Source organism: Vanessa cardui, chromosome 6 (assembly GCF_905220365.1).
Source record: "Vanessa cardui chromosome 6, ilVanCard2.1, whole genome shotgun sequence".
NCBI lineage: Eukaryota > Metazoa > Arthropoda > Insecta > Lepidoptera > Nymphalidae > Vanessa > Vanessa cardui.
Genome location: NC_061128.1, coordinates 6307661 through 6451839, shown reverse-complemented (window position 1 = coordinate 6451839; position 144179 = coordinate 6307661). Strand labels below are relative to the sequence as shown.

The window sequence follows — 144179 nt, the reverse complement described above, 5'->3', positions numbered from 1 at the left end:
CTTTAATATTTGAACTTAATTAATCAATATATTGTTTTATTTAATTATGGGTTGCTTATATAATATTATGTATATCCTGTATTTATTTTAGGAGCTTAATGAGCACGCCACATAGCTGCATGTTGCGTGCTTAGACTGAAATTAGTATAAATTTGCGCAATTGGGGCAGATATGCAAATTATTCTGTCAGAAAAGGACATAAATTAGCAAAGTGTGATTTGAAATCCTTTTATATTGTTAAAATAAATTTGTATAATAAGCAGACGTTTGTAGACGTAATTTTTTTTCACATTATTCAAAATACTTTTTTTGGTAGTTAATTATTTCTGTCTAAGTAAACTATATCGAAAAAAGGAAGTAACAAATGAACCTAAAATGAACTTGCAAACCAATTCGATATCTATTTTGATCGACAGCAATCAGCTTAGATCTGTATGAATATTCAAATAAATAGCGGTTAAAATGCACAGATGGCCGCGCTGTGCATCAGCTATAAATTAATACGTATGAACGATTACTATGACGACTCTAACTTCATCTACTGTTAGGCAGATATTTATTTGACTAAGGTCTGAAATTTTTGGATATAACTGACACCATGTTCATAAACCTTTTTATTTATAAAAAAAAAACCTAAATTTGTCTAAAGAAGGTTTTTAATAATACTATGAGGATAATTTAATGAAAGTTGTTGAAGATATCTCGTTAATTTAATTGATATAAAACTTCTTCCAGTGCGAGTCCATTACTGAACGTTGGCTGTTAGCAACGAGAATTCGTCTCTGGCTAGAGCTAGATGAAAAAGGTTTTCGACGTTAGAAATGCCGATTTATTCATTCCCTTATGTTCCGCAGCCACGACTTCCTTCTCCTTCCAACACATCTGTTTCCTTATATCTTCCTCATCATTATAAATTGAAAGAGTTGGCATCTTTATTTCTGAGAATATGTCCTGAGTAAAAAGGTTGCAGGAACGTTTCAAGTTATTCAATTTCATTTTATACGCTCTTAATAAAAATGTTCCGCGCCTGTTTTTATAGTAAATACTATATATTATTTTCCAAGATGTGCTGCTTATATTGAGATCAGAACACACTCACATTTTTGAAAAGATAATGGTGTTCTTGATAAATTTTCAATATTTGTGAGCCATTTCTATCATATTAAAATAATGTTAATTGATGAAACATAGTAATTATTGCTAGTAAATATTTTTTTCTTAAAGCTTATGTTTTTAAAAGTAAAAAGTAGAAAGAAGAGTAACACAATGTATGTCGTCTTCTAAATGTTTTACACATCCTTTCTTCTTGAATTTGCGTGTTGGTGGATACACGTGTGGCTGAATTCCATCCTGAATAATTATACGAGTTTCTACGCAATGTTTTTCTTTACAGTCGAGGACAAGATGAATTATAAACACAAATTAACACTTTGAGGGACAACAGTCTACAGTTAATTTACACTATATGGTTACGTAATTGTTATGACGTATTTAGGAGTATCCTGTCCCAGAAAGTGAAACAGTATTACCCGAGTTCCATCCTGAAATCGTCGGTTAAAATTTAATTCGGGTATTCAAGATGACCTAGAAAGTCTTTCAATCTTTTCTAATACCTTTGTCGGTCCACGGTTATAGGTAATTCTATTATAGAAAATTCTTCCATTCCAAGAATTGGCCATTAGTGTAATAATGTTAGCAGTGTGAGTGGGTTAGTTTTTTGACCACATAATCGTAGAAATACTTATTTATATCATAATTCATATTTAATTAGCATAAAAATTATGCCTCCTTATCATGTGTAAAAGCTGTTTTGGATTTGTATTACTTTTAATGTAGCTTCTTAGTAGTAACCTTATTTATTAATCGTATAAAGAGGAAAAATATAACACGTGATGGACCACGTACTAAGTGTGAATAAAGACAGCGTCATATAACATCTTCATTTACGCTCCAATAATTTTTAAGCAGCAATCAAATAAAATTACTTTCTTGTAAGAGTAAACGTATTAAAAAGTATTTAATTAAAAAATGAAGCACATTCTCCTGCATTCCTTATATAAAGTTGGTTAAAGTGATCTTTTCAACCTTTATTGAATATTTTTTACATTTAACGATAGGTCAAGGGCTTTTGTCGAGTCTTACTATAAAAGAGGCGAATACAAAACATTCTTTTCGTGAGACCATAACGACTGTACCTTATCCCAGTGCAACGGAAGTTAGTTAAACTTTAGTTCGTCAGCTAATTTCGATGGCAATTCAGCTGACCGTAATCCCCACGAAACTGAATGAGAGAAGTAAAACCACAAATTAAGGTCGACCAAATTTCCCTTTAAAACACCTATTACAAATTGCTCGAGGAAATATTTTGGGAATAAAATTTTGAGGGATTGTTGAAACGGTGTTCTGTGTTTTTAGTACGGTCTTTTTTGGTTTTACGCAGATGGTTTTAGAGCTTTTTATACTTGGAACCTGATAATAGGTAATTTTTTACTATATGAAAGTAACTTTAATTACACTTTTAATTTTTGGCGTCACTAATTGGGATGGTGGCGAAATGACAGAAAAATTTATATAAAAAGTCATTTTTCGTATTATTATTTGCATGTTCAGGCAAATTTTAAGCGTTATTTATTAAAACTCAAAAGTTTCATATAATATGATTTCATTGATATGTCTATAGGAACGAGTGTTTCTGATCTTTTAAATTTCAGGACGAAATAAGCAATTTAAAATTGTTTTCTGTGTAAAAAATAATTATTTTTTCGTATAAATCATAAAAATTGATTTTAAATATTTTTTGTCACGTTTTTACCTTTACGTAAAAATTACAATCGTTTGATAAAATAATTTCAAATTATTTCTATTTCGGTTTCACTATAAAACTTTGCTCCTTCAAATAGACACTCGCAGTATCTTATTTAAATTAAAAGAGCTAGAAAATTTTATCATTTTCAAGTATTTTATTTGCATAAAACCGAAGCGAGCTTAACTTCAAGAAAATAAGTGGCGTATCATATTACCGTATTATGGCTGTTCATTAAGTATTAATTAATGATTTCATAAATTAAGATATTTAGTCCTAATTACTTATTGAATACTCAAAGTTAAACGAACATTCGATTTGTTTGTTTCGCATGTAGCAGGGTGTTGAAATTAGCTATAAACTTCGCAAAGGGTGAGGGGGCTTGGCCCAACTGTTGGGCATTTATGGAGTTCTATTTATTTATTGTTTGTTGGTATTATAAATCTATTTGGACATTTTAAATAAACTTATAATTACAAGCTTCATTAAGTTTGCCCGTCAGTGCGTGTTAGCTTAATCATGAAACCGAATTTGAAACCGGTACCAAATTGCACATTAGTTTGGTTCTAATTGTAACAAACAAACTAGCTGATGTTCTATATTTAACGATGTTAAATAGCTTTTTAATTCCAACTTTTCGACGATTACTAATAACAAATCGACCGAAAAAAACTTGATTTTTATCGGCCTGACATGCCATCTAGACACCAAAACTAACGTTATAGCCATCTTATGTATCGTGGTATAAAAAAATACAGTCGAATTAAGAACCTCCTCCTTTTTTGAAGTCGGTTAACAAAGCTAACGCGATCAAGACTCAATTATTAAACTTATAAATCTTACCGTTTACGGTTATTTACCATATTTTTTTTTAAAACCAAAATTACAATAGGAAATTGAAAATTAAAAAATAAATCTGTTATTTATTCCTCAAAATCTTTACTGAAATATGAGCTTACAGAACAATTTCAATTTATTTTAATAAAAAAAGGTTCAACGTAATAGCGATAGAAATAAAAGACGATGAGCGAGAAACAGCCATTAAATAAAAATAGCAAGTTATATCGGGGTCAAGTAGAGGTTTGGGCGGCTCCGGTTACAAAGATAAGTAGAAGCAAACCCTAAATGTAATTCCCCGATTCGATACCCATCTTGGGACTACATTGGACCCTCTTTTTTGTTCTACACAAAATTTAAATTATTTTTTAACGTAACGTTTGTCTTTTCAAAAACAATGTTGAGAAGCTCTATTGTAAGTGGCCAAACAAATAAGCCACCCAATTGTTTGTGGTCACCACTAACCATAGACATTGACGCCACAAGAACTAAGATGTTACTGAACCTTTACAAACACAACTGTACATATTATGTTGTTATGTTTATGTGTGTGGTATTGCCAACCATCAAGTATCAACAAATCATTCAACATAGTAAAACCTCTTTATGTTGTAAGCTATTAGCTTACAACATAAATAAGATTTTCGTCAATTAGTCTAAAAAATTGAAATTAAGTATTGAAAAATGCTATCAAGACCTCGAACATCATGCGGGTTAAACAAATATTTATAAATAGTATGGATTAAATTCGTAACCGCTTGTAGCGCCCAGTTTCACTCATCATTGAGCTGACTGGGCGTTGAATGATATTGAATTTGTCATACAGTTCTGATACTGACTATCGTGATGTGTATTTGAAATTTACTTATGGTCTAGTGTTTATTACTATTTTTATATAGTAGAGCTTGTATGAAAATAATATATATATAATATACATTCATTTTTAATTATAAGTTTTGCTGAAGTCAATGTTAGATAAATCAGTAGAGTATTATTTTTAAAATTGGCTATTTTTTTAAAAGTAATGAAAACAAAACATTTAGTTAAAAAATCTCAAAATACTATTCATTCGCCTTTAGATTAGTGATATTAGACATTTGAATGAAATATTACCGAAAAGTTAGTGTCAATTTTGCTGTTAAATTCGGCGTAATCGTCTGCGGCGGCTCACTTTTAAGTCTTATTTGATTGGTGGATTACAGGTGCACTCAAGTATTATACTCCGTCGCCGATAAAATGTAATATGCGGAATTACGAATAATGATTGCGTTCCATAACTTTTTATTTACTTAATAAAAAATCTAACTTGAATTACTCATTCGTGGTAAATTTCTATTTATTACAAGCCGCTCCGTGTGGTTTCTGCGTTAAACGTTACTGCTTCACCGCCGTGGGTCGTAGCGTGACGTAATGTAGTCTATAACTCTTCTCAATAAATAGCCTATCCGATGCAAACACATTTTTTTCTTTAAATTCGACTTGAAGATCCCGAACGATATGACTACAATATTTCTTTTTAAATAACTCTTTTAGATTAAACTTTTTGCGATTTCACACACATAATATTTAAATATTTATAACAACTAAAAACAAAAAAATTCTACTCAGGAATGATAATTCATGGCTTTAATGCATTCAACTATAAAAGTTTTCCGTTATTTTACGGATTTATAGGTGAACAATATTTTTATAATATGTCAAGTTATATAACGTGAATGGGTTTTAATGTTAATCGGTAAATAAAGATGTTTAACAGCTGATTGTATCAACACATTTGTACGAATGAAATAATATGGGATTATCGTGTCGCGTCATATAAGGTTGTATTGAAAGCTTCCAGCGCACACACTTTGATGATCGATAATTCATCTCGATTGTTTAACTACGAATTCTTAATTAAAATATTAATCATATTCATAATTTTTATTTTATTCTATTTTATTATTCGGGACTTATACGTCGATTACAACGTTCATTTGTTTTAGAAATTAGAAAATACGGAAAAGTATTGCTTACTTACATAATCAAAGTAGGCAATACTTTTCCACATTAATACTTAATTTTCGTGATAGACACAGCAAAACCTTGTAGTCAAAACTTGTTGATTTAAACGCTAAGTAAACATGCGTATCAGTATATATTTTAATAGTAGTGATAAATTATTAGAATGTTTTTGAAAATAAATATTTGAGACCTATTATAAAATATTTTTTTAACAAATTGCATAACATATATCTCAATTTAGAGGATTAATTAAAATACTCAGAAACCATAAGATAAAGGGCAAAAATATTAGTAGCTAACTCATAAATTAAATACTAAACTTTAATTTTGTATAATAGTTGAAATGTAAATACAGAATATAATAACTGTGTCGGTTTCTAACCACAGTTGTTTAAACAAAGCGAACGGATAAATGTAATATAGAATTCTCGTCGTTAGTAAAGTCTCCACTAAAGAGAAACACTTAAAAATTAATAACAGTATATTTATAAATGTAATTTGATTACTTTTGACATATATAGTAAAAACTGTAATAAAAAAAAGTAAAGTTGAAGCCTTTGAATGTCACATTTTTAGGCTACGGTCTCTTTACTTTTGAAGAAGGTTTTAAGCCACGCTGTTCCAATGACAGTTGACGATCCTAAATGTGGCCGATTTTCATTTGACAAATGAACGATTCTTCACCAACCTTTCCTTTATCACTGACCACGGAATGAATTATAGACACAATTTCATCAAATAAAAATTCAGTGATACCTGCCTAGTTTTGAAGCTGCAATCATGACTTAAGTGTAAGACGTTATAACCTCTGAGACATTTCTATCTTCAATCATAAGTAGTGTTAATTGAGTTGTCAATTTTGTTTGTCATAAATATATAAATGAAACAAACTTCATAGCGCTTGTATGTTGTATAGCTATATCTCATTGAAGCTGTTTAATGCGGTAAGCCTTGTTACCAGTTCAATCTATAGCGGTTTGAACATTATTTTGAATTGAACATGCGGTAATGGTGATGTGAAGTTTGATGTGCAAATTTTACTTAATTACAAGTCGTTTGCTTGACAAATCGTAATTATTTTTACACACCTATATACGTTCTCTTACACTGGCTCAACTAACTGCTGTTAATTATAAATACTTATGTTAATTGGTTTTAAAACTGATAATCAGGTCTGATTAGGCTTTTGATACAATTATATTTCAAAAAACACAAAAAAATTAAAGATATATATATCAAATAATAAAACTTGTCAAAAATTCCCTTCTCTAAACGAGTTAAATTAAAATGTAGCATTTACGTATGCTATACAAATAATATTAGATACTATTTATCTTGCTAGCTAGGAGTAGTCTGAATCGAACTTGCGACTTTTACGATCAGCGACGAGCTATCAGGACTATAATTGTATTATTAAAATATGAAGACGAAATTTTCACTTCAATTTGCACTTACTTGTACGAAGCATTTCTGGAGAAACCACAAATTTCTCACCGGGCTCAAGTGCTCTCTACTCTATTACGTCGGACCCATGTAAGATTTTTCCAAGGGTCTTATAAAAGCGGCACGAAATACAAATAAAGATATACTAGCTATCATAACTTAACAAACATACTGTATCATAACCTAACAACTTGGATCCCATGGGAATGTGAGTAATGGATTCAATTTACAATGAATTTTGGCAAAAGTGACCATAACTATTTCTGTTTCAAATAATTACATTATATAGACACTACTAATCAAAAAACAACATTTATTAAGTAAATTAAGAAATAAAATAGAGGTAGCTTAGCTTACCTGAATCTTAAACATATATTGAAGATTCAAAGCCTGGTAAGCGCCACTGAGTTTTCATGGGCTTAATTTATGTATATTTTATCTCATATTCTGTGGAAAAAGCAAATATCTTGAGGATGAAATTCTGCCACATAGAACTCTACCGATCTGAATTGGAGCAAGATGGAACAAGCTGCAAGCCCCTTCCTCAAGTAGAGGCCTTAGCTCAGCAGTGGATCATTTCCTTCAATCATTACACTGTAAGAAATTTTATTTCCACCGTGTCTGTAGTAACACATACTCATCTGGCTTACTCACACTACAAAACTGCATTCAAAAATAAGTAGTATTGAAGTTTCAGTCTCAAAATAAAATATATAATATGTATTTACTATTGAGATTTCTTTATTAACAATCTTATAAAATCTTGGTTCATGTAATTCGTCTTGCAAAATGTTACTGTAAATCCGAATGCCTCGTCTGAATTATTTAAATAGCTCACAAAAACTAGGTATAACAATTTAAGCCTTCACTCGAATTTGCCATCGTCTCGACGTCTCGTTTGTGGAGAATAAAAATGTAAAAATTTGCTGTATGATATTGAGATGAGGTCGCAATAAATTAATGAGATGCAAACGAGGAATAGCATTATAAAATGGCTCGTTTGAATTGAAATAAGCAACAATGATTTGTATGGATTGTAAATTCTATATTTAATCCATAGGTTTGAGAAAAATATTATGTAGGAAATAGTTTCTAACCAAATAGATTATCTACAGTATTAGAAACGAAAATAGGGTTTTACTAAAAATAAATAGCACTTAATTACTCTATTTCTTCTACTTGAAAATAATGAAATCGCTTTTATTTAATCATTAACAATTTAATAATTAATCAGTGAATAAAAAAATCAAATCCAAATCAATTATTAACTAACGGGTTTTAATCATACACTTAGAAAAACTAACATGCACACATGTAAGCAAAACAATTTTATTAAATTTATTAAAACTAGGCAATTTGAAATTATAAAATACCGCCCGTACAAAAGTGTGGCTGAGTATGCCTTGATCTCCCAGACGTCGCTTTATTCTACTACCGACACTTGTCAATCCTTGACAAATAATTGGAGGGTAGGAAACGCTGAATAAGTCTCCTTTCCTTGCAAATTCTCTAAGAATATAGGTACTAACAACAAGATATTTCTGAAACATGCATATTTGAAATATGTGTTACTAAAATAGTAATGTGTGGCTGTGGATTCAGAAATTTTCAATGCACAAATTCAGTTAGAAAAAATGGTATTTAAATTAATATTTAAAATTGAAACATTTTTTTTAATTTCCAGTCGGTATTAGCCACTCGAATTTATTATTTATTCAATTAACATAAGAATTAACAAAATTAAATGCTTAAATATATATATATATAAATATGAACTAAAACTAGTTACTGTATAAATCTTGACCGCGTGGAATGGTGGCAAGAATGCTAGCAGTATTTCCCCGTTGAATCGCAATTCCGATCCTCTGGGCAAAAAACGAACCAGCCCTCTTGTCACCAGTGGAGGCAATGAGGCGAGGTGTTATACTTTTGATGAAGCTTTTTGCACCACTACTCCAAGGGCTTTTTTTTTATTCAATTTTATTTTTTTATTCAATAATAATAATTAATTAGTAACAATACACATCTAATCAAATCGGCATTCTTTTTAATGAAAATCAAATCGACAGAATGGCAGAATTAGCAAAGCTATCTATATAATACACGGCTTATCCTTAATTTTAAGAATATGTTTCTTTTTAATTTTCATCATATGAATTCCAAAATATTAAAATATAATACATAGCAATAAGTTTTAAAGTGGTAATGTACTTAAAAATTCTCCATAGCATTAAAGGAGAATCTCCTAAGAGCTGTTTCGCGTTTCTTTATATTTTATCTCAAGCGCCGGTTACGTGCAGACACATGAGCACATACGAAAGTGCTATGACAGCTCAGACCCTGCTCAAAGGCAGCCGATAATGGACGATACTTGATATCACGAAGGATATATTTATGCTCAGATTTCTATGATTTGATTTATAATTTTTTTGCATACATTTACTTGAATCTTGTCGATGTATATTATGTTACTCGTAATTGTGAATATTTTTTTTAGCTCTACGATCAAACGTAAGTAAGTTTACCATAACGTAGTCAATTGCATCGGCTATCTTACTAAAATAAATACATAATATATATAGGTTTATATCCATTCAATTCAATTCCAAATAGTAACACTTTATTGGGTATGAATTTGAACATAGGACACCAATTCACCGCTCGATTCAACGCAAGACAATGACAAATCTTAACGTCAGCTAGTAGTCTCAACAAATGTGGTGGCAAGAGAGAGAGATTTATCTATATATTTTTTATTCTTTTCTTTTGTAAGGAAACACAAAATAAATTGCAATTGCTAGTTTATTACTAGGTGCGGTATTCAAAATAAATTGGATGTAAATTCCACTTTTCATTATTAGCCGACTGCTTTATGGCCCGAGGGAAAATAAACGGAGCGAAACTGGTCGCTTGGTTATGTTTTTTTAGCCCATTTAAGAAAAAGAAAAAAATAAGTGTTCGGTTTTCCGTTGTTGCTGCTGAAGGTGCTATAGATTCGTTGACCGATATAGAAAAAATAGTTGTTAGGTATAGTTTTGAAGTCAATTATAAGAAAAGAAACTTGATATTTAAAAATATTAATTCCGTAACAGTAAAAGGTTTTAAAAATATATGTAGAGTATTAAATCGATTTGTAGGTTCAAGTAATATTAGTTAATCAATGTAAATAGACACTCAAGCTATAACACCAGTGTGTTGTTGTGTCACTAACCAGACACAAAAATAATATCTAAATATTTTTCATTTACCCTTGTTAATATTAGCTAATATTATATAATAGGTTATGTACTATTAAGAAACGAAAAAAAAATTAAATACTTCAATTGAATACTAAAATAAATAAATAATAACGTAAAACTTCATGTTTAGATATTTTAGGGCGAGTTGTGTAAGAAATGAGGTGAATTTTCTTTAAATTTTTTAATAAAATTTTTCGTGTTCATTTACCCAACAGTATTATATTTAAAAATACGACTTCTTTGAACAAACTCTTAAAATATTGTTTTTATTTCTTCCCAAACCACATATTACGATATCTATCCAAGTTCAAATCAAAATTCGTTTTTTACGCTATATGTATATTCGTTATCGATTCCGTGAAGTTCCGTGAATAAAATAAGCTTTGATAGACCGAAGGCCAAACATTTGACTATTGTATAAATTTGTATTTGGTATGTACCAAATATTTGAATATTTAGCAGCCTATGAATGATAAATAAATTATTCAACTATATTTTTTCCTGATAGTCAAATAAAAATCTCGACCGAAACCAAGAAATAGGTCGCTATGAGTGGGTAGCAACCAAAAATTGATTTTATTAGTCCGAACCGGCGGTGGAAGAGAAGTTTGTCCATTAATCAAATCCACCGAATTACTTATTAGTTATGGTGTTTGCGTTACGGCTGTTGTATTAAGCCGAAGTCGGTAACCAATAGTAAATTTACGCTGAAGCTCGAATTATTTGCCTAGCCAATACCGTAACAGGCGTAACATTTTCAGTGAGAAACATGTGACATCATCTAGTGGAACATTGGAATCAATAAAACAAAGATTACCGCGGGACATCGAAGTAATCTTAAACGGAATAGTCTGTTATTACAGCACGCTCAAATGATAATACCACTTGAAATGCAATATGTATTCCATTCAAGTACATTATGCTAGAGACTAGGTAATCTTTAATCTTTTTTTTATTAATATATAAGAATAATTAATATTTTATTTACACCTGTAATACTTGTATTATTGCAAGTAGAAAAACACAGGATGCAAAGACATTATGAGTCGAATTTCTTTCATGATCATGATCATAATAATTAAAATGTTATCATTATAGTTTAATTTGTCACGTCTTCTTTTAATTGTGTAACTTACTTCAAGTTCGAGTTAGAGTGTATTTTTCTTGTAATTTAATGATTAATTATCTTCTACTTAAAAAATCTTGCATAAAATAAAGATTAATCACAATGTTTGGTTCGCATTTACCCAAGTCACGATTCGAGTAAGCTCTTCAACGAGTTATCATAAGCTTAGAAATTCACGATATCTCGGAGAGTTATCGCTGAATTCTGATTGCAGATCGGATGTCTGACATTTTGTGGGGAAATAAATAGGAAATCGTTCAAGACGTTGGGTTTATATCAACTTGAGTTATTTACTATGAAAAAATAAATTAGAAAGATTAAGGTTTAGGATTGAGGATTCGGTTTAATATAAATAATTATGTTGTGTGTAAAATCTAAAATAGTGATATGTGCCGCTATTACACCTTGTAATATATATTGTTTGTTGTTTGGAAAATAAAAAAAAAACCGGTTTTAATCAAAGACAATTATCGTCAAAAATAAAACTGCATTCAATTTGAGAAAATATGAAATAAAATCAATATAATAATCATTAGAATCACACTCTACTTTGATAGTCCATAAAATCTATCCATCACTTGTTAAAATTCTTAACATATTTTTTTTACACATACCATCAAAACTAAATATAAACTACTACTTTTTGTGGATGATACCTAACGATATCGACTTAATGAACAATAAATATACACAAATAAAATTTTACCTGACCCCATAAATATACGATATTTACCTTAAATGGCTTCAATACAAACTCATTAATTCTAGAGCCACGACAAAAAAGATTTTCAAACAATCGCAGCGTTCACAGTTGACGTAGAGAGTGTAATCGTTATGCCTCGTCGAAGAATAAAGTGACTGTTATTCAGCGGACTGCTACAAGAAATTTTTAAATGAAATTTTCAAGTGTTTTTTTGTAAAGGTCATTTCTATTTAATTAACACCGCCAGAAACGTAACTGCAACTTGATACGATCTGTCGCTTCAGACATTACTTATATATAGAAGTTTCGTAAACCGTATTGTACGAGCGATATCGAATACGCTTTTTGCAGTACTGATGTTGAAAGCATCAGATGATGCCTCGTTAGCTGGCTATGACAGGTTTCTTATTAAGTATTTATTCGTATTAGATCACTTTGTAAAATCGTATTACACCACATAATATCAACCATGACTTTACTAAACGGGCCCGTCATATTTTATGAAAAATTATAATTAGTCATGTAATTGATTGACCGATATAATTGCTACTTGAAATCATGTATAAACAATATTCAGATATCTCTTAATTAGTTCAACGATGTCGAGTAGTAGTATGTGTAGGAGGACGGCTACATTTTCCCAATGAGAGTGCGTGACAGCTTTCTTTCACAGATGCCAGAAAACTAAAGCTATACACAGCGGTCGCATAAAAGCTGTGATCTTTTGTTTATTTCATATCGTACGTCAAATGGAGATTCGATTTTCAATTTAGCTATGTTTTTTTTTATGTCACTCTCAGAAGGCAGTTAAGTAAACGACTATCTAATGGTTAGTATCGACTTAATGTCAGTGTAAAATAATTTGATACTGAAATTACGCTGTCAACCTTTAAGATTTAAGATTTTATGCCCCTGTGCCTATTACACTGTTTCACCAATTCAAAACGGGAATACAGAAATAGAGTGTTTTACTATTAACTGGTTAATAAATTAATAAAATTAGTGTATTGGTAATGTTCACCTATAAAAATAGATAAACTGATATACAAAATACATGTCGGTATTTTTATACATATGGCTCGATAATTAATTACTGAAAAAATAGTTCGATGAAACGATAATATGCAGTTCTTTCTATTGATATTATGCGATATTTTATAACTTTAGTCAACTATAAATATTTACATTGTACTTCAAAACAAAACAACTTTTTACACAATACTAACCAGTCTTAAGTATTAAAAAAAACATACATATTCTCGTGTATTAGTATTGTTTGTAACATTAAATCGATCTTCAGAAATAATCTGTATATTTACGATGTTTTAATTTTCAAACTTTTGTTAAAATGCTTGCAGCGATTTAGGAATTGGATGTTGGAAAATCCATTATCCACACGGCTGCACAAGTCCGCCCTTAGCACATCACCTTGTTCGGGATAGAATACTAATTCATTTTACCTGACAAATCGGTTGTCATTTAAGAATAATATGGTTTCTATCTCTATTTTCATGCATACAATTTGCTTATCTAACGATTGTAGTGATTAAGATCAAAATCTGGATTTAAAACATTCTCTTGAATGATAACCTTTTAAAATTGAATCAGTTCGCAATTCAATGCATACCTGTCTTCATCTTTTAAGATTTATTAGTTCATATTTTTAAATAAATATGTTTGGAGTACGTAAGCTAAGATTGGCATAGGTATATAAATAATTGTTATATAAACCTCAATGTATAAATTAATTGCAAAAAGGCGCACTTATACTAATGCTATAAGTTATTTAGCTTAAATTATATAATTATGGAACGATGTCGTTCTACTTCCAAATAACAAGCCTCTCGTGATTAAGCTGGCGCGTTAAATATAATATTTTGCGCCGTGCTAGGCGCCACACTTGACATCAATCACGTTTCGATGAGACGCGAACAGCTTGCTGATTTCATGTGACACTAAATTATTTTACTATTATCATTTTAACGTACGAATAGATTAATTAGTAAAATTTATTGATAAAATATTCCTTCACTTGTTTCAATACGTAAGCGTTTTTTAATTAAGTATAATATGGGTATAGTTAGGGTTATATGTAGGTGGCGTATATACATATATATATATTATACAAATATATATATATATATATATATTATTATACATACACATACATTATATATATATATATATTATACAAATATATATATATATTATAAAAAACAACATCACATACATTACTCTGATCCCAATGTGAGTAGCTAAAGCACTTGTGTTATAAAAAATTAGAAGTAACGACGGTACAACAAACACCCAGACCCAAGACAACATAGAACATAGTTTTCTATGCAATAAATTTTCTACATCGACTCGCCCGGAATTGAACCCTGGACCCCGTAGTGGCATACCCATGAAAACCAGTGTACACAACTCGACCACGGAGGTCGTCAACTTACCTAATGTATAATAATAAAGCTCCAACTCTATCCTCAAATTGTACATTTAAGCTGAATGCCTAAAAAGTTTCTTTGCTTGAAACTTTTTAGGTATTAAATCATTGACCGTAAATCGTTACGAAAGTAAATAACCCCATTGAATACAAACTACTAATACAGCATGCCTTACAACCAATTTAACACTTGTCCCGTCTCTGAAAGTTTTTCAATGGTTCGCGGAAAGGAAAAATTGTAAGATATAGACTTGTTATTTCACAGAAGTATGTCGACTCGTTTGAAAGGGGATGGATAAACTTAGAAGATAGCCCCGCGAGGATATTCTTATTCGTCAAAATATTTACAGTGCCATGCGAGAAGGACGTTCGAGTTTATTTTGTCGCTAACATCTTCCTTTTTGTTAAACTATGTTTTACTTTTGGGATGTAAAACGAAAAGTAAAACTAATAAAAGTATAAAATTTTACATTTGATTTCTTCAGTGAACGGTTGATGGAAAATCGAGAAATCAATATTGGTTAGACACCACGGATCTAAAAGCATTACGCTTTTATTTAAAAAGTTTCTCGTCTCTCGATATTCAATGCAAATATCGCGATGAAACTTGCATGCGTTGGAAGCAATTTTAAGACGTGTAATCAACACTCGAGCGGCGCAAGGTAGATTCAGCTCCGTTTAAATATCTTAACTTTTAAAAGAGATCTTTGTACAGGATTAATGTACGTACTTACGTCGTTATATTATAAAGCTTTAACATTTTTTTATATTAATCTTTGACGATATTATTACACGCATATAGCCTGAATATGAATTCGTGATACATCAACTTGATGCTTTTCAAGAGCACCTAGTATGTGTTCAAACTCTCTCGTACGTATAAGGTTTAAATTATAGAGATAACCTTATCACAGGACTTTGGGTCGTGGAGCTTGGAATCGAAACTCTAAGCTGAAGTTATTTATAGTTCATAGTTTCTAGAAGTAACGTTTCGGTTGATTTCGTTATCGATTCATATATTATAGTCAGCTTGTGTAAAATATATATCGTAAAAGACGTTTTCTATTTAATACCAAAAAAGGATTAAATATATTATAATATATTCTTATCTTGGTGATGGGGTCTGGTTGGTACCGACCACAAAACATACATTTTACCGTTAAGCTACGATATGTAGTATATATAGTGACAGCATTTTAATTCTCCACTGCTAAGTTAAGGCCTTGTCTCCCTTTGAGGAGAAGGTTATTTTACCATGCTGTTCCAATGCAGGTTAGTTGATTCACATGTGGCAGAATTTCGTTGAAATTAGACACATGCAGGTTTTCCTCGTGATAACTCGAGATGAATTATAAAAGCAAATAACGCACATGAAAATTAAGTGGTGCTGGCTTAGGTTTGAACTCGCATTTATCAATTCAGTTGTACGCGTTCTAACCACTGGGCCATCGCGGCTCATTAAAAATGTGTTCAGATTTGAAGGTTAAGTGAAACTTAATTCTACAGGTTTAAGGGATATAAAAATGTTAGCTCCTACGGTACCCATTGGCGATGTAAGTAACGATTAATATTGATTAAAGCTGCAATGTCTATGGGCGCTGGTGAATGCTTATCATGGGCCATTTACATGTGTACCGATATTAACAAAAGGACCTACGTCGGTCTTCAGTTAGGAGGGCCGATAACCTGAAGAATAAAGGCAAGACGTGACAGAGGTAAAGGCCTATTTGCTTTTGTCATCACCATCCGCCATTCGTTAATCGATAATGTCTTAATAAAATAATTGTATTAAGTAACATGACTTTGTATTTTTTAAATGTTGAAAAAGAGTACCTACTGAGTTTCTTGCCGGTTCATCTCGGTAGAAACTTCTTTCCGAACCGGTGGTAGCTTCACTTAATTGTTAATTGACGATTCAAAAGTGCTTGTGAAAGCCTACTTGAATAAAAATTAATTTGACTTTGATTTTGTATGTGACTTAAGTATAAATTGACTGTAATAGATAGTACAGGAGTACACATTAGGTAAATAATATATGTACAACATAAAATAGTATAATTATGTCAATTCGTTTACATTAAAATATTGTTTCAGGTTAAAATAGACATTTCGAAAATGCATTTTTACAAATAATAGTTTTTTAGTCGCGCCGTGCTATTTCGTCCACACATTTCAATTTTCGGCACTGTTGAAAATTGGTAAAATATCAAGTACATTTGGAAAATGCTAATTGGTGTCGAGTTTTATTTTAACGGATGTTTTTTTGTTAAAAATAATCGAATATTAACGATATATTGTGAGCTTGTTTGCGGCTATTTATTAATAGCTCGTAGATCAATTTTAAAATATTATCAAGCTTTAGGCGAAATATATAAATAGCTTCTATTAATATATTTATTTGACTTAAATCTTCCTTACTTTGATAATAATTTAAACGTGAATGTGAATCACTTTGGGTCTAGACGGTATGAGATATATGCAACAGCAATTAAACAAACAAGCTGGGACTGAGTTAGGTTCGGTACAATCTCTTCTATTTTGGTATCCCAAGGGTTGACCCGCGGAATTGGACGTACGGAGAAACGAAGATACGACTCGACCGTAGTGATTTATTTTGATGGATGCCCCATTTGAATCAAATATATTATTCAAGCACCAGATCCGTTATACGGGTGATGCCGTTTTAATTTGAATTATAAAGTAGACGACTTTATTTTACGAAAAAAATATAAGATTGCGTGCTTCAGATGCACGACTGAATATCATCCCTCTTTTTTTCCTTTAATATAGATGTAGACGGGTAACAAAGATGTAGAGAGACACGCGAAAATTAATTCCTATTTGCGACGGCGTGACTATGGTACGCAATAAGATATATTGATATGTATTACTTGAATCTTAATGTTGTTGATGTAACGAAAAATCTGAAATTTATATTACATATCAACGAGTCATATTAATGAACTGAATTTAAATCGACTTTTACAATAATAGTAACTATTTTATTAAAAGATTTATTTCCATTCGTCGTGTATACAAAATCTCAAATAAAGTGTCAAAAGCCACTTTTTTTTTAAATGGACTATTGGCCAATAACAACTGTTTGTAATGTAAAAAGTATTAAGCGATATTTAAAATGCGTCAATGCGCCCTCAACAGTAAGAACTAAAATACTTATCGTACCTATATGTATTATAATGAAATAAATGATTATGTTATGCGTACTTGGTTTTTATAAGAGAGAGAGAGTTTTATGAGATAAGGCCTCCTCATCCATTAAGGAGAGAGTTTGGAATATATTCCACCACGCTGTTCCAATGCGGGTTGGTGGAATGCGCATGTGGCAGAATTTCGATGAAATTAGACACATGCAGGTTTCCTCACGATGTTTTCCTTGTATAGATGAATTATAAACACAAATTAAGCACATATATATCACTATATACGCGTTCAAACCCAGGCAAGCACCACTGTGCTTGCCTGGGTTTGAACGCGCAATCATCGTATAAGATGCACGCGTTCTAACCACTGGGCCATCTCTGGTTTTTATAAAAGAGCTAATTTTTAAAATCTTGGGAAATTAACAGGATTTTTTTTTAATTTAAAAAATGCAATATTTTTATTAATTGCTTGACGGGAGCCTTTGGTATGCTTTATATTTAATTCGAAAAGCGACCGTGTCATGACTTCAGCAGTTTTGATCCGTGTTCAGAACTCTTCTCTTGTTGTATAAAAAATTGTATTTATATTTTCATAATCGTATGTAATGTCGAACGTTTAACGTCCTGGGACGTGAATACAAAGTATAAATGGACAGCCGACAAGGGTTTGCTGTTATTCACTGTGATAAAAAACTGCCAGATTCCTTTATGAAAGCGGCATCTTGCAAAATTGCTTGAACACTTTCCCTCCGTTTACTGGGAGATTTAGTTTTTGTATCCGCTCTTTTCTGAGGATCACCGGAAGCCCCTCGTACGTGCTAAAATATTGTCTGTGAATTGATGAAATGTGAATTTTCACAATTTCTCTTTGTTATAAATAGTAACGCCATATCCTTTGTACATTCGTGATATATTATTTTTTTCATTAAAATTTAGTAGCCATAATGTTTTATAACCTTTTATATGTATTTATATGAGTATCAAATTTATTGAATAAGCTGTATAAATAGCCCATAATAATAAATATAAGAATATTTATTATATGAGTATCTCTTGAACATAAATATTTATTACGTATTTTAATAATATTTAAACATATTTTGCTAGTAAATATAATATATTCATGCCATAAATATAACTGAGGCTTTTTTTTGACAAAATTGAATCCTATTTTGATACTGTTATGATTCTAAATAGCTTAAAAACATTTGTACCGAATCATATACACAAGAATAAATCTTTAGTGAGATGATTTGATGTGAATTATTAAAGTACTTAAATGTTAGAATGCTATATTATTATTATTTTCGTTATGAAAGACAAAATGTTCTGTAGACTATTCTGCAAAAAGAGAAGGAAATATTTTTGATTACATTATCACTGTGAGCACACTCGTGTATCGACGAGCACTCAGTTTTCATTATAACGTGATTCGTCGCTGAGCTCATAAGAGGCTTTCAAGATTGGATATACCTACAGCAAACTTGTATACAACATGAAGGAATCGTACACTATTCTCAATTCAGGATATTCTTATATCTATTATATAAAAATGGATATTGGTACCCATATCTATGAACAGTACAGTCAGTATAATTGTGTTACGGTTTGAAGGGGAAAGCGTGCAAGTGTGCTGGCACTAGTAACATAACATCTGAGCCCTCTAGGTTGGCGGAGTATTACGATTTTTTTTATACACAAATGTATGCAAGTGTCACCTAGTAGTAAGTGGTCACCATCACAATACGTCTCAGAAATCCATTTAGTTAGCAGTGGAGTTTTATATGTATATTCTTAAAGCAATGAACTGTTTGTAACTGTAATTATATATTTTTATTATGGAGGTTTTTAAACAAATTCAATTACAATCGATTCAACCAAAGTTCAACCGGTCGCCATTGTTTTACATACACAGACAGGAAAACGAGCGCCGGGTTTTGCTAGTTTACTATATTTTCAAAACTATTTTTCGCTGTTGCGTATTGTTATGTGAAATTTATAACTCACGCGTTACTTAAATAATTATTTTTCAATGCTGTATGCTTGAGAGTATTATATATATGTTCGAACGTAAATACTGTGCTCTTTTGCAATATTCACGTTTCTTCTTCATGTACGTTCGCATGTACAAAAGTTATTAGAGTTCTTCAGTCGATTGTTTTTCGATGGTTGTCGGGATGAATACGGATATATGGTCTCGGCTGGCTCGAGCTATTATTATTCCGTAAACAAAGGCATAGCAAGAAGTACCTACTGTCATACACGCAGCTCGTGGGTCTTTTGTGTTATATTCCTGTAACATTACCATATTCATTTTACGTCGTATTGTTAGAATAATAAACACTTTTGACCTCGTAATATCATATGTGAAGCACAAGATGTGTCTTTATTGTTGTTAAATGATAAACAAATAGGTATTTACTTTTTTTGTATTTTAAGGTAAAGATTATTGTATGTATAAAAGAAAGAACGGTACAATATTTAATGTTGATAATAAACTATTTTACTTTATCGGATCATGTCGGTTGTAACTAAAGAAAACAGGATAAGCCTTCCAAAGCTTTCTCGTTATTGTAGCCTTTTCCTTTTATACGCAGTTTAAAGATTGAAATAAACCAAGTAAATAAGTAAACGTTTATTATTTTTTATGTATAATATTAATGGGATAGCTTATTTAAAATTATATTAAATACAGTAATTTTATGATCAATAAATTTTCAATATTATCAATTTATTTGTCATAAAGTATTTTAATAAAAATATTAATCATATGATTTAAAAAGTCATACACTGCCTTTAATAATGCATATCAACAACAGTACTACGAAAAGTCAATTGTCGTTTGGTCTTTGCTCGGTTTTGATCCAACAATATTAGAATAAAAAACACGTGTTCTTTGAGTCATCGTGACAGAATTAATTGAAAATGTTTTATCAATAAGCAACTTTCGCAATATAGTCTTTAAGAGAGGGCGTTCGCCAAGGGTCTTAATATTTAATAACATAAACTTGTAACCTCTGGTACACGATTACACAGGGTTAGTAACTCTTTTGTAGTACAAAATAAACGCTTTTGCAAAAGAGCACTGTTATAATTTTTCTATCCTTATTAAATTAAAAAAGGAATGTTGTGTGTTGAATTTTTAACATTTTAATTTAATTTTAAATCAGGGTACGATGAGATAAAAAATCAATTACCCATATTAGAACTTTTCGAGTCTAAAATATTCACTGTACGCAAAGTGAATACTAAAATATATTTTCAATAAAGAATTACTCTTGTTCATTAATTGTCTTAAATTCTACCGTTCCGGAAACGAATACTTGGCACTAACTAATATGAAATACAACAATAACAGTTATTATAAATATAACTTAATTATAGTGGATAGGGGGTGATCGTTTAATTTCCAAATTATGGAAAACTACAGAAGAAGAACAAATAACAGCAAATAACAACTGTACAAAGTTTTAACTCAATTAGGTGAATGATGGCTGAAAGATACGAACGTCACTTTTAAATTAGAAAGTTACACGAACCAATACGTTAACACTATCATTTCATTTTAAACGTTTAGGTATTTTTATGTACATAGCTAAAGTTTGATTGATATTTATATATACAGGTAGAACATGTCTTGATGTTTACGGTACCTGAATTAATTTTATGGAGCTTTCTGGGTTTTTCATGGCGTCCCTGGAGCGCCATTTGTTTTACGTCGTTCTTAAATAGCATTAATGTAGCACTGGGCGATCATCTTACTGAAGTTTTATTTGGAGCTAAAGGTACATAAATTATGTTATTAAAATAAGACAAACCTTGAACCAAGACATTGCTTACTTTTACCTATTACAATACCACTAGTATGTTCTCGTTTGAATAGATATTCGCTTGTTTTCTTTATTAACTTGTCCGTTTTATTTTCAGTCTCATAGGGAAAATTTAAAGTGTACCTAAAACGTTGGATCACATTATGACGACCTCCATGGTCGAGTGGTGTGTACACCGGCTTTCATAGGTACGCCACTCTGAGGTCCCGGGTTCGATTCCCGGCCGAGTCGATATAAATTACCATTAGTTTTCTATGTTGTCTTGGGTCTGGGTGTTTGTGGTACCGTCGTTACTTCTGATTTCCATAACACAAGTGCTTCAGCTACTTACATTGAGATCAGAGTAATGTATGTGATGTTGTCTCATATTTATATTTACATTAAAATTGTATATCATAAATAAAACATTTAAGTTTGGGATCATTAGACTTATTTAAAGATTACTTGTTACATTTTATTCGATAGTCTCAAGTGGTATAATAAATATTATTATTATTATTATATTGAATTGAATATCATTAACTTAATAAAGAATCGTAGGGGTCAGGATGCAATCAATTACGCTTCAAAATTGCCTAATTCATCACTTTCATTCAGAACAGTTGAAGGTTGGCAAGGATTGATTGACATCACGACAACTCCTGATGAGTGAGCGTCAATCTGTTCAATCGATGTGATAAGGGTTTGAATTACGTCAACAAGTTAAATTTTCATCTGCGACTATTACGAACGTGAGTTTTAGCTTTGACATTTATAGTGATATTGTTAACTATGATATGATATTACTATTTTTAATTGACGTTTAATATGTACTATACATAAACATACAATTTATATGTATTTGTAAATGGAATAACCCTTAGACCTTATTATTTTATATTACTCTTGTTTATTAGATTTTCCTTATAATGGGTTTCATTTTTACTATATAGGAGTACCAATGTCACGTGACGTGACTGAAAATATGAAGCAAATATGTGTGATAATATTATAGTCGTTGGCATCGTAAAAGTCAGCCTTGACATGTGAATATTTTGCCTCCAGTGAGTTTCCCGGTTATCGGTTTATTTCAGGATATACTTCGTACAGATACTCAGGAACTTCTCAATCGTGTGCTGAGTGGCAAGACGCCGTCAGAAATTGCTAGCTATTATCTGCTAGACATCCAATCAACTCGAAATCTAATGTTTCTTTTTCAAGCTTTTGCCTTACACGTTTTACGATTACTGCTCCTCCAGCATCTTTTTGGCGTGTTAAATTTGAGTACCTCAAATGAAAAGCGAATTGTCATTTTCTGGGGAAGCGTAAACAGCAAGCTGCATCGGAACAGCAATAAGGAATACGCTATGAAGCTTTAAAATTTTGAATTTGCTCAAATAACCTAGACCACATCATTGATTTTCGTCAGGTATAGCTCTCTTTAAAGAAACGGAATAATTTATTTAAATAGATATATATTATTAAATACATATGTTTTTAAAATTAACTTACATTAGTTCTTATGTAGTGAAGGTTCTATTTATAATAATTATATGCTTACTAGTGGAATTGCTTCTAACAACGATAATGACAGCTATGAACATTGGATTGCCTGTCGATGAAATTAAAAATCTTACATACCTAAAAAAGTAAAAGTAAAATAATAGCCTGTAAATTTCCCATTGCTGGGCTAAGGCCTCCTCTACCATTAAGGAGAGGGTTTGTAATATATTCCACCACGCTTTTCCAATGCGGGTTGGTGGAATGCATATGCGGCAGAATTTCAATGAAATTAGACACATGCAGGTTTCCTCACGATGTTTTCCTTCACCGCCGAGCACGAGATGTATATAAACACAAATTAAGGACATGAATATTCAGTGCCTGAGTTTGAACCTGCAATCATCGGTTAAGCGTTCTAACCACTGGGCCATCTCAGCTCGCTTACCTATGTCACACTTTAAAAAAATAAGTAATCCTTGAACTTTTGTAAGGTCTTTTGATTTGTGTATTTACATATTTTATGTAACTTTACCTTAACAAGCACACATACTGAAGTATGTGTAGATCAAATCTTCCAACTGAATTTTAAACTAGTTCCACCCAAGATCTTGAGCTGAAAATTTGAACACATTTTTGATGAAATTGACGATACAATCTTGTTCAAATTTTTTGTACAAATTTATAACATATTTTCTGTTTTATTCATTTCTCTATGATTGATATATATTTTTACTTTGGTATCTATTCATTACGTTTCTACATGATATGATAGAAAAGTTTAATAAAATTGCTGATTTAAGACTATATTTTTTTCTCCTTTTTGATCGCGATAGAACGCAACCCTCTTCACTCGAGTCGTACTTGACCGTTTTTTTATAGTCTAGCCATATTTTATCTATATTAAATGAAAAATATTTAGATGCCATTTTATGTATACTTATATTGCATTGCTGGCTTTATGAGAGTGTCTGGTTTCATAGCCGAGTGTGTACGAGTTGGAGTGTGTCTCTGAGGACTACAATAATAATTTTTCTTTTCTGATATGTACACGAGAATCCAACTTGCACATGACTGATATTGGTAATAAAAACTTCTTCTCTACCTCTAACGTAAAAATTATTGATTTTTTTTGGAAATAAATTTGGATTTAGATTTTTTAAGGTATTACCTTGTCAAATATATGAAGATTTTTATGAGGAAAATATAGAGTAGTCAACATGAGTAATCATCTATTTATGTTGCATTCGCTTAAAAAAAAGATATAAAAATCTCTTACGAGTCAAATAAATGAAGTTTGTCTATACGCATTTTACTTGGTGGTAGGGCTTTGTGCTATCCCGTTTGGGTAGGTACCACCCACTCATCAGATATTCTTTCGCCCAATAACAGTACTCAGTATTGTTGTGTTCCGGTTTGAAGGGTGAGTGAGCCCGTATAACTACAGGAACAAGGGACATAACATCTTAGTTCCCATGGTTGGTGGTACATTGACGATGTAAGGAATAGTTTCAGGTGGCCCATATGCTCGTCCGCCAACCTATACCATAAAAAAAAAAAACGAAAATGTAAATAATTAAAGCCGATTATTTGCTACAATCGTAACAACTTCCATTTAAGTCGAATAATACACAATGCATCCATTACGTGTCCTATAATCCCTTTTAAAACATTTACCATTAAACGAGGAGAAACGGCCGTGAAGATAAGCGAGCTAGTTATCTCTAAAGCCCGTATATTCTTGTAAGTATGTCCCATTTCGTGCCACTTCAGGCGTTTATGTAGTAAATTGAGCGACAGAGATGTAATTAAGGTGCAAATTTCCTTTGATAAATGACATAAAACATTGAAATGAAGATCAAAGAACTCACAAGTTTAAAAAAAGAAAAACCTTATTACATTTTTTTTTGTAAAACGAAATATACACAAATGGATAATCTCAGATAACATTACATTAAATATACTCAATCATTGCGGATTTAGCCCTTGACATTTTTCGTCTACAATCCTTAGGTATATCTGATTTGAGTAAACAGATGCGTCGAGAAGTATATTCTATGTAGGTTTAGATATCTATCTGGCAGGCGCCGCCTAGTCAAGGTCGTGAGTTTAGTCCCCTCCCTACGCATCGGACGAAAAAGGACGTGCCGTTGTGACGCCATAAATCCTTCTCTACCAAGCGCTGGCGCGAAAATCGAGTGTATAATATTGTATGAATTATTCTTATTTATTGCTTTAAAAATACGCTATTTAAACTAAAGATGATGGTATTAAAAATATCATAATATTTTCACCAGGAACACCTTAAAATAAAATAAAATATAAATCTAACGAAAATTAGCTACAACACGCAAAATAAATAATGAAACTGAAAAATGATCACAGTATAAATAAAAATGGAGAAAATACGCGTTTATTGTATATAATAAAATTATTTTGTTACAATTTCATTTTTAATCAGACATTGTTTTATATAAAAAAATCTTATTCAGAAAATGGTTGAGCCTTTGAGTAAGTCACTTAAGATGGTTATATAATTTGTATGCAATAACAAAAACAAAATATGTATTAAAACATGATAAATTTCAATCAGACAATGTCAATTACATTGTTAAAAATTAATTTACGTGAATAAAAGATGTATAAAATCTTAAGCTGATTTAATACAGAACACATTATACATACTATTATTTTCCAATATAAAACCATATGGAAATACAATCTCCAAGTATTTCGCAAGTCAACGTCGGAGTCGATAAATCTGAGTGACCTTATTTGTGGCATTGGTATCTGGATCTTCTTAAACTTCTTTGGCCTAATTGTACTAACTTTTAGTTATATCTCGATATAATCTCCTTTGAATAGAATATTTATCGTTCTTTTTAACAATTGTTGGAAGAAATTAGAAGTTCAATGTTATATAAAAATAATGTAATATATCATGTTGATAAATATTTTATTTCATAATAATTTAAGTAGTAGGAAATTATAATTTAATTTATTGTAGTATTGTAATGAAATGAAATTTATGTGGTGGTAGGACTTTGTGCAAGCCCGTCTGGGTAGGTACCACCCACTCATCAGTTATTCTATCGCCAACAACAATACTCAGTATTGTTGTGTTCCGGTCTTCATAATATCTTAGTTTAGTGGTTAGTGGCGCATTGGCGATTTAAGCAATAATTTCTTACACCGTCATTGTCTATGGGTAATGGTGACCACTTACCATTAGGTACCCCATATGCTCGTCCGCCAACCCACACCATAAAAAAAGAAATGAACGTAGTGTAGTTAATTTTTTTGCGTTTGAACAACCATTGTAGGAATTATAATAAAATACGATTAATTTAAATTTAAGATGTATTCATCGTACAGTCGAAAAGAACCAGAAGAATAATATTACTTTTCCAAAAATTAAATTAAAAAAGAAAGACGTTTCCATGCTTTATTGTCATCTACTTTAGATTTTACGAATTATTCAATATGTTTAAGATGAAATTTGATTGTATTATTTGGCAAAACTGAGTTATAATCAAACGAATATGATATTATAAAGTTTATAGCTTGCAAATTGTTACGACTTCGTGAAGATGCAAACAGCAGTATTTAGGGAGAAATGTTAAACTTAATTTGGATTCTGGGATTTCATGAGAAAATGTTTGTTTTTATTTTTATTTTATTTTTTGATAATATTCCTCTTTTATATATTACTTGAATAAAAAATATATATGCTTCCAGTGTTTTTTGGTAGATACTTTATAATAATGATGAATATAAAAATACTATGTTTACTGCGTATTCTAACCGTAAATTCATTAATTAAATTATATTTTAGCTGTCCAAAATCTAAAACTTATTTAAATAAATTTATGAAAATACATAAATCAATTAATACTTAAACATAAAGTCTTGTGTATTTGTATAATTGTTTACGGTAACATAAAAAATTTTGGTGTAGCAACACTTTCAATTTCCCATTTGACGCCATTAATAACGAAATTGATATAATTTTATTGCGCAAATTTAATGAAACCTAATAAGGTGCTCATTATATTATCTCGCGTCGGATGAAATCTTCGTATATTGTCGTTAGTTCTCGAGATATGCGAGATGATGAAAATGTTCTCGAACATAATATGTAGAGTCATAAATTAATACACCAGAGGAGGTATATTACTGCTGCAGAACCCACATCAGACTTTAGGCGCCACAATATATAGTTGTTAAAACATGTACTTGCTAAAATTTTGATATTAGGATCGTTGCTTTCCTATAAATTCACAAATAGAACGGTACAACAATAACAATAGCCTGTAAACAATGCGGGTTTGTGGCAGAAATTCTATGAAATTAGGCAGAATTTCTGCCATGACATGCACATGTTTCCTCACGATGTTTGCCTTCACCGCCAAGCACAAGAAGATTATGAAAACAAATTAAGCATATGAATATTGAGTGGTGCCTGTGTTTGAACCCATAATCATCGGTTAAGATGCACGCGTTCTAACCACTGAGCCATTTCGAGTCAATAGAACAGTAACAAAATCAAAAATCAAATACATTATAATTATATACCGTTAGAGTTATAATGAAACAGTTGAATATTTTTACATTTATTAATTTGACATTGTAATAATCCGTCTAACGGTCTAACTTTAGAACAATACCATTTATTTTATTTACTTAATGTAAATACGTTTTTAATATCATCAATTTTATTGCCAGTATTAAGTTTGTTATAGAACTAATAGCTACGAGGATAAAATATTTATGATTGTTTTTTGTAGCGTAAGTTTAAGGTCCTTTTCTATTATCAACTTTATCGTCACTTTGTGACTTTCGACAAGAAGAGTAAGGGCACATAAATTTCAACGGGTTTCTTTAAGGACGAGGAAGGAAGAAAGAAGATCAATACCCAACCGATGTTAATGTGACAAAGGTGTATAATACAAAAAAAAAGAACTATTTAGGAAGCTAGTCATGTTTTTCCTTCCTGCGTTCTTCCATTTGTTTTCATTAGTTTTTCATAGTTAAAAAAAAACAATAATGTATTCTAATAAGAAACTTAATTTAAATGTTATATTTATTATAGAAGTAACTAGTAAATAAATTTGTTTTCTTTTTCGTTTCATTAAAAAAAATTTGAATATAAGCGAATCTTTTTCTACCCAATTTTAAACTGAATATATCCAAAAATAAAAATTTGCCATCTACTACAGTTATGTATAACAAGGACACAGATGAGTGGGGCTAGTTCTATAGCTGTCAGCTTTTAATAATTAAAAAGTTTTTTGCAGTCGCGAACCAGCATTTCTTAAAACTAAGGCCATGAAAGCCTGGCTCTCATTAACATCTCTACGTCACGTCTCCATTTGAGTACACTACAAAACATCAACGGAATGCTAATAGGCTCATTATGACGACTAGCTTCGTCTTAATTCCGTTTCAGCGTAGGTTTTGATTGAAGAACTTTATCGAATTAAACATTCGTGAATACACGAGTCAATCGAAGCGATTGCCATATAATCGCCGTAAATTTTTTACCGACCAAATCAAAACGATTCGCGCAATGTAATTTTATAGCGTTGTAAATGCCCATCGTTTCATGCGATTGAAAGTCTTCATTCATATAAACCTTATTTTTGCATCCTTAGCTCTATTTAAGCAGTTTAAGCTGATTTTCGTAAAGGACGATTTTGCACTTATTTTATTCTCATTTCGAATGAAATAATGTCTTTTGTTTTTATTGCTTAAATTCTTAATTTCAAGTAAATGACCATGTTAACTTTTTTGCTTAATATGGAGGCGAGCTTTCAAATTGACCACCTGATGCATAATGGCAACTATCGCCCATATAAATTGGCGCTGTATGAAATATTAGCAAATAATTACTACGCCAATACGCTACCTTGGGAACTATGTCGATCCTTTTGTGCCTGCAGTTACAATGCCTCATTCAGCCCTTAACCCGGACAACAATAATACTAAGTACAACTCTACAAAACATTATTTAAATTAATTACTGTAATTTTGTTATTACATTAATTAATGTATTTTGTTATCCATTCTTGTTTATATTAAGTATTGATTTTTGTTTAATAAATAATATGGTCTAATTTCCTCTTTAAGATATACTAGTAGTCGGCCACGGTTTAATTTGCGTTTTATGGTTTTGGACGTCATATGTCAGGCAAAAAAGTAGCCTATGCCTTTCTTGGGGTTCAAGCTTGCTTCATACCCAATTTCATCAAATTCGGTTCAGTGGTTTTATCGGACAAATATTTTTCACATTTTAGATTAGAACCTTTTTAAAATAGGCTTCTATATTCAATTATGATACAAGAGGTAACAAAGTAAAAACCAAAATTTGAATATTACCTGTTACCAAATTCTCTCTCAACACTTCAGACGAAAAATGATCTTCTTTTTATATTGACAGTGAAGGCAATACGACAGACGTTGAAGCTCTTATAAATTTGTTTCACTTGAATTGATTCAGTTGTCTGAATAGGACGCTTTGACAGCACAAGATGTTATTTGGAATTGAAAGTCAAAAAGATTTATTTTGTTGGCTAAATTCAGTATCGTATACGTAGGTAGGTAACTTACCAAATGGGCTGGCAAAGGAAAGTTATCATCACTGTCAATAAACACTGGAAATGAAGGAAACTTGAATCATCATTTTTAATCGCCAATACATCACCAATCAGTTGAAGTGGTTCACTTACACTTTAAACCGGAAAACAATAATATCACTGCTTCGATAAGAAATACGTTTATTTATGTTGTTATTATGAAGTGTCATTGCCTCCTCCACCCTGACCAGGCACGAGGCACAGGAGGATAGAGCGGGTTAGCGATAATTATGCATGCAGCGACAACAAAACTACAGCTTTACAAAAGTGCACCCCACACAACCATTTCAAAAATGCATTTATTATCTGTAGCTACGTAAGTTTCTTTATTTAGAAAACCGAGACTGCTTTAAACAGTGCGATAACAGCTAAAAAAATAAAGCGACTTCAAATAAATAGTCTCTAAAATTGATCCGACAAATAGTATATACTTATTAGCGTAATAATATCTGGACTTCTATCTTTCTGTCGTTATTCTTTATTTTTTCATCTTTATAAGTTTTTATTTTTCTATAATGGAATAAAAAAAAAAGATGTACAAATGAGTTGTCGTTCGCAGCATTACTCGTTATTTAGATTTCGGTAGTCAGGTGTTACACATAAAAAGTTTGGACATGGAGTTTGCCTGGGAAAGAGTAACAGACGTATAGACAGATTTACTTTAGTATTTATAATATTACTCTAATTAAGTAAGTAGATAAATTTTATTTTCGATAAAAAGTTTCAAATTAATAATACGGTTTGTTTTAGCGTTAAAATTCGAACTTGAGTTATGGGGAAGCGGACGAACGTCCCTTAATTAGTGAGCGTTTAATTTAACCCTTAATTAATATACACGTAAATAAATAACGAACGATTTCGATAAAAAAGGTGTTTTTACCGAAATTCCTATTTATTACATTAATTTTAAATAATGTTAATAAATCGCCATTAAGAACTCCAACTAAATAGATCAAAGCCTAAAGTGATTATTAATATATAGTTAATAATTATGATTCTAAAAGATTTCCTAAAACAAGGTTTACTATACGTCAAAGATTTATAAGATTTATAAGATTTATAAAATTATAAAGATATTATTATTTATAAAGATTTATAAGATTATTTGTAAGTAGTATATACGGAACAATTTTTGCAATTAGTTCAATTATTTAAATGATCTAAATTCAAAACATAACTACGGTAAATAATATCAATATTAAACATAATATCACCTCCGATTTTCTTTCAAATGCATTGAAAACAATACTTGCTTGCTTGCAAACTTGCTTTGTACATTATTTATTAATTTAATTATTATATTGTTCTTGATATCCACTGTCGTATCACTTAGATTCAACATACCATCATCATAATAATTGAATAACTTGGTGAGAAATATATAAAATATAAGGTTTTCTTATCATAATTGTAAATATTTTTTTTCTCGATGCGCAATGAAAAATATATCTTTAATATATAAAAAAAAAAAAAAATTATAGGATAGATAGGGTACAGATTATTTCGTCAATATCATGTGCGAATGAAAAATATAGAATCAATATTCCCGCCATGAGTATCAATAATGAGTGTCAATGTCCATGTTGCCAGATTAAAAAGATAACATTATAATGATTAACACAAAGTGACAGATACACGACTGTAATATACAGATATTAATTATTATAATAACATGAAATATCAAACACTATATATGCTAAAAGAGTCTAACAATAATCTCTTGACAATTTTAAGCTATGTATGTATCTCTTGTTGTGTGTACCTCTTTTAAAAGCGACATTGGCAGAAAGACTTGCCCTCAATAGCGTAGATAAGCGAAGCGAAGAAAAGAAAAAGTTATAATTGTTATATTGAAAGTGATTTGTTATACAATGCAATTGTATCTTTTGTTGGCAGAAATTAGTGTTTTCTTGTAAATTGGAGACAAGAACATGACTAAATCGGTACGTAGCGATTCTTAATTCAGTCTTACTAGTATAGATTTAATTAAATGAAATATCACAACGATACATATATATGACGCAGAATAATATTGGTTATGTAGGTTATTAATGTAACGGAAATACGAAAAGAAATAGCGTAGAAAAATTATTATATAAAATTGGTACAGAATTCCACCACAAAACTTGGAACAGAATAAATTGAATAAAATCTTTAGATGTGCTAATTTCCTTTTATAATTGATTATTAAAGTAACTTTAAACAAATACACTTAAGAGAACAACAAAATAGTTTTATAATTATTTTACCATGCTGCTGTTTTTCATCATAGCATCCCTTAGTTAATAAAGTTTTACTAGAATTCTATGGAAAATATTATGCTCTAAAAACTACAAACTAAAGATTTTATTTTGTGGTATCTTGATTGCGACGGAATTGCGAAAGGAAATTGTTGTGTGTAGCTGGATCGATTTTGCGGTTCATCGACTATGCTGATATATAAATTAAATGTTTCGCGAGATATAAAAATAATAAAATGAGAATCTTCTCTATACCTACAATCATTTTTACTTTTTTTTTCTAGGTTTTTTCTAGATTTTATATTAAAGGGCATATATTAAGGGCAACCTTGAATATAAAATCTGCCTCTACTTCAATTATCATTTCCGTGCTCAGCTAACCAAAGTACGATATATCAAGGAAAAAAGTAGGAGTTTTCTAAACTACCCACAAAACAACTGATATATTCAATTATTTATTTTAAGAACTCCCAACGGCTATACATAAATTACACACACACATTTATTAATCCGTATTATCACTTAAAGGAGAACACAACATGCGCAACTAAGAGGCCATGAAATATTAGAATTAAATTCAATTACTTAGTTGTTCACGTTAAAATATTATTTACGGACGTACAAAAATATAATAATTTCTACAAATTATACATTAAAAAGGGTCAAATACAATACCAAGCGTAAATATAGAAGTTCAAATATTAATACCCCAATTTAACTAAGGTTCATAATCAGATATTCGAAATTAATTTTTATTGTACAGAAAGGTATTTAAATAATTTAAGCATTTTTCTCTTTATTTCAATGACTAAACGAGAATTATGCGGGTAGTTATGGCACAATACCATCCAATTTAGGTGGATAAATTAATTTACTGCATGTAGTAAATTATTTCAATGACTTATTTGCTCGTATAGTGAGTTATTTTCATTTAATATTAACGTACAATAGTGGTGACGTGGATAATGTGTGATAGACACATCTGTATAATGGACGCTATTGTTTATTAAATTCGTTATCATTGACCTATTGTTGCCTATTTTGTGAGAACATTTTTATATAATAAATAAATATGAGACAACATCACATACATTACTCTGATCCCAATTTAAGTAGCTAAAGCACTTGTGTTATGGAACATAGTAGGTAACGACGGTACCACAAACACCCAGACCCAAGACAACATAGAAAACTAATGATATACATTGACTCGACCGGGAATCGAACCCTGGACCTCGGAGTGGCGTACCCATTAAAAATCGGTGTACACACCACTCGACCACGGAGGTCGTCGAACGTCGTATGTTTTTATAAAGTACGTCTGACTATCCGTATCACTCATAAGCTTTAATTATCCACATGTAGCCCGTTAATGTCTCTGCCAGGGAAAGACCCTCTTCTTCCGTAAGGGAGAAGGATTCAGAGCTTATTCCACATCGCTGCTCGACTTTGAGTTGGATATATGTCCACGCTTGAAATGTTTTCGTAACATGTAACCTGCATGTTGTTTTCTACACGATATTTATCTTCTCTAAGCACAAGACGATTTATAAAAACATATTGTTTTGCGCATGAAAACTCAACAGCGGGTTTTGAATCCAAGAGTGTTGGTTAAAAATAGCATTCTATCCTCTGTCTAAATATAATTATGAAATGTTATGAAGGCTTAGATTTATTATTGTTTGTTTCGTTTGAAGGTAATATGTCCTAATATTATTTATTTGTTTTTACAATACATATTTATAAATAAGATTGAATAATGAGTATTTTTCTAAGCACCGTTGCTACTAATTATCACTAAACTTAAAAGGAAGTATTCAAATAATTTAAGTAAATTATATTTATAATGTATATTGATTTTAGTATACAATAATAGGTATAGTATGATTTACTTGAAAATAACCTATAACGAAAAATACAATTGCTTTACGACTGGCAACAAAAACAGAACTTAAAAAATAACGGCTACATTCCTCATATAAGAAACAAATAGAATAATACACTGAGGTACTTATTACGTTGAAACAAAATGGCTTCGTGTAACCAATAACCGTAGAACGACTTGTTTTTACTTTTTTGAATCATGACACTCCTTATTATGAATAGTAAGATTTCTTTAGTGTGTTTTTATTGGCAATATGAAAGTCGTAAACAGTAAAGTTTGTTTTTACTGATTTCTGTACAGTATTATATACTAAAGTTATATTTAGCGTTTGTTATTCATACGTCATTTTGTATTTAGTCGAAAAACATTTTGATAATAATTGGATATACTACTAATGAAAAATGATGTAGGAGTTTCATTTATAATATTTACAACACTTTACATTCAATATATAGATTGTCTTTTTCTTACTTACAGAATAATGTATATATTTGTCTCTTTCCGTTTTTTTTATTGGTATGTCGCTTGACCAATTACCGACGGTAATTTCTAGCGCCATTTTGAAGAACTTTCTTGAACATGCTTGAGTGTAGGTACCACTGTTACATTTTAAATACGGTAATTAGAAAAAAAAAATACACAATAAAACTATTTCGAATTTAAAATTAATAGCTGTGTGATGTGGACTATAAAGTTATCCACGGATCTGGGGTAAGCGTGGCATATAATTCACATATTAAATTGCATAGAAACACAACTCGTACACACGACCGGCGTTTGCAAAACTACATTTTATTATTCAGGGGTCGTTCGAATCTCATCCAAGATTATACCAAGGGAGATTTCCCGATCAAAGGATAATAACCCCTTTCTGTTCATTTAATGTTTTAAATCGAATCAATGAACCTGAAACTGGCGCATATTACTTTTACGCATACTTAATTGCTCAATCTGTAAAGAACTGATGGCCTATAAATCAGGAAAGAAGTAGTAAGAGTTATTGAAATAAAACTAGTTATAACGGATTTGAATCGCTTAATTAATTATTTTTGACATCCCGACGTTTCGAGTACTTTACAGTGTTCGTGGTCACGGGTAGACTGACTGTCTAATAATTATTAGATAATATACGCTATTCAAATCCGTTATAACTAGTTTTATTTCAATGTGTAATAATCGCGAAAATTTAAGACAGTAAGAGTTATGGTTTTTGTATATTCTTAAAAAAAATATTGAGATAAGGAAATGAGGTCTGTTTATATTAAGCTATACTAGTATACTAAGACATATGTCAATACCAATTACTCTCGAATAGTGTTCTAGATTACTTCGATATACACCAATATAAATTTGTCACTGAGGTTAATCAATCAGTATCTAATTGTTTGCAGTTAAATAATAAATAAGCTACTAGCAAAGGGACAATATATGTATGTGAATGTAAGAATTAGTTTGATGGTGATTATGTAGTTAGAAAACGTCTTTTTTCTTATCATCGTCATTTGTTTTTGTATTGATTACTAAACTAGGTAATTAGTATTTTGGAAAACATACACGAATGAATATAATATTCGGTTACAATTGTATTTCTGCTGGCACAATGTTTCCTTTCCTTGTTTGTAAAAAATGGTACAAGGTTTGGAAAAAATGTTACCACTTCACTCCAATATTGCTTGACGGATACAAATGTGGCAAATATGAAAATTTGCACATTCGTATCCGTCACATGCAGGTTGCCTTACTATGTTTTTTCTAAGCTGAAGACGATGTACAACTATATACTGCTTGTATTGGAATTCGCGAGTTACGATTGAGATGTATTCAATCAGTTAATAGTTTATAGATCTATACCCGTAATGTATGCAAAAAAAATAATAATTTAAGACTGTCCGATTTATGAAATATACATATAAATTGTGTTTTAACATGGAAACATGCTTGACCCACGCTGAGAGCGCCTCGAGGTCTAATAAACTGACTTTGTCGTTTGAGGTTACGGAATTGATACCGGAGATAATACAGCCCGTGTAAAGGCATCCGATAGAAACACGAACATACCGCATCCCTACAGAACTACTTTTGTACATATATTCATGAATGTCGCCTCTGAATTGTTTCGATTATTAACTTAAAGTTTATATATGTAGGTATCTTTTAATTAAAAAAAATCGTATTTTTATAACATATATAAATACATTAGCACCGTATGAAATTTAAACAATTTTAAAGAAAATAATGCTAAACTTGGAGACTAAGATTTTATGACCCTGTAGTTAGACTGGCTCACTCACCTTTCAAACCGAAACAAAACAATACAGAGAATTGCGACTTATTCAGGTTTACGTATTGAATTGTGTTTCATTATATTTTTTAAAGTGTTATTTTTCTATCCATATTTATACAATGTGTTACTATTGCGTAGTACTTAACTTACGTACCGGATTACGGTTCTTTATATATAGTTAGTAGTAGCTACCCGTACCTCGGTCGAGTAAAATGAACAGCTACGTCGTCCAACTACATCGTTTATATAATTCACATAACTCTATTGGCTTACGTGGCGCACACTCCGAGCTTCCAATCGGTATGTTTGGTCCGACATGTTCAACAGTCATTCTTATTTCAGTTATGTTATACATCATTTTACTGAATTATACATATAATTGTTGAATCATTCCGACTAACGGTGAAAACCATATGAACTTCTGCTTAGAAGCTTTTGGGATTGTTTTGTTCAATTAGACAGACTGACGCGGAATTTAAGTCATAAAGTACTTTTACTATGTAGTGATTAAAAATACATAATTTCGAAATCGCCCACTAAACTTTTACTTGGTGGTAGGGCTTTGTGCAAGCCCGTCTGGGTAGGGTACCACCCACTCCTCAGTTATTCTACCGCCAAATAACAGTACTCATTATTGTTGTGTTCCGGTTTGAAGGGTGAGTGAGCCAGTGTAACTACAGGCACAAGGGACGTAACATCTTAGTTCCCAAGGTTGGTGGCACATTGACGACGTAAGGAATAGTTCTAATATTTCTTACAGCGTCATTGTCTATGGGTGATGGTGACCACTTACCATCAGGTGGCCCATATGCTCGTCCGCCAATCTATACCATAAAGACAAAAAAAACTTTTACCTCCACCAGTATCCTCAGTTGTTACACTGTTGAATTAAATGAGAATCTCATTTAAGTATTATAGAGATAAACAAGAGTTAAGTCAGAATACACATAAACTACGTCTAGATCGCCTGAAGGCCTAACATACTAGTTTCGTTGACGCTTACGGAATTGTGTTACCCAAGATACTTGCAGCGTCAGCGTTAAAACTAACTTTCATATTATTCAAACTAATTTGTATCCTTGACTTTGTTACTGTGACGTCACAGAATCCGTTGTGTTATTTTGCCTTGAAAATTTTTTATATTTAAAATATACAATCAATTGTAAAAAAAATTATAAAATCAAACTAACGTATACTGAAAGTATAGCAAATGCAGACCTTATATCCTGTTATATGTGTATCCTTTTTAATGAACAGTTTTTAGTACTATTAGTGAATTAACAAATGAAAAACATTTCAAAATATTGAATCTGTACTGTGAAACATCAATGGATAATCAATTACTCCGTAGGCATAATATTTTATATGAATGTACTAAAAAGATCAAAAGGTATACGTTGATTAATCACAGTAACAGTCAGAGTTATCGTTGGGCTATCAATAAATTTATTTTGATATTGGCTCTTTATCTGCACGGCACGTAGTGCAAAAATTTCTTTTATTACGTGGGGAGTGAGTTATAGCCTCATCTGTACATTCAGTTGTGGATATTTGCACCTATCCCAGTCTTTGTGCTCACAAATCGCCGACACTAGGAAAATAATGGTTTCAGAATGCTTGAGATGAGGTTTCAAATGTGGAAATAATATTTTGTTAAATGGGATTAAAGATTATTTTACTTATCTGTCTCATTTTGTTTTTTTTTTTCTAGAAATTCTATAATAATATGTAAAGAAACAAAAATAAAGATATTGCTAACTTATATGTTAATGTGTTTAACTCTGTAATATGTTGTATAATTTAATTATTAAATATGCAAAAATGCAATACTTTTATTAAATCGATTAATAAGCAATAAAATCACCTTAGCTAAGCTTCTGTTAGTACTGAAGTTAATGAAACTTTAAAAATGAAATAAATATAATTTTTATCTTTTTTGAGATCTATCCATTTTGCAAGGCGTCATTGACATTAGTAAGATGTTGACTAGTGGATAGGAAGATTTTAATTTGTAAATCTAATTCTGTATAAATCCGTTAATATTTTTTTAAATATACATAGATTTAGCAAATTTTGTTATTAAAATACATTTTTCTAAATGCGCTTTGTGCCGTGTTAAACATTAGCTGCGGAAATTAAAGAAAAATTACAGCACTAACGAGAGAATTTTCTTCTAGTAAATGAAGTAAAGATTTAGTCCAATTTACCCATGCCAGGTAACAGTCGCCACTTTGCTCAGCCTTTGAATATGCATGTCGAGTCGTGAACAGAGCTTTACGGCGTACGTTAGTTGCTTTGCGAAACTTACTGGAAAAAGTTCCGATTCACGTTTATTGTGGTGTTCTTAGCATGTTTATTTGTTAACAAGAAAACACTTATTTATATTTGATTATAAGACAAGATAATTGAAGTGTTTAGTCATTTTAAAATGTAAAAAGTAAATAACGGTATTTTGGTAAATTATTACTACTGCTCGTGATCAAATCAAAAATCGAAATCAAATCAAAATAAAATTTAATTAAGTAGGCTTTTACAAGCACCTTTGAATCGTCATTTTACAATTAAGTGAAGCTACCACCGATTCGGAAAGTAGATTCTACCGAGAAGAACCGGCAAGAAACTCAGTAGTTACTATTTTTTAACATTTAAAAAATACAAAGTCATGTTAGTTAAATACAATTATTTAAATTATCCTGCGTGGAAGTCAACAGGTATTAGCTCCACGCTTTTTTATCATCTATAAAATCTTGTATTGAATAATATGCTTTTTCAACCAATGTATTTTTTACAAACGATTTGAATTTACTAAACGGCAACGTTAAAAATGTCTGCGGAATTTTATTATATAAGCGGATACCCTGCCCCAAGAAGGACTTATCGACTTTGCGGAGTCGGAAACATACAATGATTATCACTGATTTTATCAAAGTGATACTAATAATCTCATTTTGTTTAATAATATATATTTTTAATTTTTAGCTTTTATATTTGGATATTCGGATGTGTTGAAATGTATTAAAATTTTTCATTGTTCTTTTATCCTAGTATAGGTTTATTTTCATATTGGTGTCATGACAAAAAATATGTACAAAATATTTTGAAAACAATACGATTTTACTAGTTTCGATACATGAATGACGGGAAATAGAGCTTCGCAGATATCACATAATTTTATGAAATTTATTTTGTGGAATACAAATTATTTTTGTATACATTTCGTCAGTAAATTCTAAGTTTTCTATTTTATATAGTCGTTTTTCATTTTTGATCAATGGTATTTTCAGTGAATTTTATTTCAGAAGACTGTATAAAAATCACACGTTATAACTCGTAAGCGTAGTGTTAATTTCACGTGAATTATGAGTAGCTAAAGTAAAGTAAAGTAACAGCCTGTAAATTTCCCACTGTTTGGATAAGGCCTCCTCTTCCATTAAGCAGAGGATTTGGAACATTCAACCACGCTGTTCCAATACGGGTTGGTGGAATGCACATGTGGCAGATTTCAATGAAATTAGACACATGCAGGTTTCCTCACGATATTTTCCTTTACCGCAGAGCACGAGATGAATTATAAACACAAATTAAGCACATATTCATAGTCGCACGTTCTAACCACTGGGTCATCTCAGTAGCTAGTAAAATAATATTTTTCGAATTGTATTTTTACCCGATATAACAGAGAAAAGTAATCGTTACTTACTTCTGAATCTTGTGCATGCATGACGGGTCGTGGGTAAGCGGGCTTGCCTCGTTTCCCAAGTGCATTATTATTTCCTACAAGTTTGAAATTCAAACGTTTTGGAATATACGAGAACTTTCTTAGACGATTTAAAAAAATACTGTTTGAGAGAAAATAATCTGCTTATATGCAATTTTCATATATGATAACAGAGTTTAATATTTTTTGGATAAAAAATAATTAGTACTTTATACATATAACTTTTAAATAATGTATGTATATATATTGTTTAAATAGTTTTTCTATATATATAGGCATCTCAAGGTTCAAGTATTCTCTATTTCACGTTGCATAATGTGCTTGAATTTAAGCGCCTTTAGTGTCTTCATGATTGCACTTAAATCAAGCGCAAAGCTCTTTATATAAAAGCATCGCATTATTCTCCAGTTTTCTTGGGGCAATTAAAACAGCTTGGTGCAAGACTAAAAATAATTTTAAAACGGTATATTGTTTTTACGATAATAGTTTATTAGTAGTTAAGTACACGATATTAAATATCGATCATTTGGGTTTATACTACATATTTATCTTTTTGTATAATAGGTCTTTCAGTTACAAAATGATACCAGCATAATATGTTCCAAGTTTCATTTGTTCCACATATGGGTATTATTACTTCAATAATCCGACTAGAACCGCGTTAGTTTCAGCTCATATCTGATTCCATATTCCTTTAAAGCTATATCAGAATATAAATCATATACAGATAATACTTCAAAGATGAACTTAAACATTTCGTAAAGAAACTCACTTATGAAAATAATCTATAAATAAGATTAAAGGTGTTTTATTTAATATTAGAAGAATTACAATTTATTGTATTTTTTTATGAAGTCTTAATAATGTTTTCAATAGAAATTATTGAAATATCTTCAAGATATATGAAATTATGCAAGTAGATATTCTTTGCTCAAAAGTTTGTATAAGCAAAAGAAAGTAACAACCCGTGAATGTCCATACTTTGGGTTAAAGTTTTCCGTCTTTTTGTAGACGATGTTAGGAGTTTATAACATCATGCTGTTCGTGCTTGTTGATGGTTTTATCCACATTTGACGAAATTTCATTTACCACGTGCAGATTGAAAACTGGGTGTTGCTTGCCAAGATTTGAACCCGTATTTAATTAAAATTTAAGCTACAGTTTGTTGTAAATATTAATCAAATATAAAATTTAATTACGTATGACGTAAATAAATAAGAACTAACCCTTTAACAGCTGAATTTTATACAAAAAGATCAGTAGCTCTGATAAGTATTCAGCGACTCAAGTAATCTTCAATACTTATTTCCATAATCACTGCGACTATACTTACTTATTATGGGGATCATTTAAAATTATCTTCATTCCAATGTATTTTCAATTCGGAGGGATCTTGTTAGTTCAGTAACTTAATCCTGATTTGGTTCTTTAGCAATTTCCTTTCCGATCTGTTCTGAATTTACTAATTGAAGTTTTATTAGTCTACCTTAATTGCTGAAGCGATTGACTTTGGCGTGAATTTATCTTTTCAGCTTAGATTAGCTTTAAATAATTAATGAGATTCAATACGTTAAAACACTGAGTATTCAGTATACTAATAAAATGCACTGTTTTATTTTTGTATTAGAAATAAAATCTATTTTCTTTTAATATGTATTTAAATTGTTTTTATATTTTATATTTGTTTATCCATGAAAAATACATTTTATTTTATATTCAACCATTACTAAATAACGATGTAGTAACTGAAACCTTATTGGACTATCTGTACAACGATTGTTAGGTTGCAAACACATAAGAAATTAAACATTAACAAGGAGATAAAATACAAAATAAAAAGAAGTTATATAAGAAATAAATAATGTTACAATTAGTTGCTTGTATTTCTTTTTCATCAAACAGCGGTAAGTGGATTGTCGCGGTAACTATCCAACAACCTGCTTAGAACAACATCGTTTAACATATACAGGTATTCCATGAAATATATTGATTATTTTATTCTATATTTTAAAATATTCATTGAGTTAATGAAATCGTTAAATAAAATTATTTCACTTATAAATTTATTTTTCAAAGTATTTGCTACGGCAATGTTTGAAGAACCCTTAATAACGAAGTCTACTCGTAAAGAATTCATTCTACCGAGAACTTTTCATATAGGCAAGCGGAAAACATTGGGATAACTTCTAATGAAATAAAAGTTTTCAAAGTATATAACTTACATTCAAAGACCATACTTAATTTTTAGTTAGCATTCGTATAATTAATTTTTTAATAAGATAGTTAAGAGCAAGGCTTGAAAAACTTACAAGGCGTTAGAAGAATAGCAATGTACAGAAAATATTGTTATAGTGTACGAACTATTATGCTACGGTTTGGAATAAAGAAAATCTCAAGGCTTTGTTACAAAGCATGGATTGAATACTTTGTTTAATACAGAAGCATTTCACATTGATTGTCAAGTTAATAAATACTAATAGATAACGTTCGACTGATAAATTTAAAACTCTATTTAAAATATAAAGATTAAGTATGCATATAAAAACATGTTAGAACTCTGCAACAACCAAAGAGATAGAGACATTCGTAATAAAAAGCAATCTTTAACCTAAACCGAAAAAATAAATAATTTTAAAAAATAATTTTACAGACGAAAATAAATCAATGAAAAGTGAATTTTTATTGACATATTTATGATCACTGCAGCAACTGACTTTGTGGCTTTACATGATTAATATCTTTTTATTTAATTTTTTGAGATATATTGCGTATATTCTACGTTACTATCAAATGTGAAGTTGTTTCAACCTTTTTTTATCTCATTAACTGTCCTGCAGAAACTTCGCACGACGGCTTTATGTAATCAGCTCCGTCTTAAGCACAACAAGCGCCCGGGTGCAAGTAGTATTGCGACGACCTCCCCTAATCCAAAAAAATGTTTGCAAATCCTGATCCCTGGTATAAGGCGAGCCTGTATGTAGTATCCCATAGCTATATAATATCGCTGCAGCTGTAAATTGAATTTTGAGTCTCAATTGTAATATTGAAGAAAAAATAAAATTATAGAAACTAGTTAATTATTAAAATAGGACAAATCCTAGCGATCAATGAAGTTATTAAGCATAAGTACGGACAGTTAAACATTAATTTATACAAATTACTCGTACACTTGATTCGTTCTGCAGTTGATAGACTAAACCACATAACGCTGTAGTCCCAATCTGAATATTATAAAATTTACACATATTACAATGCCAATTCATAGAATTCACTTCATTCATATTCATACTTTTTGGTAGGTTTGTACAAGCACAGATTATATTCAGTTATAGGTTTTACTTATCACTGTTTCTATGTTTGCAGTGTCTATTTGTATAGTTTATTAGACTTTATACTGTTATATTCAAAATTTGAATTGGAGCTATTTTTAGGTTGACCCAAATTTAATGTGAGATTATAAGTGAATATATTTAAAAGGCCCTATTTGAGGTTAATTAAAAAAAAATCTTTCATTTTTTTTCAAAAAAATTAAGCAATGAAGATAACCAATAATATAATCAACAAAATACGACGTTCCTTTAGATACATTTATTTGAACTGACCTTAACATATCGAATAAAACAACACTACAAAATAATAATGCCTTTTTTGTTACTGATGTGCGTTTCTACCTTTCTCGCCTAATAAATCAGCGTGGGCTGTGCCAGTCTAACAGTCCCTTGGCTCTTTTCCCTACAAACAAGATACAGGGGTAAGAGATCTACATCGGACAGTAGGAGCATATTTATCAGTAACGCCTAATAAAGCAAATTTCAATGTCCATCGCGTAAATTGTACAATAGTTGTCGACGCAAAACTGGTGTTTTCACAGTTAGATTAATTTCTGTGATCATAAAATGATTTTTTTTTTATTTTAATTAACTCTGTCTGTCTGTCTTCTTTCGCTGTTTTACAAAACCAAACCACTGAACTAAATTTAATGTTTTTTTTTTTTTATAAAACAAATTGGAATTCCTAGGAAAGACATAGGCTACTTCTTTGCCGTACACAAGACAACCAAACCCCTAAAACGCGATCGAAGCCGCGAGCGACAACTAGTATAATATAATCCTTATCTATAGAACTGTAAAACTTGAACAAGTTAAACTTCAGTCTATATAATTTTACTACTTGTCCGTCCAGATTTCGTGTAGGTAAAATTCATACAAAGTAACGCCTTCCACATCCTTGGAGTTAGAATTTTGGAGATCTTGTGATGAGTCAAGTAGTGGAATTTTGCTTTATACCTTTGAAATTATCATTGATATATAATATATATACAAACTCTAAAAGATGAAAGGCTTAAATGTCATAAGTATTTACAAAATTCGAGCAAATAAATTTAGGAAATACATGCAGAATATTATGTTATGCTTTTTACATGTATACTGAAATAGCAAGCTGGCTACCACAAACCGTTGTATTTACCTTCGAGCTGTGCATTTTCAAAGCTAAGTTAATATCGTAATGAACGCTTGGGTACAAAACAGTATGCTGTAGTATAGTAAGGACGCCAGAAATACGTAATTGTGATACACGTGTAAGAGTCTGGGCAACACCATTTGCATTCGAAATCTAATTTCTGTTAACAAATGTTAACTGATATATTTCATTTACTATTCTTGCAGTTTTAAATATGCGTCACAAAATCATAGAGTATGCAGTAACTTTACAGAAATTTATCTTTTTAATTTTATATCTTGATTATTATTAATATTGATTCTATTTGGATTCTATTCTAGTTTATCTAAATTAAATTTCTTTTATGTGAATTTTTTATCTGGACTGCAGATAAAATCAACATACTCAAAAGTAAAATTTGTTTAGACTTAAGTTGAATTAAGGAAGGATTATACAAAATTAAATCATAATCATTATCTGTAATAATAATAAAAAAGGCGCCATTTTATTATACTATGAGCAATATATTTATTGGGATGTAATGTAATATAGAAGTATGCGATAAATAAAAAATATGACACATGATTTTTATAATATTAATATATAATATATTTATGACATTAATATAAATTAATAAAAATATAAATTTAGTTTGCCGAAAATCTTGCTACATTAAAACAAAAGAACTAGATCAAACAATACATTTTACTGGAATCATGTGTTATAAAAATATATTTTTTTTATAACACGTAATAGTTTCAAAGAATAAATCAGAAAGCAATTTTAGTTCTAAGAGGATTCCGATTTCCAATAATCTATTCCCTGGAATCATGATAAATACTTAGATCCACCTATTTCAGGGATTTAAATTTAAAACGCCCACCTTATACGCTATTTTGAAGTAAACTATTTATAGATTGAATAAAAATTCTAATTCTTAAATTAAAAATTCTAAGGCTTAAAATATTATAAAAGAAATTTAGTATCATACTATAAGTTATTATTTTATTACAATAATACTTTAACTCCTAATAATATTTTTTCCTCTTTTTACCTTGTCCATAAAATAAGTTTAAAAACACAAAATGAATTTGTGTTTTTAATCTATAATTGTTATCGTTAAAATGTACTGAGATCTTGTGAAATATACAGCCAGTGTTTTGGAATTAAAAAAGTTTATCTTCTGTTACTTGTGCCGGTCCTACTATTTACATCACACACATCAGAAGTGCAAACAAAGAAATTGCGGCAAATATGAAACTCGGAGAATATTTCAATGTGAATTTTATTTTATGAAAATTTGCGTAAGTGTTATATTAAAATAACCGCACGTAAAATTTAATAAAGAAATGATTCATACTATACAAATGCAATATAACTCTGTGCATAAGTACACACATAGTTAAATAACTATGTTCATTTCAGAAATAAAATGTTTAAAAAATATCAATAAAATATATTCGTATTGTTCTATTTTAACAAAAAAATAATGCATATTTTTTATTTCTGATTTGCTTTCCAAAAAATCCTTTTTTGCTAACGAGCTTTTATTCATGATCTATTTTCAGGTTTACTGTAATAAAGCCTGCCTTTTCATTGCATTCGAATTTACCAATATATATTTTTCCTCGAATAAAATATAATTTAGTCAGTGCGTTTATTACGTGTTTGTCGTCGATTTACGCAAGCCATTAGAGAGGTTGCTAATGGAACGACATTCGAAACGACAGTCCCAACAAATTGACGCCCAACTTCCGATACTCTCTAGGTTTTAGTCCAACTTCGTCCTAATTGTGAATACGATCGATATTGATATTGTATTGCCTGAAAGCTGTAGACTCGTTGAATGAGATTATAGAGCAAGCGTTGCCCTGGAATTTATTATAATTTATTTTTTTATGGAATAGTTTTGCGGACGAGCATATGGGCCACCTGATGGTAAGTGGTCACCATCATCCATATACAATGACGTTGTAAAAATATTAACTATTCCTTACATCGTCAATGCGCCACCAACCTTGGCAACTAAGGTGCTATGAACCTTGTGCCTGTAGTTACACTGGCTCACTCACCCTTCAAACCGGAACACAACAATACTGCGTACTGTTGTTTAGCGGTAGAATATCTGATGAGTAAGTGGTAGCTACCCAGGCGGGCTTGCACAAAGCCCTACCACCAAGAAAATATTATGTATTCTTTTATTTACAATACTTGTGTGTGTTCGTTAGCAGGCCAGGTTAGTTGTTATAATTTTTGCCCCGGGTAAGATAGAAAAGAGATATCAACCGGAGTAGATCTGGGTCTTGATAATAATGAGCAAGGCTGACTTCGAAGTGTCAAAGTACGGACGGTCTTAAAGTTGGAATTCAACCTGTTGTTGCAGAAGTACATAGTGAAGGTGGACGAGATTATAATGGCTGCTCCACTCGCCCCAAACAGTGATAAGCTAAAACTTGTACGTACCTGGACTGTTACATAACGGATGCAACGCAGCTTTTTATCTACCACGGGGAAGTACGTGGTACTTAGTGGTACTAGGTGGCATGACGGCGTATAATATAGCAGTTTCTAAAAATAGTGCTAAGAATAATTATTTTGGAAACGTTATCTAAAGTAACGAAATATGTATTGCGAAAATATCACAATATCAAGTGTTTTAAATGTGCACATGGGTGTGATGTGTTAATATTAAAATCATATTAAGCTTCTCTCATTATAAAAATTGCCTGCAATATTAATTACACGTTACACTTGTGGTTACCCTATTATTCATGGTTTCCGCACCGCGGTAATCAATCGACGAAGAGTGTTATAAAACGACAGCGATTGCACACTTACAAAGAGTAAAAAGTAAAAATTTTGTTCATTGATTTCTATATTAACTACATTATTACACTAGACCGATTTAACCATAGTGACTAATATTTCTTTTTTAAAAGAGCGTTAGCATTAAATCGGTGTTGCCAGAATGTTAAGTTGTACTTTTAGATTTATTTTAAATTACTGAGTCGGTCAGCTAAACTTAGCAACTATACTCCTAAGTGTAGTTTCTAAGCAAAAATTGAAGAGATTTAAAATTCAAATGAGATCGTTTCAAGTAAGTATAAAGATGAAAATAAACTTTTCTTGTATTGAAGTTTCAGCAAGATTTTTTCGATGCAGGATTCCGCTTTTAAGTGATTTTTATTAGGTTTATTTATAATAATACGTTGCATTAATAGTATTTTTATCTGCAAAAAAATACATATTGAATAAATTGGTGTGAAGGTGAACGACCTTATTGTGTCTGTAAAGATTTTGAAGGTATCTAAGAAACAAAGATATTTTTCTTACTGAAGCATTTGTTTTACGATGAGAGCATCTGTTAGTAGTAATAGTTTCGTTAAGATAACGTCTCTCGTGCATAATCCGTCACTGGAAGAATTATGTGCGAATCTTTTCTTTTGTCTGCTTTTCACGGTGCTTTTGTAGCAACATTCCGTAAACAAAAACATACTTAAGAAATATATTTGCAATGTTTTATATCAAATAGAATTATATCATTGTTAGATGTTTAGTATTAAATATTCTTAATATAACTTTAGGTTTGATTAATTGTTAGTACGAAATGACGATGAAAATTTCATAACAAAAAACAAGAAATATTTTATCATATGCTGCGCAAAATACGGATAAAAAATTATAATAATTTATTTTAAGGAACTTTTAAGCTAAATTTAAGAACAATAGAATAGTGCGTCATCTGCGTTTAGTTGTCTCAGCGTAGTGAACAATTGTAGGCACACAACTTGAATGAACACACTCTCGAATGGAAAGCCTTTGATGTGATGGTCGTATGTTCTTGAGACGGAATTGCCGTAGGCGCCTGGCCGTCATATTACTGATGTGAGCACGTTACGCTTCGAATAGCGTGGAAACCCCTTAGGTTAAGTTAGGTTGATAGACTACCTATGTAAATCGGTGGAAAGTAACAGTTGAATATAAATTTGCTTTTAGAAAATCTACCTTAATTAAATAAGTTTGTAGGCTATCTATATATAGTTAAATTTTTTTCATCAATATATGTTTTTCATTAAAATAAATAATTTATTTATACATTTTCAAATTTAGTATGATAACCAAATTAATTGAAACTATTGTATTTTCATATAATACGCTTTTATTCGTAGGATATACGACAAAACAATATACTAGAAGATTGACTGTCTTAAAAAAGCTCAAAAAGGCCTACGGAAAAGTCTGCAATAACATGCAATAACATGCATTTCTTCCAAGGTAATAATAATTGTTTTTGTGTATAATATATTACCTTTATGTTATCTAAAAAGCATTTTTCATCCAATCTATTATTAACAAATATGTAATTTATATTGGACATTTAATATACATTTATTAAAACTGATTTTCGCACTATAAAATTTTAATCAATATTTCAGAATATACCAACGTTTCAAAATAATGTGTAACGAAAAACAAACCGTAATCATATCTGCGTGTGAACAACTAACTGACATTAGCATTTTAAACTATTGATATAAAATATGTGTCAATAAGAGTGTACAGAAAAAAATGGCGCTGAAAAAACTTAGCGTTCAGTAAAATAAAAAGGATGTATCTGCGTCACTTTAAGGTCTTTTCTTAGTTAGAGCTAAGTCTGAATCGTCTCTGAAACACAATTATTTCTGTTAATGACTGGAACAGAACTCCTTTAATTCTAATTTACGCAATAATCAAAGAATGTATTTCTTTTATTTTTAAGTAAAGAAGATAACTTTATAATTGCAAGTTTTTTTCTACCTATCTTTAGCTAAATATATCTAATAGTTTTGAAATATTTACAAATCTACTACAGATATATAATATGGGATAATTTCCATCATTCTTATTTTTAGTTGGTGGAGCTTGATATTTCGATTTTATCTACGACTGTCTTGTTCACGAGACTAAATCCATACTAATATTATAATTGGGAATGAAACTCTGTTACCCCTTCACGATAACCACTGAACCGATTTTGATGTTGAGATAGTTTGAGTTCTAGGATAACATAGAATATAATTTGCTGACATTTTTGTGCTATAGAGGAAGTTAAAATTCGCGCAGGTAAAAACCGTCGGTTCAACTACATTTTTATTAATAATAAATATTTTGTAAGATATTTTACTGACTATATACAACTAGACATTGTTATAAAACTAAATTATAGTATAAGTCATGAAAGTTATCATTTGAATACTAAATTTTACTAGCGAAATACTGGTATGGAATATTAAAACAAAGCTGAATACCAAAATATAAAGAATAAAAATAAAATTAATAGTTCATTTCTCCTTTTACGTCAATCTCACGCACACTTACGACTAAACTGACCTAGTTTGTTTTTTAAAATACTAGATTACTGCTAGAAATATCTATATATACATAATACTTCTAATATTATTTATTTTTAAGTTTTTTTTTTTAATTTATTTAAAAATAAACTTACTTCAACCATTCTTTCTTTCAATAAATTGGTTGCCTTTAAAGCTATCGTTTTTTTAAGTTATGAAATATAATACCAAGAAAATTATTTGCATTTTGTAGGGAAAATTAGAAAGAAGTTTTTTGCAGACTCTTCAAAGCAAACTTATTTTTCAACAACGTTTAGAGTTTAAATATATTCCAGTTGGCGAGCTGACGGCAAACAAAACAGGGGAAATGTTGCATTTGTTTCCTAGGGGAATACATTCACAAAAATAGGATACGGCGGCAAATACATTTCATTCCGGAATTTCATAATCATTTTATGTGAGAAATTCAATGTGTCGTAAAGTATTATTTGTATGTGCGTAAGTTTTAGATATTTATTAAATTTTAAAACTGTCGTTTGATAATTTGAATTATATATCAAATAATTCTTAAAGTCCTATTTAAAGCAATTTACATTAATCTGAATTTACTTAAAAAAAGTCTTGCAAAATTATCAGATATACCTAAATTTTTATATAATATATATAATAAATCTTAGGGTTTATTAACTTAAATCAAAGATAACAAGAAAGATTATATGAAATGGAATTTTAATATTAATTCAAAAATAATATTAAAACATTTAATATTTTTAGTATTCAACTATTAAGTATTGAAAATTTGAGATTAAAATATTGTTAACTTGCTTTCGAAAGCTTTTATATCTATTCTTTTTTCCAAATACCGAACAAAACCAAATAGTAGTTTTATCTTTCTCTATTTATATAGAGATACGCATTCGAAAAGAAATACATTTAAAATATATTTTGCACTCGTTGAGGAGATACTCTGCTGGATTAAAATATTAATGCATTTGAAAATATAAAAATTTTGAAGGTATAATTTTAGGCAAAATAAAAATTTAAAATGTATGTTAAGAAAAAATATGTATTACTTTTTTATAAAGTATGAACCATTTTTATTCAGTGTTATTATTATGCTTTTGTTACTGGTGGTTAATACTATGCATATATTCTATTAATTATTATCAGCTTAACGTTTGTATCTGCAAAATTGAAATAAATTAACATAACAAAGTGGAGTGAGTATCTCCGCTATTTAATTAATTTTATGAAATGTCATATTATTGTAGTACAACGCAGAAATTTCAGAAAAGAAGAGGATGACAAAATGTTATATGTGTGACATATTTTCATCCTTTTAATATTTTTCATTTAGATATAGGTACTTGATATTGTATTGTTATCGAAACCACACTCTCCTAATTATATTTATATTTGTTTATTTTAGTCAATAGAACATTGAAGTAACTTTTAAGTGTATCATTACTCTCTGTAAAAATTAAAACTTCAGAAGTTGTCTCCGCGTTCGCACTCGAAACCGACAGGATATTTTAATTAGACATTTCTTTGCTTTGTTTTAAGTCAGATAAGATGAAGAATAAAAATACCAAAACCTAAACATAATTTAATCTTACATTCTTTCAACACTTCATGTTTAATATATACTTCTTTACTAATAATATTATAAATGTGAAAGTAACTCTGTCTGTCTGTATGTCTGTTTATCGTCCTTTCACTGCCGAATCAAAGAACCGAATTTGATGTGAAGCCGATTTGACTTCCAAGGAAGGACAGTGGGTACTTTATTGCCTAACAAGTGACAACCAACCCCCTAAAACGAGAGAAGCCGCGGGCGACAACTAGTATACAATATTTTTATTAGCTTAGAGTTTCAGTGAACATCGTGTGTAGATAGGTATGAAAAGTTATAGATAGCCGCTATGGCTTACCACAGTATTATTTAATAGCAGTAGCAATATTTCTCAATATTTACACAACGGACAACGATAAATTCAATTTATTAAATTTACTGTAGAAAAGCAACGACTCGAAGTTGGCTCGTCAGGCTGCGTCCCTGAGGGTAATGTTTATTCGAAGTAACAATATTGGGCGCGGATACTCGATACTGCTACTTGATAATCGATTTAACAAAATAAAGGTCACTGATTAATATCTCATGACATTTTTTTATTGAAATCGAAGTTCGACTAATTAAACGTAGAATATCATTAATTTTGTGAAAATGTTTATAGCTATTGAGTATATTTATGTGTATTTAACATAGGACAGGAAGAATTGTTAAGCTGGATTTTTTTTCAATTTATGGTTTAACCGTTAATAGGTATGCGGAAGCAGATCAAATTAGAATCGTAAATAAATAACAAACAGGTTTATGCTTGATTGTTTTAGTTTAAATTTTTACGTCCTAAAAATGTCACTAAAGTATTGAGATGAATAAAACAAATAATATAAACGACCCACGACTGGAATACGGTCTCTCCTTTAAGGTAAAAGTTTGGAACTTACTCCAGTTCCTCGCTCTAATCCAGGTCAGTGCATGGCAGATTTTCATTCGCTACATGCCGGATTATTTAGGATGTTTTACTTTTCCGCCAAGTACGAGATCAATTATACTTAACACAAATTAAGCACATGTAAATTCAGTCTGGCTTTGAACTCTCAAACACGCGCGTCCTAGAAACGTATCGATATGAGACTATGACAAATCGTTGCGGTATTTTCCGAAGATGTTTATAAGATATTAATTCTAGGTCTCTTTATATTTATACGTATTTACTAATAAAAATTACATGAGTTGTTGTAAGTAGACCCGAAACGAGGTTAGTGGATTTTTTTCAAGAAATTATTCCAATACATTTAGAATTTTAGACTAGAAATATATTTTACTGAACCAGAATAACCTTGTGTGAGTCCATGAATTTGACTTCAAATCATAAATATAATGAAAAAAAAAATAGAACAATCTATTTAAAAAAGTAGAAAGTTAAGCTTTAGCGCCCCCACCGATGAAAAAATGGCATGGTCCACTATGATGATCTTCTCAAACAATGAAACTTTTGTCTGAAACTTTTATGGGTGTGATCAATTGGTTGAAAGCTATTGCACTTTATGTGCCTCACTCATAAAAATATAATTCTTGAAATGTCACACAAATACTAAAGCGTTTTTTAATTATAGATATTGAATTTTAGTTTAATTTTTACAGCTGAATAGCTACAATAGAAATATACAATTTTTATATATATTTTGTCTTTTCTTTCATGTTTTGGAATAAAAAGCATCCATTTCAAGTTTTATTATAAACAGACCTGAGGTTTATTCGTGATACGTGCACAAATAGACACGTGGGTAAACACCGAGAGACAGTATTTTTGAAAGTTGCGTTTTGTCCAGTTTTTATTTATAGGTTCTCAGTTTTTATACAAACCTTTTTTAAGATAAAAAATATTTGCTTCTTTTACACCAATGTGGTCAATAAAGGAATAGTTAATTTGTTTTTCTGTTTAATTATCTTTTTGTATTCACATATAAAATAAGTCATATGAGAGATATTTACACATCCTACCCTTAATATTTCAGAAAAATGTTAGTGATTCGTATTAATTGTAAAAAAACAAAATTCGACATAACTTTTTTGTTTTTCACCGTTAACAATAGAAATTGACACTGTTATAGATCTTAATTTCCCTCCTACCATCAATAAATAACCGACCTTGGAAACTAAGTTAACTAAATAGTTCACACCTAACAGATCGAAACACAACAATACTTAGTATACATTATACACATTTCCTATGTTTGTTCGTAAAGTTATTCTCACCAAAAGTCGCTTACCGAGAACTAGCATTCAACTCTTCAAGAGGCACATTGTTAGTAGTATTACAGCATAGATGGGATAAGACTACATATTTCCTCATTATATCTATTAGATTTCTCGTAATTTTTGTTTGCACTATATTCAAATTTGTTTCAAAGAATTTTGAAACTGCAAACATTTTAGTCGCCCTCATTTAAAAGGTATGTCATTTTTTACGATTCATAAATAAACTGCTGATCTATGAGGATTTTTCTATCCTGAATAGGTTACTATTTCGGGACAGATAGGCTTTGATAATGTTGTTTTTTTTAAGGTATTTTATCATAGCCGCAGAGAAGACGGATCCGACTCTATTCCAAGCGAACTTTGTCATAACTATAATATACATGAAAACTTTGTATGAAACATTTTAACATATCTAAAACTTCTAAGAAAAAATCCGAGACAGTATGTAACATTGTTAAAGCAAATTTCAAAGTAAATATTCATCATTTTTATCTTTAAAAAATTGGCAACGAATATTAAAGCTTAGATCAATTTATGTCACATTTTATATAACACAAATTTTAAGCTAAATACATATTCACAATTTGACATTATCGTGAAACTTCTAACAATAATTAATAAAATGTATGAAAAAAATATACAGGGCGTGAACTACGATGTTTTATCATAATAAGAGCTCGTAGATCATTCTGAATTGCGTGATAGGCAAGTGAAGCATTATTCGCAAGAAGTAACGATGAATAATCATTATCTACTGATTTTGTTATAATCCAGGCTTAAATTTTGAATTGAATGAAGCCTTCCCTTGAGCCAAAGCGAAATTTTTTAACCGTGCATAGTAGATGTATCTTTTATATATTACTAGAATATAACGATAATTTAGTTAAGTACATACCAAAAATATTATTTTTTATTTTAATGATTTAATTTCGTAACAAACTTAACTTCTTTCTCGTTAGGTATAAAATGGTTTTTGTTTTTTTTTTAGACTATTCCGCCATAATCTTAACTGTATTGTATTGTTTCGCCTTCTCAGTTTCCCGTTACAAATAAGTTTATATCTCGAACTATGACGAAACGGGATTTTTATATGGATAACATAGACAAGTATGCTGTATATTTGTTTAAGAATTATTTTAGTAACAACGGTTGAATATTAACTGTTTTAATTTTTATAGTAGTTTTGGATGTTAAATAATCTGTACTAAAATATTATAAATGAAAAAAAAAACTTTGTTGTCTGTTTGTCTTTTGCTCGTGCTGATAAATTTTAGTACAGAGAAAGCTTCAACCCTAAGAAAGTTCATAGGATTTTTTATGCCTAACACTTGACGACGAAAATATAAATGATCTAAGAATAATAATAACGTAACATGTCTTACCGTGCGCACTGAGCATTTTCCTTAAATGTTTTTTCAATCTCCTTCGTTCTTTTTATGGATAAAGCTTTCACTTAATATGTCATTTATATTGACAAGGATTAAATCTGCGTGAGGAATAGATCGAATTAAAGGTATCATGCATATGGTGATTTATTTTATAAATGTGTTTGTTTAGATATATACTTGGAAGAACCTAAAGTGTTTCTTTCTTCACATTTATTCTTAATATTATAAAGAATTCGGCTTAACCGGCCATATTAATTATAATGTAACAAAATAGCTTTTCATAATTTACAACGCATAGATAGTTTTCCTATTAATAAATACAATTTAGTATAAAAAATTAGTTTCATTCATAAAAATATAAATTACCACGAAATCCTGTTGAAACGAATCATGCAAAAAAATGTATAATAATAGTGATGCCTAAAAGTTTTCAATATACGATTTTATTGTATTCATATGTGGCACTAACTTTATTTTATCACAAACAGCGGAATCAAATTACGTTGTTGAAAAATGTATTTTTACCTTTTTTGTTCCGTTTATCAATTTATCTTTCATTGCAATCTGATATCGAGCTTAGATGAACGAAATTAAAATAAACATCTGTTCCTATAAATATATTTCTCTTGTACTTCAGTTTCGCATTATAAACTTTTTAAAATAAATAATTTGGAATATTGTTAATAAATACAAAAATAGAAAGAAAATCTGCCTTCTAAAATTATTCCAAATTGAATTTATGACGAAAAGTAGAGTAATAATACCAATCTTCAGCAAAAAAGTCTCTTCTGGATTATATATCCAGAAGAGACTAGTTATGATAGTAATTTCGTAGTTGTACTCCTCATATTGTGTCTGACTCCTCAGTTATCATTATCACGTATAAACTGAATCAGAATTTCTGTGAACATACATAACCTTTTTTATGGTGTAGATTATATGTGTAAAAGTATACCCTAGACCTTACATTGTGGAAGGAAAACATTGCTTTTTGACGTAATTGTAAATGTAATTATGATAAAAATACATTTATTTATCGAATACTCCAAATTAATAATTAAAGTTGTGAATATTGAATATAAACATATTTTCATAAGTTATTTAACTGTTAAAAATAAGTAAATTTAAATTTGGTTTTTGTGTTTTCTTTTCTTCTGTTATTCAGTTACCTTTTTATAATTATTTCGATTGTGTTTTTATAAGTCAGTCATTAAATGAAGCTTGATTGATTATTATCTACTAACATAACTTCAAATTTATTGTAATATTCATTAAAATTACCTACATAAATAAATATTATAATATACTTCAGTTTCCATCTGTTGCTTTGATTATAAATTATTACTAGTGGTTTTATTTATATATTTAGTAAGTTTGCACAAATAAATATAACTTATATCTTCAATCATATTATACATTTAACAATTGTTAGTAAAATCTGAACACTACACTAATATTGTGTCGTTGTTAATGCTGCAAATGACTGCTAATGATGCTTTCATTCCTCTCGCTTTGTGCTGTCCCAAGCGTTTAAAAATGCACTTGGGTAGGTTGAGACGGAGTCGTTTACGTTCTAATTAGTGTGTGATTAATTACGTAGATCCGCAATAATCTTATATAAGCGCTCATTTTTGTAATGTTTATGTAGTCTTAACGAATTATTACACTTATAAAATGAATTACAGTTTTAGTTTTGATGTTACATTTTTGCTTTTGTAAATAAATAGCTTCGATTTTATTTACGATATTAATAAATAAAACATCTATGTGAAATTATAAAAGTAAATAATGCAAAAAATGAAAGTTAAATGGAATGACAATTCAATTAAAATTCTTCGAGAAGAATTGATTGGAAATTAAATTGTATTTTTATTACAAATGTGAAGACTGTGATTTTTACGGAATATGAAATAAGATGGAACTAAAATAAAGATACGACTAAAAATCAACGACGGTTTTGAATTATAAAAGTATATTGATTCGTAGATATTTGCGCGATCGTTTTTGCAGCATTCATGAGTGGTAATCATCATCAAAATAAAAATAATGTTTTAATTACTTTCTAATAACTCTATACTGTACTATAAAGACATTTAACACACTATTATATCAAACATTGAAGTGTGTCTGATATTAACTTGTTTTCAGTATTCAAATAATATTCATACATATTTCTCACACAATTTTAGATTATAACAAATTAATATTGGATTTGATAAGATAAAATAAGTATCATGTATTTTTTCGTATTTACATGTACATTTATTTCATTGTATACGGTCTTGAAAACGTTTTGTTTAGTAAATACTTAAATTTACTACATATGTTTACGAATAGGTATGACTTAACGCTATTATGCTCTCAGTGCCTTCGTCACGTCTGTTCCACGAAGTTGTAAGCCATGTGGCCGGAAATTCCTCAAGAGATGCCATCAAGATATAGTGTAACTGTCTTATTGTGTAATTGGTCTAGTTGTTAGATTGAATTGGTTCGGTTCAGGCCAATAAAACTTTAAGGGGTATGGCTGCTGATAAATTCTCAGTTCGAGTATAGAATTGTAGCCACCTCTCGGAAAGTACTTATCCTGTTCGCTTTTCAGCCTTTTGGCTTTGTCACACTATCGGATTAAAAGAGTGTACGTGTAATAGAGTGCAACTGTTATAACGGATTTGAATCGCGTATATTAATTACTCGACGTTCTTGTATTTTACATATTACAGTCTACCCGTGAGCTAGCACGAACGCTGTAAAGTGCTCGAAACGTCGGGATGTCAAAAATAATTAATATACGCGATTCAAATCCGTTATAACTAGATTTATTTAAATGTGTAATAATATCGAAAATTTAAGACAACATTAGAGTGCAACTGTGTTTGCACTCTTGTGCATAAAGCAATACGAATAAAATAATACAAACAAGGAACTGTATATATCGTTGACTAATCACCAGATTGGACTAAATTAGTTGGTTGGACATAATTACATATTAACGCTTAAAGTTTATTGGTAGAAATAAATAATTTGATAAATTAAAATCTCATCTTTAGTTATGAAGTTAACATGTGTACGTCACGCTTAATGAGCGTCATTGATTTAATATATAAACCAAGCCTTTTGAATGAACATACGCGTTTGTACATCAAAGGCTATCTATTCATTCGTACGTGATATCGTGTTATAGTATTACATATCGAGAAAGGTAAGCTCGTGAGACTGAAGCAGGGTTGTCTAAAAATGCATAGAGTTTTAGCATATACGATTTTACGTATACAGAACGCAGAATCTGATTGCGAATGGGCAAAGGCAGAACGGTGTACTATCTTATTCCATTGTAATTGACAACCTTGATTTTTTGGATGTTTGTTATTGGTGTTGTGTGTTGTTATTCATTGTAAATATTTAAAAATTGAAGTAAAAATGGAAATATGCAAATGTAATATTTTCTGCATATTATATTCAATACTTATTTTGAATAGTACTTACCTATAAATAGCTACTATGTAATTCCAGTTACGATTTACTAATATGATTTGAAAACGATGTTATTTTAAATAGACTATTATTTTATAACAAAAAAATTATCTTAATAATATATCCAAAATATCCTATTGAAAGGCATATATTTACTTTTCGAAGGATTATTATTAATAGAATATGTATTCGGATTACTGAAAGCCTACTTATAACTTAGCAATTAAGTTTCATGCAACAAGACTTTGGATACAAATTAAGGCTTCGTTTAGTTTACTCAAACTAAAGTACTGTTGACTTATCACAGTCTCCATCTGAAGTCTCTAATTTTAACTCTAAATTATCTATACTTCTATACTCATAAAATTGAAAGAAACTGTCTGTCTGTCTGTCACTCATTCAATACCAAACCTCTGAACCGAATTTGATTAAATTTAGTTTGAAACAAAATTGAACTCCAACAACCAAACCCCTAAAACAAGCGAAGCTGCAGGCAACAACTAGTATTTCAGGAATGATAATATTATTTTTATCCTTCATTGCTCATGATATTTATTGTTTTTGGGAAGCACATGAGTGAGGGTAATTTATTAGTGTGAATTGTTTTAATTCTTCATTCTATTTAAACGCGTGTGGCTGTGGGCACGCGTGAAATGTAACGAGTTTCGGGTCAAGAGATCACGTTGCTTAAATTATCTCACATAGCTCAGACGCTTTAGGTGTAATTTGAATGTCAAAAGAAGTTTATTTATTCGTTACGTTTATATAAATTTGACAAATTTGAGGCAGTTTTTGATACTTTAAAAATATAGATACGTTTTATAGAATTTAGTCGATTTTTAATTATATGAATGAATGAAAATGCTTATAAGTTTCTATTGGTTTTAAACGGTCTTTATGCTTTCCTTTTTTTATATCGACGCGAGTGGAAGCGCATTTACACTCAAGATACAGTCGTAAAACAATCGTGATATATAAATAATAATATAAATATATGTGTCAAAGAAATGTACGCTTGATTTATATGTGTACATATATTATACAAGTTTTAGTTTATCTAGCCATTTGAATTAACTAAAGAAACCTACAATATGACAGGATATTTCTATCTTATCTAAAACCCTCTTTCGTATAAAATGTTATTCGTATTTATAAAGATGTTTCTAGAATAACAAGAATACTTACAAAGTAATGTATTATATTAAATAGCGAATCAAAATTCCTCTACTATAAACTTGTACTAGCAGTAAAGCTTCGTCTACATTCACTTCAACAATAGCTTGTTGGCTTTGAACGATGTTCAAATACAATATATTGATTATAAAATTATATGCTTAGGAGTATGTACATGCTGTAAATTGGTGTTAAATCAAACATAAATACATTGTATTCGACTGGACCAGCATAAGATGACAGTTTAGCTGATATATCATATTATAAACGTATAAATCATATTGGTGATGTTATCTTGTAATACCTGAATCTGTTATAACACTCCTGGCATTAACTTGACTCATTAATTGATATCCCAAATATTCTCACGCCAAAAAGCACTACTAGGTGTTGAGTTAGTGTTACAAGTATCATTATATAACATCTTAGTTTCTAAGCTCGGTGGGAAGAATATTACGACAGAAATGTCTATTGACAGTCGTTTCCACTTACCATCAGATAGCCTATTAGCTCCTCCTACCACAAATCCATTAATACATTGATATTCCAAATATTCTCACGCCAAAAACCACTACTAAGTGTTCAGTTAGTGTAATAAGTACCAGTATGTAACATCTTAGTTCCTAAGCTTGGTGGGAAACATATTACGGCAGAAAAGTCTAGTAACATTAGTTTCCACTCACCATCAGATGGCCTTTTAGCTCCTCCTACCTATATCATACAAAACGTCTAAACGACAACATAAGATATCGTAAATTTTATTATTATTGTGATTTAACATTTATTAAAACAGTTTCATTTTACAAAAAACGAGCTGTGTGCTTCATTTGTAATCAAGGCGTCCGAGACTCGGGATGTTTGCAACAAAGTCAAAGTACTTATAATAATTGGGTCACAATATATTTGTAATAATATAGATCGTATTGTTAGAATCCGCGACAATCATTGTTTAAATAGGACAAGTAAATGTAAACTAATAACAGCAAGTTCCGACTTAGTTAAGTCAATACATGCTTCCTGTGTAGCGGTTCTATCTTTAATAAGATTGGACTGATATTTTTAACATTATGAAGTATTAGATTATAATTCCATGTTTATAATAGAAATTAATTTATTAACATAAGAATTAATAACATTAAATGCTTAAATATATGCAAATATGAACTAAAACTAGTTAATGTATCAATCTTGATGCTATCAGCATTTCCCCGTTGAATCGCAATTCCGATCCTCTGGGCAAAAAACGAACCAGCCCTCCTGTCACCAGTGGAGGCAATGAGGCGAGGTGTTATACTTTTGATGAAGCTTTTTGCACCACTACTCCAAGGGCCAAGCGTTTCGACAGCAAATGGAACAAAAAAGTAATTTGATGTAGTACACGAATATTTAGTTCTTTTTTTTGCTTCAGCTTTTTCCGCAGCGGCACCGGCTCTTAACATTGTTTCTCGGATATGAGATGGAGCTGACGTGTCAACGCATGTAGCGTCCCACACAATAATGTTTATAACATTAATCGATAAGACTCATTAGATAAGATTATATAATATTTAAAATAAAAGAAAGTCGAGACTCACATTCGTGAATTTCTATATATATCTTATATTTAGTCGCATTTATTTCATTCGTAATTATTGAGACTATTTTTAGCCATCCATTCAATTACAGCCTGTAGGCTGTTATAATTCAAAGGTGCAGTTGTTAGCATTTGAGTAAAGAGTACTTTAATTAGATTTGAATCTCAATAGCAAAATACAGGGTATTGATTTGCAGCCATAGAAAAAAATGTGGGTGAACGCGGTCTGCACAAAGCGAATCTATAAATAGATTTATGCGTTCGAAATGGTTTAATTACTAATAAATAAAATATATTTATTTAAACTAGAGCTGAAATGGTCCAATGGCTATTAATGGATCTTAACTGTATATTCTAGCCCAGGCAAGCAATATTGATTTTTTACAAATATTATCATGATGATAATATGTGTATTAATCTCGTTCTCGGTGGTAAAGGTAAACATCATGATTATAATAGAATGTGTTGCAAATAACGCTGACACATGCGTATACGTACGACAGGAAGGTATTAATTTCGGGATATTTACCATGTTTTTTTATTTTTGTTCGATGGAGCTCGATATTTTGACATTATCTACGAATGTCTTGTTTAAGAGTCTTATTCAAGACTCCCGAAATTAATACCTTTAGTAATAAAAATAACCATGTTAATTTAAAATCTTACAAAGCTGGATGGAAGTATCAAAAGGAAGAATGATCTTCACCCAGTAGACAGCAGACGTTACATTACAACTTGACTTCTAAGCTAGAATAACTGTCATAATTAAAGGAATCGATTTAGATGTATCGACTTAATACGATTGTCAATTTCTTTTTTTATTCGATTCGCCTTAAGCTTCGCCATCAGTAAAAGATTTAATTATTGGTCGTCCGTATTGCATTCCCAGTGGAAAATGTTTAATTTCAAAGGAATGCGAAATCAATTAATTATTTTATTAGTTGAAATAAAATCCGCTCTGTATAATTAATTGTTAATTAATATTCTGATAATTAAATCAAAGGATATGTATATATTATATTGTTTAGTTCGTACTTCGTAGTTTCAAATTATATAAAACATATGACGTGTCGTTTGGTGGTTTTTACCGGATTAACGAAAATCGTTCGACATTTACTTGATAGTGTTTAGATTCAGATATTTTTAGAATCAAATATTTTACCGCCTAAAGTATAATGCTCAGTATATTTGATTTGTTCCGGCTTAAGGGGTCAATGAACTAGTATAACTAAATGTATATATCCCCTATACCTGTATAGGTCACAACAAACAATTTAGCTACTTTTAAAATACTTTTTATTACGGTACCATAGTACCGTACCAGGCTATATTGTCTACTTACGTATTGTATAAAGTTATAAATAAAAATAAAATAAACACCTAAGAAATAAAGACGTTTGAACCTTCGATAAGACGTTTCTACACAGCGTAGGTAGTAGGTATTATAACCATTTGTTTTTATTTCATTATTTAAAAAATATATATGTTTAAGTTTATAAGGAATATTATTTTGAAAAGAACTTATTATAAAATTAAATTTAAAGTTAAAAAATCTATTACCTTTTCGTCAATACTTAGTTTGAAAAGAAGGTCGAAATCTACTAGTAGCTCGTTAAGCTTGATTCACTGAATGAATGGAAATATAAAAGACACGAACTACGAATACGAGGCCAGCACAAAATGCTTCGCAAATCTTTTGAACAAATACAATTAACCGACCATGTGTGAAAATCTATGTGTACTGACTGGCATTAGAATTGCAATTATTAACTATATTGCTAAATTCCCATTTGGCTATAGATTAGCTAAACATATCACGTTAATTGCGAAGTTTTGGGTGCTGTGTATTCGACTATTGGAATTCTAGTGGTCTGGATAATTTAATGCGAACGCACTGTGCACTATATTTGAAAGTATGGACCGATCGAACGCTAGGCCAATGTTATTTAACTTTAATCCATATTAATACGAGCATATAACATTTATAATCAATCTTGAAATGTGTCAACAATTTTTTTTTCTTTGTATTATATGAATCCTCAATGTGACTATTACTTAAGTGAAATAAATGTTAGGTATATTAAAACTCAGTTACTTTCTTACTGCTTAGTTATTATTGTAACTCTTATATAAAGATACAACTTCGTTACTTAATTATTTAATTATGTTTATATGTAAAGAATTAACCTAATATTATTTGTTACAGATGTCCGCTATCGACGGTAATTGAGAAACCCTAGCAATCCGTAGACACAAAAGTGCTGAAAGTGTATGAAACTGTTACGTGTAATAAAATAAAGTTGCGCTTTTGACTGGTCTGTACAAAAGAACCATATAAACTTTGGCAGCAAATGTGTGCAAGGGTGAGTCGTGTGGGTGGGTGGGGACGCTGAGCGTGGATGGTGATAGTAGGGCGGTGGGCATGGCGCGGTGCGGGGGGCGGGCGGCGCCGCGGTGAGGGGGGCGGGTGCGATGCGCGGGCGCGCGGTGCTCACGCTGGCTGTGCTGGCGATCGCGGCGTCCGCTGCGCGAGAGTTGCGCGTGCTGCAGGCGGACGCGCGCACCGCGTTCTACTTGGCGATCGCCGCACCGCCTTCAGCCGCCACCGTCGTGCGCGCCTTCAATCGCACCCTCAGCGAGCTGTCGAGAACCTACCTCGCAGGCGACTATCCACTGCACCTGCGGAATATCACGCTACTGCCATTGTACATCGAGCTACCAGAAGATGAAAGGTAAGAATGACACATGCCATTAATTTAAATTACAATTTTATCTCTTATTGTACGTGTTGTAATAATAAAACTAAAACGAAGGCTAGCTAAATTCGTCGTAGCCATAAACAGTGCATAAACGGATTCATTTTCTTTTTTCACTAACCATCCATTCAACAGGACGCTAATTCATCACGATTTTAGTTTAGATTATCATGGTCTGATTTAAGTACTTTTCACGGCATGGAAGTGAAAATAAATTAGTGATAGAAAAAATATGTACAAAAGAGAGCAATTCGGTTTATTTATAATCTTGGAGCGAGAGACTCTCTTCGAGATGTTTTTAACAGAATAGGAATACTTACTGTTGCGTCGCAATATATTTACAACAATATCATGTATATTCACAGTAACATTGATCACTTTGATAAAATCAGTGATAATCATTGTATATGCACTAGAAGTAAGGATAAACTTATAACGCCAAGTTTCCGACTCCGCAAAGTCAATGGATCCTTCTTGGGGCAAGGTATCCGTTTCTATAATAAAATTCCGCAGAAATTTTTAACTTTGCTGTTTAGTAAATTTAAATCGTTTGTTAAAAATACATTGGTAGAAAAAGCATACTATTCGATACAAGATTTTGTAGATGATAAAAAAGCGTGGAGTTAATACCTGTTGACTTCCAAGCAGGATACATTAATTGAAATAATTGTATTTAATTAACATGACGTTGTATTTTTTAAATGTTAAAAAAGAGTAACTACTGAGTTTCTTGCCGGTTCTTCTCGGTAGAATCTACTTTCCGAACCGGTGGTAGCTTCACTTAATTGTAAAATGACGATTCAAAAGTGCTTATAAAAGCCTACTTGAATAAAGTTTATTTTGATTTTGATTTTGATTTTTGATATGTGTATGTTATATACCTATATCGATTGAGAGGAAATTTTGCACACACACGCTACAGTGAAAATATAATTATATGTAAACTAGAAAAAAATATGACTTGTCTAAAGGTTTTTTTTCTTGAATTCATTTCATTTTAATAAATGCAGTAAAAGTTAGGTATACGTATACCAGATATTACTTAACCTGATTGTTTGTAAGTTCGTTTCGTTATTTGTTCTTTCGTATAATACAAAAACAAAAGATATTTTGTTCTAAAATAATTTGTTAAGAAGTACAATAACATTTAGCTGCTAATTCTTTGTGAGAAAACAAGGCCGGTAAGCTGTCTTTTAAATTGCGAATGCCTTTGTTCTGCAGTTGTACATTAATCGCTTAAAATTAACCGGAATTTGTTTTTAATGATAATGTGGCTCCTATGAAAAGAAAAAGAATAAATTAAAGTATTTTCAAGAGTTATTTTATACAATACTTTAAGTATTATATTAAAATTATTTAATGATGTAATTCAACTCGATTAGAGCAAGGCGTTAATTCTCAAGGAAGACAAGTCAACAGAGCAAACTAATAAATTTTAATTGGAGCGACCAGAGAAATTAAACTCAAGACCTCGGGATCAGCAGCTTTATAAGCTAGGCACTGGACTAACAATGCAATCTAAATTCTATATGTGAGATTATGACGTAATTAAATTAAAAAGGCTCGAATGGCACAAGAAAATTGAGCCCGGAGAAACGTTGAATTGCAGCAACAAAAGTGAATACAGAATCGAAACCGAATGCAAGTTACTGGTACATCTGCCTTATGAATACTTTTAGTAGTAATATTAAATCTTTCTATCTAAGATAGAAAGATTTAATTAGCCTTTCCGCAATCCCGCATTGGAATAGCGTGGTGGAATATATTCCAAATATTTTCCTCAAAGGGAGAGGGAGTCTTAGCAAAACGAGTGGGAAATTTGAAGGCTGTTGATGATATGCGGCTTCTTCATTAGGAATGTTAAAATATAGTGAGTTGCTATTACTGAATACAGAAATAATTACCATGACAATATAATAAATATTGCCAATAAATATGAGTATAATTAAAAATGATGATATTACACCAATATTATTAGAACATCCAACATACAGACAAACATTACTTATAAGGTTGACATGCAATTTTATTACTATAGTTTATTAATCTATAGTCCATAGTATCAAGAACTTGCTTCTTTTTTGTGTTATATAAAAACAAATATAAATAATATTGTAAAAGGAATATATTTTAACATATCATTATTTCGAAACACATTACGCTATTTTAACTGAGATCAGAGCTAGACTCATGTTATAACCTAGTACATAGACGCTGAGCTCGCAGGCGTAAAGTCTGCCTTGACTTTGTTGACAACGAAACAAAATTCATCATTCGTTTCGTGTCATTTCAACTTTTTCTTTTCATTGAATACTACTGGAAGCTTCACAAATAAATATTTTTTTAATAAAAAAGTTCATGTGAAAAGACATTACGGTACAAAATATATACGAGTATTATGTAGTTCTTTGTTGAGAATCAACGAGTAGAGGTGTGCTATGATATATGAAATGATGTAACACAAGTCAATCGCTTTCAATATTTATATCGATTAATATAAATACTAATATAATTATAGTCGAATAATTCATGAATTTATAAGTTGAATAAATTTACAAAGGTAGTATTTATAATATAAACAAAAGTTTATTTGGGACTTCATTTAGGAGACTTTTTCGGATAATAGTATATAGGAAACAAGCAGTCGCCCACCGCTTCGCCCGTCATGTGTTAGGCAAAAAAAGTAGACGTTTCAAATTCGGTTTAGCGGCTTGGTCGTGAAATAGTGACAAACAGGCAGACCGACATAGTTACTTTCACATTTATAAAATTAGTATCGATGGTGTGTATGTTTTTAAAGTGATATTTTGTTACGTTTTTTAATAAAGTGCAGCAGTTCTGCCCTTTAGTGGGAAAGGTAACAGTTTTATACCACCGTGTCTACGAAAGCACGTATATATTTGCTGCCCAGGTTTTTCAACGGCCGTGACAGATTGGTAGCCGTGCGGATTATGGAGTGAGGTTAAATAAAATGCATGTATCTCTACGCACTCATATGGTATATATCCTGTGCATCCAAGTAGTCGTTAATATTGAACGTAGCGCTGAAATCGGTCAGGATTATCATATAATTTTTAAGAGATAACTCTTTATTTAAAAAATATTAATTGACGTGTGCTGAAATAAGTTGACCACTTTAAAAATATCTTACAACATTATGATTAGCCAGTAATCATTATGAACTATTAAACTTGAGCAAGTTAAGCTAATTAATAGCTTAGCACAACATTTAGGTCAACGGTACTAATCCCATTTATATCTACTATTAACGTGTAGGAACTTGCTTTAATTAAATATGCTGATATCATAATTTGGACGTAAATTATTTTGTATAGACTTATTACAGTTATTAATAATTTAAAAATTTATTGGGTTTAGGTCAACATAAAAAAGGTCTCATGCGTATATAAAATTAAATTATTCTCTTATAAAAGTTGGCATTATTATAGAAATTATTAAAATAAATTTGAATTCGGTTTTACGCTGGTTTTTCTCGGTTGAATCTACTTTCCAAACCGGTGGTAGCTTCACTTAATTGTTAAATGACGATTCAAAAGTGTTTGTAAAAGCCTAAGAATAAAGTTTATTTTGATTTTGAGATTTAGATTTTTGATTTAATTTCCGTTAAAAAAGTGGTGCATTAACCACAACATTAGAATGTTTACAGTCTCCTACTTTACTAATTTTTTTAAGTGGGAAAATTAATGACAATATTTTTTTGTTTAATATTATTTATCCGTGATAACGACTTACATATAAGAGTTTTATACACAATGCGAATCAGTTTTTATTCTTATGCTACTAAATTGTATATGAAAATAAAGTAGAGACACGCAAATAAGTTATAAGAACGATTAATGAAAGTATATTGAGCCACCTCATGTCGCAAGGACACTATCAAAACTGCATTGATACTTACGTTTAATCGGGACGATATAATATTCTCGGCGATTTAACGAATATTGTAAATATTACGCTTGCCTAATTTGTAATCCGTTATTACTATTACTGTTAGCATTTCTTTATTTTAAGCTGATAATATCTCTCGAGGGATAAGCTGCAAAATTAGCAAAATATTTTAGTGTTTACATGCTTTTATACAAAATTGTGCCTGAATTAGTAAAATTATAAGCTCATAATATGGTTTAATTATGTACATACCGATTGTATAACAAATAAACATCAGTTTACTCGAAATAAATTGAAATAAAACAAATGAAAATGTATACGGTATTTCACTTGGAGGTAGGGCTTTGTGCAAGCCTGGGTAGGTACCTCATCAGTTATTCTACCGCCAAATAACAGTACCTACTCAGTATTGATGTGTTCCGGTTTGAAGGGTGAGTGAGCCAGTGTAACTACAGGAACAAGGGACATAACATCTTAGTTCCTAAGGTTGGTGGCATATTGACGATTTAAGGAATGGTTATTATTACTTACAGCGTCATTGTCTATGGGTGATTGTGACCACTTACCATCAGGTGGCCTATATGCTCGTCCGCCAACCTATACCATAAAAAAGACATTATTCCTTCAGATGTATTCATTCGTAAGCAAGGTATGATCGTTATGTGTATCTTAATATAATAAAAGAACTGTACCTAATATACTTCAAATTAATCAAATCAACAGTAAAATGATTACAGATAAAAAATATGTACTAATATATAATATTAATGTAATATCAAGCCACTAACTATAAGTCGTTTACATTTCAAACGAGGAGTCATTTATCATTCCTTTAGGCAATCTCTACGTAGTCATAAAGCTGAAACCCGCTGCAGACAATTAAACACAGACATCTTTTAATCCTTTGAATATAAGTCAAGCTTTGATCTTTGAAGGGGAAGGTTGTAAAAGGAGAAGTAAATAAAAATATAAAACTAATTGTAATTTTAATAATTGTAAGCTCTATAGAAATATAAAATAATTGTCATAACCATATAGTTGACTGAATTTTTTTTTGAGGCAATTGGGTCCCTTGATTGTTAGTCACCCAGGCGCTGTAGTATCAACCTTGGAAGTTGAGAGGTATGTCCCACTATGCCTGTAGTTATACTGGCCTAATGACCCTTTAAATCGCAACACAATAATACTAAGTATTGCTATTTGACGATAGAATATACGATGTGTGGATGGTACACTCAGACGGACTTGCACAAAGTTCCACTAAGTAGTGATTTATTATTTACACGCACACTGTTATAAACTTTGACACTGTAATAATAAATCCTGCTTCCCTGTCACAATATTTTATACGATGTGTATAACTCAACTACGGTTACTTATGGATATAAGGTTAGAGTTATAAGAGTATATGTACATATGCTAATCTATTTTCGTGCAGCACATAAGCTACTTATCATCTCTTGACAAATTAGATATCGTCAGCTCTTACGAATCGTGTGAGCGTTAGTGCTTTTAGTGGTTTTGGTGGCTCGCCAGTAAAGTTAGCCGGAGGATCAACGTAAGACCATGGTTTAACGTACTGACGTTACCGGCTTGTAGCTTGTCAAAATAAGACTACGCCGACATGTTGCTTCAACAAATTCTTTTAAAGAACAGCTGGGCTTAGTACGCCCGTATCAGAGCGACGAGGGGTTGGTATAACTGTTGTAATCTTTACTACAAGCTTATCTCGCTCGTTGATCGATGCTCGTGCTATAGGTTATGTGATGATAATATACGCCAAGTGTCAAAACTATAAATATTTTGACAACAGCTAAGAATAAAATGGTTTTTATTAAAAAAAATTAAATATATATTTTAATATAAAACATGATTTCCGATTTTTTGTTGTCGTTTTATGTACTTTTTTTGATTGATGCATAATAAAGTAATTAATTTCGGAATATTTACCATGTTTTTTATTTTTGTTCGGTGGAGCTCGATATTTCGACATTGTCTACGAATGTCTTGTTTACGAGACTGTAGTGCGCGGGTAGATGCTGATATTGTTAGAGGTGTCCGTATCGAACTACCTTCTTTCTTGTACGTTTGCTACGTAAACACCGGTCACCACTGCTATTGTCACTTTCACCCCTACCATTGTCACTAGTTGAATTTCCCGAAATCCCGAAATTAATAACTTTAATAATAAAAATAACCATGTTAATTTAAAATCCTTGATGCATAATAAGTTTAGTAATAAATACTATTAAAGTTATTATGCATAATATTCCTAATATTTATACTATATGTATAATAAATCAATTATTTTATCTGAAATATAGGTCATGTCACAAAATTATGTATACAAGAGAAAATAACAGGCACAATTTAAAAGATTTGTATATTTTTATAGGGATATACAAACGCAATTTTTATTTACGACGTTTACATGCGTAACATAACGTTATAAAAAAAAAACATAACAAAATTAATATAACACTCCATTACAGAATTTACATAAAATATAAAGCATCCATTAGTATTCATAGTATGCATAAGAACGAATTCCTGTCTCACTTTTAATAAGAACATTAATTTTGAAGTGCTCTTACAATCCTGTTGTATGAAGTCGTAAAAGGTCTACAACTACAATGATAGCGTAATTTTCATATTTCGAGAGATATTTCTCGTGTTATTTTAAAATAACATTTTAGTTTTATTCCACTTTTATAGCAAATATTTTAAGATCTTTAGTGGTTGAATTAAAGTCGATTTTACACTGTTCCCCGAACTGTTTGTACGGTATATGGTACACGCATTCCATTCCCGCTTTTTCTGCGGATCGCTGTGCCGGTGCGCTTGTGAATATTCCGCCTGTAACTTTCAAACCCACTTCTTTGGCCAGCTGCATTCTGAAAATTTTGTTCGCGAAAATACATATCAGATTAAAATATTAAGTAGAGCACTTTAAATTTATATGAATTTTAATAAAACTGCAAGGCTGAAATGATAAAAATGGGGGTAAATCTTCCATTTCTGTTACTTTTATTTCAGTATACCAGGGTGGAAACTTCCATTTGAAATTTATTAATATGTAAATTTTTTTTGTTTTTTTTTTTCGAGTTTATTATTTTGATGTATATAAGAAGAAAATGCCTTACTAAAACTTTCAATTATAAACTTCAAACGAGAACTAATAATAGTAATATAAGTACTATTTTTTTATTAAAAGAGGTTAAGTTTATAAAGTCAAACAAAAGTCCTTACCTACATTTAAGCAGCTCAACAGCCACTCCATGTCCCCGGTATTCTGGAGACACGGAAAGGCCAGCTCCCATGAGATATTTACTTACGTCGTTTTTGTCGTAAATCGCTGTCACTTTCATGGCTTCGCTAAACATACAAAGCGAGAGCAGACCCGCTTTTGTTTTAGGCTGTTGGAAAAGAAATAAACATTTTAATGTGAGTCTATTACTTTTTGTATCACTTTTTCTTTCTGCTATCATCTTAACATTTTTTTTTATTACAGATAACCTAAACATTTTGATATAAATTTTTATGTTTATTTGTTTATTTTGAATTAGCATTGTCTATCTATGACGTAATTTTGTAAAAGTAATTGAATAAGAATATTAATTTATAAAAAAATCTCCTAAAAAATGGTGTTCACATCCAGTCGTACTTTTCTATTGAAATTGATGTTTTTCGATAACGAATATTGCGTCATAAGGTAATCGTTATATCAATGCATTCAGTTTCTTATGCAAATTGTAACAAAAAATGTTCTTTTAAAAATAACTTGCTGGATTTGTTATGAATATAATATTTCTCTCTTCAAATACACACGTGTTATCCTGAAGCAAGGTTTGAATTTATGACTTTTTCGTGGCAGAAATTTGCTCACAGCTTTCTGTAGTTTCTAAGGGATTTACAGGAAAGCAATATCTCTCCAATTTATTTGTAAGTGCTTATGTATTGATTTATGTTTGGAATAATCTTACTATTTTCGCGGTATAACATATTTTTTATTGTATGAGGAACAGAAAAAAGTAATAGAAGTATCATTTTTATAGAATAAAATGTATCGTCAATGCAATAAATTTAAGATTTATTTTGGTTTTATTTACATTATAATTAAAAGCAATAACCGCAAAAATATCTCATTGACATTATGTATATATCTGCTCAGTGGCAGGGTTTTGTGTATGACCGACTGGGTGGTACCTGCCCAGGTACCATCATGATAGTACCACCTATTTATCTGAAATTCTCACATTAAGATGCAGTATTTATGGTTGTTGGTTTCCGGTTTGAAGAGTGAGTGATTCAAAGTTACTTGAGGCGTAAGGGTGATAATATATTAGCTCCTAAAGTTGGTGGCGTATTGGTGTGATGCAAGAAATGGTTAATATTTCTTACAGCTCTAATGTTTACAATAGTAACCACTTACCACCAGGTGGTCCATTTGTTCATCCGCTAGTATTTTTTTATGGGCTATGTGTGGGGTATAATATTTAATATGTGTAAATGTGGAGTCTGATTACTTAAAAAAATGTGTTCCAATTTCAAATATCTGTTCTGTAAATATTTTTAGCTCCAATGTTTTCCAAATTTAATTTATACTTTACCGGATTGTGTTCAACGAAGCGTTCCCTTTCCTGCACCATGCACATATTTACTCCGACGAGCTTGCGCTCCTTTCCGTCGCCCTCCTTAAGGAAGCACGCTAAACTCATCTTCTGCTTCACGATAGATGTCAGAAGCACTCGATACTCTTCTATAGCTTGTGGATCTTCTGCCGTGCCTGTCAGTTCCAAAGAATTCAAATAATTATCTTCGTTCTTGTATTGATTTCACATAAACGACGCCTCTCTCCATGAATTAATTTGTGATATTGAATTCCAATTTCAATTTCGAACCATTAATTTTATTGGTAACGATTAAAAATAAGTTATGGATTGGTAATGTTTTGAATACCAAATTAGAATTTTGGATTTCTTATAGGATAAGTTTAAGCTAAAAAATGCTTTTATTTATTTTTTAACGCATTTTTTTAGACATATTTTTTGTTAATACTATTTCAATGAATATTATATATATAGAAACATAGTCTCTACGTTTTATTAACCTATTATTAGATAAGTTATAAGAACTCAACAAGAGTAGTGTACTTTTGGCAACGAACTATGGCCAACTAAATCCTAAGAAGTGACTGCTTGAAACATTAACTTTAGTAACGAAAGTTTTACGAACGAGAAAAAGAAAGTAATGATCAAATAAGATTTTTCTTGTCTGTTAGATATACAATTAATTATTTTGATTTTTTTTTTAATTTATTGAAGACAACGTTAGTTTAGATGTAAATATCAAGTTCATCATCATATCCGTTAAAATTCGTAGTTCAAAATTCAGTTTCTGGGTTTGAAAGGGAAAACTACAGAATAGCACATAATGTACATTTCTAAATCAAAGCATTATAATCTTCCCTAGTCCCGTTTATTATATTTTTTTATTTCCTTATACGTAAACGTAAACGATATGGACGGAGGATTTCTTGATAAGTGCGTTTGAGGAAAAGTAAATTTAATTCTCTGCCAAAACAGGGTTGGACAAAATACTGCTGTCAACCTATCGTATTATGATAAAAGCTTTGATGTATTTGGAGTGGTGATATAGCGCAACAGATAAATCGTGTACATCTTAACTAAAGATTGCGGGTTTGACTCGTTAAAAGGCCATCTAAATTGAGATTTAATTCAGTACTTTTTTTAAAGGACAGCGACCAAATAAAGTTTTAAATAACATGGAAATAGATGTATACATTACAGCACATATAGAAAGAAATAAAGAAGAAAATATACATTGACATTATTAATATTGTATTTAAACCAAAGATTGAATTACTTAGTGGATAAAAATTATCATCAATATTATCATCAAGTTTTCTATCTAAATTTTTGCAAACACAAGATTAATTATAAACATTTAATTAGGCACTTGATAATTATGAAGTGCTTGCCCTGCATTATTCGAGTAAAGTTGAAATGATCTATTTACTTGGCTTATAAATAAACATAACACATGTATAACGACTACAAAATTGATTACTTTAAATATCCCCAATATTTAAAAAATCTAATAAAAAAAGTAGAATAGGACGTTCTCAAATAGTTATTTTATAATGTCACTATAGTATGACTGTAGCTTTCTGATGTTCAACTTGGGTTGTTTGTTTAAAGCAAGACACATAATTCTCCTAAAGCCCTTAATCTCTTTGGGTAACTATTAGCTCGGATTGGAATACTTGGGTACAATGCTACTGACCCTGGATCAGTGGTGAAACAAATACTTACTTAAATATGTTATAAAAAAGTTACATTTTAATTCAAATAATAAGTGAAATAATTATTAAAATTTAACATGTTGAGAATACTGTCTGTTATTATGAAAAGTATTAAGAGATATTTTAATTAGTTTTCCCATTAATTTTTATTATTTATGTGAAGAAGAAAATAATAAAACAGGGAGGAGCTTGCGGTAACGTAATTGGGTGGCGGGAGTCCCAAACAAATTTTCTCGACGACTTGGTATTTTCTTGCGTGTAGCGCCCGACAACATAAGACGAGATTTGGTTAATTGCAAAAAATTTTCACGTCCTGAACCGAGGGAGGCTGTCTTGATTAATGTTTAACATCTGGCGTATCGCGAACAAGCCGTGCTTAAGCTGAACATTTATCAACTTGAAAAAAATACGTGTAAGTAGGAAAGCTTGCTGGTCTTAATTGATCATATAAGTTACATAATTATTTATAATTGGACTAAACATAGTAAAGAATATCGATTGAAAATTTATATTAATGAAAAATAATGACGTTATTATAACAAATAATACAGCATTGTTGAAAATAAATGAAAATTTTGGATTAAGTGAATTCTATTATTATCGTGCACAGTACCGAAGTTCCTTTAGAAATCATTTTACCGGCTGTAGTCCACCAGACGTCTTCCCGTATATAATTCCCGAGCATGAATTCGACTGCAGTACTCCATAGAGCCTCTGGGATGTCTTCTATTATAAATGCCAACGTCCTCCCATCTTCGGTTATTCTCTCAAACGTGCTCCAAACCTTGGGGTATTCGCGCGAAGTCATTCTTTTATATTGAAAACGCGTTCGAGGCTTTTAAGACTCTAAATTTGAGAACACTTCTGCTGCACTAAAGGATTAAATTGAAACTGAACAGTATATGTTATGTGGTTTTGTAGAAATACGGCTGAGTTGTGTCTATTTGTCATTTATATATTGTAGTAAGATATTATTTCGCGCATCTAAAGGATGATCGAAGAATGCTACTCTTTTTCTTTCTATTTTAAATAAAACAAATATATGTAGAGTAAAAAATATTTTATTTAATTGTTGTTTTTCTTTATTTTCGTGGTGTTATTCTAATTTAACTTAGAAAAGCTGAAATTAATTATTATTACATTGGCATCGTGGTGACTTTCCAATTGCATTTTTTATGTATATTTTATGTTTGAAGTTAATCTTTTAATTTATTTTTATGTGTATCTCATTACGACTGAGAGAAAAATATTTTATATTTCGTTTAGTTTTATAATGAGTTTTTGTACATATTTATCTATAGTTGTTTAAGCAATTTAATAAAATACAATTTGAAAGAAAATAAATGAATTATCATATGTTTTAAATAAACTGTCTAATACAGATAACGGGAAAAACATTAAATTTTCCTTTTACATCTATTTTTTTTGGGGGTTATATTGTTTTGTATTGTTATGTTAAAACTGTATAACGCAGTTGTATAATTCTAAAATTACATATCATGTAACTTCTATACTACATTTCAAATTACTTTTTAAAATAATAAGTATTTAATTTACGATAAAATCAAACCGCCTGTATAATATTATGAATCGCAAAAAGGTCAATGCGAAGTATTGTGATCCTTGCTAATGATCCTCTGATATGTGGTTATATCGGAGTACACAGTACTATTGTGTTACAGATTGATTCAAGTAGTTTGATTTACTTAGATTTTTTTATAAAACCTTTGCAACAATTAAGTTTTCGCTATACAAATTGTCTTTATAATTCATCTCGTGCTCAGCGGTGAAGGAAAACATCGTGAGGAAACCTGCATGTGACATATTTCAAAATTTCTGCCACATGTTTATTCCACCAACCCGCATTGGAACAGCGTGGTGGAATATGTTCCAAACCTTCTCCTCAAAGGGAGAGCAGGCCTTTAGCCCAGCAGTGGGAATTTACAGGCTGTTGTTGTTGTTGTATACAAATTATCTTTTTGACTTATAGGTTTTCTTAATAATTAAATTGAACAGTATAAATAGTGAGATAGAGTATTGTATATTTTTTATTTTCCTTAGATTTAGTACGCGGGTGTTGGAGCAAACGTGCGCGGCGTTCGACGGTCGGCGGGTGGCGGCGCTGTTGGTCTGCGGTGGTGGGTCCGCCGCCGCCGCCATGGTGTCGACCGCTGCCCGCGCTGGAGTACCCGTGCTACGCGCGTCGTCTTCTCACCTGCATCTCTCCTATACCATTGCTAATGTAAGTGCTATCAAGTAGTAAAAACAAGCATTTTAATACATATATTCTTGTGTAAAAATGTGGGTTCCATATCAACAAATCCGCTCTAATCAACATAACAACTTTACTTTCACAAGAAAATTGTGCAAAGTCATTTAACGGTAGTTAAATTCAAACGTTCGAGGAAAGCCTGGCTCTATTTTTATTCTTTAAGCTCCGTGTACGCAAGCTTTCGGTCAATTTAAAAAAAAAGAAATCATGTTTGCATAACTACGTAAAACCCCACATCAAAATATTATACATACACAATTTTAATTCAACATATTTTGTGGTAAACTATTAAGTTTTTTCTTCCTACAAGTTTTTGTTCCTAACGTTCATTCTCTACGAAGCCTTATGATATCCTCATACTAAAATTACTATAGATTCCTATTATTTTGAAATATGAAACTGTTACTGATTAACTGTCATCGGAACGGCACCCACGCGAATGATGCCATTTGAAACTTCGAATATAATGTGTATCATTAATCCATAAACGTTCTAATTTTATAATTATTCAAAGGCTTCTTTTCGAGATCTAATAATTCTTCCATTATTGGTTTCCATTTAATAAATCAAAGAATTACGAAGACAAAGCCAACTAGGACCACTAAAGCCAAATGTTATCCGAATAGAATTTATTTATCTAGAAAAGTTTTATAGCATAGAATATCCGACAAAATTGAAAATCATTTTAATTTCAGTCAACAACTGTGAGCATGTTACAAAACTGAATACATCGGATTCGCAATCCGTTTTCAATAACAAAAACATAACTATTGATATACACATTTGAATTTTGATTCATAACCTTTTAACATAGAAGTGGTATTGAAGGCATAGCGAATGATTTTTAGTTAGAGCTGTAACATATAACTTGTATGAGATAGGGAACGTCTAATAATATCGTTGACAGGGGCGTGTTATTTATTATGTCTTGACGCTGACACAACAATTGCTTCTGATTTTATATGATATAATATCTAAATAGACGTGTGTCGTACAAAATTATAGTACAGTATTCGGTTGTGGTAATAAGTGACTAATTACACAAATTTAAAGTTCCATATATTTTGATATTTTTTAAAAATTTTATACACCAAAATAATTTTCCCGAATTGACATTTTAAACATTAATTGTATTTTAAGCTACCACTGAAATCTTAGATACCACCGAGAAAAAGTAGGTGAGATTACAATAATTGAACTTGAAATGTATCCTATACAACATAGACATTTATATTTTAAATATTTTTGTTTAACGTGCTGTAATGATATGTCTACAGTTTTGCATTATAAATAATCGTTGTAAGCTCTGCCATCATAGAATTTCGTATAATAAAATATACTATAAGTGAGTGCCATATATCCGCGTAGAGTGCACATAATATGTTTTACACTACAAAAGAAAGCTCCTCCATAAACAAATGTTATTCGAACGCATAAAATGGTTTCCTCGAATCTATCGGAAGTAAAAAGAAATTTCTTTGAACGATTTTTAAAAGAATTCGCTCGTACATTTCACATTTCTTTCATCTGAACTCCGGCCGTGTCGCTGCAAAATGATGGTCATTTATAACCCACTTTAACAACGATTACAACGCGACGTGAACTAATAATGACGCTCTTGTAAAAAACTCTATATATTTTTTTAGAATAAGTTACATTCAGCTTATATTTTTTGCAGGAACTGTTGCCTTTGGAGGTTCGATTGGAGATAACCGCACGAGAAACATTGCATGCACTTAGGTTCGTTAATTACATAATTATAGTTGAAGTTTTAATAAATTAAACTTAATTTTAGTTTTAATTTATTTTTAGTTTTAGTTTTAATTTCACTTTCTTTTAATATTGTAGAAAGCTTTCATTTAAATGAGTAAAATTGTGGTTATATCTCGGTTAACAGAGCCACGCTCCTGCACACACATTGGCATTCATTTACTTTACTCGCCGAGGAAGATATATATTTAACGTTATCTCTAAGGAAGGATCTGTCTTCAATTCTTACAACTCAACCGCTTAATCCTAAATGGCTTTCACTTCCTACCAAGTACACACGCCGTGCTGTTTTCAGGTAAGTCACTTAATCTACCAACTCACGATTTATTTAAAGTGTTCGCGATTAAATAGAACAAATAAAAATGAACATTATCAAACATATTATAAAGGCGTTATAAGTAGTGTCCAAACCATTTGCCTAGAAAGTAAGGTGTATCTTTTGAATTTGATTTTATTTATCTCAACGCAGGCGTCTTGCTGAGGTCTCAAGACTAACGCGAGGTGTCGTCGTCTTGATATGCGATATTCATTACACGAAGCTTGTGATGGATGAAGCGAAGCGCCTTAACATGCTCGATGGTCATTTTTTTTGGATATGGATCGACGCTTCTAGCGAGTTTGATGTCTTCCACAACATCGGCAACCGAACGAATGTCGCTGACGAAAATGAGCACGACGTAGAGAAGCTTAGACATAAGAAAGAAGCATTAAAGGGAGTTGAATTGGAACGCAAAAAACGAGATGCAGACAATAATTTGATAGAGAATGTTGAACTTCCTAAAGTCGAGACGGAATATAGCGAGATTTTAAATAATTATATTATAAAAGAAAATAGTTCTTCTGTAAGAAATGTATCGAAAAATTTGATTTTTCGTCGTGGTAGTAGAAATATAAATAAATATGAAACGCACATAAATAACAAATTATTATATGTAAATTTTAGTCAATCGTATAATAGTAGTCGCAATATTAGTGAAGAAAGAATAAGAAATTATAGTATAAATAATAAAGGCGTTGAAACTTCTAAAATCGAAATCAATTCAATAGAGAAGGAAAATAAGTCCTTCCTTGATAGAAATAAGAGTAGGCGTACTAGCTCTAGTAAATTAAAAAATGAATCTTTTAATAAGTATGTAAATAGTATAAATATAAATGAATTGTATGAAACTAAGAATGTAATATTTGATGAAAAAGTTGTAAGTAATATTGATAATACAGACCTAAGAGATAGTGTATTGTTTTCAAGTGATATTAGTGATTTCATAATGAATCCCACGGTGCATACTTCTACAATGAATAACGTTAGAGATAGCGAAGAGATATATAAATATCGAATGGAACAAGACGACGAACCGAGGAAAGAAGATAGTAATAATATCACTGAGATATTTAATTCACTACCAATCGGTTTACTGGCGTTACATCCTCAACCGATGAAAATTGGTACGTGAAAAGCTATAATTGCAATAAAATACTTTATTTCAAATTATGTTTTGCCTATGTAATCAGTCAAGCAGCATGTAATTAAGGTTTATATTACTAGATGATACATTCGCACGTGCCGCTGTTCAAATGATGGTTGGTGCTCTCCGTCGAGTTCTTCGCGCATGCGATGCCTGGTCTGCTCAAGCGCAGTTTTTTAGTGACGCTGCAGCATCGTGTTGGGATGAACCTAGTGATGCTGCGTCAGATTTTTCTATGGAATTTGTTAGGTGAGTGTTTTTGATGAAGAGCTTATCAATCAAAATAGAATTCAAATTTATTTTTAGTTATTGAAAAATTTTGGTCTAATTTGAATGTAAAATTTTTGACGGGATACGTTTTACTTATGTTGTATGAATCGAGATGCACGTTTTTTTTTTAAATGTATAATGCGATATAAATGTAAACGTGATTTATAATTATATTTTAATTAACGTAGCCACCTGATTGTAAATGGTCACCACTGTCCTTAGACATTGACTTATAAAATATAAGCGTTTGCAAAACTTAGTATTTCCTCACTCAAAAATACTGTTAAAGTTTTTCTGCTTGGCGATAGAACATATAATACAAAGCGTTTTCGTTTCGGAGAAAGATTTTTGAGAATAGCAATTTTAAACAATGCCAAATAAATAGCTTTCCTATATTGAATAAGCTTCGAATCTTGCTTTCAAGTATAAGTGAAGTCTTTCACGAAAGAGTAGAAATTGTAACACCTTTACGTACAATAAACAGACATAGTTATGCCGTTGGCAAATCTGTAGATTTTTAGGAAACAATAATACCTTTAACATAGTGATCGTTAATATGGTAGCATTCGTTTGGTTATCGATTTGGATGATGTTTTTTATAACTTAACGAGCCTTAATAATACCTTGTCATGCCACGGTTCATTTAGTTGGCGTTCTTTATTTTTATAAAACATTATTTATTTTTATGAAAACTTATAAAATAATATATTAAGATTTCTCATGTCATTCGTTAAACTTTTTTTTTTGATAAGCAAACAGCTAACGACGACCTTGCGATAATTCATTACTTTTTGTGGGACCCTAATATCGGGTATCGCTATGACTGATTGCGTTCTTCGTGATGGATCTTTTTGTGCCAGAGCTCTTTATTACAACGATGTCTTTTTGCGGATGTAATGTATATGGATGTTTAATTTGATGTCATTTATTTTGTTCTAAATATAAGTTGAATTTGAATACTAACTTTTACCTAACTTAAATATTATACATACGACTTTATAAGCGTCGTTGATTCATTCTATTTAACTTTTACCCCGAAAGAATATTTTACAACCATATGTATAATTTATTATTATTATAATAATAAATTATACATATGGTTGTATATAATAATAATATAATAATAATAAATATATATATATAATAATAATAAATTATACATATGGTTGTATATATATATATATATATATATATATATATATATATATATATATATAATTAATTTATTATTAACATGTAACTTTATTTATATATATTAAGGCTGGTTTTTAAACAGCAACTGCTTAAAATTTTATATCTGCATTATTTGAAATATATTGCAATATAATACAAAGTTATTCTAGAGGTCGGCTATAAAAGTAAATAAGTCAATAACATACCTGTTGCGATGCTTTCCATTTTGCGGCTACGGTTTGCATTGTAGATTGTAACGATGATAACATATCTCTTAGCATATTTTTGTTGCGTAGGTGTCAATTTATCTACCGTAAAATTAGTAAGGAAATTGTTACAATCAGTAATAACATGACATACAAAAAGTCGGCCCTAAAAACAAACATGTATATTTAAACATACAGAAAGTTGGTTAAAACAACTGACTATAATAAATAATATTCCGTCGATCAATTAGGTATGTTTTGTTACACGATAAAATATTATTCAAATTTATTTTGAGACAACAAAGTAATGTTGTATGAAAGTAGCATCAAATTGTTGCATAATATATACAAAACTGTTTCTTTTTTTTATCTTTGTTGTACATGCGTGAATGTGGTAGGACAGAATCGGGCATTGTCATTTACATTTTAACAGTTAACTTTTAAACGGATTCAGAGATCTGCATGAATTTAGTTTTTATTGATATATATTTCGATGAGGTTATATATGTGTATTTTTGGACGTGTTGCCATATCCATAAATGAAGAGGTCTTTAGAAATTGGAAATGACAACATTGAATAGACAGTGTTTAAGGTATTTTTATTTGGCCAATAATAATTGCATAATATATATATATAGAAAAATCCTTTGATTCCATATCACAGCAAAGCAGTAACATTATTTTATTATATTAGTAATTACAGTAGAGGTATTATATCAGTACAGTGTGTATATAAGTACACGCGGATAATTCGTCTTAATCTTCCAGTTGTCTAACTTTACTATTGTATATTTTGTTGGTGGTAGGGCTTTGTGCAAGCCCGTCTGGGTAGGTACCACCCACTCATCAGTTATTCTACCGCCAAACAACAGTACTCGGTATTGTTGTGTTCCGGTTTGAAGGGTGAGTGAGCCAGTGTTACTACAGGCACAAGGGACATAATATCTTAATTCCCAAAGTTGGTGGCGCAGTGACGATTTAAGGAATACGTAATATTTCTTACAGCGTCATTGTCTATAGGTGATGGTGATCACTTGCCATCAGGTGGCCCATATGATTGTCCGTCAAACTATACCATAAAAAAAAAATTAAGTGTACACTTAAGATACAAATAGTGACAACCCAAAATTAACTAAAACGTCAATAATAATAGAAAATGCTTAGACAATTTTCTTCTGTGTTGAAAGTGAAAAATAGCATGATAAGTTGTTTTTATTGAACGGTTTCAATTGTATTACGAAATGGTCTCAAGTCGGTGCAAAGCCTAACATAATTTTATTTGATCTTCTTTTAAAATAATATTACTGTGTAAAATATAATTACATACGAAATACATACAGTTTAATTAATATATTATAAACATTGTTGGAGTTCGAATACAATCGCAGGTTTTTCCTGGTAAAGTCCTTTCTCTCTGTAACAAAAAGTACTTTTTATGTCGATTAATAGAATATATTTATTAATCTACATTCAATGACGTCAACGTGAATAGTATTCAGAGGGACAGTTATTATTATTATTATTAGTTACGAGGAAATAGATATTCGTGATGATATATTATTTTTCATCATCCTAAATATTGTCGTTATATTTTACGTATATCTAAAAGCTTTTGTGTATTTAAATATTTGAAACTGAAAATAATCGATAAAAGTCATTATTTTTTTTTTTAGCAATTATATAAGGCTAATATAATTCAATAAAATCATAAGAAGGATATAGGATTTTTATATCTGTAGTTTAAATGGCATAAATAATGTTATGCATATTATGAACGCCTTGCGATCCGAGCATGAATCGAAACTTACATTAAATCTAAATCAAAATTGCAAAATAGGCATTGATTTTAAAATCCCCTTATCTGCGATACAACAAAGGTATGTTAATTTTTATTTCAAAATCCTTTACTTTCCAAGAAAATACGATATATAGAATACGTAATAGAATGGTAACAAGCGTGGAACATCATCATAAAAGCAAATTGACTAGCAAGTCCGACAACGGCACGAGATTACTTTTACGTCCCTCTATCTAAAAGGAGGTTGGTCGGTTTATATCAGAACCAGCATTAACTTGCCCCAAACGACTTGTGATAATATACTGAAATCACATGCTACATTCTCAAGTATATCTTAAGAAAAACATACTTTCTATGATATATCATATGGTCTGTCAATAGTCTATAGATACACGATATTATGCAATAAATTTAATTAGAATGGATTATTACTACTAAGAGTCGAGATGGCCCAGTGGTTAGAACGCGTGCATCTTAACCGATGATTGCGGGTTCAAACCTAGGCAAGCACCGCTGATTCATGTGCTTAATTTGTCTTTATAATTCATCTCGTGCTCAGCGGTGAAGGAAAACATCAACAACAACTGCATGTGACAAATTTCATAGAAATTCTGCCACATGTGCATTCCACCAACCCGCATTGGAACAGCGTGGTGGAATATGTTCCAAACCTTCTCCTCAAAGGGAGCGGAGGCCTTTAGCCCAGCAGTGGGAATTTACAGGCTGTTGTTGTTGTTGTTTGTTGTATTACTACTAAAATATAAAAAACAAATTGGCGTCGCATGATTTTGAGCAATATTTAATTGTAACATTCTACAAATGCCTATGAAAAGATGCTAAAAAAACTTAGCAGCCCTTGTCTTTGGTCAGTTTTACCGTAATTATTTCTTATTTCCTGGTCCAGAGAACGTTGCTGGCACTCGTAATTGCCTCATAAATTCTCGTTTAAACTGTTAATACGTTCAATTAAAAGGTTTATGAAATTTGCCGTACAATTTTTCCCTAATCTGCCTCATACAAATTTTACAATGTAAATAACATTGTAAAATTTGTATGAGTTTTCGACGTTTATTATCCTCAACACTTGAAGCAATGACAATATAATCTGTTAGATAATTTCGACAGATTTTGTGTATCAAATTTAGTACATACCAAATTATAGCACCCGCACAAAAGCTACCACATATACTTGTAACTTTGTCCCATTAAGTTTGCGTGTTTACACTGCCCAACCAACTATTTGAGTTGATATAAATTTCGCCGAAATTCGAACGAAAGTATTGTCTTTTCTTTATTCCCAAGACAATCGTTTCAAGTCGTTTTATTTATATGATGTTTCAGATTGAGTAGCTAAACTAGTAACAGTCTGTAAATTTCCCACTGCTGGGATAAGGCCTCCTCTTCCATTAAGGAGAGGGTTTGGAACATAATCCACCACGCTGCTCCAATGCGGGTTGGTGGAATGCACATGTGGCAGAATTTCGATGAAATTAGACACATGCAGGTTTCCTCACGATGTTTTCTTTCACCGCCGAGCACATTATATATTGGTGCTTGCCTCGGATTGAACTCGCAATTATCGTGATTAAATCATATCAATAAGTAAAAATAACATTTTGTTTTAATTAACACGTCAAATTTTCAAATATTTACCATCAAAAACATCAACTAAAAATCAGTAATGAGATTACATTAAAATAATACTTACTTCATATTATTTACGTCTTGTAACGTTCTGCTATAAACAATGTGATCTGTTTTCTATTATGTGATCTGTTTGTATAAAACTCATAAAACAAATAGTTCATTTTATATCGTGTTAATTATACGTTTTGTTACGATAGTCATTTCTATCAAATAGTTCTTCGTTTCCGATTTCGGAATTTGACACTTGTAAAACTAACAAAATCCAGATTGAATCACAACCAATCATCAGCACCAGCATTTACTCTCGTTTTCATAAAATTTAAAAACTTAAAATCTTAAGTTTTATATTTTGTTAAGTAACTAGGTAATTTTTTATACCAAACGTTTATTTTATTTGTTAAAAACATAAATTACTCTTTGCAAGGTACGTTTAGCTCGGTAAGGTTTTGTCTGGCTTATTTCAATATTTTTGCTATTACATTTAGTGCTTTTCCAACGATGAGTCGTTTTTGTAATCTCGTTAATCGCTTTGAACTGAAAAAAAAAACCCTGTGAGCTTGTTATTATTAGTTGCAATAAAATGGCTTTACAATATTATACCACGCAATATTTTATCTGTTTAATTAAAACGTTTTTTTTTTTATATTAAAACAATTATTTATCTTTATAAAGATAGATAAACTTTTAGCTATAAATAATCTGTTATTTACAGTAAATTTATAGTATGAAATAATATTTTATTTCAAATGATTTTACCTAACCAGTGTATATTACGAAATTTGTATCTCGCTTTCACAGATACTAAAATATGCAAAAGGGTTACTTGTCCCACAGAGAACTTTAACTTTGTTACATATTTACCGAGTCACATAATACAGTTTCTTGCAAGTGTAATATGTATAACAATGTTACTTACTACACGTGAACAGAGAACAAAATATAATTTATAAAAATATAACAATTTAAGTATCAAATTATATCTAAGAAAATTAAAAATATTTATTTTAGAAACTAATTATTTAACTTTATTAGTTTTTTCACCTGGATGGAAAGATTTAAAGATTTATTTCGGACACGCTGCTTCAATTCTTGTTATTGTATTCATACTTGGCTGATTTTTTCCAAATAAAAAATAAGTGAGTTAATAAACATGACTATTAACGTGTTCGAACTACGTGGTCATCTAAGGTAAAAAAAAACATCTTCATTTTAAATTTGTAAGTTAATCATTAAATATAATTATGTAGATATTAAAACTTTAATAAAACTTAATCCATCTTCTTAATTAATTAGATTGAGAAATAGCAGAAAAGTGTATTTCTCACATTTTGGTTTATCTAAATAGTCTTTTTCGTTTAAGAAAATCATATATAGCGCTTGACTTATCAAATCGGGTACTCCGAGGCACGTGCCTATTGAAGCGTTATTTAATAAAAAACGTGGCGTGAATGTTAGTGGCTACATCATTTTAGTCATTTAATATAGAATTTATGATATATTAAAAATATATCACGAAGTTAAACATAATTCGGTCCAGCGATTTTTTTTCTAATTCGAAAATTAACTGGAACTGAGTTCGAAATGATTTCTTATGAGAAGATTCAAGGTGAAATGTCTTAAAATGTTATAATATGTAAACAATAAGTTTAAAGTAAACAATATCATTTTGTGGTAAATTTACCGTTTTCGGACTGTTATTGTTTAATTTGTAAAGTCGATTATTAGTTGTTGTTTTTTATTTAATAAATTTTTTTAGAATATTAATTGACACACCATATCTAATTCGATGTTCGGGGGTTTAATGTAGATATTTTGGAAAATCTTATGTGTTCACGATTTTCTTTCTGATAACAAATAAATTGAACTCAAAACAATTATTTGTGTTTACCAGAATTGAACCCACGGCCTTCTAATTAGATTCACGTTTCTTCAATCCAATGGGCAGCTGTTCTTGGATAATAATGCTTCGGTATTTTTTATAATCCTGCCAATAATCCAATCTGTTCATAAATATAGGTTACTGCCGCTGTAATTTTTTTAGCTGAATCCAGATCAGGGTTTAATGTCTTGGTGACGTGTAACTAATTGCGCCTATCGTCCTAACTGGCAGTTAAATTACTTTCACCCAAAAGTTTTCTCGTTTATTACAAACTAACGTTGACTTGTGACTCTGTCTATTGGAGCAAATAATGTCACGTCGCCTTTTAAAATTTAAAGAAAGTTTCAAGTATTGAATGATTTACTTATTACTACGCTTTTATTTATCTTTATCAATGAATATACTGCATATTTTGGTTATGGTGATTATATGTATATAGTAAAATAAATTAAATTCATTTTTGAATATAGAAGCATTTCACGACCTGGAAACTTTGTAAACAATATTATTACAAAGATTCCGAGAGGCTATTTTTTCTTTTCTACATTACACTACTTGTGTAATCGCCTTTTGCAGACACGCGTAAACATGTTTTTAAATTGACAACATATTATTTTTAAATATTTTGTCGGATATTTTAAATCGTACGTAAACTTTCCGCTACAAAAGACTGACACTGACTCTAAGAAGTCCAGTATTTACTGGAGTTTGTCAAATAAATTCATACCAATACAAAATATCAAGTCAAGTGATACGTTTTTGAAAAGTAATTATACTTTTAGTGTAAAAAATACTATTTCTGGGTAACATCCAACTCGATCACATTATCATAAATCAAGCAAATAACGGAAGCAAATTTTGGCCGACAGCCAGACTCTGCATGCTGACTCAACGAAATGATGCCCTTTCATTGACATGACTCGAAGCGGATACTCTCCTTTTTGTTCCTCTTAAACTAAGGGCGCCTATGTAGGTCAGGTCAATAGTAAAGTTGTTTTTATGTGTTCTAAAATCGTGTTAGAGTCTCATTCATTTTAATTACAGCCTCAGCCTTTTTACCACAAAAATGGAAATAAAAAAGTGTAGAAGATAAATCGACTATCGAACCAATCGCAATAAGTCGTGCCTTTACGACAAATTATTCTCGCTTCATATTTGCATTTAACCTGTTCGTGGTTACACCACCGTGAAACTCAATAGGCTATGATCGGACTAGTTAATATTAAGTTCTACTACATACTGCTATACATAATAGTAATATGATGTTGTTATTCTAGCATTACGTACATAATAATAAATTAAATATAATACTATTTATATTTAATTTATTATTATGTATGTACCACTGAGTCGAGATGGCCCAGTGGTTAGAACGCGTGCATCTTAACCGATGATTGCGGGTTCAAACCCAGGCAAGCACCGCTGTATCATGTGCTTAATTTGTCTTTATAATTCATCTCGTACTCGGCGGTGAAGGAAAACATCGTGAGGAAACCTGCATGTGACAAATTTCATAGAAATTCTGCCACATGTGTATTCCACCAACCCGCATTGGAACAGCGTGGTGGAATATGTTCCAAACCTTCTCCTCTAAGGGAGAGGAGGCCTTTAGCCCAGCAGTGGGAATTTACAGGCTGTTGTTGTTGTTGTTGTTGTAAATATAATACATTGATCGAATAATATTACTTACCATTTACTAAACTGCTTATACTTATTTATTAATAAGTATTTGTTGCCCGCGGCGTCGCTCGTGTTCTAGCCGTTGCTTGTCACGTGTTAGCCAAAAAAGTAACCTGGAGTTAAAGTTTGCTTCATAACAAATTTTAACAAATTAGGTTCATAGGTTTGTTAGTGAAAGAGCGACAGACAGACAGAGTTACTTTTACATCGATAATATTAGTTTGGATTCAGAATAGCTTAAATAATAAAAATTAATTAATCAATGAAAATAATTGAAAAATAATTTTGTTACAGAGAAATGCGACTATCGTCAGCCGCAGCATTAGCTGGTGGCCCAGAACAAGCCTTAACAGCATCTTTCGCATTTTTAAATTTAATTTCAAATCCTGTAGGGGGTAATTTATGGAGACAAGTTGGTAGTATTTTTGGTCGCGCTGTCAAACTTCATACAATTGTCTGGCCTGGAGGTCGACTGGTTGCCCATGGTCAGTCTTCGGGTGCGCGTACTATTTTTCGAATAGTCACTGCCTTAGCTCCCCCTTTTGTGATGGAGGGTGAACTTGACGAAGATGGTCAATGCCTACGAGGATTACTTTGTCATCGTCCACAAACTTCTGATCGTGATAATTTAACACTCGTTTTCAATGTTTTGGAAAGGGAGATCGAACAAGATGTTGATGATTTCTTCTTTCCGACTTCTACACCTACATTTTTGAAAATGGCTTCTCACTGCTGCTATGGATTCGCTATGGATCTATTAGAAAACATAGCTCAAGAACTAGAATTTGATTTCCATTTATATATTGTAGAAGATGGCCTATACGGTTCCAGGAAATTGGTAAAACCGTTCCGAAAGGTCTACGAAGAAAAAAATTTAGATAAAGAATTTTGGTCTAGTCAGGAAAACTATTATACAGAAAATATTGATGGTTATGAAAGATTAGATAGATTTAAAAATTCAGACAGAAAAACAATATTTGATAGTGAAAATACACAAAAAAAGTCTGAGAAATGGGATGGCATTGTCGGAGATTTAGTTTCTGGAGCCGCTCATATGTCATTTGCAGCCCTGAGTGTATCAGCAGCTAGAGCAGAAGCTATTGATTTCAGTCAACCATACTTTTTTAGTGGAATATCTATATTAGCCGCACCAAATCAAAGACCTGACATACCTCTATTGGCATTCTTATTACCTTTCTCGCCAGAACTTTGGATCGCAATATTCACATCACTAAATGTTACTGCAATTGCTGTTGCAATATATGAATGGCTATCTCCTTTCGGGCTTAATCCATGGGGTCGGCAAAGATCAAAAAACTTTAGTATATCCAGCGCTCTGTGGGTAATGTGGGGTCTTTTGTGTGGACATTTGGTTGCGTTTAAAGCACCTAAGAGCTGGCCTAATAAGTTCCTCATAAACGTGTGGGGTGGCTTTTCTGTGATATTTGTTGCCAGCTACACTGCCAATATTGCTGCTCTTATAGCCGGTTTATTTTTTCACAATGCCGTTGATGATTATCAAGGACGCAGTAATGTAGGTATTGATACCTTTTTAATGGGTTTATTAATTTTGGAATAATAATTAATTAAAATATGATAATTTTAGTGGCTGTCTTTACGAGTAGGGACAGCCAGGTCTTCGGTGGCTGAATATTACGTTCAAAGAAATAATCCACAGCTGGCGCAACAAATGCGTCGCTACGCTCTTCAGGACATTGAGGAAGGAATCCAACGTTTAAGGTTTAAATATTTATAAATATAACACTTATTACATTTTAATACGGAGTCACGACTAAAATATACTCTTTAAAATGTTGTTATATAAAATTTAAATGAGTGATAAATAAGATAACGAAGCTCCAACCCCATTACGAAACGAGATTTTGAAGAATTATTACTCTGTTGTGGAAGCTTAATTTTGTTAATTTGATTTTTAATCGCAAGAGCACCAAATTCAACAGTCTTGTTTTATATAAAGTTTTCGTGAAATATCGCATGTTTTGAGAATAAGTGTTCATTTAGGTAAGTGCGTCTTATTCTTAATGTCGTCTCCGTAGTCTAAAATCGTATCATTTTGTTTATAAGTACTGATTATATTAAGTATTTTAGATTAAATCATCGTGTAGTTTTATCTTAACCAAATGATGTCTTATATTATAGGAATGGAACTTTGGACCTTTTGATAGCCGACACAACTGTTTTAGACTATTATCGTGCAACAGACCATGGCTGTAAACTCCAACGAGTGGGAGACCACGCCTTAATTAAAGATACCTACGCAATAGGCATGGCTAAAGGCTTTCCCTTGAAGGTAATTCTAATCATGATATTATTTTAATTTGATCTGTTTTATTATCAATATAAGTATGTATACAGAATATCAATTACGTTAAAGAAACATTGATTGGGTTCCCTATATGACTAACAATTGAGAACGAATGTTAGATAGAACAACAAGAGATCCATTAAGAATGTCAAATTTCATAAGTTCATTCTATTTTAGTTACTCGTAGATTCATTTAATTTCAACTATAGTTTCCAACGCATTTTACTTGTGAAATTATTTATTAGACCTCAAAACGCTCGACATAAAACTTAATTAATCTAAACAATTTAACAACATGCATACATATTTAATCAAACATTGGCTGAAGGCCATACAATATCTCTTAATCATTTTTATATTCAATTATCCTATATAATTTTGTAGCCGCTAGTTGTATGCTTATAATACGATTCTAGTGCTAAGAATAAGATACACGCAGTACGTAGAACAAACAAGTGAAGCCGAATTCAGTTATTAATGCGTACTAGTGTGCTTAGCGATATTTACACAGTTATCTACGTATGTGAAAAACAATACAAATATCAAATTAATACAAAAATAACGAATAGGACTTTAGTTCCCGCTCTTAGAACTATCGTTTCTAATTTCAAAATGTAATGAAACCTAATTCTAGCCTGTAAAATATGACCAACCTCTTCTTAATAAATAAATTAAAGACATTTAACAAAACTTGTGTTAATAAAAGCAAAAAATGGTTCAGTTGGTGAAGCCTCAGTGTTGTATGAGCCCGTGGATTTAGTGTGACGAAAACAAATCCTTAAAAAAAGTTTTAACTCAAGCGAATCAATAATAAATGCAAACAATAAACGTCTTGTTTGTCTATATATAGTTAGATAATTATTTATTTTAAAATATGTGGACAAATAAAGTACTATGTTCCAATAGCCTTTAAGACCATGTGATCAGTCAATATATTTGACATACATTTATATTAGATGTTTTGCTCATTAGAACAGATTATATTCGATTTTAGAGTTACTTTATTGTAGACATATTTTTTGTGAACAAATTTTTTCCAGACAAACTTTGATGAGCGATTTTACGAATAAATAACGTTGATGTATTATAACGAATACATAAAATACCCATAGATAAATATTCAGTACAAAAATAAATATATATTTGGCGATGGTTCAGATATTTATGTCCAAAAACATCACAAATTATCATTGTAATTTGTCGGATAATATGTTATTTATTATAACGATAAAAAAATTCATGATTTAGGGAAATGAGCTCTAGATAAGGCCGCTATCAAAATTCGTACCACGTGTGTACACTAGCAATTATGTACATTTATTATGTTTAAATTTCATAAGCAAAAACTATCAATATTTTATATACACACAATAACATAATTCCTTCGTAACAAATATAAAAAGTATTAATATAATGTGGGTATCATAAGTTGTTTTGAAAATTTGAGATTTTCTTTAAAAATGAGTGTCTTTTTTGCTGAAGAATTCGTAGTTAAAGCGTAATGAAATCTATTATACCATAGTAACAAATACCTTGTTTAATTGAAACGAGAACAGACGAACGTTCTAACAAATACACATAAGTAGACCGCAGTTGGCTTAAATATTGGAGTTACCAATCATCATCATTGGAGTAATCAAACCTCCTTTGGGTTATATTTCTGTGCTTAATTTTTGTCATTGTCTGGATAAATTGAATATCAGAATCCAGCAACCGTAATGCCACGGTCCCGCTCAGTATAATAAAGCCTTTAGAAGCTTAGCACTGGCTCTCGTGTAAGTTCAATTCTGCAATCACCAAACGACTTTGACTTTTTCTGTAAAGCGGTTTTGAATATCTATTCACAAATTCAGTACTGCTACTTTTAAATTGAAACGGCTTTATAATGTAGTACACGAGTATGAAATTAATAAACACAAGAACGTTCAAATAAGTGTACATTTTTTATAATTTAAATTGTATAGTAGCCTTCCAATAAGGCTTTTTTCCCTCGTTTTTACAAACATACGCATAATATGTGAATTTTATATCGTCGTTACACTCTCCGTGTAATATTATAAGTCATCAATTAGCCTCGACGCTTGTTTAAACAGAGCACCTTTTTGCTGACCGCTTAAATCAACATAAAAGTTACACGGTTTTTGTACGTGGTATATTATCTGCGTTACGTAAAAGATTTAGTGGATAAAGGATAATCACACTATCACTATCTTGTTAGTCTTCTCACGTAGAAATAAATCTAGTTGTCATGGCGTTATTTATTTTGACAGAAATTTTAATAGAATAGTATTTTATTTTAATTCCTAAAATCTTATACTAGTTTAACTTGTTAACTGTAGTGTAATAAATTATAATATTTCCAGGAATATTCAGCCGTAATTCGAATATTATAATAAAGGATCATGCCGTTCTTTGAAGTCAATTGGTTTGATCTCTTTCCATATATAAATATAATCTTGTATTTAGAATAGATATGGAGAACGAATTGTATGCAATCGAGCCATCATATAATATTCTCAAATCTCAAATCCGTTCTCGTAACCAATAGTCGTAGGAGGAAATACCGCGATCGAATCTTACCACATAGTCTCAGCACTCGCAACTACTTTGCATAAGCAAATCCAAGACTACGGTGTCATGGCTGCCACTACAGTTCTATAAACCACTATTACCGATTAATGTGGATGGTGATATTATTTTTATGGTGATATACATAGTTATGCCGTATATAAGATGCCTTTTCTTTTTTTTTAAACAACAGCGGAATTTGTTCGACACAGAGGTTTTCTCTCTATAATTATATTTATATAAATATACAGTAGAAAAGTCGGTTTACTTGAACCAATTTTAACCTGCAATTTCGGTCATAGTCTTCCTTTTCTATACAACGGGGCATCTCAGCCCATTACTAATGTAATTTCACAAATTTAGCAGAAGGCGTGACGTTTACAACATTTATCACAGATTATTGTGATAAATGTTGTAACCGTCGCATATTTATACAATTGCACTGATTCTACATTATATAAAGATTTCTACAAAGCAATGTTAATGATATTGTATTCATGTAATTTTATTGTGCAATACGAGACCTACTTATAACATGATTTTAATAATCGTAAGTCAATTACTGTAAATGTTTTAGTAGAATTAAAGGAGTACAATGTAGGAATTATTATACTCTATAACTCTTTGATAACTTCAATGATAAGAAATTTCAAAACACGAAAACTTTCCGGTAGTTTTCAAAGTATATTTTACAAAAGACAAAAACGAAAATATTCTTTAGTGAGTTTTATTTTTAATTCAAAAACGACGAGAGCCTCAACTTGGTATCTTTTGAAAGCATTCCTTGTCTGGATCATTAATTATATTTCATTTATCTTGGTAAATATATTATCATATTTTAATATGTACGCAGCTAATGAGCACACAAAGTAACGGCTTCGTATAAGCGAGTCTACATTTACATGAAGTAGGTCGTAGATAGGCTTCAGTGACAGAAACGACTTTGGATCTTAGCGTGGAAAGATTGATGGATGATGCGCCCTAATGGCGTGATCGATAGCTGAATGTCATGTAGCTCATACTTCGATTCGGCGTCATTTTATCTTGACATTGTTAAATACGGAGCTCTACGTATTTATAAATCAGCGATGTCATGAGTTTTTATTTCATGTTGGAAGCTATCTCACTCGGCATTCTCCTTTTTACGAGGCTCCGTAGGATAAGAAATAGGTTGCACGTGTTGTGAATTTCACTGTTTTATAAACAAATATGTATTATACGAGTAATACCGCAACTTCAAATAAATTTTATAGTGTGATGGGGCTTGTATCGCATTATATATTATGGGAATTATTTTGTTTGTATGAAGATCAAATTAAATTTTAAGGGGTTTGATATTAAGTAGCTTATTAAGTAGCATTTAATTATAGATTACATATATTTTATGTTAAATTATGAATAGCCCGATTTTTCAGGCTCTATTTTCGACTGTTAATATATATTTTTTATGAATATGTTCAGAACTTCATTACCTTCAAATATAATAGCCATGAGCACACACAGACACAAAGTACTAGTATTCTGTGCAAACGCGAAACTTAATCAAATAATTTTATTGTTAAAAATTTCTTTTGTATTTGTTTTATAGTATTAAACAAAAACATTTCGTTTCATACAGAATATTTTCTTTTTCATAACAATTTTTATTTTTCATGTAGCGAAAATTTCATAGTAATGTATTTATTATTCTAGGACAGCATATCAGCTGTAATAGCCAAGTACTCATCAAATGGATACATGGATATCTTAACAGAGAAGTGGTACGGAGCTCTGCCATGCTTTAAGCTAAGCCCGGATTATGGAATTCAACCGAAACCTCTCGGTAAGTATACGTTCGTGATCTCCTGAAATCGTGAATTCTGTAGAAATAGCTGTACCGACAATGAAATTCTTAGAACATTATTTATCAGTATTACTTCTTAATTATTATTTTTATAGCTTTTTTTGAATAAGTTTGCTTGTAATGCTTTAAAAACTTAGCTACTTAATCAATTCCTCAAATTTTATAAACACGAAGTCGCGGATCGAAAACTATTCGTTGATAGCAGCGATAGCTTTTCTGCGCGTTTTTTTATAACAAGAAAAATTAAATATACTTAAGAAAGCATGTTTCATTTCTCTTGTTATAATATCATTCAAGTGAGTGTCGTAGGCTCGTCTTTAATTACATCAATTATAATCCTTATATTTTAATTTGTATTTACCTTGTATTAAGAACGTAAAGAGCATAGATTTTAATTAGAATAAAGTAAGCAAAAATAAATAAACACGAGAGGTTACAAATGATCTCATAAATTACTTCGCTAATTTCTTCATGTCACTATTTTGCTTAAATATGTTGTTTGTATCAACGTTGTCAGATGTTTCGTTTCGGTCGGAAATTTCATTAGAATTTATCGCCACCCTCGCGTTAATCCAGCCCCTTCGGAATGAAGGGATGGGAGTATTGCCTACCGACCTAAAAGATTAAACATGGGATTTATCGTTGAAAAAATGAGATGGCACGAAAAGTTTGTTTACCTCTTATTCTAGCCACCTTCTAGTCGAGATGAGAGATATGACCGTGGAAAAAGCCCGTGGTTGTTATTACTTAATTTACTTGACATTATAATCCATTTAAATTTTTTAAAGTAGCGTACACATTTTATTTTAATATCGAAACGACAAGATTGTTTGATTCAATTGTATAATTGATCAATTTGCTTTACAATCGAATTGAATTAAATTGTCAAAATTATGTAGCCTTTAACATTTATGAAAGATTTATAAGTTATAGAGTAGATACATTTTACATAAATGAAGTTTGTATATAGAAGCGATTTTTCGCAATGAACGAACAGAATATACCGCTATATGAGAATTATCGTGTACAATCGTAGAGACCAATTGACACCAATTGCTGGTCTAACCGCTCACCAGGCAATATAAAACTTTCATTTCAACTGATATTAACTGCAGCGGTATTGCGTGTAATTACAAATAGCCGACTGAAACTTTCGTTTAACACGTCGAGCTTTACTAACAACTCCGTACTCATATTTTGTAGATAATAAAACGCTTCGTGCACATTTTCGAAAGATATAAATGTAAGTTATATGATAAAATCAAATTTATTTATGTTCTATTATAATCCACACTTGTGTAGGTGCAATATTTTTGTATCTATGTATATATAAATAAATGAATTCCTATTTTCCTTGGTCAAGCCATAACTTGTCAACGACTACACCGATTTCATTCATCTTTTTTTAATCTTTCACTATTGTGTTGAAGATTCATACGGAATGAAAAATAAGAAAAATGCACGGAAAATTCGAGATTTTTAGAAAATGGGTAGCCGAAATATGTCTCCCATTACGAGATCCGTTCAACTTCAAATTTACCATATGAAAGAATTTTTGGTATTTTTCCTTTAATTGTGAGAGATGAGATGTGGAACTTTGTACAAAAGGGGGGGGGGTTGTTTTTGAAACTCAATGAGACCAACATGATGTTTGTAACTCGTAAATCTTGGCAGAAGATTGTGGGTACCTAGCCGTTGGAAGCACCAGACTCAAGTGCTGAATTTGTGTCCATAATGAATCTTAGTACAAGTTGCGTTTTTTTGATGAAAAACATGAGCCGCAGCTCTGATTTCATCTCATTTTTGATAGGTTGTGTTGTTGATGTCGGAAATGAAAACACCATAAAGATTTTAATCTTGTGTTAACACATTCGAGAACGTTCCAGAAGCAAATGAAGTTTGTCAAAAAAAAGAAAAACCTATACTGCTAACGAACATTATTTAAGACCTAATTATTAAGCATTGACAGAGTAAATTACAATACAATTCTTTTAAGACTTAATATATTTAGTTTACCTTATGACATTGTGTTTAATACAGACAGCTCTAATAATATTATTGTTATATCATATCTTCATGATTGATAGAAATGTCGAATATACAATAATCGTGTATTACCATACAGTCACAAAGTTCCCTATTTTATAAAATTTTCTTGCAAATCTCAGCTAAAAATGAGGCGCAGGTTAAAAATGTGATGAATAGATAATGTTGAACGGGATTAGTACGTGTCGCCTAGCTCAGCGTTATACGTATGTCAAAGTGTGCAACATGAAATAGGTCACAGAATAACTTAGCACTCGTAACTTAACGTACCTTAACTTACGTATAGCAGGTCTATCTGCATATCAATCAATATGTTTAACTACCCGCCATGTATGTCAAGTTACTTGATAGTTACTGAAAAGTTTATGCATTTTAATAAAAAAATATATGGATATTTTCAATATTTTCACGATAAAATATTTGTTTTCCCACTTTTATTTGTAATGTTAATTAAACGACAAACTTGATATAAAGGTTTTACTACTTGTTTACGGTTTGTTTACTCAGCCTAAGCAAAATAGACCTTGAGCGTCAAGCAATAAGGCACACGAGGTAAATTACCCTAAATCTGCTGATAATGATCAGTTAATTTAGTAACCATTCAATTGGATAGGCCATATATTAACAATAGGTCGCGAAACGTTAACCACGCCTCATTACACACCAAACAGTATTTGCTTTAGTACGATTTATCGGAAGGTTAAACAAAATCGAAGACCGTGTTTTATTACTGAACGAGTTTGTATCGGTTGTTTTTTAGATAAGTTATTGGAGACGTTTTTGGTTCTCGCTTGAGAAATATTTCTTTTCGTTTGAAAAAATAAGTGTAGGGATATTTTAACACTGATTAATATTAGGTATATATCGTATATATGTCTATGACATTAGATGGTAGTAGTACATAGTAATAAGACAGCATATTTTACAAATGATTTTAGTGCAATGTTTCTGAACGATATTATCTGCGTTGAGATTTTGGAAAAAATTGGATTTTATGGAACTTGATTTAGAAGTTCATTACCAAAATTTTGCAATATATTTATTTGTTTTAGTAAATTATTCATTGTGTGCCAAAAACGAACTGAAATTAACATTCTTTACAAAAAACGTTTCCAGAATTTTGCAAATGTGACCTTCAATTACGAAGTAATCCTGTCAAAAATCGTAAATTACTTTCTAAAATCAAATTTTAGGCGTAGCAGCGGTGGCGGGTGTATTTATTCTTCTGGGAGTGGGAATGATCGTTGGGTGCCTCATATTGATTTTGGAACACCTTTTTTATAAATACACCCTTCCCGTTTTACGTCACCAGCCAAAAGGAACTATATGGAGGAGTAGAAATGTAATGTTTTTCAGCCAGGTATTTTGATTGTTTTTATATAATACTTTTAAGATATTATAGACACAGCTTTAATAAATAATTTAGGTAAAAAGTTTATGTGCTTTTAATAGTATGAATTAAACAAAGGGACAAGAATAATAATAATAGTTAAAATTTACAAGAGCATAAATATAAAACTTTTCCAATGTTTGCATTTTTTGGGAGAGGAACATTATTAATCTTCTTCAGTAAAAAATAAAACTCGCACTGTATCGAGCGAACCGTGGAGAATGCTGGTCTTAACACTGATCGTCCCACTTGTCTTTGTAGACTGAATACAATCTACTCTAATTGTCTCTAGAGCGACTATATTATTTGCTTCTTGTCAGTTTGCTATTCAAAGCTTGGTTATTTGTTTCAGAAACTGTATCGATTTATTAACTGCGTGGAATTAGTATCCCCCCACCATGCAGCTCGAGAGTTAGTAAATACAATTCGTCAAGGACATTTCACGTCATTATTCCAGAAAAGTGTGAAAAGGGTAAGACTCCAATTATTCTGGTATTACGTATGAATAAAGACGAAGATTTTTTACGTTATGATTATTTAATATTATCACAATACGATAGGAATTACATTTGTTTCAGAAGGAACACGAGCAACGCAGAAGAAGAAAAAGTAAAGCCCAGTTTTTCGAAATGATTCAAGAAATTAGAAGGTATATTTAATTAACCTTCATTTGATTTCATTTTGATTCATCTTAATAAGATTGCTGACTATGTTTATTTATTATTTTTATAAACAATAATATTACAGAGTACAACAAGGCCGCGATCATTCATTGGATTCGATTAAAGAGAATGTTGCAGTCGAAACGTCAGAAGTTTCAGAAGAAATTACAGAGTCAAAGTTTCTATCTCCGTCTCCAGAAGTTTCAAGTCGTTCACCGCGACAAAGTAGATCGCCGCGTCAACTTCGTTCGCCAAGAAGCCGTAGAAAAAGATGTAGTCTTGCCGGGCTGAATGTTCGAAGATTCAGTACTGATTCCGTTTTAGAATCAGATTCTGCGTCCATATACGAAAAAACAAGCCTTAACATCGGAAGAAGATTGAGTCGCGATGTTAGTTGCTTAACTAATTCACCTCCAGATATTAACAGTAGATTGCGAACGCCGTCACCTATGGTTCGAAGACCAGAGAGATCTTCGACTAGATCCTATCAAGATGTTTCGGAATCGTCAGCCAACTATCTTACTATAGATGCTCCTAGTCATCGAGCAAGCATAGAAATAATGGTTTCCCAAGAAGGCGACATTCCTCCTGCTCCGCCATATCCTCGGGTTCCTCCTATGAGTGCTAGATCAGAACTATCTCAACTGTCAGAAGAAGAACTTATAAGATTATGGCGAAGTTCAGAAAGAGAAGTAAGGGAAGCTTTACTGGCAGCGTTACAAGAAAGGAGAGCAAGTCTTGATCCGAAACAAGATCCGGGATGAAAGAATCATTCAGAAGATTGTCTGGAAAAAAAATCTTTAGTAAAAATATCACTTCATATTCCTCATATCTGCTGGAGTCGTGAATGAAAAGGAGTATTTTCAAGTTGTTCGTTATGGTCGAGCTGGTGCCTTTACATTGTTTGATGCGAATGTTTATCAGACGTAGTAAACCAGTGTTCATTTGAGTGTCTTGCTGTTATTGTATTCGACGCTGCCTTATTTGATGGTTTCATTTATAAATTCGCGTCAAGCAGTTATAAAGGTACGTAATAGATACTGAATTTTGAGATTTTTACGTCCATATAATCTATTTAAGGTACTATAGTAATTATAATTGGATTAGACTCGATTCATTTAAGTGTTGATATAAAATAATTATAGCTGTGACCAGGAAATTTAAAGTGCTTTATTCTATTCCTAGTCTAGTCAGCGATAGAATTTTTCTTTTTCGTAGACGAATCATTATTGTAGTTATTAAACAAAACCATGTGTATGTGGAATTATTGATATAATCATATTTAGTCACAAGTGTGTTTGAGTAAAAGTATTTGTGTGTTTATAGGCATGATATGCCATTTAATCAATTCAATTAGTAAGTAATAATATTTATGATACATTTATGATTTTATTTAAATTTTATTACGACAGATAAAATACTGATCGCTGTCATTTATATATCGGATGTTATTTTGTTTAAGATTTTAACTACGCTTAGCTATCGGCAAAGTTTATATGTAGCAAATTCTATATTTTTTTAATAAATGAAAATATGATTTTTTATTTACAACATGACGAGTTTAAAAATAAATTACTTTCTAAATATAAATTCTGAAAAGGGATGGACTTAATTGAGCACCAAATATAAGCTATATAATAGACGCTAACTCGAGATGAATGATACGTTCATATGAACTTAACGTTAAAACTATAAAATATGAAAATATAACGTAAAGCAAAAATACTGCCAACTTTTATTTTTATAGATAGTTAAGATAACACGATTACTCCTAGACTTGCACCCTAGACTTTAGTTTAGATGTTTCCTCTTTCAAACTAATTATCCTACTTATAGTTCATTCAAGTTTTAACATAAAATTATTTTAAGTAGTTCTATGGTTCTCGATGAAATTGACAAGCAATATTTTTCAAATAAATGTTGTTATACTAATGCTAAATAAACCATATAACTCAGATTTTTATGTTTATAAATAAGAATGCTTTTTGTATTTGTGTGTCTTTAAGGATATGAATTTTAAATATTTGTAACTCAAGTTATCGTGCTTTTGAGTTTTCTAGTAAAACATTTCGTTTAAGAACATATAATGGTCAAATTACTTACTGGTTTTACTCGATTTTGGACCAACTAAGATTTTTTGGTAAATATTTTATTATTTATAGTTCTATTGGATGTGATTCATCTAGTGATATTTAAAGTCTTATGCATTTCTCTCTATTACTAAAAATATATAGAGTAGGTAATATATAAGTAGATAAATAGAAGTAACCAGAACTAATAAGATCTAGACTTGAGTGGAAATAACACCGTTATCTCATTTAATATTATTTGTAATCATTTTCTATTATTAATCTTTGACAAATCAATAAAGCAATAAACGTAACGTTAAAGAATATTATATATGTATAAAAACAGTATTAATTTGATTAAATGAAGACAGACAAAAACTGAGACCATCGAAATATTTAAAATACCTACATGATAGATATTATGGACACTATAACTTGTCAAACTAAATAAATACTCGACTGATATCGTTAGTAGTCTACCTGATTCCGCAAAGATCGTGTTAGTTTAATACTTCATATTAATTATTAAATATTGAATTGAATATATATTTTTCTTGAATTTTACATGCACTAAGTCAGACACTTTTAAACAAACACCCATAAACACTACATACACACAAATCCATAAACATGCGTACTTAACTGCGCACACACGTGAGATTTGGATTTTTGAATGTATAGTTATTCTACAAACGATATCATATTTAAAATGTTTATCATAAATGTTAACGATGCAAAACGTCTACTGTCTTCTATTTCTTGTTGAATCCCAATAAAACCTAATGACTTGGAATAATTTCTGTATACAACGCGATAGTACTCAAAGGTTTTAATTCTCTGTCCTTATTCCTTCTAATTTACGTGAATATTTTAAGCTGTCACTTAAATAATTATGAATATACTTTGTTTTGAGTTTTATATGAACGTTTGTAACAGCGTTATTGACTTATGTTACGAAATTAATTTCGTTGACTCGATAATGAAAAATATTGTTATCTTAGAATATAAATAATTATGTACACAAGACGCCAATTTTATTAGATATATTATAAAATGTAATAGTAATGAGAATTAGTTATGGGCATATTGATGTAAATATACAATTGGTATTGTGACGCTAGATCAGCGTAATTATGTGGTATTTACAATGGGGCAGTTACTATAGTAATATTATTGAATATGAGGGCTATATAAATCGTTATCGTAATAATTTAAACTATTTGTTTGAAATTTTCAGTTGATTCTTGTTTTGAATAAGTACAATCAACAACTTCAGAGCATACTTACTTTTTAATTTCTTCATAAATTCAAATTATAATATCTACTAAATTTTAGATAATTGTTTTTCAATTTTCATTCATTGAAATAAAATTGATAAGTGATTATATTTTCTATTCTTTAAATTGCGATATAGCCTTTTAAATATTTTACTAATAATTATTACATTCTGACAGTTTGTCAAGTCAAACTATTTATACAAAATGTGTCTTAATAACATTAAACTTAATACAAAATAGTATTGCCTGTAAACTTTGTAGACAAAACCAACTAAAGTAACTGCTCCTCAGTAAAAATATGAGAATAGTAAAAAAAATAAACTATTTGTGGGAAATAAGTTGTTTCACTTGAACGTAAATCCTTTACAATTACTAAATCTAATATTTTATTTACGCAATTCAAAATTTTTATTATTTTATCGAACTTATATCGTAGAATATATAGATGAAATAAAAAATGTTTATTGTGCTACTTACAAAAGACTTAATCTATAGCAGGTTAAGAACCAAATCAAACTAGTACTTGAGACAGATCCACTCTACCATATAAAAATATATGTACCAGCCATGCTAAATTTTTTTAACAGTACAAATACATCAAGAAATGAGATGGCCCAGTGATTGCCCGATGATTTCGGGTTCAAACCCAGGCAAGCACCACTATATATTTGTACTTAATTTTGTGTTTACATTTCATCTCGAGCTCGGCGGTGAAGGAAAACATCGTGAGAAAACCTGCATGTGTCTAATTTCATTGAAATTCTGCCACATGTGCATTCCACCACCCCGCATTGGAACAGCGTGGTGGAATGTGTTCCAAACGCTCTCCTTAATGGCAGAGGAGGCCTTAGCCCAGCAGTGGGAAATTTACAGGCTGTTACTTTTTCTGCTTTAACATTAGATTAAAACTACGAATATGTGTGATTGTGTGTCTAAGTGTCTGTATGTACGTGAGATTAGATTAGTGTATGATTTTTTTTGACTCGTAATATACTTTTTATTTAATCGTAGCTTAAGCCCTTCAATATTTTTTTACAGTTACTGTAATTTAACGGTACGGTACAAATTTGATAACTTGATTAATTTGATACTTGTAGTTTTAGAAGACAAAAGAGATACATTCTGTACCATGACATTGAAAACTAACGTGATTGCTTTCCTGACAGCGATTTGAAAAGAAAAATTGTCTCACTGACGAGGGTCGTCGAGAAATGTTCGACGTTGGAGATTAAAGCAGTCATTAAATAAATTACCGACGAATCTTGAAGATGGAGTTATAGTATCGATTGGGTTCTAAATTCGGTAGAAAGATATGTTGCTCATAAAAATATCTCAAGACTACATTACTGTCATTACTCAAAACACAAAGGCGTTTCAGATAGTTGGAATGTCTTTCGAACTGTTAGTCGTGATTTGTTATTTGTTATACACGCCTACGTAATCGAAATGCGTTCGCAAGATGTTTTGCTTTTTCATATTTTATACTCACTGTCCCTGTGTTAGTAATAATCATTGTATCCTAATGTGGAAATGTTTAGTCTTTGTATACTTTGAAAATGGAGACAACGAGATACCAGAGACCAGACTATTATAAAACTATTTTATATATGACATCACATCTTGGGAGTGACACGAAAATTAATTTTGTAGTTTGACAGCCAAGCTGTGGAATTTTCTAGCGACATTGTGCTCAGCAAGAGCATTATCACCTGGATTCAAGGTAAGAAAATAAATCAGAATTTTCTTAGCAAATGCGATTAATCTTGGACTGCAGCAGTGCTTACTATTTCTTGTAATAGGTGGTAGTCAATAAAAATATACTTACAATTCAAAACTCTTTAGTGTTACCAATTAAACTATAAAAGGGGATCTACAATAGACGATCTAATCTCTATGCCAGCGATCTCTTCCAGCATTAAGGCTACGCATAAAAAAATATATAAATAACAATATAAAAATAAAAAAGTGAAGTTGTTGGATAAATAAAAATGATATGAGATATGATATAATAGTAAGGAGATAAATAAAAATGAAGCATTGTGATAAAATAGACTTTGTGTACCAATTTACCACGTACAATTCGTAATTGTCCTGATATGACATTCTATAAATAAAACAAGATACATAATTACGTATTATTCCTAATAAGTATGCCAATACTTGTTAGAAATTATTTACGATTGAAAATGATCAACCAATAAATCTGTTACGAAAAAGTAATTTGCGTGCTGTTACTAGAATTTTTATTCTTTTATTTTACGCTCTTAGCTTTTATAGCATAACCGTTTTTTTTTTATTCAAACAAAGATTGGTTTAAAAGGTCAAATGTTGGCCTCGTCTTTGTTCAGATAAAAATAGAAAATCCACTTTAGGCTTTACTGCCAATTGATTCGACCTTTCTTATTTCATACTGATTAATCACTCTACTCAGTGGTAGTAATCAATTAACTCTCTTTTTTATTATACTTTTTTTTTAGATTTATGAACAAAAGTTTTATATTGGTCATTATTAAGTTTCGTTTAGAATAACTTAGTCGAGTAGGTTGGAATAAGCTATTAAATTAGAAATTTTTATTTATAGATATTGTGATTACTTAGAAGATAATACAAATTATGTCGTATAGTATAATTTGTACACACATATAGGTATTACAGTTGGTATACACATATATGTTTAGTTTAATTGTCTAAATTACTGATTACATTTTACATTTCCTATTTATGTAATAATTTATTGAATGATGGGGAATGAGTGGTTCCCATCACGCAACGTTTTGAAAGATGACAAATAAGAATTACATTTTTCGATGCTTAGTTTACCAGATCGATAGTCAATTATTATTTTTTTTTAAATTCAATTTATAATGCAAATTCAAAAATCTTTAAACGTGTTCTTCAAAAACAACATAAGTATAAAATGCTAAAAGACGTATGCGTTCATAATACGGGCAATATTATAAACTACAGGCATTTAAAATAACAAAAAATAATGGACATTTATGTAAGTACCTCAACGAGATATAATTAAAGAAGTTTGCTAATAATTACAAATGCTCTGTTTTTACTAGGTAAATTCGTTTGCGTTTTAGTATGTCTGGATGTATGCCAATTCATGAGGTTGGACAAATTGGCCTCGAGCTATTTAAAAGTTCAGTGCTCAGTGCACTTGGGAATAGCCGGGATGCCTATTTCAATATAAACTACGCGTGTATTTGGCAGGTCAGGATGATAAAAACTTTTGGTATATCTTGTTGCTTTTTCTATGTACTATATAAACTACTATCTTATAAATAGGTATATGAAATAAAAACTTTGCCGAGCAACTCCCTTTTTTCAACAAGCAATATTTCTATTCCTTATGAATTATTTATGAGTTGAACTGAATTTTATCTCAGAAGATTCGGAAACGATTTTTACATGATTATGTACGAAAGAAACTAGAAGTACCACTTACACTGGACAAAAGTCTAAACCTCTCGTGAAAAAGGTTTAAAGTTTATTACAAAACGCTGTTTGAATGCGGGTTAGCGGATACACATGCCCAAAAATTTCATCTGAAAAATGCAGATTGCTATCAATTTCCTCATAACCATTTAGTATGAGATGAATTAAACACAAACCAAGCACTTTAAATTGAGACTGATTATGTATTAATGTAATTATAATCTATGGATATCCCGTCATCAATTATTAAAATATTGTCGAGATTAATTATTATAATAATATATTAGTGTTATTAAAATTTCCAGCTATAATTTGTGCCAGATTCGGAAAATAAACGTTCTTTTCATCCCAAATGAGTAATAACCAACATTCAAGGGAAATTATATATAATTATATATAACAAAGAAATTATATTCTTGCTCTCATAATAATTACAATTACATATTAATAATTCCAAGAATTATAATAATTAGCCCACTCACCCTTTTACTAGAATACTGCTAATACATAGTACTGTTTAGTGATAGAATATACGATTACTAAGTGGAACCAACACAGACTATGCACAAAGCCCAAGTATTCAATACCGAGTAAGTATTTTGCGATGATTCCGTTTGAACAGAATAAAATATTGTTATAGTCTATTTTAGTTTGATTGCAACAGATTAGTGATGTTAAATAAATCATGAGCAGGTAAAAACATTGTTATCGCGAATAAACAAGAACCTATTGTGAAGTTTGTTCGCTGTTTTTCGGACTGCGACAAAAGGTAGGCTAACTTATTCATGAATCTACATCGACCACCTGTTCCACGTATATTTTTTATTTCGGTTAATTTGATCCGGTCGTTTCTAGGTTATAGCGTACTTTGTATTTTACTCAACAATCATAGTGGAATTTTGATTTAATTGGAAACAATCAAAATAAATGCAATAAAGATAATTTTCGTTCTTTATCGGAACATTAAATAAATATTTATATTATGTAAATGTAACACACAATGTGCTTTGACATGCAGTATGCTTTGTTTGCCATCAAGCCTCATATTATACTTATTACTGTATAAATAAAATTTTATGATAAATATTTCTCGTTATAGTTTAAATATAACAACTTAATGGATATTTATAATAATCCAATTTAATGGAATATGTTTTATTTTGATAAACATTTGGAAAAAAATACAAAACCAACAGTAGGTGCCCTTGTCTTCGTGAGTTTGACGAAGACGACAGTTTTATGACGCCCCCGTAAATATTTTTTACTTTTTGTAAACTTGTTTCAATGATCCAAAATGTATGAAAAAATATCGAATGATACTTAGTTCATTTTTGACTTCATCAGAGTAGACACTTCAAATTTAATATTAGAAGTTTGTAATATAAACCAAAATGATAGTAGTTACTTTAGCAATATTATTTATTTGCTATGTTAATACTGCAAAGTCAGCTTATTGTTACTGGAACACAGGATGCCCTTATAAGTATTTATCTACGGAAACTCCATACAGTTCTGTGCGAGGAGACATTAGAGATTCGATTGTTAAATTAAAAGGTTAGTTAAATATTTTGTAGAAGTAATTCACCCACTTGATTATTATATATTTTTATATTATAATACTTTCGTCATAGGGTGTGAACCAGTCAGCCTATGGGGTATATACAGACACGGGAAGAGACAACCGAGCACTCATTTCGGAAGAATGATGAAAGAAGCAATATCCATTAGGAATTATGTCGTATCGAGCTATGAAAAGGGTCACAGTTCGCTTTGTGCCCAGGACGTTGAGAATTTGCGGAACTGGGAATTCAATGGCAGTTTTTTCGACGGAAAACAAGACATAACGGAAGAAGGTCGAAAAGAAATGATCGGCCTCGGCAAACGTTTGAAAGAAGCATTCCCGACGTTATTAAATAATCTCGAAAAGGATAGTTACACGTTTCGATCCGCTAGAGGCCCTTGGATTGAAAAGAGCATTAAACATTTCGTCATGGGCTTAGGAAATAAAAATTTAATTATCGATGCTTCCAAATCTGACCTTGATATAATGGACGTAAGAAAACATATATTTTTACTAATTGATTGTTTGATTATAGTTGTGTATGATTTTATGTTTATACACTAATATTTTTTTGTTTTTATTCAAGCCATACGCTACGTGTCCATCTTATCAGAAGAATGTCCAAAACAATCCTGAAATCTTTGCAGAAGCTGACAAATTTCTAAATACATCAGATTACTTGGCGGTAATAAAAGTTACTTTTTAGTATTACTCTGCAATGTTACTATAATTATTTTGTCGTTTTATTTTTGTTTACAGACAAAAGACCGAATTCAAAGGAGGAGCGGAATAGATTACACACTCAGTGATGAAAACGTTACAGCATTATATGACTTATGTCGTTATACGTGGTCCGCCATTGACGATAAACTTAGTCCCTGGTGTGCACTTTTTACCAAGGATGATTTACAAGTCCTCGAATACATCCAAGATTTAAGACATTATTACAAAAATGGTTATGGAACGTCGGTGAATGAAATATTTGGAAGAATACCGTTAGGAGATTTGGTACAGAGTTTTGAAAATGTAAAACGAGGTGAGGGCAAGAAGATCGTTGCGTATGTCACTCATGCTACCATGTTGGATCAGATTTATACAGCGCTAGGGCTTTTCAAAGACAATGAGCCACTAACTGGTTCTAACAGAGATCGTGAAAGGAAATGGAGGACGAGTAAGATTTCTGTGTTTTCGGCTAATTTAGTAGCAGTCTTAAACCGGTACGTATTGCATAAACGGTTTTATTTGTAGCATTTTTTCTAACCAGCCAAGAATAGATAGAATAAAATTCTATATGTATATTTTCATTTGTGAAAACATTACTTACCGAAAAAGTGATATTAAATTCAGGCGTATTGAAAACCTTCCCCTTTTTTCAAGTAACTAAGCAATTATCATCAAGTAAATAAAAATACAGATTCTACAATATTTAAATTAGAACCATGAAATACGGAAGCTTAAGAAAGCAAAAGTTAAACTTAAACTAAGCCAATTACTGATGTATAGAATAATTTATAATTTGTGCGAAATTTTGTTCACAGATGTGTAAAAGAGGGCTTATCGGATTACAACGTTGTGTTCTACTTAAACGAAGAGCCGATGAGATCGATATGTGAGGAGGGCGTTTGTTCCTGGCGAGAGTTCGACTCCAAATTGCGACCATTTATTAACACAACTATCGACTTCTGCGAGATTCAGAATTAACCGTATTAATCTATGAACAAAAGCTTGTTAGAAACTAAAACAAGTTCTCTTTATCATGTAATATTACTTCATAAATATTTTCGAGACAAAATTATTATTCTGCAATGTATATTTTTTTCTAATATTCCAACAAATGTATGTTTTGTTATTAAACGATGTACATTGATGTTTGTTTTTTAATTAATAAAATAAAATCAGTGTGTATTAACGGAGTTTGATAAACTAATTTGTAATGTATAAGACACGTGATAAAGTAAACTTTTCCATGTGCAATGTTAAATCTAGTTAATTAATTTAATAATCTCTCGAGGATAAACAAGCGCGCGTGTATATATTTGTTTCATATTACGGAATATTTAAAAGTAATATGTAATAGCGTTGCTTTTGGTACATTGAAGTAAATATTTAAAAGATCCGAAATTTATAGGAAAAATGTTTTTGTAATTGTACTCTCTTTACATGTCGATCTTGAAATCTTGTGTCGTTGTCGTTCTACCGATATAATAAAATACATCACAGACTTACTATTAAGGTCTTTAAGAAGCATCACGCATAAATTATTAAAATTGTTGTCAATAACAGGTTCTTAAATATAATAAAATTCTTATGATATGTGTATACACATTTTTATCAAATATTTTGACGGGACTTAAATATGAAATCAATCAATTATTGAATCAATAGTAATTAATCAAAGATATGTTATAAAAATAAAATATCCAAAATATCAGTAGTATTCTTTGATGACCAATAATTGCGAAGAGCGTCTATTCAATATAAAATTTAATAACAATAATATCACGCTCATTGTTGTTGTTTATATTTCTTCTCAATTTTTAATGTCCAAAAACGAATTAAATTTTAATACAATTGTTTTTTATGACGTAATATCCTGTTTAACTTGTTTGGATTTGGTAATTATATTGACTTAAGTCATTAACTATTAACGAACGTATGATACAATTCTAGGAGAACAATTATTCAATTTTCATACTTATAGTGTTGGTAGTGAAAATTTAATTAATTTAAATTAAGTTAAGGACTCCATAATAAGTATGTAGCTTATATATTGTATGTGTGTGTATATATTAAATAAATAATTGCGTTTTTATACGAACTTAATAAAAAATAGTATGACTATCATTATATTGACTTTGTAATTATGAATCGTCACTTAATCAATAACAGGCAAGGACATTGCGCCCAGTTCACCTTTACACTTTCGGAACAAGTGCTAATGATATAATTTACAATGACTTAGTCCAATTATTAGGATGTCATAAATTATATTGCCTGATATCATACATACTTTGCCCCAGGTTTTACCAATTTATATTATATATTTTTAAAAAAAAAAATCCATATCCATTATTGCTATTTAAAAAGACTTTCCATAGTGTACATAAAACAAGTATGTATATTTGTTTACTTACTTTAAACACATTCGAACATTTATTACTAACTAACTGTAAGGGCAAAGTCAGCTTATTAGAAAGTTATCTAATGTATCGTTAGTATTACTACGAACCGTCATGGCTCCATAACATTTCCAATATCCGACCCCGGTGGTGTACAAAGGAAAAGAGGAACTGAATAACAAACTGTGGGAAAATATTCTAGCCTTACATCGGAGGAAAATGTATCTTCATTTTCAATTATAATTATTATCTTAACATATCTATTTGTTTTTTTTTTTATATTTGAAATAAACCTCTTTTTTTATTTATCTACTAATGAATTGAATGCGAAACTTCGCATTTATTCAGTAGATTTTTACAAATTATGACAGGATTTGTTTTGATTGAATTTCATTGTAAACTGACGACGTATGTTCGCATGTTTTAAATTTGTTTTTATTTTTTTGTTATGCAGCCACAGTGCCTCTCTCTATCTGGCCAGTAACTTTTTACTCTCTCTAAATTAAATTATTTATTAAATCGTAAACAACGTAACAATGTAGTAAATTGCAATCAAGAATGAATTATTTAAACTTACTTAAACTCTTCAAAATAAGACCATAAACGATTATTTATCACAAAAATCGGCTTATTCTAATAATATAGATAATTCGCGGTATTCATATTTTTCGTATATTAATAACAATAGACGGACAATATAATATTCTGTATGCGAATTAAGAAATAAAACGAAGACTTGAAATGTTCGTCCTTCTTTTGATCTTTCCTCATTTCGACCTTTTAGATTGTGCTCTATTTATTGTTTCATCTTGTTGTTTTTTCATCAGTCATTATATTTTATATCTACAAAAAAATACACAAGAACTCATTAATAACTTGAGATGAATCTTTATTTTTGAATCATAAATAAATGTCACTTTAATCGGGTCAGATATATATTAACTTAATTCGACGACCTCCGTGGTCGAGTGGTGTGTACACCGGTTTTCATGGGTACGCCACTCTGAGGTCCCGGGTTCGATTCCCGGCCGAGTCGATGTAGATTACCATTAGTTTTCTATGTTGTCTTGGGTCTGGGTGTTTGTGGTACCGTCGTTACCTCTGATTTCCATAACACAAGTGCTTCAGCTACTTACATTGGGATCAGAGTAATGTATGTGATGTTGTCTCATATTAACTTAATTAATGTTGAAACTCCATAAAAAACAATTATCACTTACGAGGACGCATAATCTTGAATCTCAAGTATAAAACTTCGCTTATTATAGTTTCGAAATTACAATCCTTATATATCTTGAGCAGCGAGTGTAAAACTAATTAAAAGATAAAGAGCTATTGCTCACTTCTCGGCTCTCCAAAAAGCGGATTATGACGTTTCGAGGGGCGTTCAAACAAACTGATCCTTAAAACTTTTATTCCACCTCTTATACTTTAATGTATTTGTGTTACCTAAGTTTCTATTACTTTTCTCCGTATAGTACTACAGTTAGGAATTAGCTTGTTAGATTACGTATTCACGTAATTAATATATATGTATGAAGAATATGTTTTTTTAGTATACCTTCGTGCCTTATAGTATATAATTATGAAATCTTAGATGAAATGCGATTTATTAGAAAATTAAGTTATAGTAATATTGTAAACATAAATGAGAGAATACCAAGAAATATAATAATTAGTTTTATTTAAGTAATAATTATCTTCGTTTAAATTGATCTTCTATATCTACCTACTGAATAAAACGCTTACCATTTTGAACTTATACAGGCATGTGCTGGTGAAAACATTTTGTCTTTAACTACAGTTTTATATAAAATTCTTGGGTAAGCCTTGAAACAATTGCTTGTAAATTCCCACTGCTGGGCTAAAGGCCTCCTCTCCCTTTTGAGAAGAAGATTTGGAACATACTCCACCAATTCTAATCCGGGTTGGTGGAATACACATGTGGCAGAAACCACTGAGCACGAGATGAATTATAAAGACATTAAACACATGAATCAGCGGTGCTTGTCTGGGTTTGAACCCGCAATCATCGCGTTCTAACCACAGGGCCATCTCGACTCAGGTAAACCTTAAAAAAGACGTTTTTGAAAATGTGCATTGTCGTGAATGTAAGTAAAAGTCACTGGTCTCGTTAATTAATATTTTTAATTATTATATTTCATGTTATGAAAAATATTTTAGGAGATCCTTAATTTTTAAGTTAATGTTGTGGAAATTGGGTTTTATTTGATTTTAAATGTAATGTCGCAAGGCAAAAAACACATCAAGATTAAGAAAAGAAGATATGTGGCACCTCATACAACTTTTGTGTAACAAAAACGTAATTTATGGTTTTAAGTTTGGGTGCAATAAATAAATAAATGTGTTACTGAAAAAAATTATCTATTTATATAGATTAGATTTATAGAACAGATATTTTTTGGATGGGATATTAATATTATTTTTTTGAAATATTCAAATAACCATACGAATAAATCATTGAATCAAATTTAATTTAAAGTTCCACATCATGTTACTAACGGACCGGAATGTAGACTTTACAATAAATCTGGCAGAGACTCAAACGGTTTAAAAACACATTCATTTTTAGTAAAATTCTTTATAAAACTTAAATTAATATATTCCAGAGTTTTTGTTTCATTAGTGAATTGTATTTCGTATTTCGTTTGTATTTAAGAATAACTTGGAAAAACATTTCCTAATGGAGAAAAAATAAGAACAAAAGTTTGTATGTCAATAGCGATATTTATGAAGTTAGAATCGTATTAGTTTCGTAGTTTCTCGAAGTAAATTCTTAGTCTATGTACTCTACATACTGTTCACGCGGTTAATTTATCGCCATCCACCAATGGTTAGGAAACTTATGGGCAGAAAAAGTTACTTAAACTCATTCACAAAAACCGCATGGTTCCTGATACAGACTTTATAAATTTTAAAAATATACTACAAGTATAACGAATTAAGAAATAACTAGAAGTTTAATTATAATAGTTTATTTTTTTTTATACTACGAATTTAATTTTGTAGTTTATATGAGGATTTCGAAATAACAAATATCTTTAGCAGAATATACAATATATTTTAACATAAGAAAATAATATTAACATTTCCCCACATTAAAACTATGTTTGAAATACGAAAACCCAGCACAAATGTTTGGGTATATCTCTAAAGCTCCTGAAATACTGTCAAACGTTTTCTCGCGTGCTTTGAAACGTTTTGATAAAAGCTGTCGTGACATAAAACGTCTCAGAGATGCCAAGGCGAACTTTTACAGCTTAACTATAGAATGCTAAAAGTAATGGAGAATGTGTGACAAGAAGTTTTAATACGAGAAAACTTTTATTTAAAAAAAAAAGAAACAATTTTTAAACAAAATTACATGCAATTATTAACAGATCATTTTTTTCTTTTGCTGTTTTTGAAAAAGTAAACAATCACATTTAAAGATATTAAAGAACATTATTGATGGTGTTTAAAGAAATTTAATTATAAAAGCCATTTTCCTCTCAAATAAAGCGCACATATCGCATTAGCGCGGATGACAATTTCTTCTGGAGTGCGTCGATTAAATTATATTGTGTATTAAAAAGTTAAAGGTTTATTTCCGTTGCAAATGTTATAACATTTCTTATAAAGTACTTAGTATTTTGATATAATGTGTATTTTTAATTATCGATGTCACTTTTTAAATGCAATACCTCAGTTTGCATTAGAGCGACGTGGCGGAATAGACTCAAATCCTACTTAACAGGAAAGAGGGTCACCCATCAGTGAGACATTTACTGGCACTTTACTTTTTATTTTATTTTCTATTCTATAAAGACTTATGCAAGTCATAGGATTCCCTGTAGTACTCGAACGCTTCGTCTAACTAAATAATTACTAGAGCGCCGTTGCTTTTGAAATCGGTATAATAAAGCAATTGAAATCCAAAGCGCAGGAAATAACGTTAGCATTGTACAAACACTTTGAACATTTAAATACATTTAAATTTTATGTAGTTGTTTCATTTGTATTCAATTTACTCTGAAAATGCTAAGCTTCAATATGAAGTTAAATGTTATTGTATTAGCTAAGAACTAATTCGCATTGGATCGACGGTTTTGCCGCTTTGCTGTCCGCTCTTCGAGTTAAACAATTTGTGAGTGATGGTCACAAAGTCGTTGGTAAGTTAATAATATCTGACGGATAGCAAAATCGAGTGAGAATAGTTAATATTTAATGACTAAGAGTTTTATCGGATCACACTTATGTGAATAGCGTCATTGTAACACATACGATAATATACACGATTACAAACACGAATCGGAACGATAACTATACGTCGTTACGATGTGTATTATAAAATTTAATTAATTATATTACGATATAACTATGTAATTATATATATTTTTAATTTTATTCTATTACATTCTTCAAATAATTTTACTAATTATCATTATATAGTTATTGTTACTTAATGTTAATTATTATATAGTATATCATTAATATACATTTTTTGAGAGAACTAATTTCTATCTATATTCAATAAAGGATAGTAACAGCCAGGTTATAATTCCGAGGTAGGCCAAGACATCATATTTCCTTGAAGACAAATTTCCACCACGCTACTACAATGGTGTCGATTGATACGTCAGTATATGTGTGATGGTAAAGAATGAAATTCTGCCACCAATTCAATTCATTGCGATATTTGATACTATTTACAAATGAAGCCACTGGACTTTGGTGTCATGGTGGTTTTTTTTTGTTGCAGAAATCTTTATTACAAAAAGTATTTTTACGAAATAATTCAATAAAAAAATATTTTATATTACACAAAAATCTGTGGGATTTTCGGTGTCTAGTCATAAAATAGTCACTAAGCATAAATACACAGGAATGTATACCAACCGTTTTGGGTAGCACTATGATACATACCATTTAAAAAACACACGATATTATAGAATAAACAAAAGAAACAACTTATGCCTATCCTTATAAAAAACATATTTAATACATTGTACGATATATACAAAAAAGGGGACGGATATGAAAATTTTCACAAATTATACGTGAGTTGATATATTCTCTCGTATTCGTTCTCCATGCGTTGAATAATATTAAAACTTCGTATCCACACTAACTCCTCTTGATATACTTACCTTTGCAAGTTGACTTGACGCTAACTCTTGCCTACGACGAACACAAACAAAAATTATAATATCAAAGTGCAAATAGTTTTGTTAAAACACGGAAATCGTACGATAAATGCTCTCATTGTACTAAAATGTTTTAAGTTTAATTGGATTTATAACAATTAGAGCAGAAATTATTACCTTAATGGTAATAATTTTTGATCAACCGTGGACTGTAAATTATTTATTGCAATTAATTATTAAAAGAGATTATTATGATGCTTGAGCTGGATGAAATAATTGATTTAAATCATTTTACCCTTATTAATGTATGTAAAAACAGTGTGCGCGAAACATACTGCTTGAAGATTAATACAATAGCTATATATAAGTTTATTGTTACAAATATATACAAATATGAACTAAAACTACATAGTTACTGTACAAATCTTGACCGCGTGGAATGGTGGCAAGAATGCTAGCAGCATTTCCCCGTTGAATCGCAATTCCGATTCTCTGGGCAAAAAACGAACCAGCCCTCTTGTGACAGTGGAGGCAATGAGGCGAGGCACTACTCTAAGGGCCAAGCGTTTTGACGGCAAATGGAACAAAAAAGTAATTTGATATAAGACACAAATATTTTTTTTCCTTTTTTTGGCTTCAGCTTTTCGCAGCGACACCGGCTCTTAACATTGTTTCTCGGATGCTATATGTATAGTGTAAGATGTTACCTTTGATGAGCAATTAGAATGGATGAGAAATTTTCCTTTTTGAGTTAAATTTATCTCATACAATTTTTAAATTCATTTTACCGTCAACGTATAAATCTTTTTTTAACTAGATTGTTTACATTTTTAATATTTCACGTTAAAACAAATGTAAGGGTATTGAAAATATGGCATATTGTAAATAGTTCATGCTAATTAAATATAGGTACATAGCTTTTGAAGATAATTTTAGATAAATTGAAATGAGACGTAAGATATATCTCCAGAAAATGTACAAAATATAAAATTATTGCCTTGAATTTAGTTTCCCTAAAATTTAAATTTATTATATTTGTATTTTTAGGTTTCAAAAAAAGTGCCTTAGTGTAAAACTAGCAACTACTATTATAAGAGAAGAGTAATAAACAGAACTATTCTAAAATTGGGTTTAATTTATCATCAAAGTAAATTCAGTACTATGTACTAACTCCGTAGTAAGTGTCTTATATTAATGTGGAGCATTTATCTGGCAGCCATTGTTTATCCTGGCTTACAGAAGTCGGGGATACATATTATGGTCATTTAATTAACAGCCCGAGAGATTTGTGCTTTGTGACGCGACTAACTATTTTTGTAATGTACTTAATAAGAATAAATAAATAGTACGGGGACAATAACGAAGAACATTAAGTTGCTTTAATTTTTAAGGAGTGACGTCATGTAATGATTTTCGTTATGACTTATATACTATTATCGTTATTGATTAATTCCCTCATAATCCGTCAAATTGTCTTAAGTGCAAGGATTTTGTTATGCAAATTTGTAGTTACGCTTATTAAGAAATAATTATTTCGTCTTGTTTTGTTCAAAACTCATCGGTTTAGTGGATAACTTGAGCAACTGTTGCACCTGAGATACCTGAGTTTGCATCCTGGATTTCTGAGTTCTTTTCAAAATCTGCCAATAATTTTTTAGTCAAATTATTTTATTTGCGTATCGGTTGCAGTTTAAATTATAAGAGTGTGAGGCATATCTACCGCTTCGTCATTTAATCTACATTTAAATTCTTAATAATAATAGTGTTTTATTTAAAAAAAGAACATTCATTTAAGTTATTCGTGTGATTAGTTTGATTTGTTATCAAACCAAGATTAAATGTCATATATGTGTATACGTCAGTATGGATATTTTATACACGATTAACTTATGGATAGATTATCGTAAGGATCTAGTGAAAGTGCTTTCCCTTTTGAATAGTAAGGTTGATTGGAAAACCTTTTCCAATGTTCGTCTAGAGCCCACTTGTTTTTATAGTTTCACCCGCCATAAATTTGTAACTATTATTACGTATTAATAACAACAGTGCTTATATTCGTTCATCGTTATTAAAGTTGTCTCTCGTTATATAATTTAAAAAACTGATAAAAAAATAATAAATGACAGATAAACTCCTGGCTAACTTTTGTTTTAAGAATGAAGTAAGATTTATTAAAACTGTATTTCAAACAATATATCACAAATGAATTACTCCAAATGATATGTAATGTACGAACACCTGAGATGATTCTTAATGAGCTTAGATGTCGTACAGCCAGTTGTTATCCTAGTCACCTCTTGAAGAGAAGGTTTTACAGCTTATTCGCTTCTTCAATAAACACGAAAAGAAAATGCAGTGTTTTCATATGTTAGTGCTTGATCCCGCAATATTTAATTTAGATTTACGTGGATTAGCCACGAACTGCAAGCCGTGTAAAAGGTTTTTTAGATTTATGTATGTAGGAATTTGTATGACAAACATTCTAATTGCATCACGCTGTCACAGTTATAGTACACAGTACTTTTTTTCTCGCTGGAAAAACGCGTTATGCGCTTCCCCAACGTGATGGAAAGTGGGGGATGTGGTACTCCCGGAGCCCCGGACGCCGATGGCGCCTGGGTACGCCGGGCTTACCCACTAAAAAACCAGCGGTACCCTCTCCGTCTTTCGGCGGACGGGATCGCTTACGCATGCTATCGTGACGATAGTACACAGTACATAATTGTCATTTCATAATAAAGAAGCTACAAGCTATGGAAAATCATTATCAATTACAAATTCTACGAGATACTTTTGTCACGTCCGCCTAGACAATAAGAATAAATAATAACGTGTTAGCATATTTATTTTAATATGATCATATTTTATTGTTTTAATGTATTAAAGTATTATCAGCATAAATAATTCGATTTAAATAGTTGTTACAATTTGCGTTGATTGTCAACATCCGGTTTTGACTAAACTAAATTGTTTTTAAAATGGATCGAAACCGGATGTTGCTACAGTCGGAGGAGGGGCGTGTAAACATTAAATACTAGGAGTAAGCCTAGAAATGGTCATTCTTACTTTAATCGTCGAATTGGAAGGATCGTGAACCACTTCAGGAGAGATAATTATTGATTGTGAGGAGAGTTTTGTATTATTCCAACAAACGCTACTAGAAAGAAATCGCTAAAGCACTGCGCGTCTTGACTCGACAACAATTGAATATGACATGCAAAGTAAATTAATAGCAAAAACATCATTTATAAAAAATGAAGCTTTTATTTAAACGTTTTTACAAAATTAATATAACCTTTGGAAGTTGATAAAACCCAACCTACATTCTTTGTACTTTAAGCTACAACTTGTATCTAGACATAGTTATGAATTTTTGTGTATTCAAAATCTCTTGTTGAGCAGATCTGTCTTCAGGAGCCAACCCCGAGTGCACTAGCTATGTCATAGCAGGACTTCTAACAAGTTTTCACAATTGAATGCATCTACAACATTCTGTGATTCCGTTTTAATTTAAAACATTAAAAACTTCTCAAAGTTTTTTCAAGTGCAGCAACTATGTCGAGGTGGTACTTAGAACGAAATATTACAGTGGAATACTTCTGCAAAAATTTGTGATTGCGCTGACAATTGTTTAAAACTTTAAGAACTTAGCAGCAACTATGTCGCTATGTCAGAAGAACGAGATATTACAGTTTAATGCTTTTACAAAGTTTCGTGTTTGTGCTGTTAATTGTTGAGGAATTCGCTTGCCAGGAGCCCAAGTCAAGTGCAGGGCTATGTCATGGTAGCATTCATAAAGGGATGTCACAATTGGATGCGTATACAAAATTTCGTGCCCATGCTTTTCTTCGTTGGGAACAAACCTAGAGGAGATCAGAATATCTATTAAATATTTATACAAAACTATGGATATATACTTTACACAAGCTGAGATGGCTTAACCATAGATTCCGGGTTCAAACCCAGGCAAGCCCACTGAATTTTCATGTGCATAATTACTTCGTCTTTATCATTCATCTCGAGTTTGGTGGTGAAGGAAAACATCGTGAGGAAAATCGCATGTGTCTAATTTCGACAAAATTCCGACACATATTAATCCACCAACCCGTATTGGAGCAGCGTGATGGAATATGCCCCTAACCTTCTCCTCAAAGGGAGAGGCTTTAAGGTCAGCAGTGGGATATTAACATGCTGTTCTTCGCCTTGGTCCAATTTTGGGTATTACATCTGGTCATGGTTTCCATTAAAATGGCTTATTACCAAAACTAATGTGTAAAATATCATATCCATCAGATAACAGGAAGTGGGTCAAATTTAACTTGTAAGACGTATTCAAACTTGTAAAAACTCTACAGAGCTTGTACACAAAATTAAAGACAGGATGCCAACATACTGCAATAAGTGCGAAAATAGTGCTTAGTTTAAACTGTTTAAATTTAGCTCATTTGTCTTATATTAAGTATAACAATATTTGCAGTTTGAATTTCATCTACGAACATGTATAACTGATGCTAACACATTTAATCAAGTAATATATTTGTGTAAAAGCGGGTAAACTAATATCCGTGTGAAAGTTATTCTCTTATGAAATTATAACAAGTATAGGTGGGTGCGTTTAATATGTTTATATGTATATATTAAGAGTCAAGATGGCCCAGTGGTTAGAACGCGTGCATCTTAACCGATGATTGTGGGTTCAAACCCAGGCAAGCACCGCTGATTCATGTGCTTAATTTGTCTTTATAATTCATCTCGTACTTAGCGGTGAAGGAAAACATCGTGAGGAAACCTGCATGTGACAAATTTCATAGAAATTCTGCCACATTTGTATTCCACCAACCCGCATTGGAACAGCGTGGTGGAATATGTTCCAAACCTTCTCCTCAAAAGGGAGAGGAGGCCTTTAGCCCAGTAGTGGGAATTTACAGGCTGTTGTTGTTGTTTGTATATATTATAAAGAAAAGCTTATGTATCTATTTTTGCCACACAAGTAGAAATAAAACAAATGAACAGTAGTATATTTTTCCAATTTTTAATTTTGGTAAAATAACAAATTATATTGTTATCTGACTTAAATAATGGTGCAAATTCTAACATTTTTACACCTTTATTAGTTATTAAAAAACATGTAAGTAGACTTAACGCCGACAGTTTGTTATTTCGTATTCCTTTTTATTCTCATTCCTTAAAGTCTGGTGTCTGAAACGAAACAATAGTAGGGTATAAATAAGATCTAAATAGTTTATTCAAGTACACAATGCTTCTACGACATTAGATTAACTTGAGCGTCATTACTTTATAGTATTCATTAGTTACTGTTAATAAATGCTTATTGAAAAAAAGATCCCCGTATGAGGAATGTCAAATCTCTTCTCATTGATTGAGACAAACTCAAATAGAACAATAACCCATACTAATATTATTAATGCGGAATAAGCTCTATATTTTTATCATTCACGGGCGAACAACTAAGGCGCATAATATAGTGAAATTAAGTATAAAGGAACGCTGAACTCGAAGGAAGGACTTAAGTATAAATTAAAATGATACACAATAGAAAACTCTATTCATAAGATACTTTTGTCTGTTTATTTCGATTAAAGATTAATCGAAATAAACAGATAAACAGTTATGTAACATAAGTATAACACCTCGCCTTATTACCTCCACTGGTGACAGGAGGGCTGGCTCGTTTTTTGCCCAGAGGATCGGAATTGCGACTCAACGAGGAAATGCTGCTAGCATTCTTGCCACCATTCCACGCGGTCAAGATTTATTCAGTAACTAGCATTTATTGTTATTAATTCTTATGGTAATAAACATTAAGATTTATTCCTTTGTAACATACATATCCATTAAGTATAAAAAGGTTATTTTAATATTACCTACTATTACACTCCAATTATATTATATGGATAGATAAGTCACATAACAAAGGAATCTTCAAGTCGTGACTTCCCACAGTATACAAGACTGTTATACCAACTCAATGTGTGGTCATAAGAACTGAAAAAGGTTACTATTGAGATAGCAGTGTAAATACTTTCCATTGCATTTAATGTCTTAACAATCCAAGTGTTAGCGAGAAGTCAGCTCACCATCAAAAGGATTATAAAGTGAGTTGGCGTCAGGCCGGCGCCAGCGTATGTCATCCGCAAGCTACAAATAAATGCTGAAAAGTAAAATGTTTTATGATTGTGAACAAAAGTAATGCAACACTTAAAATTAAAAAAAGAGAAGGTCGGATTCATGTATTTGTATCAACTAAAGAAATATTTGTATATATTTAAGCATTTAATGTTATTAATTGTTATGTTAATAAAATTAATACTAAAGAAGTTCATGTATTATTTTCCGAACATGGAAATATCATTGGTTAACAAACCGGCGAAAAGCCCATTTGATGGTGACTGGTCACCACCACCTAAAGACATTGGTGCTGTAAGAATCCATAAATCAGGCAATGCCTTTCTCAGGGTGTTGCAAAACTCGAAGTTCTCCATCTGATCCTATCAGTAGTCAGATAACTGATATAGAATTACTTCATTCATGTAATTAAGTATATTTAATTTTGCAATTGAAAGCTTTGTCACCAATCTGAGTGGTTACCAACAACTCATCAGTTATTCCAATCTTCAATCTTCAAAAAAAATGTGAGCAAGTAATTGGCCAAAGTTGGTGCTATGTTGGCGATGTAAAGAATGGCTTAAGTTTTTTTTTATAATATAAAATTTATCTTTTTACTGTAATGCATTACGATGTCTTAGTAAGTAAATTCTTTAATTTAAGAATTTTAATAATCTTATAATGCCAATGCGCCGCCAAGCTAGGGGACTAAAATATTACGTCACATTGGAGCTGGTGGTATCTATCCATATGAGCTTGCACAATATACCACCACCAACTAAAAATAATTCTTATAAAATCGTTCATATATAAGATATATGGACTGCTCATAATAAAACATTTCAAATAAAATTTACGTGTTCTTTAAAATTAACGGGGGCGATATATTTAATACTTTCATAAAGTAAATTTATTTTGAAACCATTTTCAAGTACCTATTTCAGAATTTTATTTTACCATTATAAGTGGAAGACTCAAATAACAAGGAAATTGTCTATACGATGTCGCGCGGGCTCGGCAAGAATCTTTTCAGTATTTTTGTCTTAAAAAGGAAGTAATTCTAATGCTATAAATTAAAATGATCCTTAATGCTGAATATGTGATTATTTAAAATAATATTGACTTTCACTTTCTATTTCCATTCAAGCAGAGTAGCGCCGAAAGTCAAACTCAACATTGGTGTTGAACAATCGGAAAAAAGTCACAAAGTATCTTCGTTCGTTGACTATATAGAGTTGATATAATAAAGTTACATAATTTATTTTATTAAAATGAATATATCAAGGAACTTATCACACATGATTGAGTGTTGCTATTTTAAAAATGGATACTAAAGCTTAGTGCCGCGAACATGCACTTGACATCCTTGACCCGCTAAATTATCATGCGAATCGATATTACTTCATGACCCACTTCCATTGAAACATATAGAATGCATTGCTTTTTAGTATTGCTCACTTAAATATATTAAACATAAAAAATTGGAAAGGCTCACAAGTTTAATTGTAATTGTGTGCGTTGCATATAATTAATACATATATTATAAACAAAGGCTTATGTGTGTGTTGCTGACACACAAGTAAAAATAAAACAAATGAATATATATTGTGACCGTAAATCTCTTACACCGTTTATATTTTAAATAATTCCTTTATTAACGCACAACAAATATAATAACATACATTTAGTAATACACCTAAACGATTAATATTTCTGCATCCAGTAAGAAAAAGCATTTAATCATAAACAATGTTAACGAATTATTATTAAATAAATTGAATAGCCGGTTCACATTGAGAACATTTTAACAGATTATTTTAAACATCTAATTTAAAATACAGTGAATAACAGAGACAAAACAGTTTATATTATTTAAAAAACATTCAAGAAAAGAAAAAAGGTTTTAGTTTTAGATTGATAAAATATATTTTTTTAATAATTTTGATAAACATTTTATATATTCATATACGTTTTTTACAATTAATTTTCATAGTTTTACTTTTTTAATAATTTCATAAATTTGTGTGATACCTTTTCATTTTTAAACAATATTCCGTCTGTTTTGTCTCACAAATAACTTATTTCAATAAAGTAAAGTAATCACTAAAGCCATTCACTACGATATGCCGTTTCATGCCCTGCTAAGACTCCACACATTAAATATACTACTTCCAACACTTTATCCGATATCATTTCCTTACAATTTACTTCTTTCCTCAAATATTCATTTTGAAATGTGTAAAAGGTAATAAACGCCCAATTGACTTGTATAGTTTAAAATATAGATTTAGAGCTGGTTGCAAAATATAAAAACAAATTTGCATAATGACATTATTAACTTTTTTTATAACAGATTAAAAAAGGCAACAAATATTTCGTAAGTTAATTTTGTATCATATAATTTGTTTGCACTAAAAATTTGAAATCTGTATCATTTTAATCTGTGGTATATTAATTTTTTTTCATAAATAGTTACTTTTTTATTTTAAAATACATTTAAAATAAACGAATCTGTACGATCCAAGATACCTTGAATAATACGTATATAGTCCAGAGACGATCATAGACGAAAGATAAACAACTAATACGATACTTAGTCTAAAAAATAATGTGCTCAGTATCAACATAATTTGATATATAAATTGTATTGTCTATGTCTTCTACACAATAAGTCTAACGATACATCAACATGATAGATACACATTGAATTCTAGATAATACGTTTATATAAGTTTTATAATGATTTAATGATTTAGCAGTTAAGTAATTAATGATAGATATACCATATGTTTGATGACCAAAGGATTGCGATCGAACGAACACCTATCGTTACATTAATTACATAGCATAGTAGTTAACAAGAATACAAACTGACGTTATAGTAAGTAGATATAATACTATACAGTTTCTTTATACACTGATAAAACATATTTACAATCACTATTACAGATAGCAATATATAGACAAAAAATCTGTCTGTTTATACGCCAGGCCAAGATCGTTTAAAAAGCTTTTCATCTTAATATGGATTTTAAAAACACACTGAGGATTATTATTACATACATAACTTCTAAATTACATTTTTTTTATTTATTATAATTTCACATTTGCTAATTTTTGACATCTAATACGAAGCAACGGAATCTATCTTCACATAGCCAGGAGATACATTCATCATATACTAACAATTAACTTTCATTTATAGTTTTGTGCATCCACAAATACACAATAAATATGTGAAATCATTTATTTTAAGCTCTTAAACTATTATAGATGAAATAACGCATTCAATCTAAATATACAGAAAACAAAGAAATCATTGTAAAAATTAAAATGGAACTATCACAAAATCACCTGAAATGTCAAGTTTTTAAATCATGTCTAAAAATATTTTGCGCTTTGATGAAAATATTTTCAATGTATTTGTAAATAAGCTGAAAAAAATGACTTTGGTCCAAAATCCACAAGTCTATTTGATAATCTTCAAAACTATTAAGCTTTATGCTTAACGCGCAAACTATTATTTAGCATAACTTAAAAATAATCTTACTACTACAAATCGTTGTAATACTTAAAATATTAAAAAATTAAATTACTTAAATTAAATACAAATAAAAAATTAAATAGACGCAACATTTTAAAAGCGTTTCAAAAAAGATTTTTATACTCTATAGTAGTATCAGATCCCTACTCCAGCTCGCAATAAATACTACCTAATACCTAAATTAATAATACTAATACATAAACATTTCATATTGTTAATCAATTTTAACAATATATTCAAATAGATTTACTTTCTAGTTTAAAAGTAATAATTATGATTAAAATCTATACGAAATAATTTTAAAACTTCAAATGAATTCTACAATTTTAAGATGAATAATTGCGAAATATACGAGAAAGAAACAAGATCTTGGCGGACATATCGAGGAACTCTTTTAATACTTTTAATAAACGAACACATATTTACCAAAAATAGTTCCTGGCGAACCAATTTCCGAGACTGGGTCTTTATTCAATACAATTAAGTGCTGTTGGTTGTCAAGTGTATACAAAGTAATAGATGGTAGTTTGCGAATTCCCGTAGAATTTTTAAGACCCAATGGACGGTCTTAAGAATTCAATTCCAGTATGTCCAAGGTTATGTATTTCAGGTTAAAATTTGTTCTATTAACAATTACAAGCAGGGTTAGTGTTGCCTTGCGGTTGTTCTGTGAGACGCTGTCCGCGAGCGCCTCCTGCTAGCATCGCGGGCTCCGAGTCCAGACTCTCCGACATTTTGTCGCAGATTATATCAACCAGTCGTTCGAACACCGCCTGTAATAAAATTTAACTTTATATTTTTTAATATGTTGACTATTTTTTTCTAAATTGAAGTCGATTTTATAAAATTTTGTATGGGAAGTCAAATAATTTAATCATTAAAATTAAATTCCCTCAACGTGAATGCTAATTTATTATTCTCATCTGAATGTGGCTCACATTGATATGGCCCAGTGGTTGAAACGCGTGCATTTAAACCGACGATTGCGGGTTCAATTCCAAGCCGTCACCACTGATTTTTCATGTGTTTAATTTTTTATTGTAATCCTCTCGGCGGTGAAGGAAAACATCGTAAGGAAAGTTGCATGTGTCTAATTTCATAGAAATTCTGACATATGTTAGTTTCACCAACCCGCATTGAACAGCACGGATATGTTTCAAACCTTCTCCTCAAAGGGAGATGAGGGCTTAGTCCAGCAGTGTGAAATACAGGACGTTGTTGTTGTCGTTGAATGTAATTGTGTTTAAGGTAACGACTTTACCCAGTAATGTGTTACCATTACTTGTGGTGTTAAATAAATAGATATATTACTTAAGTATTAAAACCAGTATGTTACCTTAACGTTAATATTCTCTTTAGCACTGGTCTCATAGAACTCGACGCCCAACTGCTCAGCCAGCTGCCGCCCGCGCTCTTGACTGACAACCCTCTCTTCTTCCATATCACATTTATTTCCCACCAAGATAACTTGCGCATTGTCCCACGAATATGTCTTTATCTGTGTCACCCTGTTAAATTTCAAGTCGATGTAAAAAAAATCTTATTCGAATATAATTTGCATGTGATATAATTATTAAAAACAAACCATATTTCAATACATATATTTAATAGTATGAGTATAGGATTAAACAATATGTTTTCTATACATAAACATAAATATTAAATATTATGTATGCGATATGGCATTTTAACAAATCTACATATAATATAGTTTGGAATAGTTTCAAAGCTTTTTTCGTATATTAATCATTGCTTTGTTGTCACTTTAAATGTAATAAAATGTCGTTTCATAGCGTATAAATACCGATTTATTCTGGTATATATTGTTAGTGAATCCTATGTATATACTTAAACTCAAATTGCTTTATTGATGGTCAATTGAAACAGTACCACCGGTTCGGAAAAGAAAGTACCCTGACCTGAGAAGAACCGGTGAAAGAACGCCAGCGGTTTTTTTTGTGTATTATAATATAAACAATTTAAATGAAATTAATTATCCAGGAGGCGATCGTTTCATTCCCAAGGTGTGCTATCAATCATCAACTCATGAATTATATAATAACCTTTTGCACCCAAGAATTCCTTAATATTTTTTTTTTAATTTGGCGACAGAGGCATTTTGAACGCTTTCTGGGATCCTATTGTGAAACCGTACTGCCCCATAAAGGAGATAAGTTGACTCTATGCAGTCGAATAACAGGAGTAACAAATTTGTGTTTGTTCCTTGTATATTTTATATGATTTAATTTGAAGGGCTGGCAAATGGGCTGTTGATAATTATGGTAAGTGATTAACGCCAATGTGCCTTGGGTACCTTGGGAACTAAGAGGTTACATCCATTGAACCTCACTCACAACAATTCTGAGTAATGCAGTATTGAAACTAAATTGATATAAACGAATAGTTGTTGCTGATAATTGCTCATTGTACAGATTTTATAGTAAATTAAAATAAAGCAGTAAATGAACATGTAAAAAGTTATACATATTTTACAGAAAGAAGTATTATTACTAAAAGATCAATAATATATTATAATCAGCTTAAAGAATGATTTCCGACACACGAATTGAGTAACATGGATTTTTGGGCTGTTATATACCAATAAGAATAAAAAGATATTATTCTTATTGGTATATAATATTATTTACTAAACCGTTCCAGTAAATCCAAAACTAAAATATTTAGTATCAAATAACCCCCATTAAACTTAGTTTAAAGCTCCTTTTTGAAGTCAGTGCCTTAATCTCTACCTTAACACACTTTAAAAACTCTAAAATTCTTTTTCTATTTCGAAAGTGTATCTTACAATTTGTCAAAATTGAGAAAAAATCGTCGTTTTCTTGAATTAAACGATGAAGATTATTCACTATAGTTATAAGCAACTAGCTCCACTTAGGGATTCATTTATTTTACACCTTGAGGAATTAATTAAAAAGAATAGCCAAGTAGCCTATGTTTCTCCCAAGGACCATACCAAAAATCAGAGAAGGGGAATACTGGCTTGTATTATAAATTCGTGACTTTCAAATTTCGAATTACTTTTTTAAAAGTAATTTATCCGATACATACACATCCTATTACGACTTTCTTATTCCTTAATTAATGTTAATTCCAAATTTAAACTAGTCTAGTCTATTTAAGTTTTAGTTATGCAACTTCTATTCGACATTTTTTTTTTTTTTTTAATTCTTTATTTAAGTAAGAGACTTTTATTTATAAAAAATATGTCAGTCCCATTGTTCTCTTACAACTTGTCTTATCAACACAATGTAAATACAACTTATATATAAAATTACATGACTGTTGATTAAATTAATCTTAAATGATCTTTTAGAGAGGCTGCATGTGTGCCAGAACTATATCATAAATATATTTAGCAGATAATGTCGTTGGTTCTGCTAGGATACTTTGGAAAACACCGATATCTAAAAGATTTATATTTAATTTAGAGATTGTTGCAGCTCTCTCTTTTCTGTTTTTGGAACATTCTGTTAAGATGTGATATAAGTCCTCCTCTTTGTTGCAAGATTCACAAGTGGGTGATTCTACTTTTCTCATCAAATAAGCAAATTTCTTTGATGGAATATGTCCAGTACGGCATCTCAGTCCTATCATTATATAAAATTTTGACAATTTACAATTTTCAACCATGGTTTATGAGGGGGCACATTTTGTATAGTTTTATACCATATTCCTTTTTCCGTTGATCTTACTTCCATATATTTTTTCCAGATTTCAAAGCATTTACTTTTTACCACTTTCAAATATTCCGAGTGATATGGTGTTGCTTCTATATCTGTTCCTGTTATTACAGCTTGTTTAGCAACTTTGTCCACTTCCTCATTGCCCTTTAGCCCAATGTGAGATGGTATCCACTGTAATCTGAGTGTGATACCTTTATTTCTAAAATAATAAATTTTGTCCAATATATAATATGCTATGGGAACTCCCCTTGCTCCTCGGGCGCATTTCATGATATGTTGGAGTCCGCTTTTGCTATCAGAAAAAATTACAATATTGCTATCATTTACATTAGTAGCGTAAGACAATGCTTCCAAAATGGCTATCTGTTCTACAGACATGATGCTAATTACATTATTCTTAATTCTGAAGCTCCGAGAATAACTCCTTTTTGCATCATAAAATGCTGCTCCACATCCTATGTTATTCCTTGATCCATCAGTAAATATTTTACACCATCCATTATATTTACTATGCATTTCTTTTAAAATATCTACTTTCAGATTATATTTTTCATAATACTTCTTCGCTGTAATCATACTATCTAAATTGGTTTTTATAGTTTCGGATGTATTTATTAGTGTAACCCAAACATTAAGTGAAAACATATTTAATAAATCGGTAGAGTGAACATTCATGTCTTTGCACTCATTGTAGGTTGCCATTAGTAAAGGTGATTTCTTTTTTGAATAGTATGAGCTCGATTGAAGGCATAATGTGTTTAAGGTAACCAACGTTTTACAATTGGAATGAGCTAAAGTTTTTAGGCAAAATTTATATGCAAGATATTGTCTCCTTATATGCAATGCAGCATGCAGGTGGTATACATAATTCACTTTCCATAGCATGTATGGGAGTACTCCGTATGAAACCGCCTATAACTCTAAGTGCTTGGTTTTGAATTTTATCAAGTTTAGAAATAACTGACTTAGGCGCATCGTGGTATAGAAAACTAGCATAATCTATTCTACTCCGAATGAGTGAAAAGTATATTTTTCTAAGGAATTTTTGATGAACACCCCAATTTGGACCGGACAAAAGCTTTAGAACATTAATGATCTTCAAAGATTTTTCACATATTTCATTGATGTGTTTTTTCCAAGACAGTCTAGAATCTAACCAAAAGCCTAAATATTTAAAGCATTCCGAATGTGATAAGGAACTATTATTTATATTGACTGAAATTAACTGTTGTCTATGTCTTTTAGTAAAAATCATTAATTTAGATTTACTAGGTGATATATCCAAACCCATATTATTAAATAGTTTAACAATTATGTTTAACGCCATTTGAATATTATTTCTCGAAACTGTTACATCTTTATGACGTGTGAAAAAAACCAAATCATCTGCATACTGACATACATCTACATTATTAAAGTTATGTTTGGATATTTTTGACGTTGCTATGTTGAATAACAGAGGGGGTAGCGGATCGCCCTGTGCAAGTCCAGTATGAGTGTACCGTGTTACTAAATGTTCCCCATTATTATTTTTAATCATTAAATGTCTTTCGCTTAAAAAATTCCAAAGATATAAACATATTCTCTTACCCACTCTAATTTCATCTAAAATCGAGACTACATGATGAACGTTGACATTATTGTAAGCATTTTCTATATCTATGAAGCATGCTAATGTTGGGCTATTAGTTGAATAACCTATTTGAATATAAGAAACTAAACTCGATAATGAATCCAAGCATGAATGAGCTTTACGAAAACCTATTGTGTTATTAGAAATAATTTTATTCTTTTCGACGAACCATTCTATTCGTTTTAATAATATATTGTGGAATATTTTACATATGCAAGACATTAACGAGATAGGACGTAATTTCATTTCTGATGAAGTGCTACTTATTTTAGGAATGGCTAGTACCTGAATGCATCTCCACTGTTTTGGAATATATCCCGAATTTAAAATTTTATTGAATATTTTAACTAATAGCACTTTACCTACCTCCGGTAGGTGATATATCATAGAATAAGTTATATTATCATCCCCAGGGGATGTATCTTTTTCTTTAAGACACTGTAATAATTCGTGTAAGGTGAATTCAGATTCTAGCAAAGTATTAATTGAATGAAATTCTGGGGATTTATTAACAACTGATTCTGGTGCTATTGTACAAATGAGTTTTTCTTTTAAATTGTTATCTATATATTGGTTATTTGAAATATAGCCTTTTATCCATCGTAATCTCTTCCACATCTCGGTCGTTGGCATTGTGGAAACAAAACTATTTAAACGTTTCTCTTTTAGCTTCACGTATCTTAGAACGACAATCAAGGACCTTTGCTTTTAACCTATTATCATTTTCCGGTGTTGGGTTTCGTCTAAACATTTTAAGAGCTAATCTGCGTTGTGCAACTGCATGTGATAGCATTGGATTCCAATAGCATTTCGGTTTAAATTTTGATGCAGGGTTATTGCAGAATTTTATATAAGGAATATGGTTATTCGCAGATTGATTTATAATCATTTCAAAAAAATCATATAACTCTTGAATATTTGTGTAGTCTAAGTAATTGTTAATTAATAATAATCGATGAACTGTTTGTTTATAGGATTTCCAATCAGCCTGCTTAATATTACGTTTTATAATTTGTTTGTATTCCTTTTTAAAATTAATAGACATTTTTATGATAAGGTGATCACTACCAATATTCTCATTTGTAACCTTCCATGTAAAATCAACAGCAATATCAACGGTACAGAAGGACACATCCGGTGAAGATTCTTGAAATCTATTATTTGCTAGTTTTATCCGTGTGGGTTCACCATTATTTATGGTAACATAACCATATTCCAATATAGAATCCCACAATTGATAACCCCTATTATTACTTTTGTTTGACCAACTAAGATGATGACCATTGAAATCACCAGCAATCAAGGTTTTTTTTTTAAATTTACTAATCCCACAATTGATAACCCCTATTATTACTTTTGTTTGACCAACTAAGATGATGACCATTGAAATCACCAGCAATCAAGGTTTTTTTGTAAATTTACTAATTCCAATGTTATCCCAAATGTTATCCCAGTCACATTGAGACGTTCGTATAGATGGAGGGCAGTATATCGATATTACATTTTCTAAATATTTACAATTATAAATTTTAACATGAATTAATTCTATACCCAAATTATTAAAATTATGTTGACATACCCGAGACTGAATCGACTTATGAACAATAATCGCCACGCCCCCGTACGAGTCTTCTCTATCGTTTCTATATATATTATACCTACTTAGAGTAATAGACGATTCCTTCCGTAACCAAGTTTCGCTCACAATAGCTTTATGAATTTTCTCTTGCCACAATAATTCACCAAAGCTGACTAACTTAGATTCAATGCTCTGTGCGTTCCATTGCAAAATATTGATTACAGTACGATATTTATCACGTTTATCCATTATTAGGGTTGAACATGGACTTCAGTAGGTCTATATTTATAAGTCTATTCAACAAATACTCTTTAATTTCTAGGAAAATAATTTTAAATATTAATGTGATTTTATCTTCAACAGATTTTTCAGACATTATGATTTCTTGTATTTTTCTAAATATGTTTATCCACTCGATTTTTTTAGAATTAGGTTGTAAGTTGGTCTTCTCGTTTTCCTTCGGAAAATTAAACGTGCTGTCTATACTTGATGGTTCCCCTTCACAACGTTTTTCTTTATTTTGTTCATAATGTGGCTGTTCATAAATCTCAGTCAATTGTTTATTCTTTTGCTTGCCACTTAAATTTTTTCTACTTTTGAGAACAGGGCTTTTAAGAATTTCACTATATGTTGTATTTTTTGGTTGAATTGAGCTATGGTTTTCATCCACAGATTGTACATTTACTATGGGTTGTGATGATAAAAGCTGATGGTGATTGTCATAAATTTGTAATGCCCTTTTGTAACTGACATTTTCGTTGCTCATAATTTGCCGTAAACGTTTTTCTCTTAAATAAGATGGGCATGTTTTGTTTAAAGCTATATGTGCGCCTTTACAATTTATGCATTTATATGATGTTGTATCGCAGTTATCGTGATTATTCCCGCATTTTGGGCAATATATTTTGTTAGACGGGCAAAATTTTTTGGGATGTCCGAATTTCCAGCACCGCGAGCACTGGGTGACCTGGATGATGAATGATTCCACTTTAAACCTGCAACCGTATGCTTGTACATACGGAGGTAAAGTAGGATTTGCGAAACAGATTCTAATTGTTTCACTGTCTTCCCATTTGTTGTCGAATAATCTCTTTAAACGTTTCACCGATATTATTTCGTAAGGACAAATTATTAATTCCTTTAATTCTTCTTCAGTTAATTCGCTTTCTATTCCCCTTATTACTCCAAAGGACAAATTATTCTCATCCATCATTTTCATTCTACATTGTAAATCAATAAGTTTGTTGTTGTTTATTCTCGAAATATATTATTACTTTGTATGGGTTTTATATTTAATTTTTATGATTTTATTTATTTGTTCGTTAAAAAGCAGTTTAGCTAACGCCATCTGTATCGGTAAAACTTGTATTGATGTTATGCACACACCGTAGGCAGATTCGCTTTGTTCGGTTATCATATTTTCATGTCTTCCTTCATTATTTGTATTTTTACTCAACATTATATGGGTCTCTTTTCTATTTATCTTTTTAGGTTTTTTCTTCATTACCTTTGTAAAACTGTCTTCGCTACTCTCTTCGCTGATGCCCCGACATCGCTTTTCGTTACGCTCCTGCATTCTGAACGCTTTGTCTTGACATGACATTTCGTTTCCATACTCTTCAATTATTTCAGAATCACTCTTATAGCAACCACTTTTATAAGATTCTTCACCATCACTTTTTTCGTTTACTAGATGAAATACACTCAAATATTAATTATAAAAATTAACCGCTCGAGAAATTGCTATTCGACATATTTTAAATTCAAATTGTTTTAAAAGAAAGAATACAAATGTATGGCAAAGATGTTGTTCCAGACGGCTAGCCATAGTGACCTATTTCTGCGTAACAGGATATCCTTGCCAAGTAGACTAGACTAGATCGACGAATTATATAATGTAATTCTATTTGTATAAGAGAAAACGTATTTTTATTTAGAACGACGGTCGCGTATTACAATATTTATTGTAACTAACACTCTGTAAATATAGAAAAAGCTCGTTACATAATCTGTATACGATTAATCATAAATGTATCTTTATGAATTAACATTGGCAAATTTATTACATAGCTGAGAGACCTGCCTAAATATAAGAACACTAATATACTAAACTATTAGATCATTATAATATTTAATGAAAATATTTTGAATAAATATAAGCACATATTTAATATCGCTACGTGTTGTGATATTAACAAAGCTATCTGTGATTTATATATAACTGAAAAGCTAGATAAAAACCATTAATATACGCGTATTACAAACAATAGGTATTATGTCTGTATTGAGCTTCATCTGGAAGCCTTTTGCCCATTACGTTTATAAATAGAAGACGAAAACAATAATTAATTTTCCTGGGCAACAATATCTACTAATAATTGAAAGATAATCGTTATTTCATTTCTATCAAAAGAGTCTTTATAAGTTGTAGGTTTTTTTTATTTGTAAGTAATGGTACGGTTCCCAAATCAATTCCCAATAAAAATAATCTATTAAATCATTAGTAGAACTACGCTGATTCTACTTGTAATTAATAAAATCAGAAGTAAAATTAATTCAATCCATTTTCTGCAAACAATGTTAAATGTTAAATAAACGCTTGTTTTATCATGTATCTGCTAAATAAATAAACATTGAAACTGTGGAATAGTTACTTAATCATTAAGATTGTATAATTGAGGGCTTATAAATCATATCTTTAAGCAGTTTGAGAGGAATGCATATTAAAAAAACAATTGTCAATATATTTATGTTTTGGACTATTCTTGTTTTGAAAAAAAAAAAAACTGGAGTTTGTGTTAATAATGTGTTTAAATTTAAAGATTACTTATTAATTTTAAATGAGTATCGCTTAATGCAAAACCTTATATATTTAATTTTCTAACCAAAATAATTTAAAGCAGTCCAGTACGACATTAATTGTGAACCATAAATTACTAACCAAGTAGCCATTATGGCTGACCGAATATATTTTTCAGTTCGTAAAAACAACAACTCTTTGCTAACCGTTGAAATAGTACCCTTTTTTATTTTATGTTCACGAATATTTCTCCAATATAAAACTGTGGTAATTAACTGACTAGTACAAAATAATATTATATATTAATTTATACGTTATATATTAATATATAACGAAGAAATGAAATATATATATTCCTCCAGTCTAGTTTCATTCACTCCCAGTCAAACTCAAAAATACTCGTGAAAATTATGTCACAAATGATTCTGCTTACTGTACTCTGTAATTTTCAGATTACATCTCTTTCAAATAATAAGTATCAACTATGGACTTACCAATCTTGAACGCTATTGAAGCTTTCCTCGTTAGTGATATCATACATTAGGATGAAGCCCATCGCTCCCCTGTAATACGCCGTGGTGATAGTACGGTAGCGTTCTTGTCCTGCGGTGTCCTGAAATTACAAACAAAACATAAGATAAATAATACAGTGATATTTTATTATTCTATATATATATATATTCCTTATATTTGATATGGAACTAAATAATAAGGTACATTTTTAATGATTTATATAAGTATAGACAAAGCATTTCTTATATCGCCAACCACCAGCCGTAATATGTTTTTATGTTATAGTTGGGAAACGAAAAGGATGCTCATCTGATGGAAAGTGATTACTGCCTTTGTGTGTAGTTACACTCACACACAAACCGGAATACAACAATACTAAGTACTGCTGGTGGGCGGCAGAATGTATGATATGTGGGTGGTACCTACCTACCAGTGGATTTGCACAAGTCAAGAACTTACTGAAGTTCTAGGGTGAACGGAAAATATATCTAAAAGAAACTTTTCTGTATAATCTTTACAACTTAAATCTTTCCTTTCAAACATTTTTTTTTTTCATGAATATTCCTGCGAACTTGATTGATAAAGTGCTTCAATGGAAAGGCTTATAAAAATCTATTTTGTTTCAAACTGAAACATGAACCACTTTAAAAAGTAGGTAAGTAGAACTTCATTGCATCGTTAACGAAATTCATTTTACTGCGGTTAACGTAATAATAACGATAAGTAATATCATTTCATCAATAAAAATAATATAATGACGAAATATTTGTTTATAATCGAAAAACTCTGAAATTACTGAATCGATTTTGTTGTGTTCCTCCAATAGAAAGTTATATAGTGATATGTCTTGTCCAGGAGTAATATGTGATTTTACTTCATTAATTGTAAGAGTTCTATGTATATCTAGGAACACTATTATTGTCACAAATTGAATTTCACGTAGCCGCGGGATAATTCTACTAGCGAATTGACTTATTCACAAGACGAAATGTAATCGTTGCAGCTTAAACTAATCTTTATCTAATCTACTAACATAACAATCGAATTTGCGGTTCCGTCAAAACTGAATGAAATTATAACAGAGGACCGTACTAAATTAGCGAAATTACACCTTTTTACGATTCAGCTTGTTCTTTCTTTTGTGAGTGGAATTGATCAGGTTATGAAATTGTTTTTTTTTATGGTATAGGTTGGCGGACGGGCCTATAGGCCACCTAAAAGTAAGTGGTTACCATCACCCCTAGACAATGACGCTGTCACCATCACCCATAGACAATGACGCTGTAAGAAATATTAACTATTCCTTATATCGTCAATGTGCCACCAACCTTGGGAACTAAGATGTTATGTCCCTTGTGTCTGTGGTTACACTGGCTCACTCACCCTTCAAACTGAAACAAGTGGGTGGTACCTACCCAGACGGGCTTGCACAAAGCCCTACCACCAAGAAATCTGCTTCATTGATTATGATAAAGTATGAAAACGTTAACAGTAATATTGAGGGTATAATTATGTTATAATTAATATGAGCGGAATGATTCGTATGCATAGATAGATAGATGCTTTGTGGTCTGTATAGTGACGGCTCGTAAATTACGTAATTAGGAAGAAAATTGCAAGCTTACACCGCCCATCTGCCTTATTGCGCACCAGATAAGTTATTAACACGTATAACACGAAAACTGAGCCTCAAAGCCCTTTGATTATTTTTCCTAACAATCGCTTGTTAGAAATTTCATTTTATGATCTGAAATATAAGTCATTTCAGTCGATTATAAACAGTTGGTAATTACTATTACGTGAATGAAATGTGATTTGTGAAAAGTGATACCGAAATCGTGGGTGAGACTTACCCATATCTGAAGTTTAACTCGTTTGTCATGACGGAAGACCGTTTTGACCTTGAAGTCAATCCCTACGGTCGACACGAAAGCTGAAGTGAAGGAGTCATCAGCGTACCGAAACAGAAAACTGAAAACGTGAATACATCTTAAAACACAATACGTTTACTTCGTTAACAATTCTATAGAAATAGAGAATTTATAATTATATTAATTACCATTCAATTTTATTCATAAAAGTTTGGGAAGCGTTTAATATTAAAAGATTATCAATTTGAATTATATTATATAGAAGACAGGATGTTTACTTTAAATTAAACAAAAGTGTACCTGGTCTTTCCCACGGAACTGTTTCCTATGATGAGCAATTTGAACATGTAATCGAAATTTTGGTCCGCAGCATCCTTCTGCCATTTCATATCTCCGCCGCCACCCATCTACAATAATATAGTAATATAATATCTCTTCACTTTCATCATTTCTAACATAGTAGTTGAGAGTACCTCGCCATTTTCATTAACATTGCCGTTGGAAATATTTGTTCTATTCATGTTGATACGCCAAAAACTAACGCAGAACTGTTATCACCGAGCGCAGCGTGTTAGAGTACTCGGTTTGTCACAGAAACAAGCAGTACAATAATGCGTTAAATGTTGCAAGTTCGTGTAAACGAAATTACACTCTACACCACGGTATTAAAGGCTAATGTATCTACAATGTGTAACGGTTTAATTTGCCTTATCTTTTTAACGGTATATCGAAAAAGGGTGTTTATTTTAATTTATGTAGGGGATATTTTCGCTTATCGACTCATGAATAATTCTGATTGATTAACTAAATAAAAGAAGTTCGACAATGCTTTTGTGACAAATCCCACGCATTTGATTGTAACACATTTGTAATGAATAAAATAAGAACAAATTATTTAAGGGATATGTTATTTTGTAAATATAATAATTCATTTCATATAAACTATATTTAACACTGGAAGAATTAGTTACATTTAATTTAAATGTAACAAGTGTTATCGAACATAACAATAAGTAATTGTATATAATATAGGGTAAAACCACCTATTGTTGGCATTACACCAATTTATTGGCACGTTACAGTTATTTATCAATAATAAGGTTACCAGTACCCGAACTCTGTATTTTTTTTGTGCAATAAATAGTAGTTTTAAAGTGCTATACTACTGGCAACACAGAAGTTGCCCCTTTTTGAAGATGGCGCCGCGGTGAACACTTGTTTATCGTACTCGGACTTGAATGAAAAAAACTAACAAAAATTTGTGTTTTTGCTAAGGTAAGAAGTTAACTATTCTCAATAATGTTCGCGAATCTTTCAAGTTCTGTTTAAAGCTACTGTTTTATACGATTATTTAGAAGTTTAAGTAGCTTTTTTTAATAACGATTTTTATTGTTTAAACCGATTTTGTAAAGTTTTTGCTGTGCCAATATATGGTACAAATAATATGAGTAAAACCTTCTTATTGGCATTGTGCCAACATTAGGTAAATAAACAAAAAATATATTTAATGTCAAAATATACTTAATATTAATTATCTTACGATTCAGATTTCAAATAATTGCGTGTCATAAGTTAAAAACATTTTTTTCCAAATGTTGGCCCACTGCCAATGGCATAGAAAACCATTAATTGGCAGCAGTGTCAATAATTAGTATCAAAAAACATTAGTTTTTTGCTATTTTTTTATGCATGTTTAGTTCACAAGTTTGCTTATTAAATGTAAAGATTTACCAACCATAACAATTATTTTTTATAATTTATATTTTAATCCTTACATTTAGAAAATATTTTCAGTTGTCTTCAAAATGAAGCCACGTACAAAAGCCATAAGTAATGTAAAGAATAATAAGGTAAAGCGGAAGATGTATTCCGAAGAAAATTTGCAAAAAGCCCTGGTAGAAATTACTAAGGGAATGAGTAAAAAACTTGCTGCCCGAACCTTCCAAGTGCCGCGTTCGACTATACAGTTTAGATTAAAGAATCCAGAGCATGGCTGTAAACCAGGCCCACCCACAGTTTTAAATAACGATGAAGAAGCGGCTTTAGTCGAATGGATTAAAGTTAGTAGCCAAAAAGGCTTCCCAAAAAGAAAAGACGATTTAATCAAAAGTGTTTCGCAATTTCTACAAAAAACCAATCGGGCGTCCTCATTTAAAAATGGCGAGAAATGGTTTAAATTATTTTTAGCCAGACATCCTACCCTTGCTTTTCGTACGCCAGAAGCAGTTACAACTGCCAGTTCAACTGTGTCAGAAAATGATGTCAGGGGATGGTTTCGGCAAATTAACGACTACTTTATTGAAAATAATTTGCTTCACATTCTTTCTGAACCAGATCGAGTGTTAAATGGAGATGAAACAAATTTTGTGTTGTGCCCAAAAACAGGCCTCGTTTTGAGTTCGAAAGGAGAGAAAAATGTTTATGAAGTTAATCACGCCCAGGCTAAAACTTCGTTGACTGTAATGTTTACTTTTAGTGCAGCTGGAAAGCTTACTCCACCAATGGTAATTTTTCCAAATAAAAGATTACCTGCAGAAATAACTTCTAAAATTCCAGAAGATTGGGGCGTGGGTCTCAGTGAGAATGGATGGATGAATACCGATATTTTTTTTGATTATATCAAGAATGTCTTACATCCCCATCTGGTCAAAAATGGTACAAAATTTCCTGTAATACTTTTTGTAGACGGTCATAAGTCTCATTTAACATACAATGTAAGCGAACTGTGTTCATCTTTGCAGATAGTTCTAATTGCTTTATACCCAAATTGTACGAGGCTTTTACAACCTGCTGACGTTGCTGCATTTAAGCCTTTAAAAACAGAATGGCAAAAAAGTGTTTTAGAATGGCGTAGAACTAATCCATCTCAAGCACTAACTAAGAATCAATTTGTACCATTGCTTAAAGACACAATAGAAAAAAGTATAAAGCCGCAAACTATTATCAACGGGTTTAGAGCAACAGGGATTTGTCCGTGGGATGAAAATGCAGTAGATTACAGTAAATGCCTTGGAACAAAATGCATAAAAATGTCCAACTCTTCTGACATCACCCGAGAAAAAGACAAATTACTCTCAAAAGAAGATTTTGTTAAATTAGTAGGCAATAATAACATTGATTGCATAGAAAAAGGAGAGTTAACATCAGAAGAGTCAATTGTTTTAATTAAAAAAATCTGGAATTTCTTTAGTTCATCAGCAAATATATCTTCAAATCAACAGCAAAATCTAGATGTAGAACCAGAACTTATAAATAATGTTGAAGACTTTAATAATAATTTAGAGATCGAAAATATGCAAATATTTATAAACGATTGTCCAAATAGCATAGTTGAATCAGAAGAATCTAAGTTACACCCTATTTCAGAAGAAATTGTTTTTGAAAAATTAGTAGAGTCCTCAGATGAAGGCAACGTGTTATTTGAAGATTTATCACAGGAACATCATTTTGAATTAATAAACCACAGTGTTCAAATACATAATACTACTCCCGAAAATCAGAATTTAACAAGAGTTCAGTCAATACAAATTATTTCAGATCAGTGTAATCCATCTGTCACACCTTCAACAATACCCATGAAAAATCTTACTCCCGTAAAGTTAAATGACATTTTGATATTACCCAAAACACCGACAAGAAAAGGACGTAAGAACTCTATAAAAACTCCGTTTGTACTAACCTCTGAACAGTGGAAAGCACAAGAAAGTGAAAAAATCAGAATAAAAAAAGAAAAAGCAGAAGGGATCAAGAAAAGAAAAGAAGAAAGAGAACGAAAGAAATTAGAAAAAGAGAAACAACAGGTGCCAAAGAAACAAACCAAAACAAAAAAGAAACCTAAAGACGAAATATCTAAAATACTATTTTCTGAGAAATTCTATAAATTTGATACTGAAACCATTGTTGAAAATAAAGAAAATGATCAGGATTTAATTGATACAAACAGAATGCAAGGAAGTCGTCATAATAAAACATACACCACGGACGAAATAGAAAAAATATTGACTGAATTAGATGATGATTGACCTTGTACATAGTTACTTAAAATAGTGATCTCAAAATGTTGATTTATATAGATTTGTAAAAAAAAAATATAGGATAGTATAAAAAACGATCTCAGTTGTTATAATTGATATTTTTATAAATATTTATAATGTTCAGTTTTCATGTTTAAGTGGCTTTTGTTTTCATGTGTAATGAGAAAAAAGTTTCTAATATATGTTCTTTAATTAAAATGTTCATTGTAGTCATTTTATAATGTTTTTCATTACTATACCATTTTTATTTGTTTCTTACTGTCTTAATTAAGGAAAATAGAGGATATGTCAATAATGGGTTATGATCACTGCCAATGAAGGGATTTTCTGTGCCAATGACTGGTTTTTTACTCAACATAATTTAATTCCGAAAAATGTTAAATCATACCGCATAATCTAGAATAAAATCTATTGGAAAAGGTTTTCTAATACTTTTAAAAGAGTTTAAATCAAGTTTTTATGTTTAAATTTCTATATTGTGAAAACTATATAAGGTTTTCATGAGATAGTCCCTTAAAGTGCCAATAAATGGGTGTTTTACCCTATCATTGGAGTTTTTAATGTCACGTGAGTATCTAATTAAAACCTCTTTACGACAATGTATGGACATGTACTAAATGTATGGAACTTAAGCCACAACAAATATTTGTGAAATTAAAACCGCAACCGCTAGTGGAGATGTGACAGTAACCAATGGGTGACCACCGTTTAATAAAACTTTAAAACAATACGGACATGTCTTATACTATTTTTTTTTAATTCAAAAGTAAACGAACGTGAAAAAGCTAGTTAATTCGTTTGAAGACGGTATGGCGTATTATCTATGAATTTTTTATGAGTCTTTTCCCTTCACCTCAAGAAGCGAAAGGCGTTTATGTTCGATTTACTAAATAAACCTAACAATCGGCTAAAGTATGAAACAAAGAGGTCTTATTCGGAAAACATTTTCCACTGCGAGAATATTACAAACGAATACAAAAGAAATGAACCCTGTTTCTTATTCTGCGGCTTCTGTGGTGAAATGGACTTTCCTCAAATAAATTAAAATATATTGTACGTATAAGTCGCATATTACATAGTTTCTGTATCAGTTTAAAAATAGAATTAGTATTCGATACAAAGAATAATGATATAAGTAACGAATAATTTGTCTAACATAATCGTAAGTATAAAATATTCGTATCGTAATCCCTTGTTATATCAGCGATTATGCACCCGAGTCGAAATACACGCCACGTAGGCGAGGTTTGCTCTCGACTTTAACAAAATTCAACGCCGACATCGCCTTGTTACCCTACATATTTTATTCCAGTTGTGAAATTTTGTTTTTGAGCGCAATTTTTCCTGTGTATATTTTTTAAATTGAAATATGTATAACAACCTCTTTTGGAACAGTTTCTGATTCAAATAAAGGCTATTTTAATTACAATTTATTACATGCTTAACATATATTTTGTTTTTTTTTAAATCATTGTTAATACATTTTTCATATATTTTGTTATTTAATTATAGAGAGTACAACTTTATAATTAAAAAAAAATTATCAAAATACGACTCATAGTCATTACTACGAATATTATTCGCTGTGGATTTAGGGTTTCTACGCGTCATAAAAGTAGTAAAATAATAAACGCTTACGTACCTTTATTAGCTCCTGTAGTCAATCGACAAGGGGACGTCAATATTTATATTTTATCGCTTAGGCGACTTTCAGCAATGTGACTATAGCGAGCTGTAGCTGTCCCTTTTACATTCGCATAACGCAACGGGAACGAATGCCAGCGTTTAACACGATTATTGATTTCTTCTACTTAGAAACTTCACGATGTGTAAACCACTCTAAAAATATTTTATTTATTAATCGAATGGGAAACTAGTTAAACAGAATAATATCGCTTGGTTCGTTTAATGGAAAAATCGATAATTCGAATAGTTTGCAACTTATGGCCAATACACTTACGATTGCTGAATTTGATTCTTGTAAAACTATTCAGTGTATTACGATGTGCGTCTGGCTATAAATATTCGGTTCTTTTGTTAAATCCAATCAGGGTTTAGCAGTGTTTCGCGCTCACAGCTGTTACCTCCGTCCTGCTAGCTTCTTACTGTGGCAAGGGAGTGGGATGCAAATTCAAGATGGCGGCCTGTTGCGCGCGCATCCTGTTAGAGCAGCCTGTCAAATTTCGCCCAAACAAATTCATCCTTTGAGTCGACAAATCCGGAAGACTAAAATCATAAGTCCTATCTATTATGCTTTAGGATTCAAACAAAAAAAAAATGTATCTTAATAAATATGAATGAAATGATACAAAATTGTATTTTTTATACATTATCAGTTTTGCTTTTCTCTATGTGATAAACAAGATACTATGTAAAGAAAAGATGGATTTGTTAAGCGAACGAAACTCCCAAATGGTTCGACTCGGGGATTTCATCATCAATCTATTAAAACGTACTGAAGTTTTTCAAATGTAGAAAACTTCGCTTCGTGAAACATTTGAGGACATAAACAATATTTTGTTTTTGTTTTCTTCATCTTTGTTATAATTCTTGTACACACGAAGAAAGACTCTGAGTGTATGAGTACATTCAACACAAGCACTTCATTGTGAAGCCTCAAATGAAAACCTTGACCTCCTCTTGACCCAATTACAGAGGAACAGATTTTCTTTAAACTGACAACGTAACATTTGCCTTTATTACGAATTCAAAAATAAATAAATGCACTCCAATATATATGTTCC

At 30.8% G+C, this 144179-nt stretch overlaps 5 protein-coding genes across 7 annotated transcripts; 3 read left to right on the top strand and 2 right to left on the bottom strand.

Moving 5' to 3' along the window:
* The first annotated feature begins 63512 nt into the window (after positions 1-63512).
* Positions 63513-102425, top strand: LOC124530697 (glutamate receptor ionotropic, NMDA 3A-like). Of its 2 annotated transcripts, XM_047104952.1 has the most exons (14): positions 63513-63763; positions 76083-76263; positions 77972-78033; positions 78191-78358; positions 78533-79506; positions 79607-79775; positions 88474-89713; positions 89786-89919; positions 90340-90490; positions 94766-94895; positions 98156-98322; positions 98705-98824; positions 98931-99001; positions 99100-102425. In XM_047104952.1, the coding sequence occupies exons 2-14, from the start codon at positions 76180-76182 to the stop codon at positions 99776-99778; spliced, it is 4149 nt and encodes a 1382-aa protein (XP_046960908.1). In that variant the 5' UTR covers positions 63513-63763; positions 76083-76179; the 3' UTR covers positions 99779-102425. The 2 variants fall into 2 exon arrangements, with proteins under 2 accessions (XP_046960908.1, XP_046960907.1); XM_047104951.1 differs by lacking the exon at positions 63513-63763 and having other exon boundaries at positions 76004-76263; positions 98934-99001.
* On the bottom strand, positions 70175-74947 carry LOC124530698. Its single transcript, XM_047104953.1, has 4 exons — positions 74661-74947; positions 72307-72482; positions 70946-71112; positions 70175-70590 (listed from the first exon to the last, which is right to left on the bottom strand). Exons 1-4 carry the CDS (start codon positions 74827-74829, stop codon positions 70395-70397), a joined length of 708 nt encoding a protein of 235 aa, XP_046960909.1. The 5' UTR covers positions 74830-74947; the 3' UTR covers positions 70175-70394.
* Positions 102426-107157: 4732 nt separating the features above from the next.
* Positions 107158-109147, top strand: LOC124530521 (multiple inositol polyphosphate phosphatase 1-like). Its single transcript, XM_047104706.1, has 5 exons — positions 107158-107358; positions 107436-107857; positions 107952-108050; positions 108125-108582; positions 108904-109147. Exons 1-5 carry the CDS (start codon positions 107196-107198, stop codon positions 109064-109066), a joined length of 1305 nt encoding a protein of 434 aa, XP_046960662.1. The 5' UTR covers positions 107158-107195; the 3' UTR covers positions 109067-109147.
* A 14209-nt stretch (positions 109148-123356) lies between these two features.
* Positions 123357-143556, bottom strand: LOC124530304 (ras-related protein Rab-3). Of its 2 annotated transcripts, XM_047104414.1 has the most exons (7): positions 143396-143556; positions 143078-143274; positions 137702-137808; positions 137384-137501; positions 135512-135630; positions 126638-126809; positions 123357-126074 (listed from the first exon to the last, which is right to left on the bottom strand). In XM_047104414.1, the coding sequence occupies exons 3-7, from the start codon at positions 137806-137808 to the stop codon at positions 125928-125930; spliced, it is 663 nt and encodes a 220-aa protein (XP_046960370.1). In that variant the 5' UTR covers positions 143078-143274; positions 143396-143556; the 3' UTR covers positions 123357-125927. The 2 variants fall into 2 exon arrangements, with proteins under 2 accessions (XP_046960370.1, XP_046960369.1); XM_047104413.1 differs by lacking the exons at positions 143078-143274; positions 143396-143556 and adding an exon at positions 137875-137949.
* Positions 138425-141981, top strand: LOC124530303. Its single transcript, XM_047104412.1, has 2 exons — positions 138425-138676; positions 139196-141981. The coding sequence occupies exon 2, from the start codon at positions 139207-139209 to the stop codon at positions 141421-141423; it is 2217 nt and encodes a 738-aa protein (XP_046960368.1). The 5' UTR covers positions 138425-138676; positions 139196-139206; the 3' UTR covers positions 141424-141981.
* Positions 143557-144179: the final 623 nt, after the last annotated feature.

What these genes read in the sequence shown, in the direction of transcription:
- LOC124530698 (XM_047104953.1), bottom strand. Translation starts at nt 74,829, where the DNA reads ATGACTTCGCGCGAATACCCCAAGGTTTGGAGCACGTTTGAGAGAATA. An exon ending in GCTTCGTTGAACACAATCCG is followed by an intron (nt 71,113 to 72,306) that starts GTAAAGTATAAA and finishes CTTTTCCAACAG; the next exon opens with CCTAAAACAAAAGCGGGTCT. An exon ending in GTTGAGCTGCTTAAATGTAG is followed by an intron (nt 70,591 to 70,945) that starts GTAAGGACTTTT and finishes CAAAATTTTCAG; the next exon opens with AATGCAGCTGGCCAAAGAAG.
- LOC124530697 (XM_047104952.1), top strand. Translation starts at nt 76,180, where the DNA reads ATGGTGTCGACCGCTGCCCGCGCTGGAGTACCCGTGCTACGCGCGTCG. An exon ending in TCCTCAACCGATGAAAATTG is followed by an intron (nt 79,507 to 79,606) that starts GTACGTGAAAAG and finishes TTATATTACTAG; the next exon opens with ATGATACATTCGCACGTGCC. An exon ending in ATTATCAAGGACGCAGTAAT is followed by an intron (nt 89,714 to 89,785) that starts GTAGGTATTGAT and finishes TGATAATTTTAG; the next exon opens with TGGCTGTCTTTACGAGTAGG.
- LOC124530521 (XM_047104706.1), top strand. Translation starts at nt 107,196, where the DNA reads ATGATAGTAGTTACTTTAGCAATATTATTTATTTGCTATGTTAATACT. An exon ending in ATACATCAGATTACTTGGCG is followed by an intron (nt 108,051 to 108,124) that starts GTAATAAAAGTT and finishes TTTTGTTTACAG; the next exon opens with ACAAAAGACCGAATTCAAAG. An exon ending in TTAGTAGCAGTCTTAAACCG is followed by an intron (nt 108,583 to 108,903) that starts GTACGTATTGCA and finishes TTTTGTTCACAG; the next exon opens with ATGTGTAAAAGAGGGCTTAT.
- LOC124530304 (XM_047104413.1), bottom strand. Translation starts at nt 137,922, where the DNA reads ATGAATAGAACAAATATTTCCAACGGCAATGTTAATGAAAATGGCGAG. An exon ending in ATGTTAATGAAAATGGCGAG is followed by an intron (nt 137,809 to 137,874) that starts GTACTCTCAACT and finishes ATATTATTGTAG; the next exon opens with ATGGGTGGCGGCGGAGATAT. An exon ending in AGTTCCGTGGGAAAGACCAG is followed by an intron (nt 137,502 to 137,701) that starts GTACACTTTTGT and finishes TCACGTTTTCAG; the next exon opens with TTTTCTGTTTCGGTACGCTG.
- LOC124530303 (XM_047104412.1), top strand. Translation starts at nt 139,207, where the DNA reads ATGAAGCCACGTACAAAAGCCATAAGTAATGTAAAGAATAATAAGGTA.